Source organism: Crinia signifera, chromosome 12 (assembly GCF_055691185.1).
Source record: "Crinia signifera chromosome 12, ASM5569118v1, whole genome shotgun sequence".
In the NCBI taxonomy this organism is placed as follows: domain Eukaryota; kingdom Metazoa; phylum Chordata; class Amphibia; order Anura; family Myobatrachidae; genus Crinia; species Crinia signifera.
Window position 1 is genome coordinate 35,539,435 of NC_139228.1, and position 144,179 is coordinate 35,683,613.

Below are 144,179 nucleotides of genomic sequence, written 5' to 3' on the forward strand. Positions count from 1 at the left end.
TTCGAGGGTCTCTTGATGTAGAGCTCCTATGAGCAGTGTCACCGGGGTGGTCTGATGGGTGATTTGTCCACTACGAATTCGACTCCCATCCACTGCAGTGAGGACCAGCGAGTGATCCAGGGGTTGCACAGGCAGGGCATGTTGGGTGACAAAAGAAGAAGAAAGGAAGTTTCCCGCTGCTCCAGAGTCCAATAGGGCCTGAACTCTTTTTCTCCCTTGGGGACACACAAGGGTAACCGGAATGGTGGAATCAGAAGAAGAGGGAGATGGAAGCAAGACTCCTAATCGGACCTCCCTCGGGGAGATTAGGAGCGGTCGTTTCCCGGCCGCAGCGGGCAGGAAGCCAATAAGTGAGCTGAGGAGCCACAGTACATGCATAGATTCTCTCGCCGTCTTCGGGACTTCTCTTCGAGAGAGAGACGGGAGCGGTTGATTTGCATGGGCTCATCTGTTGACACCGCAGGAGGCGGGGTTGGTTTGGAGGCTGGTGCGACATTGGAAGGAAATCGAGGGCGAAGGCGATCAGAGCGATTCCTCTCAAGTTGGCGTTCTTGGAGTCGCAGATCGACTTTGTTACATAATGAAATGAGTTCAGCCAGGGTGGAAGGAGAATCGCGAGTTGCTAACTCGTCCTTGATGCGCCCGGCTAGGCCGTTCCAGAAGGCAGAAACGAGAGCCTCTTCGTTCCATCTGAGTTCAGAAGCCAGGGTTTGAAATTGTACGACATATTGTCCCACTGGGCGACTGCCCTGACGAATCCTTAGGATCTCTGTGGCTGCGGAGGACACTCTGCCAGGCTCGTCGAAGATGCGACGGAAGGAGGCCACAAACTCTTCATAGTTATTGAGGATGGGATCCGCACGCTCCCAAAGGGGGGACACCCACTCCAGGGCTGGACCCGCCAGTAGGGACACGATGTAAGCCACCCGAGTCTTGGGAGAGGGGAAATTGGAAGGCTGGAGGGTAAAATGGACGTCACATTGATTCAGGAATCCTCGACACCCCCTCGGGGGCCCGTCATATTTACTGGGGGTTGACAGGTGTAGATGGTGAGGAGCAGCTGGCCCAGGGGGAGCAGCAGAGGCCGAAGCTCCGGAGGTTGGTGCTGCTGAAACTGAGGGAGCCACCTGAGGTGATGACAAGGTCTGGAGAAATTGAGCCACTTGACGCTGGGTAGTCTCTACTTGTTCCAATCGAGCCATGATGCCTTGAAGAACATCCGTCATGGAGGCCTGTGCTTCACCCGATTCCATCGGGTCAGTGCAAACTGTCACGGCTAAAGGGCTGGATGGAGTCGTGCGGTGCACAGGAACCGGAGACGGACCAGGAGGAGTAGGATTGAAACGTGCAGGTTTAATAACTGATTTCATAAATGATAAACTTCACTCAAATACTTCTTTAAGTGACAGTTGGAATAAATTAAATAGAGTCCAGCACAATACTAATAACGGGCAGGGAAATCTGGAAACGTATACTTGGTGAGCCAGAGTACATAGATGAGGATCCGGAAGGAGGTTGATTTGATGACAGAAGAAATGGATCCGGATGACTGAAAGATGATGGAATGAATGAGTTGTATGAAGGAGGACAGCGGAAGCTGTGCAGGGTAATTCTGGGACACAAGCAGGAACAAGCACTAGGTAGGACTTGCAGCATTGGTGTCAGGAGAAAACTTCCTTGTAGCAAGATGCAGGGAGCAAGGCACCAGAGTCAGGAGAGAAAGAGCCAGGATCTGGGAATCAGCTAGGAGTTGTGAATGACTCCAAAGACTCATTGCACTGACACTGAACAGCCTAGGCAGATCCCCTATATCCCCAGGGGATGGCTGCCATTGGCTGTCAGCACAGGATGAGGAGGGAACCTCCACTCTGGGCCAATCTGTCTCCTGCCCTCAACCAAGATGGCGACGCCGGCCTCCCGGCACCACTACTGCTGCCATCCCTACCCAGAGCTGCCGCTACCCGCACACCGCAGAACGGAGCCTGCACACGCTAGCCGGCGGCGGGCGCGGACGGGTGAGTACTGTACCCGCCGCGCTCCGTCGCGGCTACGTGTGACATATACCTCCAAAATATGGCCATGAATATACAATTTGCGGGTGTACTACTCTATCTACTACTGTAGGACACCCTAATTGATCATAGGTTAACATTCTTGGCGGTCTTCGCTCCCTGGCGGTTAATTGAGGTTCACTTTGGTAACTACTGCGTGCAGTTTCGCTCCCCCAACTCTCTTCAGTGACTACATGGTGATCGATAAGTTCCGGCTCTTGGATTGCTTCCCTAAGATTTGAACTTCCGGCATCGGCCATTAGATTGAAGTCCATTTCCCATTTGGCAGTTGGTTCGGTACTTCCTTCTCTGTAAAAATACCCCATTTCGGTGTCGGGCTCCTCTTCTTTGGCCTCTTTCATGTCTGGACCCACAGACGAGTTGACTTTCTTTTTCCTACAGGTAATGGGGGCCTGATTTATGGCCAATTCACCATTCACTGGATTATCCCTGGGAGGAAATATAATGTCTTGCGTAATGGGTAATAAGTGTTGACGATGGTATGTCAGTAGAGGTCCTTTCTCACCCTCAGGGACAATCTGGTACACTGGGATACCGGGCAACTGTTTTAACACTACATAAGGGACGTCTTTCCATCTATTCTCAAGTTTCTGCTTGCGAGGGCAACCCAGTCTCTTAAGCAGGACACGATCTCCGGGTAGCAATACTTGTTCCCTTACTTTTTGATTATACAGTGCTTTATTTTTTTCACTTTGTTTCCGGGCGGAGTCTTGGGCCAACGTATAAGCATAATTGAGTTCCTTTCTCAAATTGGCAACATACTTTGAATGCGACGGGGCTTTTACAGTCGTAGGAGAGGTGCCCAAACTAATATCAATGGGGAGCCTGGCTTCTCTACCAAACATGAGTAAATATGGGGAAAAACCAGTTGCGTCGTTTCGGGTACAGTTGTATGCATGTACTAGGTGACAGATGTATTTGTTCCAGTGGATTTTCTGTTGCTGATCCAATGTTCCCAACATGTTTAAGAGAGTGCGGTTGAACCGCTCCGGCTGCGGGTCTCCTTGTGGATGATAGGGAGTGGTGCGGGATTTTCTTATTCCACAAATTTCGCATAGCTCTTTGATGAGATGACTCTCGAAATCCGGTCCCCTATCGGAGTGAATGCGAGCGGGTAAGCCATAATGCACAAAGAATTTCTCCCAAAGAGTTTTTGCCACCGTAATGGACCTCTGATCTGTTGTCACAAAGGCTTGGGCATATCTAGTAAAATGATCGGTCACAACCAGAATGTTAGTATCTCTCCCATTTGGACTTTCGAACGAAAGGAAATCTATGCAGACTAAGTCCATAGGTCCTGAACTTTGGAGGCTCACCAGATTTGCAGCATGCTGGGGTAAGGTCTTCCTGAGAATGCAATTTCGGCACTTACGACAATACTCTTCAATGTCCCTATTCATCAATGGCCAATACACTCTTTCAGCTATTAAATGTTGGGTTTTATCATATCCCAGGTGTCCATGTTGATCATGAAGAGCCCTCAACACTACAGGTATGAGATCAGCAGGGAGGACCAACTGCTCTTTCAATACACCATTGGGAGGTTTTGTCCTCCGGTACAACAGTCCCTGTCTCACCACCAAATTCTTTCTTTGTCGACATAATATCTTATACTTTAGAGTCACTGACTCGGGTAGTACAGCCTTAGCCGGATGGTGAAATTGCTGCAGCATACTTCCTATCTCAAGGTCGTTATCCTGTGCTTGACGTAACTGTTCCTTGGACCATTTAGGTAAATTTCTCATTTCTTCATTTGTAATCCAACAGTACATCAACGGTAATGACGTTCCAGAAGCCCCCAGTGAACTAACCCTTTCAGGCATTTGATGATGCATTACAGTCACTTGACGACACAACCCTTGGAGATCCGGGGCGGGTACCTCTATCCAATCATCATTTTCGCTACTAAGGCTGGCATGAGGTATGCGAGATAAGGCATCTGCATCAGTATTATTGATCCCGGGCTTATATTTCAAGGTAAAGTTGTAGTTGGATAGGGCCGCCAGCCATCGGTGCCCAGTAGCATCCAGTTTAGCAGTAGAATTGATATACGTTAGGGGATTGTTGTCTGTATGGACGGTGAAACTCACTCCGTACAGATAATCATGGAACTTATCCACTACCGCCCACTTGAGAGCCAGAAATTCCAATTTATGGACTGCATAGTTCTTTTCACTCTTAGACAGGCTCCTACTAATATAGGCAATGGGGCGGAGCGTCTTCTCTTGCCATTGATAAAGAACCCCTCCTATACCCTCCATGGATGCATCAATATGTACTTCATATGGTAAGCTGGGGTTGGCATAGGCCAACACAGGAGAGTGGGTCAGATGATGCTTTAGTTGTTGAAAGGCCTCGTCACACTCAACCGTCCAACGTGGCCCAAATTCCTCTTGAGGTTTATAATACATTCCAAGAGTAGATCGGGGAGCTCCCGCAGGGGGATACCCTTTGGTAAGTTCAGTCAGGGGGCGAGCGACTTGAGAATATTGCGGTACAAATCGTCTGTAGTAACCACTGAAACCCAAAAATGACCGTAAGTCTTTCAATTTCAGGGGTTTCGGCCAATCTTTCACAGCAGATATTTTATCGGGGTCGGTAGATACTCCATCCCGACTGACAACATGGCCCAAGTATTTTACGGTGTTCTGACACAGCCGACATTTATCAATGGACAGCTTCAATCCTTTATTATGTAATCTGTCCAGTACTTTCATTAACCTGAGGTTATGTTCTTCTAAGGTCTTTCCGAACACTATGACATCGTCAAGGTATACTAAGACTTCTCGGTAACACATGTCCCCTACTACCTTCTCCATAGTTCGTTGAAAAGTCGCCGGTGCCCCTTTGATACCCTGTGGCATTTTGAGAAATTCAAAGAACCCGATCGGACAAATAAATGCAGTCTTAGCACAATCCTCTGGATGCATCGGGATTTGGTAATATCCTGATCGTAAGTCCAGTACGGAGAACCATTGACTCCCTTGAAGACAGTCCAAAGCTTCTTCCACTTTAGGTACGGTGTACTGATCTTCAATCGTTCTACTATTGAGAGTTCGATAATCTATGCATAGTCTTATATCACCGTTCTTTTTCCGTGCGACTACTATGGGTGATGCATAGGGACTTTGGGATTCAGCTATGACTTGATTCTCAAGCAAGAATTTTAAATGAAGGCGCACATCGTCAAAATCAGCTGGGGCCAATCGTCGTGACCTCTCTCGGAACGGCATTTCGTCCGTCATTCTAATTCGGTGTTCCACCCCCGTAGCTGTTCCTAGATCCCAATCACTTAATGAATATACTTCTTTAATTTGTTTCATGTCCCGGATTAGTTTTTCTCGATCGTCATTGGAGATATCGCTGCCTTTAAAACATTCAAGAATCCGGGTGTCAAAGGAGGGAGGTTTATCCGTATCCTTTCTGGGGGGTGCCATATTCGTCGGGGACACCAAGGAATTTAGCGACTTAGTCTCGCGTTCGGAATCATGTGAAATCATTTGATCTTGCTTCTGGCACCAGTCAGACAAGGTTTTGAATAAATTTGAATTAGTCCCCATAATGACAGAAACGACTTCTTGCCCCGAAGGTGAATCCGGACATACCAGGGCTAGAAAGGGCAAAGGAGGTGAAGGAGAATCGGTCGTATGGTCCAGGAACTGCAGGTGAGTAGTAACATATCCCAAATAGGGGTACTTTTGATGACTTAACCCCCATATCACCAGTCCATCAATGGGGTTCAAAGGTAAGTTCGCCAGATGTTGCCGATACCAGCTCTCAAAGATTATCGAAACCTGTGATCCGCTGTCCAAAAGCACCTTGCAATACTGGCCATTTATTAACGCAGGGACCATTGGGGCGTCTCCAACTATTCCATGGTGCATCAACCTAGACCACTGGGTGCTCCCCATTGAATTTACATCGATGAGTTGGGAGTCGATGCGGGGTTCATCTGCGTCCCTTGGGAGTTTCCCGGCTGTGCCGACTCCCTAGAGTCAGGATGATTTACTCTTCTGGGGTATCCCCCTCGGTGAGGGCATTCAAAACTGCGATGGCCCAGTTGACCACAACTGTAACAAGTATAGTTCCCTCTATCGTCAGATCGTCGATTATACCCTCTCCCCCGACTCGCAGAGGGTCCTCTGGGCATATCACGGGGGCTAGGAGATTGTATAGCAATAAGCTGATCCAATTTCTTAGTCTGCTCTTCCATTAGCTTGTATAACTTATCAGCTGGAAGTGGTACTTCAGGGGCCGGTAAAATAACTTTTACTCTTTTTAAACTTTTGTCTTGATTCTCAATTTGGACTTCTTCCAGTTTCACCTCTTTGATCAGTTCACTAAGCGTCGGAGCTGGCACCTTGGACATACTGCACCGCAGCCGCTGTGCCACAGGATTAGTGGTCAATGCTCCTCTCAGCACGTACTTCATTCGTTTTTCATCTATCTCTGCTCCTAACACTCCCCCTTTTTCCATTAACTTATAAAGAATTTTGTCAATGCGATAAATATATGTAGTCAACGTTTCGCTGGGTTCCTGGTAAGTATGATTTAATCGGGACAATATGTCTCCCACATCTTCCAATGTTCCAAACGAGTAGTCTAATGCATCAAAGTAGTCTCTTAGAGTGGCCATACTATTGCTTCTCCTTGTGGCTTGAATGATGCCCATTGCCGGTCCTCGGAGACTTTCAACAATCCGCTGTTTCTTTACATGTTCAGGACATCTCCATTCCTCCGAATGCTGAGAGGCAGCTTCTTTCCAGGCCTCGTAACTCTCTTCCCCAGTGGGTACTGGGAGTATACCAGGAAAAATGCGCAACCGTCTGTAACCACCTTCGTAATGCCGTCTCTCAATTTGGCTAACTACCCGATCCATTACAGTATCTACAGCCGGTTCTGTCACTTGCTCACTATTTGTATCTGGTCTGGTATTATTTCTAGGGAGTGGATCCCTGTCATTGATCCCATCCCCAGCGTTGATCCCGTGACGTTCTCTGTGGCCTTCTCTCAGCGGCTCCAGAGGCATTTCAGGCCATATGAATTTCCACCTTTGGGTTGGCGAATGGGAAAGTGCGATCTGGGCTGGAATCAAGTTGGGGTCTAGTTTACTCAAGTTGGTGATTAGCACGGCCCACACTTCTTCTCCCCCATCACGGATCCTTTTATCAATTAACTTGGGTCGCTGTATGCCATATAATTTATCCACTTCCTCCATAATATCCTCATCGGAACTGCTGCTGAAATTTCCTTCAATCCCAAAACTACAGTCCATATCGAGCCCATGTTTATGGATCCACTCCTGTACATCCTGTCTACTTAAACTTTCCATTTCGGTGGCTTTGGATCTCAGCAGTGCCTCCATAATGTTCCGGACTTTAAGATGTTACACGTAAGTGCCTCCACCCCAAGCTTTGAGGTTGTGTATGGAATACCTATATATTTATATGGGTATCGGTAGATGGGCGAGCTTGGGGAATCGCCCGTTGAGATGTATGATCCTTTAACCAAAGATCGCTATCACACAACAATAATCATACTACCCTTTAACATAGTAAATACACACCAAATAACTTAGCGGAAACAAGAGCGTAGACATCCAACACAGTTATTTTTATTATACTGGAACGTAGCTTGTATCCACTCCGTCCGAATTCTGGAATGTCTCAGATAAATATAACAATTATACAATCCTACCTTATTGGTTATCATCAAGAACAACGGAGAGTATAAACTTCCGCTAACTTATACTCTAAATAGGTATATGCATGTGTTATAACAAAAATCAATCCTATTACCACTTCACAACTAAATATTATTATTATTGCGCAATAATGGTGTAATAAGGTGCTATTAGGACTACCTTACTAATATTCCCTTCCTTCTATAGGGCCTTCGGTATCGAAAACCTACTCCTTCTGTCGGTAAGTATACATCTAGAACAATTCTATAATAAACCCTTACTGCTATAATATCCTTTACACTACTAATACTATACGGAGTTAATCGGCAACACTGTTCATTCAACTAACCCCCAACGCTGTCCATATAAGTCCCCTTTTTATTTAGTTCTGCAAGCTTTCACTGTGCACAGACTCTTGTAGATTGGTACCATGAATCCTTGTACTAGTGGGAGGATGATTTATATCCCTAGTATGATCAATCTTCTGCCTGTACTGAACGGCGCGGCATTGACGGTAAAGTATTCTGGGGGCGTCCCCTGACCTTTAGTCGGGTTTAGCCCGCCTCCAAGTATTAGTGAATTGATGGCTATAACAGTGAGCCTTTGAACTACTTCGTTCCTTGGCTGTCCCTAGGGTCAATATTAGGGGCGTCCCCTGACATTAGTCGGGTTTAGCCCACGTGCAGAAGCTACCTACTGAAGCCTTATACTGGGGCGTCCCCTGACATTAGTCGGGTTTAGCCCGCGTGCAGAAGCTACCTACTGAAGCCTTATACTCCCCAGGTGGGTTGCAATTGTCCTTGAATAGTAGTATGCACTGTCTGCAGCTGTGGGGGTAAGGTACCCTCTGACCCTAAACAATCTGACTGATACAACTCGTTCTTCCAGACTACTGAAGATATAGATGACAGGTCATTGTAGTGATGTTTTAGCAGACTGTTCCCTGCAATACACTGTCTATTAGGGGTGCTGGGCTGTATAGTGGTAGATCCCTGGCTGTATGATCCGCAGCTGCTGACATTTCTAACAGTCATTTATCAGGCTAGGTGCCTAGAGCCAGTAAGCATATCTGTAATATGGGCGGTACAGTGGGCTGACAAGGGGTGGGTGTGTTACTCACCACTCCCCTCTTCCAATTAGACTGTGGCCGGGCTGTCCTCCGTCCCTCCTTCAGCTCCCAGCGGCCTGTGACTTGCTCCTGCGTCACCAGGTCCGTCCCCTCATGGCGCCGCCTTCCTAGCACACGCCCCCAGTCTATCACTCTGACGCGCTTTTTCCGGTATCCCCGCTGCGCTGACTAGGGGATCTCCGGCTGCTGTCACGGATCTCGCTGTCCGTCACTGTCCCCTCCGTGCTGCAGAGAGGGCACCCTCTTGTCGGTAAGCGCTGCTTCTCTCTCAGTCACACCGCGCTCCGTCCTCTCCTGCTGCACGTCGCTCTCCCTCTCCTTCCAGAAACCTCCCTCAGTTAACGGTCTCCGCAGTGCTATCCCCGCGCACCATAACTTTATTAACCCCCTGCAGACAACGCTCAGATACAGTCTTTTTCCCAGCTGCAGGGATAATTTTACCGTTCTCCACCATCAGTATTTGGGCACAGAACAGTCCTTGTTGCCCCCATCAAGTGACATCCCCCAGCACATAACACTTGACAACTTAAGTTCACAACACATAGAGTGCGATATATATACATAGGTACATGAAGGGTATTACAATCGCATATGTTGTAACATATGCGATAATTAAGGCAAAGGACAGCTCTTGCGTTAAGAGCTGTCCTTTGCGGTGAGAGTCGCCGGGTCCCAGCAGGTCCCGGCGGCTCCCCCCTCCCTCACACATCCGGCGCTGCTGCTGCTGCACCGGGCTCTCCTCCTCCCTGCACCCGGAAGAGGATCAGTGCAGGGAGGAGGTCACAGGTCCGGGCAGCACTGCGCTGTGCTGCCCGGACACAGGTGAGGAGGGAGGGGGCGATGCGGGTCGGCGGGGGGTCGGCGCGGGGCGGCGGAGGGTTGCGGTAGAAGCCCACTGGCTTCTATGGGGCATCGCCAGATTTTTCTGGCGATGCCCCCCGCTTACAGCATCCCAAAATGCGGTAAAAACCCCGATAACGGGGTTTTTACCGCATTTTTCGCTTAGAGAATCTCCCCCTCTTTCTGTGATACCGTTACAGTAATAGAGGCTGCCAGCTTTCATTAGACCCACTTTGGTGACTTTGATCTCGGAGTTAATGTTGAAAGCAGTAAAAAAGAGTGGAGAAGTGGGCCTATAGCAACCAATCAGCTTTGAGGTAGCATTTATGAAGTACATTTTATATAAAAATAAGTAGAGGCTGTTTGGTTGCTATGAGCAACCTCTGTACCCTTTTCACAGCTTGCTACATCAACCCTACATATGTGAGTTCCTCTTCAGAGAACACTAATATTATTTAAAATAAAGTAATTGAGACGGTTTCATAGCAGAATAGCTTATAAATAGTATGTTTGTTAATACATGTACATTGCAATTAGGCTTTTAATATAGTATTAAGGTTAGGTTTTTATAAAACTGTATTACAGGGTTGCCTACCCTCCCGGAATGGCCGGGAGGGTCCCAGAAATCGGGTCCCCGAAATCGGGTCCCCCTCCCGGCCCCCCGGAAAGGACGGCAACCCTTCCGCATTGTCCTGCATCTCCAGCGGACCGCCCCTCAGGGATTTGGCCCCGCCCCCTTCCATACTGAGCTGGCTGCCAGAAAGTCGGCAACCATGCTGTATTACACTTGTATGTATTAAGTTGATGAAATCAGTGCCAAATACTAGCTAAAGGACAAGACAATTGATGCATATTGCAAAAACCTCCTTTTTTTTTTAATGCTGCCAACATTTTACCTTGGAATTAATCTTTTACACATCCGCATAAAACATTTCAGTCAGATTATCTGAGGTATAAACTGACACCTACGTGGGTCACCATGCGCAGGAGGCTCTGGCTCAGCATCAGCCTTGCAAGTCAGACAATGGGACTGATTTATGATTGTACACAGCTACATTTTTAAGGCTTTGGAACTGCTAATCTTAGCAAGTGATAGACACCCTCCAGCGACATCACCTGTATACATACTGTATGCACAGACTGTACCAGGCATATAAGTAAAACTGTGGGCCTCATAGCAAATCTTGTAAGCCCCCTCGCCATTGTCACTACAATGCCGAGGGGGCCCCTTAGGAGGCATGAAAGAGAGGTGTCGGGGAGGGGGGGGGGGGGGGGGAGAGAAAGAGAGAGGGGAACAAGAAGGAGGGTTGGGGGCAGGGCGAGAGCTAGAGAGAGATAGGGGGGGTGCATGGATAAGGAGGGAATAATAGAAAGAGAGAGAGGGATCCGAGAGGGGGAGGAGTAAGAAAGTTCGGGAGAGAGTGCCATGGGGAAGGGGAGCCGGAAAAATGGGAGCAAGAGATTGGGGAGGGATTCTCTAAAGCAGAAATGCGGTTAAAAACCCTGTTATCGTTTTTTTACCGCATTTCTGTATTCTCTGTTGCCTTCCTGCAGTGTCAGCGCTGCAGAGGGAATCGCCAGTAAAAGCTGGCGATTCCCTGCAAAAGCCTATGGGCTTCTTACTGCAGCGCTGTGTGAGGGATCCGTCACGGATCCCTCCCAGCATGCGCAGATGGACTCTCAGACCTGGAAGTCCAACGCCGGAGCCGCATCGCAAGGGACAGCTCTTATGTGAGAGTGTGTCAGGGAGAGAGAAAGTGTCAGGGAGAGACAGTGTCAGAGTAAGGGAAAGAGAGGAGGGAGACAAAGAGAGGGCGCAGAGCAGCAGGAGAAACATTACCAGACTACAGCACAGTGTGGGAATAGACAGACAGATGATGGCCTTGAGTGGGACATCGGCAGACATACAGACAGGATGAATGGATGGATGGAAAGAGCACCATATGATGGCATAGATGGACAAATGGGGGGCATAGATGGACAGAGCACCATATGCGGACATAGATGGACAGATAGACTGGGGGCTAGCATAGACAGACAGCTAGACCAACAGAGGGGGGGGGGGGGATAGACAGACAGATGATGGCGGCCTTGGTGGGACATGGGCATGGACAGATGGACAGAGCATCATGTGAGGCATAGATGGACAGAAGGATGGACAGAGCACTATGTGGGCATAAAAGGACATCCAGGGGGAATAAATGGACAGACAGAAGGGGGATGAGGAGGCCAAAGTGCAGACTCTGGGTGGACCCCCTCCTCTCCACTGAGCTGGAGACGCTGGCATTGTGCTAAAGTCTACTGCACATATGCAAGTTTCCTGAAACATGGTGCCTGCCATGTTCCAGAGTCTGTATTCAACATTACGCATGCGTGAGGGACATTTTGGTGCAATTTTTGCTATGATTGCAGAGCCTGGCGTGGCCCGGCATGATAGATATTTCATATAGCTACTATTAGCAGGATTCCTATGCAGGAGCAAAAAGCTTAATCAGTAAGGTATCTGATTCTAGTGGTCATGGGTAATACAGGATGTGACACTTGCAATAATGATATTTAGAATAAAGAGAGTGTGGTGTAATTGGTCCTGGAGGGAGGAGGAGTCAGTCACAGAAGCAATATAGATGGCTTTTAATTAACTGATTCAAACTCGCAGGGGAGGAGAGGTTTCCCCTTGGGAGCAGGAGCCCAGGAGCAGATGACTCCATTGCCTCCCAGAATTCCACCTCTGATCAGTGGCGTAACTAAAAATGTTGCTGCCCCAAGCCAAAATAATTTAAGGTGCCCCTCCCCAATAATGCCCCTTAAACATTATACCACACACCGTAATGCCACTTGCACTATATTTCAGACACTGTAATGCCACTTGCACTATAGGTCAGACACTGTAATGCCACTTTCACAATACGCCACACACCGTAATGCCACGTTCACTATATGTCACACACCGTAATACCACTTACACTATACACCACACACCGTAATACCACTTACACTATACACCACAAAGTAATGCCACTTGCACTATATGCCACACCGTAAAGCCACTTGCACTATACGTCACACATCATAATGCCACTTGCACTATACCCCACACACCGTAATGCCACTTGCACTATATGTCACACCCCATAATACCACTTACACTATACGTCACACACCGTAATACCACTTGCACTCTACGCCACAAAGTAATGCCACTTGCACTATACACCACACTGTAATGCCACTTGCACTATACGCCACACTGTAATGCCACTTGCACTATACGCCACACGCCATATTGCCACTTACACTATACGCCACATGCCATTTTGCCACTTACACTATACGCCACACGCCGTAATGTCACTTACACTATACGCAACACACGCCGTAATGTCACTTACACTATACCACACACTACGTATTGCCACTTACACTCCCACGACATTTTAGTGCTGTTTATACATAAGATCCCCAGTAGTGCCATTTACACACAGAATGTCCCCCAGTAGGGCCATTTACTAAATGAATGCCCCCAGTAGTGTTATTTACATAGAGAATGCCCCCCAGTAGTTCCATTTACATAGAGAATACCCCCAGTAGAGAAGGGGATGAGAGATGGTGTCAGGAATAGAGAGGGGAAGAGAGAGAGAGAAGGAAGAAGGGGGTGAGAGAGAGAGAGAGAGTGTCAGGTAAGAGAGAGAGGGTAAGAGAGCAGGGCCATCTTAACATTAGCCCGGGCCCCTGGGCAAAATAATTCACTGGGCCCCTCTCTCCCTCCTCACCTCGCCTACGTACAGGCAGCGGCATCCGGGCAGCGGGGGCTGGGAGCTTGTAGCAGTGCGCTATTTGCCGGACGAGGAGCGCTGCTGCATTTGAAAAGACTGGCCGGATGCTGAGAAAATTCAGCAAATCAGCATCCGGCCAGTCTTTTAAAATTCAGAAGCGCTTCCCTCCCGCTCCGCTGACCAGCAAATAACGGCGCTACAAGCTTCCAGACACCGCTGCCCGGACACTGCTGCTCACCACTGCAGCTTCAGCAGTCTGGCGGTCTTTGAGCCTGGAATAGCAAGCACCAGTCACTGGGTGCAAGGGGAGGAGCCAAGGATGCGGGCACTTCCTCCGTATCCGTTATCCCTGCAGCAGCTTTTGTTGTCAGCGCTTCCCTCAGACCCTGACGGCGCTGGTTCCCCCAAGACACCGCGGGGTCTGCCTCACTATAGTGACGCCACTGATCCTGAAGGTTTTCTTGCAAGGATAACTTTGCAGGGAGATTTCTCCCAGGTAGGGATGGCCATTGACTATTGATGTTCCCAAAACATTGATGGTTGGGACCTAGTGCTCGATGTTTTGGGCATCGATAGGTGAGGGTCAAATAGTTTTATGCCATCGATGGACAGCATCCGATGGTGATTTTTTTTTTCCTTCCAGTCAGACTTGTCTGGGTCTCAGTTGGAACTTTGCAGCCAGCTATGATATATGGCCAGGCGTGTGCGCAGTGTCGGCCAGAGTCGCTGGGCTCGGCTGTTCATAGACTACACGCCCAGTACACTGGACCCCGCCCCAGACCACGCCTCCTCTGTCCGTCAGTGTCCAGTCCCACTCCCTCCTCTGTTCACATACGTCCGCCCCCCCCACCACGCCCCGCTGAAGCACTTGCCCTTCCCCAATTGTACATACTGCTCCGTGTGTATTGCAGAATAACGTGACACAACTTGCTGGGAAGCTTCAGCTTCCAGTGCAGCGGCAGCCACTGCTGATCACGGCTGATCCTGGCTGGGCTACACGGTACTGTACAACTACAGTTCGCCCGGCGGCCCAGGTGGGTGCTTGCATGCGCAGAAGAAATTTAAACTAGATTGCGATCTAGGTAAAGTCTCTACTGCGCATGCGTGCACCTCCCGTCGGGGCAGCTTTCCCCATTCTTCTGTGCATGCGCGGCTGAGCGATGGCGGTAACCATCGATGGCTGGTGATAGAATGTTTTATAGCCATCAATGTTTCCTGCCTTAAATGTCATCGAAGGCAACCATCGATGGGGTAGGTGTCGATGGCCATTCCTACTCCCAGGCTGCAGTTATTTTGCTAATATAGTCATCAGTAAACAAGCAACTACCTATGAATCACCTGTCAGATATGTTTCATGAACAGCGATGAATATCTGTCTTCTGGGCAATTTTATTTGTTTCAGAGAGCAGATTCAGTCTCTTTATGCTGCGTAAATGTACTCCCAAGCAATTTCACACTTTTACCTTCCCCAATTGCAACCCACTCTGTTACTTGTGGGGGCCCATTATGATCAACTTTGGTTTTGTCATTGTGAAACAGAGCTGTCCATCACTTGGTTACCATAGTGATGGCCAATGGCAAGCCTGTGTGTAGGAGTCTTCATCTGGCTGTGAATGCTGCATAACCTGTCTGATAGAAGCAGAGGGAGGAAGCAAGGATGAGAGAGATCCAGACTGGGAACTAAGAGATGGAAGTTGGAAATACAAAAGAAGGTAACAACATTCTGTGCATTCCTTCAGCTCTTACATATCTCATTTCTGCATTGAATATAGTTGTTGTAGTGCCAGCACAGTCTGCTGTGCTACAAGGTTATACACAAGCATGATAGGATACGCTAGCAGACGGGTGCGTGATACAGTTATAATAGACCATGTCAGAATGTGACCAGTAAATAGAAACTTATGCAGGGAACAGGGCTGCCATCAACGTAACGAATAATGTGCATTAGTCAGGGAGGGGGTAGAACACTACAGGTAGTGTGATCTTATAAATCAGATACTTTATATCATGCAATACAACCATTACCTTGTGTCTGGGGAATAATTAAAATACTGTAGTAATTATATATATATATATATATTATAATGTTATTTATTTTAGTTTTTATTCATTTTTAATTTTTATTAAGTTACATTTTTTTCCCTAACCATTGTGCCATTGAAGAGTTAAATGCATGCATGCTAGTTCCTTTGCATCACATATGTATTGACTGTTGAAACTGTAAGCAGCACAAGAGAGAATTGGCTGCTCCTATCTTACCCTACATTGCTGCGACATATGCACATCAATTTGGCAAATCTTGTTGTTTTTTTTAAACATTATTAATAAATCTTTATTAACCATGAGCACTGTAGTTTGCTGAGAAAGCAGACAGTTACCATTTAGGATTTGCCATTCATCCATCCCATTACCTGGTGAGGGTTACTCCATGATAGGAGTGTAAAGAATGTGTTTGGTTCCCTTTGTACAGCATTCTACAGTACTGTCAACTCTGGATCTTACATGGATTGAAAAACACTGATTGCATATGTTGTATGTGGTTGGCGGTGCTTGTCCGAGCTTCCAGTATGTCACCAGGGGCTGGGGGGTGGAAGTCGCTAACTCACGTACAGCTGCTTTTGTGCCAATGGAATTATTAGAATGTTTAATTCACCACAATTATACACACTTAGTAGCATGTTTGTGGCAACAGATCCCTCTATGCCTTTTGTACCATAAAGAAATACTGCAATATCCTTGGGACTGAGAATGTATAATGTATTCTCTTTTCTTATGGGTGTGTTATTGATTAATGGATTTTACCCGTAGCAAATAACCTCCAGTCTACTAAATAAATAAAATGCAAAAATAAACTCAGTGACACACACACACACACACACACACACACACACATACATACATACATACGCACACATACACACACAAACATATTAAGAAAAAGATATCAGAAACACTCTGTGTCAACTGCACATAGCATGTAACCCATTGGGTATGGATCATTAGGTCTACAGCAGTTAGGTCAACATGCATTGGGTCGACACCATTAGGCCGACATGCAGAAAGGTCGACATGGGTCTAGATCAACATGGGTGTTGGTTGATACAAGCGTTAGGTTGACATGGGCAAGGTCCACAGTCAAAAGGTCGACGTGGGGTTTTTCACTTTTTTACCTGAATGTCGACACTGTCGACATGGACACTGAAACGTAGCACTGTGTCCCCTCACATGGCTCGCTGTGCTCTCCATGCTTCGGGCATGGTGCCTCGCTATGCTCAGCACACTATTTTATTCTCCCACCATGCCCTAGTGGATGGTAGGGCATGAAATACCACCTGTCGGCACATGTCGACTCAAAAAAACAGTGAAAAACCCCATGTCGACATGTAGACTGTCGACCATGCCCATGTCAACCGAATGCTTATGTCGACCTATACCCATGTCGACCTTTCAGCATGTCGACCTAATGGTGTCGACCCAATGCATTTCGACCCAATGCTTGACGACATAATGACCGTATTCCAACCCATTGAGAACCTATATTTCCAATCCTGACCCTTCTTCCTCTAGTTAAAATGCCTTATTGACGTGTCAGAATTATGAAGGTGTGGCATCTGTGGCTAGTGCCACCATGACCTGTCCGATTAGAGTTGCACATAGAGGTCCTGGCTGCAAATTGATCGTAATTATCCTAAAAAGTTGCATGTAAAAAAAGCGTATGTGCACCCATGTGCTGGGGGTCTTGCACCCAGGCCGGCATCAGTAGCACATGCATGTTTGTTTCCCATACAAAGTATGAATACGCCGTCCCTTGTGTGAGAACACAGCAAGCACCTATATACGTGTGCATGGAATCACGCCCCAGATTGCCCCCATAACACACTGATTCCACCCTCCGGAACTCTTCACAGTTTGATGTACAATAACTTTAAATAAGGTTGCAGCAGAAATCCATTTGCCTGATTACAAAGGAATACCGGCACCTATAGTGGTGGCCACACATTACAGCAGTATTACTAACAATAAGTCATTTACACACAGGGGACACAGTAATGTAGCTGTGACATCAGCACCCAATGCATTAGCAGTCACACACTGAGGCGACGATGATAGATTTATGGACGATAGGAGTAGAGGTGAGAGGTTTTTACTGTGCACAGAAAATAAATGAAATAAAACTGTCACTAAATAAATGCAATTAGCTTAATTGAGGTTAACTGTTCCATGAAGATGTTATCTGGCAGCAAATGAGTTTCAGCAATATCACGTGCTTTATTCTCTACCATATATATTATATTATATATAATTTGCCATCCACAAATCATATCATACAACTTGTGCCAAGGTCACCTTGAGATGTGGGGAAAGCATTTAGGCATTATCATTTCATATGTCTGGGTTGGAGCAGCTGTATAACCGCTCTGGTTTATTGATGTAGTTCCACGTAATCATATATTACTCTTGGTCTGTGACATGCACAGTGCTGTCTCTGCTATTACCAGTATTAGCTGACGTCAAATAGTGCAGTGCCAGCAGCAGCAGCATCATCCTGCACAGGAGATATCATACTGCAAGCCCTGGCCTGTAATGTATATTTGTAGGATCACACTGCTTAATGCAACATACAGAGACCGTTTTTGCTCCACTGGTCATTTCTGTTCCCAAACTGCAAAATAAAAAAAATCAGTTTACATAAAAATCTGTATTTTAGATTATCCAATTAAACAAAGTTATTTTATATTAATGAATAGTGAAAACATATATAATAGAAGGTTTCATATAGGTAAAGGGTTACTATCTATAGAATTGTAATGGCATGGAACAGTGGCATTAGATCACAGGACTGTGCATTATTTCCCAGCCACCGCACACTTCCCATAATCACACACTTGAAACACTTCCAGCTAGCACAGCACTATCTGTAAACAAATTAAATTGTAAACAATAGCATCCCTCGCACAGACACTACTGAAAGGAGAGCGGCGAATCCCTTCCTCGCTGACAACAGCACATCCCTGCTTCACTGACAGCAACACATCACCACTTCACTGAGAGCAGCACATCCCTGCCTCACTGACAGCAACACATCCCTGCCTCACTGACAGCAGCACATCGCCACCTCACTGACAGCAGCACATCATATATACAGTATATATATATATATATATATATATATATATATATAATAAAGAGTTTTTGACACTAAGTTGCGCTGGGTTGTGTGTGCAGCACCACCAAAATTCCTCCTGTTAGTGAGGAACGGTGTAGTAATCAGGAAAGTGGGGGGTGATTGGGGTGCGCTACCTAGTATAGAAACTGTACCTCCCAATATAACATTACAATTTCAAAACAGAATACACATTTCTGAAATAGTGTTCTTGTATTTGAGGATGTTCCCAATGAATAGGCTCAGTCCATCTCTGGGTAAATAGTTATTTTATTGGTGAAGAAACCAATAAAAGAACTATTTACCCAGAGATGGACTGAGCCTATTTATTGGGAACATCCTCAAATACAAGAACACTATTTCAGAAATGTGTATTCTGTTTTGAAATTGTAATGTTATATTGGGAGGTACAGTTTCTATACTAGGTAGCGCACCCCAATCACCCCCACTTTCCTGATATATATATATATATATATATATATATAAATATACAGGTCGGGTCTCCCTTATCCGTGTATTCCAAAAACTGAAATATTTAGAAAACCATGGTTTTTCAGATTATTTAGTTTGACCGCCCCACCCACCCACCCCCCACACCCCTTGTTTTCGTGCTTACGTCGTCCCCCGATGTCCACGGCGGCCTCCGGGATCCTCTTCAGCTGCATCTCCGTCCCAGGGGTATATATATACTAGTAAGCCAGCTGAAGCTAATTCTTCGTCATGTGTGTGAGAGAAAGAGAAGTAGTTTCACTCGCTGCCAACAGATGGCAGTGTTTCGGAGTCACACGGACACTAGACATATAGATAGATGATATATATATATTACATTGACAAAAAACCTTACGGTTTCACATGTCCTATTAAGGCTTCTTACACATGATCTGGCATTTCTGAAACCTGTTGTAACTCTTCCACTCAAACGCCAAAAAGCAATGAAATTACGATCATTAAGGCTGACGCCTTAATGGACGTGTTCCTTGCGCAATACAGATATGGTACGCCATCACAGCCTGTGGGTAAGTGCAGATTCAGCACTCTCACAGAGTGAGATTGCTGTCACTCACACAATGGTGGAGCTGCTAATTCACAGATTTGTGTGCTCATTGGAATACACACATGCAGTCTATGCAACTGAAGGTCTGAGCAGTTGTGTGGCACACTCATCCTAATAAGTACCTGCAATCATCTAAAACTGTCTAGCCCTCTGAATTACTATAGTGTTCACTCTAGCACCCGCCATCTTTGAAAACCCATGCAGTTCCTCTTCCCTGCCTGGGTTGTAGCTGTCTACTGTAGTGCTTCTAGCACAGTGTGACCTGTATATCAGCACTGCAAACCAGACCTTTGCTAGAAACACTACAGCAGACAGCAACACCCCAGACAGGGTAGAGGAACTGCATAGCTTTTAAAAGATAGCAGGTGCTAGAATAAACACTATTACTAGAACTATCCCACTGAGGGTTCAACATCTTTCACACTCACTACATATATCCATTTCATTTAGTATTCACATACAGTTACCAGAAACATCTTTCATAATTGCAAAAACTATAATACTCCCAACTACTATGCATCTACACTTTCTTCTCCTATACGCCTTCATCCTGCTCTGTCTTCCCCGATACCAACTGCTGTGTGTCTTCCCTCATCCAAACCAATGTGTCGTTCCCCATCTGCGCTGCCCTGTCTTTCCACACAGATGCCACTGTTTCCTTCTATCTGTGCCACTGGCTTCCCCTCTATTAGTGATACTCTGTCTCCCCCTCCATCCATGCTGCTCTGCCCGCCTCATCCATGACACAGTTTCCCTCCATCTGTGCTGCTCTGTTTTCCCTTTATCCCCTTTGCTCCGAACCCCCTCCCCCATCAGTGCTGTCTTTCCTCCAACTGCTCCTCTGTTTCCCACCCAATCGCATCACTCTGTCTTACCTTCCCCAATCTGTGCCACTCTTTTCCACCCATCTGCTTTGTTAGTCTCCCATCAATGCTGCTTAGCCTTCCTACCATCTACGCATTTCTATTCCTCCCCATCTGCACCACACTGCCTCCTACCCCAATCAACACCACTTTTACCTCATCCTCTTGGCTTTGTTTACTGCTCAGACCTTCAGTTGCATAGACTGCATGTGTGTATTCCAATGAGCACACAAATCTGTGAATTAGCAGCTCCACCATTGTGTGAGTGACAGCAATCTCACTCTGTGAGAGTGCTGAATCTGCACTTACCCACAGGCTGTGATGGCGTACCATATCTGTATTGCGCAAGGAACACGTCCATTAAGGCGTCAGCCTTAATGATCGTAATTTCATTGCTTTTTGGCGTTTGAGTGGAAGAGTTACAACAGGTTTCAGAAATGCCAGATCATGTGTAAGAAGCCTTAATAGGACATGTGAAACCGTAAGGTTTTTTGTCAATGTAATTTCATAGCTTTTTTCAATTTATTTTTTTTTTATTTTAAATTTTAAATTTCAGTGTAAGAATAAAATTTGATTTTTTAAAATGTTTAATGATAACACACCCCTAGCAATGAGACAGCGTACACGCAGGGGGCACTGGGAAGGGGACAGCGTACACGCAGGGGGCTCTGGGAAGGGGACAGCGTACACGCAGGGGGCACTGGGAAGGGGGCAGCGTACACGCAGGGGGCACTGGGAAGGGGACAGCGTACACGCAGGGGGCACTGGGAAGGGGACAGCGTACACGCAGGGGGCACTGGGAAGGGGACAGCGTACACGCAGGGGGCACTGGGAAGGGGACAGCGTACACGCAGGGGGCACTGGGAAGGGGACAGCATACACGCAGGGGGCACTGGGAAGGGGACAGCATACACGCAGGGGGCACTGGGAAGGGGACAGCATACACGCAGGGGGCACTGGGAAGGGGACAGCGTACACGCAGGGGGCACTGGGAAGGGAACAGCGTACACGCAGGGGCACTGGGAAGGGGACAGCGTACACGCAGGGGGCACTGGGGGGGGGGCAGCGTACACGCAGGGGGCACTAGGGGGGGGGCAGCGTACAAGTGGGGGCACTGGGAAGGGGACAGCTTACATGTGGGGGGCGGCACTGTAGGGGGACAGCGTACATGCGGGGGGGGGGGGCACTGGGGGGGGGCAGCGTACACGCAGGGGGCACTGGGGGGGACAGGGTACACACAGGGATAGTGGGGTGGGGGACAGGGTACACACAGGGATAGTTGGGTGGGGGACAGGGTACACACAGGGACAGAGGGGGACGGATTTACCTGGGTGCAGCTGCAGCACAGGGGGACAGTACACACGGGGGGCAGCATACAAACGGCGGGCACTGGGGGGGACAGCGTACACATGGCGGGCACTGGGGGGGGGGCAGGGTACATACAGGGACAGTGACGGGGGAAAGGGTATGCACAGGGATAGTGGTGTGGGGGACAGTTGGGGGGACATGGTGCACGCAGGGATAGTGGGGATGGGGGACAGGGTACACACAGGGACAGTGGGGGGGATGGATTTACCTGGGTGCAGCTGCTCCTCTGATGGCCCGGGTGGCTGCTTTCTGTCTTCCGGGTGGGCAGAGGCAACTCAACGCCGGGGCTTCACCAGACTGTTAGGGCTGCAGGCTGTGGAAGCGGCTGAACCGAGTCCCGGCGGCAGCATGGGGAGGACAGAGTCTGAGCAGGAAATATAATAATAATAATTACTACAACAACAATGCGTACACACGGGGGGGCACAGCTCACACACAGGGGGCACAGCGTACACACGGGGGGGCACAGCGTACACACGGGGGGGCACAGCGTACACACGGGGGGGCACAGCGTACACACGGGGGGGCACAGCGTACACACGGGGGGCACAGCGTACACACGGGGGGGCACAGCGTACACACGGGGGGGCACAGCGTACACACGGGGGGCACAGCGTAAACACGGGGGGGCACAGCGTACACACGGGGGGGCACAGCGTACACACGGGGGGCACAGCGTACACACGGGGGGGCACTGAGGGGCGATAGCGTACACACGGGGAGGCACTGAGGGGGGACAGCGTACACATGGGGGGATGCACTAAGGGGGCACTGCATACACACGGGAGGCAATGAGGCACTGCGTACAAATGGGGGGGGGCACAGCGTACACACGGGGGGCAAAGAGGGGTGGACAGCGTAAACACGGGGGGCAATGAGGGTGGACAGCGTACACACGGGGGGCAATGAGGGTGGACAGCGTACACACGGGGGGCAATGAGGGTGGACAGCGTACACACGGGGGGCAATGAGGGTGGACAGCGTACACACGGGGGGCAATGAGGGGAGACAGCGTACACACGGGGGGCAATGAGGGGGGAGAGCGTACACACGGGGGCAATGAGGGGAGACAGCGTACACACGGGGGGCAATGAGGGGAGACAGCGTACACACGGGGGGCACTGAGGGGAGACAGCGTACACACGGGGGCACTGAGGGTAGACAGCGTACACACGGGGGGCACAACGTACACACTGGAGGGGCACAGCGTACACACGGGGGCACTGAGGGGAGACAGCGTACACACGGTGGGCACTGAGGGGAGACAGCGTACACACGGGGGGCACTGAGGGGAGACAGCGTACACACGGGGGGCACTGAGGGGAGACAGCGTACACACGGGGGCACTGAGGGGAGACAGCGTACACACCGGGGCACTGAGGGGAGACAGCGTACACACGGGGGGTGCACTAAGGAGGCACAACGTACACATGGGAGGCAACAAGGCACTGCATACACACGGGGGCACAGCGTACACACGGGGGGGCACTGAGGGTGGACAGCTTACACACAGGGGGGCACTGAGGGTGGACAGCGTACACACGGTGTGCACTGAGGGGGGTCAGCGTGCACACGGGGGGCACTGAGGGGGGTCAGCGTGCACACAGGGGGCAGAGCGTACACACGGGGGGACTGGGGGGGGGGCAGTGTACAACCGGGGGGCACTGGGGGGGGCAGCGTACACACGGGGGCACTGCAGGGGTACAGCACACACATGGGGGCACTGGGGGGGTACAGCGCACACACGGGGGGGGGCACTAAGGAGGCACAACGTACACATGGGAGGCAACGAGGCACAGCGTACACACAGGGGCACTGAGGGGGGACAGCGTACACACAGGGTACTGGGGGGGTTCAACAGCGTACACACGGTGGGCACTGAGGGGGGACAGCGTACACATGGGGGGATGCACTAAGGGGGCACTGCATACACACGGGAGGCAATGAGGCACTGCGTACAAATGGGGGGGGGGCACAGCGTACACACGGGGGGCAATGAGGGTGGACAGAGTACACACGGTGGGCACCGAGGGTGGACAGCGTACACACGGGGGCAATGAGGGTGGACAGCGTACACACGGGGGGCAATGAGGGTGGACAGCGTACACACGGGGGGCAATGAGGGTGGACAGCGTACACACGGGGGGCAATGAGGGTGGACAGCGTACACACGGGGGGCAATGAGGGTGGACAGCGTACACACGGGGGGCAATGAGGGTGGACAGCGTACACACGGGGGGCAATGAGGGTGGACAGCGTACACACGGGGGGCAATGAGGGTGGACAGCGTACACACGGGGGGCAATGAGGGTGGACAGCGTATACACGGGGGGCAATGAGGGTGGACAGCGTACACACGGGGGGCAATGAGGGGAGACAGCGTACACACGGGGGGCAATGAGGGGAGACAGCGTACACACGGGGGGCAATGAGGGGAGACAGCGTACACACGGGGGGCAATGAGGGGAGACAGCGTACACACGGGGGCAATGAGGGTGGACAGCGTACACACGGGGGGCAATGAGGGTGGACAGCGTACACACGGGGGGCAATGAGGGTGGACAGCGTACACACGGGGGGCAATGAGGGTGGACAGCGTACACACGGGGGGCAATGAGGGTGGACAGCGTACACACGGGGGGCAATGAGGGTGGACAGCGTACACACGGGGGGCAATGAGGGTGGACAGCGTACACACGGGGGGCAATGAGGGTGGACAGCGTACACACGGGGGGCAATGAGGGTGGACAGCGTACACACGGGGGGCAATGAGGGTGGACAGCGTACACACGGGGGGCAATGAGGGTGGACAGCGTACACACGGGGGGCAATGAGGGTGGACAGCGTACACACGGGGGGCAATGAGGGTGGACCGCGTATACACGGGGGGCAATGAGGGTGGACAGCGTACACACGGGGGGCAATGAGGGGAGACAGCGTACACACGGGGGGCAATGAGGGGAGACAGCGTACACACGGGGGCAATGAGGGGAGACAGCGTACACACGGGGGGCACTGAGGGGAGACAGCGTACACACGGGGGGCACTGAGGGGAGACAGCGTACACAAAGGGGGGCACAACGTACACACGGGAGGCAATGAGGCACACACAGGAGGGGCACAGCGTACACACGGGGGCACTGAGGGGGGACAGCGTACACACAGTGGGCACTGAGGGGGGACAGCGTACACACGGTGGGCACTGAGGGGAGACAGCGTACAAACGGGGGGCACTGAGGGGAGACAGCGTACACACGGGGGGCACTGAGGGGAGACAGCGTACACACGGGGGCACTAAGGGGAGACAGCGTACACACGGGGGGCACTGAGGGGAGACAGCGTACACACGGGGGGCACTGAGGGGAGACAGCGTACACACGGGGGCACTGAGGGGGGACAGCGTACACACGGGGGCACTGAGGGGGGACAGCGTACACACGGGGGGTGCACTAAGGAGGCACAACGTACACATGGGAGGCAACGAGGCACTGCATACACACGGGGGCACAGCGTACACACGGGGGGCACTGAGGGTGGACAGCTTACACACAGGGGGGCACTAAGGGTGGACAGCGTACACACGGTGTGCACTGAGGGGGGTCAGCGTGCACACGGGGGGCACTGAGGGGGGTCAGCGTGCACACAGGGGGCAGAGCGTACACACGGGGGGGACTGGGGGGGGGACAGTGTACCACCGGGGGGCACACTGGGGGGGGGGGGCAGCATACACACGGGGGCACTGCAGGGGTACAGCACACACATGGGGGCACTGGGGGGGTACAGCGCACACACGGGGGGGCACTAAGGAGGCACAACTTACACATGGGAGGCAACGAGGCACAGCGTACACACAGGGGCACTGAGGGGGGACAGCGTACACACGGTGGGCACTGAGGGGGGGACAGCGTACACACGGTGGGCACTGAGGGGGGACAGCGTACACACGGGGGGCACTGAGGGGAGAAAGCGTACACACGGGGGGCACTGAGGGGAGACAGCGTACACATGGGGGGGCACTGAGGGGAGACAACGTACACACGGGGGGGCACTGAGGGGAGACAGCGTACACACGGGGGGCACTGAGGGGAGACAGCGTACACACGGGGGGGGGGGCACTGAGGGGAGACCGCGTACACCCGGGGGGGGGCACTGAGGGGAGACAGCGTACACACGGGGGGGGCACTGAGGGGAGACAGCGTACACACGGGGGGCATTGAGGGGGGACAGCGTACACACGGGGGGCAATGAGGGTGGACAGCGTACACACGGGGGGCAATGAGGGTGGACAGCGTATACACGGGGGGCAATGAGGGTGGACAGCGTACACACGGGGGGCAATGAGGGGAGACAGCGTACACACGGGGGGCAATGAGGGGAGACAGCGTACACACGGGGGGCAATGAGGGGAGACAGCGTACACACGGGGGCAATGAGGGGAGACAGCGTACACACGGGGGGCAATGAGGGTGGACAGCGTACACACGGGGGCAATGAGGGTGGACAGCGTACACACGGGGGGCAATGAGGGTGGACAGCGTACACACGGGGGGCAATGAGGGTGGACAGCGTACACACGGGGGGCAATGAGGGTGGACAGCGTACACACGGGGGGCAATGAGGGTGGACAGCGTACACACGGGGGGCAATGAGGGTGGACAGCGTACACACGGGGGGCAATGAGGGTGGACAGCGTACACACGGGGGGCAATGAGGGTGGACAGCGTACACACGGGGGGCAATGAGGGTGGACAGCGTACACACGGGGGGCAATGAGGGTGGACAGCGTACACACGGGGGGCAATGAGGGTGGACCGCGTATACACGGGGGGCAATGAGGGTGGACAGCGTACACACGGGGGGCAATGAGGGGAGACAGCGTACACACGGGGGGCAATGAGGGGAGACAGCGTACACACGGGGGCAATAAGGGGAGACAGCGTACACACGGGGGGCACTGAGGGGAGACAGCGTACACACGGGGGGCACTGAGGGGAGACAGCGTACACACAGGGGGGCACAACGTACACACGGGAGGCAATGAGGCACTGCGTACACACAGGAGGGGCACAGCGTACACACGGGGGCACTGAGGGGGGACAGCGTACACACAGTGGGCACTGAGGGGGGACAGCGTACACACGGTGGGCACTGAGGGGAGACAGCGTACAAACTGGGGGCACTGAGGGGAGACAGCGTACACACGGGGGGCACTGAGGGGAGACAGCGTACACACGGGGGCACTAAGGGGAGACAGCATACACACGGGGGGCACTGAGGGGAGACAGCGTACACACGGGGGGCACTGAGGGGAGACAGCGTACACACGGGGGCACTGAGGGGGGACAGCGTACACACGGGGGCACTGAGGGGGGACAGCGTACACACGGGGGGTGCACTAAGGAGGCACAACGTACACATGGGAGGCAACGAGGCACTGCATACACACGGGGGCACAGCGTACACACGGGGGGGCACTGAGGGTGGACAGCTTACACACAGGGGGGCACTGAGGGTGGACAGCGTACACACGGTGTGCACTGAGGGGGGTCAGCGTGCACACGGGGGGCACTGAGGGGGGTCAGCGTGCACACAGGGGGCAGAGCGTACACACGGGGGGGACTGGGGGGGGGGACAGTGTACCACCGGGGGGCACACTGGGGGGGGGGGGCAGCATACACACGGGGGCACTGCAGGGGTACAGCACACACATGGGGGCACTGGGGGGGTATAGCGCACACACGGGGGGCACTAAGGAGGCACAACGTACACATGGGAGGCAACGAGGCACAGCGTACACACAGGGGCACTGAGGGGGGACAGCGTACACACGGTGGGCACTGAGGGGGGGACAGCGTACACACGGTGGGCACTGAGGGGGGACAGCGTACACACGGGGGGCACTGAGGGGAGACAGCGTACACACGGGGGGCACTGAGGGGAGACAGCGTACACATGGGGGGGCACTGAGGGGAGACAACGTACACACGGGGGGGCACTGAGGGGAGACAGCGTACACACGGGGGGCACTGAGGGGAGACAGCGTACACACGGGGGGGGGGCACTGAGGGGAGACCGCGTACACCCGGGGGGGGGGGGCACTGAGGGGAGACAGCGTACACACGGGGGGGGGGCACTGAGGGGAGACAGCGTACACACGGGGGGCATTGAGGGGGGACAGCGTACACACGGGGGTCACTGAGGGGGGACAGCGTACACATGGGGGGGTGCACTAAGGAGGCACAACGTACACATGGGAGGCAACGAGGCACAGCGTACACACGGGGGGCACTGAGGGTGGACAGCATACACACAGGGGGGCACTGAGGGTGGACAGCGTACACACGGTGTGCACTGAAGGGGGTCAGCGTACACACGGGGGGCACTGAGGGTGGTCAGCGTACACACAGGGGGCACTGAGGGGGGTCAGCGTACACACGGGGGGCACTGAGGGGGGTCAGCGTACACACGGGGGGTCAGCGTACACACAGGAGGGCAGAGCGTATACATGGGGGGTCAGCGTACACACGGGGGCACTGCAGGGGTACAGCACACACATGGGGGCACTGGGGGGGGGTACAGCGCACACACGGGGGAGCACCGGGAGGGGGACAGCGTACACACGGGGGGCACTGGGATGGGGACAGCGTACACATGGGGGGCACTGGGGGGGTTGCGCAGCGTACACACGGGGGGCACTGCGTACACAAGGGGGGAACTGGGGGAGGGACAACGTGCACATGGGGGCAATGGAGGAGGGACAGCGTATACACACAGGGGCACTGGGGGGACAGCATACACACACAGGGGCAACAGCATACACACAGGGGGCACGGGGGCAGTGTACACATGGGGGGCACTGGGAGGGGGATAGCATACACATGGGGGCACTGGGGGAGCAGCGTACAAACAGGGGGCACTGGGGGGTGACTGCGTACACACGGGGGGCACTGGGGGAGGGACAGCGTACACACGGGGGGCACTGGGGGAGGGACAGCGTACACATGGGGGCACTGGGGGAGGGACAGCGTATACACACGGGGGCACTGGGGGAGGGACAGCGTATACACACACAGGGGCAACAGCATACACATAGGGGGCACGGGGGGGCAGTGTACACATGGGGGGCACTGGGGGGACAGCGTACACATGGGGGCACTGGGGGCCGAACAGCGTACACACGGGGGGCACTGGGAGAGGGACAGCATACACACGGGGGGCACTGGGATGGGGACAGCGTACACACGGGGGGCACTGGGATGGGGACAGCGTACACATGGGGGGCACTGGGATGGGGACAGCGTACACATGGGGGGCACTGGGATGGGGGGCGCAGCGTACACACAGGGGGCACTGGGGGGACTGCGTACACACGGGGGCACTGCGTACACACATGGGGGAACTGGGGGAGGGACAGCGTACACATGGGGGCAATGGAGGAGGGACAGCGTATACACACGGGGCACTGGGGGGGACAGCATACACACACAGGGGCAACAGCATACACACAGGGGGCACAGGGGGGCAGTGTAACATGGGGGGCACTGGGAGGGGGATAGCATACACATGGTGGGCACGGGGGGGGAGCGTACGCACAGGGGGCACTGGGGGGGACTGCGTACACACCGGGGGCACTGGGGGGAGGGACAGCGTACATACGGGGGGCACTGGAGGAGGGACAGTGTACACATGGGGGCACTGGGGGAGGGACAACATATACACACGGGGGCACTGGGGGAGGGACAGCGTATACACACACAGGGGCAACAGCATACACACAGGGGGCACGGGGGGGCAGTGTACACATGGGGGCACAGCGTACACACGGGGGCACTGGGGGGGCAGCATACACAAGGGGGGCACTGGGGGGACATCATACACACGGGGGGCACTGGGGGGACATCATACACACGGGGGGCACTGGGGGGACAGCATACACACGGGGGGCACTGGGGGGAACAGCGTACACACGGGGGGCACTGGGGGGAACAGCGTACACACAGGGGGCACAGCGTACACACAGGGGGGGGCACTGGGGGGTACAGCGTACACACGGGGGGCACTGGGGGTACAGCGTGCACACGGGGGGCACTGGGGGTACTGGGGGGTACAGCGTGCACACGGGGGGCACTGGGGGTACAGCGTACACACGGGGGGGGTACTGGGGGGTACAGCATACACACGGGGGGCACTGGGATGGGGACAGCGTACACACGGGGGGCACTGGGATGGGGACAGCGTACACACGGGGGGCACTGGGATGGGGACAGCGTACACACGGGGGGCACTGGGATGGGGACAGCGTACACACGGGGGGCACTGGGATGGGGACAGCGTACACACGGGGGGCACTGGGATGGGGACAGCGTACACACGGGGGGCACTGGGATGGGGACAGCGTACACACGGGGGGCACTGGGATGGGGACAGCGTACACACGGGGGGCACTGGGATGGGGACAGCGTACACACGGGGGGCACTGGGATGGGGACAGCGTACACACGGGGGGCACTGGGATGGGGACAGCGTACACACGGGGGGCACTGGGATGGGGACAGCGTACACACGGGGGGCACTGGGATGGGGACAGCGTACACACGGGGGGGCACTGGGATGGGGACAGCGTACACACGGGGGGCACTGGGGGGGGTTCAACAGCGTACACACGGGGGGCACTGGGGGGAGACAGCGTACACACGAGGGGCTCTGGGGGGACAGCGTACACACGGTGGCACTGTGGGGACAGCGTACACACGGGGGATCTGGGGGGACAGCGTACACACGGGGCCACTGGGGGGGGAGACAGCGTACACACGGGGGCACTGGGGGGGGAGACAGCGTACACACGGGGGCACTGGGGGGGAGACAGCGTACACACGGGGGCACTGGGGGACGAGCAGCGTACACGCGGGGGCACTGGGGGACGAGCAGCGTACACGCGGGGGCACTGGGGGGCGAGCAGCGTACACGCGGGGGCGAGCAGCGTACACGCGGGGGCACTGGGGGGCGAACAGCGTACACGCGGGGGCACTGGGGGGGCGAACAGCGTACACGCGGGGGCACTGGGGGGCGAACAGCGTACACGCGGGGGCACTGGGGGGCGAACAGCGTACACGCGGGGGCACTGGGGGGCGAACAGCGTACACGCGGGGGCACTGGGGGCGAACAGCGTACACGCGGGGGCACTGGGGGGTGAACAGCGTACACGCGGGGGCACTGGGGGGCGAACAGCGTACACGCGGGGGCACTGGGGGGCGAACAGCGTCCACGCGGGGGCACTGGGGGGCGAACAGCGTACACGCGGGGGCACTGGGGGGCGAACAGCGTACACGCGGGGGCACTGGGGGGCGAACAGCGTCCACGCGGGGGCACTGGGGGGTGAACAGCGTACACGCGGGGGCACTGGGGGGCGAACAGCGTACACGCGGGGGCACTGGGGGGCGAACAGCGTCCACGCGGGGGCACTGGGGGGCGAACAGCGTCCACGCGGGGGCACTGGGGGGCGAACAGCGTCCACGCGGGGGCACTGGGGGGCGAACAGCGTACACGCGGGGGCACTGGGGGGCGAACAGCGTACACGCGGGGGCACTGGGGGGCGAACAGCGTACACGCGGGGGCACTGGGGGGCGAACAGCGTCCACGCGGGGGCAATGGGGGGCGAACAGCGTCCACGCGGGGGCACTGGGGGGCGAACAGCGTCCACGCGGGGGCACTGGGGGGGAGCACAGCGTACACACACGGGGGGGAGCACAGCGTACACACACGGGGGGGGGAGCACAGCGTACACACACGGGGGGAGCACAGCGTACACACACGGGGGGGAGCACAGCGTACACACACGGGGGGGAGCACAGCGTACACACACGGGGGAGCACAGCGTACACACACGGGGGGGAGCACAGCGTACACACACGGGGGGGAGCACAGCGTACACACACGGGGGGGAGCACAGCGTACACACACGGGGGGGAGCACAGCGTACACACACGGGGGGAGCACAGCGTACACACACGGGGGGAGCACAGCGTACACACACGGGGGGAGCACAGCGTACACACACGGGGGGAGCACAGCGTACACACACGGGGGGAGCACAGCGTACACACACGGGGGGAGCACAGCGTACACACACGGGGGGGAGCACAGCGTACACACACGGGGGGGAGCGTCTGGGCAGGAAACATAATAATAATATTAAAGGGCACAGCGTTCACACGGAGGAGGGCACAGCGTACACACGGGGGGGGAGCACAGCGTACACACACGGGGGGGAGCACAGCGTACACACACGGGGGGGAGCACAGCGTACACACACGGGGGGGAGCACAGCGTACACACACGGGGGGGGAGCACAGCGTACACACACGGGGGGGAGCACAGCGTACACACACGGGGGGGAGCACAGCGTACACACACGGGGGGAGCACAGCGTACACACACGGGGGGAGCACAGCGTACACACACGGGGGGAGCACAGCGTACACACACGGGGGGAGCACAGCGTACACACACGGGGGGAGCACAGCGTACACACACGGGGGGGAGCACAGCGTACACACACGGGGGGGAGCACAGCGTACACACACGGGGGGAGCACAGCGTACACACACGGGGGGAGCACAGCGTACACACACGGGGGGGAGCACAGCGTACACACACGGGGGGGAGCACAGCGTACACACACGGGGGGGAGCACAGCGTACACACACGGGGGGGAGCACAGCGTACACACACGGGGGGGAGCACAGCGTACACACACGGGGGGGAGCACAGCGTACACACACGGGGGGGAGCACAGCGTACACACACGGGGGGGAGCACAGCGTACACACACGGGGGGGAGCACAGCGTACACACACGGGGGGGAGCACAGCGTACACACACGGGGGGGAGCACAGCGTACACACACGGGGGGAGCACAGCGTACACACACGGGGGGAGCACAGCGTACACACACGGGGGGGAGCACAGCGTACACACACGGGGGGGAGCACAGCGTACACACACGGGGGGGAGCACAGCGTACACACACGGGGGGGGGGGCACAGCGTACACACACGGGGGGGAGCACAGCGTACACACACGGGGGGAGCACAGCGTACACACACGGGGGGAGCACAGCGTACACACTGGGGGGGAGCACAGCGTACACACTGGGGGGGAGCACAGCGTACACACTGGGGGGGAGCACAGCGTACACACTGGGGGGGAGCACAGCGTACACACTGGGGGGGAGCACAGCGTACACACTGGGGGGGAGCACAGCGTACACACTGGGGGGGAGCACAGCGTACACACTGGGGGGGAGCACAGCGTACACACTGGGGGGGAGCACAGCGTACACACTGGGGGGGAGCACAGCGTACACACTGGGGGGGAGCACAGCGCACACACTGGGGGGGAGCACAGCGTACATACAGGGGCACGGGGGGCACAACGTACATACAGGGGCACTGGGGGAGACAACGTACACACGGGGGCACAACGTACACACGGGAACAGTGAGGGGGACAAACACACACGGGGACAGTGAGGGGACGGACACACACGGAGACAGTGAGAGGACACACACACACGGGGACAGTGAGGGGCGCGCACACACACGGGGACAGTGAGGGGCGCGCACACACACGGGGACAGTGAGGGGCGCGCACACACACGGGGACAGTGAGGGGCGCGCACACACACGGGGACAGTGAGGGGCGCGCACACACACGGGGACAGTGAGGGGCGCGCACACACACGGGGACAGTGAGGGGCGCGCACACACACGGGGACAGTGAGGGGCGCGCACACACACGGGGACAGTGAGGGGCGCGCACACACACGGGGACAGTGAGGGGCGCGCACACACACGGGGACAGTAAGGGGCGCGCACACACACGGGGACAGTGAGGGGCGCGCACACACACGGGGACAGTGAGGGGCGCGCACACACACGGGGACAGTGAGGGGCGCGCACACACACGGGCACAGTGAGGGGCGCGCACACACACGGGCACAGTGAGGGGCGCGCACACACACGGGCACAGTGAGGGGCGCGCACACACACGGGCACAGTGAGGGACGCGCACACACACGGGCACAGTGAGGGACGCACACACACACGGGGACAGTGAGGGGCGCACACACACACGGGGACAGTGAGGGGCGCACACACACACGGGGATAGTGAGGGGCACACGGGGACAGTGAGGGGCACACACACACGGGGACAGTGAGAGGCACACACACACAGGGACAGTGAGGGGCACACACACACACACGGGGACAGTGAGGGGCACACACACACGGGGACAGTGAGGGGCAAACACACACGGGGACAGTGAGGGGCACACATGCACACGGGGATAGTGAGGGGCACACACACACACGGGGACAGTGAGGGGCACACACACACACGGGGACAGTGAGGGGCACACACACACGGGGACAGTGAGGGGCACACACACACACACTGGGACAGTGAGGGGCACACACACACACGGGGACAGTGAGGGGCACACACACACACATGGAGACAGTGAGAGGGGACACACACACACGGGGACAGTGAGGACACACACACATACACATGGGGACAGTGAGGACACACACACATGGGGACATGAGGGGCGCACACACACACACACACACACGGGGACAGTGAGGGGCGCACACACACACACACACGGGGGGCAGCGTACACACGTTCATAACCACTGGCAGAAAGTGAAACTCTACATGCAAGGAGGCGCTTACAGGTCGGGGGGAGGTGTTTGATGTGTGCAATGTGCATACATACACACACTGCCCACATAGCCTGCTAGCTCCATACTGACTTTCCACAGGCAGCCGCTGCCGCTCCGTTCCCTGTGCTCTCATCTCCCTGGCGCCTGTAGCTCCGTCTTCCCTGGCTCAGCACAGGTGCCGCTCTCTGCACACTCACTCCTCCCTGGTGCCGGCTAGATCACACTGCCCCGGCCGCTCACATAAAAAAAAAAAGACATGCGGCCGCGGCACCCCTGGGACATCGCTGCGGCACCCCAGGGAGCCGCGCGGTGCACAGTTTGGGAACCACTGCAAGTTTTCTGCCCCCCACCTGCAAGTGCCAACACGATGCTTCAGCAGCTACAGGGACTTGAAAGAACTTCAACTCCCAGAATCCCCCATCCAGGCGCAAGGATTCTGGGAGTTGTAGTGCGAGCCTCCTGTGACGGCAACTGGGTTGCCTCAGCGTCCCGGGCTGGTTGGTAGGGGATGGTGGATGCCAGGGAGAGGAGAGCTGCCTAACGGGGACACAGGTACCGTTCTGCTTTTCTTCATCAGCACTCAAGACACTCATCCCTGTTAATTCAGCAGAGCCCTCGCTTCTCCGTCGGCCATCTTGGTACAGCCAAGTGAAGCCTCTCAGAGTACTCCCCCTGGTGGTGGCTTTTGCGCATGCGCAACAAGTTGGAGCTCCTATCTCTATAATGGGGCATGTTTCACTTAATTATAAAAAAACTGTACCTATCTGAAAATCCTCAACCCCAAAAGGCACTCCACTGGGACAATATCTACCTAATAAAACAAACCCCAAGTCTCAATTGTTCCCCTACCCCGAGTTATGCCTTCCCAAAAAAAACCTCATAGACTAACATGTGTGACAAAGTGTCATTTCTGAAGTGTCAGAAAAAAACTGGCAGTTGGAAGTTTAGATCGCTCCCAATTAGTCATTTTTTAATATTTCGCCCTGAAATTTGGCAGGCAGCACCGGTTGACGATTCTACGCGTACATGCCAAATTTCAGCTCGGTACGCCCAGTCACTTTTGAGGTGCAGTCCCTCAAACACCATGCCCCCATCCGAAAAGTTCCCTATGGGAAAAATCCGTTCGTTGGATTCAGCCTTAATATAAGGGCACTACCGTGCCCTTATAATATATATATCTAAATGTCTAGTAGTGTCCGTGTGACTCCGAAACACTATATATATATATATATATATATATATATATATATATATATATATATATTCGTGGGGCCCTTACAAAGTTTTGCCTTGGTGCCTGCAATATATCTAGCTACGCCTCTGAAGCTGCTCATGTAATGTTTTATAAAATGAACTGGAGGGTATTATAATGTTGTATAATATAAACTGGGACACTGTAATGTGACATTATAAGAACTGGGGACACTTTCATTATGTGATTTGGGGGTACTTTGCTTGATAATGTGTATGGCATCCTACAATGTTATATAAAATGAACTAAGGCACTAATATGTGGCAAACAATTTACAATTGCTGTAAAGCGTGGGGGCTCCTGTCCCAGTGCTGTAAAAGCACAGGGACAGGATCCCCTTAAAAATGTTGCTATCAGTCCCACAAAATTCGGCCTACGCCCATGCTGGTAAGTATAGGGAAGTGAGAGAACAGGGAAGGGGTTGTGGTCGGATGGGAACAGGACACAAACAGGTACAGCACTGAAACTAGGGCATGATACACAGGGCAGCCGAGAGGTATACTGGGCCCCGGTAAAAATTTTGGGGTGTGGCCTAATTGCAGGAGGTGTGGCCACCTCCCACAATTAGTCCACGCCCCAAAAATGTTTATGGGGTGAAAACACACTTTAAAGTCGAGGGGGGAGTGTTATTGTTGCCCCTCTCCTCCCCAGCAGCAGCAGCACATACCATTACCTACAGTATGTGCTGTGCTAACAACAGGCTCAGCATGAGCTCTCACGCTGTTAGTGAGATACTCATGCTGAGTCTGCTGTCAGCACACATGCTGTATGTGTGTGCTGCTGCTGCTGCATGGGAGAGACGGAGGGGGGGTCGGACCAGGGCCCCCGCTGGGCCCCTCCAGCAAGTCTGGGCCCAGGTAATTAGTACCTTTCCCCCCCCCCCCATCTCGGCAGCCCTGATGATACATAAGAACTCTCAGGTGACCAATATAATTGGAGCATTTAACAAATAAAAACCAGGAAGACATTGTCGGTGTAACCATGTATGTAAGTACATTCATGTACAGTGTAATCCAAACTGACTGGTACATAAAAGTTTATGCATAATCTACTATGTACTATGTACTCCAATTTTATTACTTGCCTTTCCCAAGATTTATATACTTTAAATGCTCCTGTCACCTGCACACAGTAGAATAAACAATTTTATGAGCTAAGTCTAACACATATGAGTCTGCAGCCTATTAATATACTGCCTCGGTGATGTCACCGGCTCTTAGTAATTCTATATGCTGACCTCATATATTGATTTAACCCACAAAATGGACACCTCTAATGAGTGTAACACAGATACCCCTTTAGCATTGCACCTAATTACCGGGTTCATGCCGGTTACTTGCCGGTTCCACGCGGTACTTGGTGCAATGTGAAAGGGGTTACCGGGTCCTGCAAACCGGTAGCAACACGGCAACATGAACCAGTAAAAAAAAGAAAGGTCCGTACCGGGTCACTGCCGTGTTGCTTTGAGGTGTGAACGGGTTAATCGGGTCGAGCAACCCGTTTCCCTTTCACACAAATGGAGGAGGCAGTGCTTGGAGCAGCGCCAGCTCTAAGCGCTGCCTCCTCCCCCGCCCCCGATGACGTTCCACCACTCTACCACACCCCCGGATGACATCAGCGAACCAGCAATATTAGCGATTCACTGAAGTAATCTTAACAGAGCAAAATGAACAGTTTCAAAGTCCCGGTGCGACCCAGGTCTTTGTGCGATGTGAAAGTGCTTTTTTGAGTTTTCTGGGTCCAGCACCGGTTTTCCAATCAGGATTAAAAGAAAAATTAATCCCAGTTCTGACCAGGGTTGCTGTGCAGTGTGAACCCGGGTCCTGTTCACACTATCGAGGAGACAGTGTCAGCTCCAGGCGCTGCCTCCTCCCCCGCTCCCAAAGAAGCACCACTGCTCTGCCCCAAGCCCGTCTGACTTCAGTGACCGGGTTGTTGTGTCTAAATCCCGGATGCGACCCGGTATTTGCGATGTGAAAGGAGTATTACTGTGAAGATTACTATTAAGTAGAATTATAGGAAATTATATCTGTAGAGAACTGCTTGTTTATAAATTAATTTCTGTATCGTTTCTCTGCTAACAGGTTGTGCTTCGATCTTGTAATATCCAGTTTTGGAATGGAAGCAGATCAAATGCAAGACAGAGAGTGTACAATATATAAACAAGGTTCATGCCAATAATTTATATAGATCTGCTAGAAGATTTCGATTCTTTTAGGGTATCTTAAAATGTCAGACTGCAAAGCAACGTCTTCTGACTCTTTTCAAGAAGAAGGAGAAAATCAGTCCCAACCAGCCTATGAAAAAAGGCCAAACAATCATGCCAGCAAATACATTACTGGCTATTCATCCATGGTTTTCCACAGAAAAGGTAAAGACAAAAGAAAACAAAACCGAAGTAATCCTTGCAACCTATCTAAGGACTTTAAAGACAATGAAAAGAAAAATGTTATTGTGGCCACTAAGAAGTGTGAGGTTCTTGGATTTGAAGAAGTTTCCAATGAGTTTACTTGCACCTCATCAATTATAGAGTCTTACAGTCTTAATACTAATAAGGAGGCAAAGTTTAGCTTCCGCAAACTGGATGACGGCACCTTTGCCTTAGAGACGAAAAATTCATGTGACCTTAACTCTGAGAACTGTGACTCCAAGAGGTCCACAAAAAGCAGACACACAAAAGGCCGTTATTCACATAAGCCATTGAAAATCTGTTTTAAGAAAAGAAGCAAAGCCCTTAAGAAATCCTCAGATTCAAATGATGATAACAAATCGGAGCATAAAAGTTTGCCATCCTTCGTACAGGAAGACGTGACCTGTGCTGTTAACAAACAAGATGAATGTTTGCAACATGATCAAACAACAGGAAGACCCTGGGCAACTTTTAAGAGTCTAGTAACTCGTAGAAGGAAATTGCGTTCCTCATTAAAAGGACCATCCCAATTGAGCGGTGGACACCTTGATGCCAACACAAGCAGCACTTGCATTCAGAGGGTTTCAAAGACAGGACGGTTCTCCAACTTAAAGATTCCATGTATGAACTTTTCTAGAGGAAAGAAGTCCACAAATATAACATTGCCTTCTGAAGAATCGCTGTGTGCTTCAAAACCATCCGAAACCTGCACTGAAGAGTCCACGTCTGATTGTGAAAGGAGTGACAAAGCTTTGGCAGTTAAATATAAACTTCAAAGATCTTTAGATGTAGAAAATGGTAAACTCAGTAACAGCCTTGACATTTGTTTAGAGAAAACGCCAATTGTTGAAACAAACTTGGAACAAAATCCAGAAAAAAATGACAAAATACATGAACCTAAACCAATAAATGTGCATGATGTTGGTGCAGTAAGTTCTGCAGAAGAAAGACGAGATTATCAGTTGGAAGAGTGCAAAAGTTTATCTCAGTCCCCAAATGAAAAACAAGAGCTATCCTACAAAGAATCAAAACATATAAAGAGTGTTCCGGAAACAGAGGGCCCAACCCTCAGTGAAGACTTATCTCCTAAAGATGATAACAGACATATAATACAAGCCCAAATTAGAAACTACAAAAATTCCCTTGTTGAGTGTGAAGATGGATTGGACGAATTCTCTTTGACCAATGATGTCTCCTCCACAGTTGAACCAACCTCAGATCTTTATGAAATGCTTTTAATGTCAACAGCTGTTTCTCTCGTCAATAGAGTTATCAAGTCATCCATTCAACAGTTAGTGGAAGAGGAAGCTTTGCTTGATCATATACAAAGCAAAGACTCTGAGAGATTCTATATTTAAAAACAAACAAGCAAAAAATCCAGGTTCCATCACCTGATCATATATCGTGCCTTCGGAGATAACTACAGGTTCTAAAGTTCAATAAAATGAGACATCCTATTGCCTAAAAAGTATTCATTCATACACAAAGAGTATTATTTAATGCCGGGGGCAAGTGGTGACAGCGAGCAGGGCTGCCTGCTTGCTGTCACAGCTCGCCCGGTCAGTATCCAACTGACCCCCCCTCATATGCCAATTCTCCCTCGCTTCATTTTTGGAGCAAGGGGGAATTGGCGTATGCAGCTGCAGAAGCAGCGAGACCTGCGGCTAAATGCAGCGGGCTCCCTGCATTAGCCGCAAGCCTCGCTGTTTGGGGGAATCCTTGCTGTCCTGTGACAGCGAGGATTTCCCTGGAATGTAGAATAGGGTGAGCGGCCAGATAGGGGGATCGCTGGATTTCTGCCAGCTGTGCGCCACTGCATTGAATACTACCCATACAATTTGCTATTTCTAAATGAGCCTGTCCTTCAATTCATGCAAAATAGGTCACAAACATATGCTGTTCATATTTCATTCATATTGATATTTAATTTCATTCATAGCTTTATTTTATTACGTATTTATGTTAGATGACTTGCTTTCATACTAATTTAATGATGAATTAATTGAATATAAGTTATAATAGTATCATCTATTAAAGCAACAATTTATTTCAACTTTTTTTAATTGATTTCTCACCAGCATACATGTTCAGAAGTTATAAAGTCATATAAATGGTATAAAGATTTACAGAAACATTACAAGTAAAGTTAGTATGCATTTGTTTGATGTTATTCAGCCATAAAGAGAACATATTTGATTAAAAAAAAGGGAAAATAAATAAACTAGCTTTTTATTTGACAACAAAATGTATGTTTTTAGATGTATAGACCCAGTATGGCAACATGGACGCGGAGCTCATCAATAACTCTTGTAAGTTGTAAGTATCATTATTTTGCCTTTAAACATTAAGAAATCAGTTAAGATAGTGATTCCCAAAGAGGGTGGCACCCTTGTAGTGGCAACACTAAGGGGGCGTGGGCCGGATGTCACCAAAGTGCCGACCCCTCCTAAGAGACAGAAGCCAGATGCTGCACTTTAACATTACATGCAGCACTCAGCTTCTGTCCCAGTGTAAGAGCCAGCACTGCAGACTGATTTGTTGTTAGATGCAGCCCAGACCCCTGTAGTGACAAAAGCGGGGGTATGGGCTGTGAGGTTGTGCTGCTTTCTGTGAGGCCACATCCTTACACCACAAAGCCACTTTACCTTTTTTGCCGAGAGCGACAAAGCTGTACACAATATATACTACTGCGCCAGATGTCATTAAAGGCAGGGACGCCTCTGGGTGGCAAAACCCTCAAATTGAGGTACTGAGGTGCACTTTTCAGCTCTTGTCTAACTCAAAGTTTCAGCGAGTATCCAGGGAGAAGTTAGCCATAGCAATGTTTATGCAGATCCAAGATTAGAAATTTGTATCTAACCAGCTGATAGCAAGTTGTTGGCATATATATACCCACGAGCCATTCCTGTTCGTGTCAAAAATGGACACAATTTTAAATACCATTTACTATTGCACAGAGAGAGCAACAGAGAAGAGTTGTACCTGTGAGCAAACGGGATTGCAGCAGGGGTTCTGCCATCTGAATTGCGTCCAGGCTGCCGACAGAGAAGCTGAATAGGGCATTGCTTTGCATCATGTTTATTATAAGTAGCATGTTTACTATAAGTAACATAGTGTTATACAAGGCTACAGGGAGGAGAGGGTGAGGCAGGTGAACAAGGGGGGGGGGGGGCACAAACTTTTTGGGCAGGGTGGAGCAAAATGTATAGTTATGTCACTGCCTTGAGGGTTGCGGTTGAGAACCACTGCTATATTAGAAACCCAAGCTGTAAATGCTTAGGCAGGTGAAGTAAAACTGTGAAGTAAACCTCTTAAGTTTTTCTAGATGTAGTTTGGTTAGAACTTACATATTACATAACCATACCTCTGTATAGCACTATGCTGTTGTGTTACTAATAATCTACCTGGCTGTTATACAAAACCACCTGTTACATATAATACATCGAACATAAGTCCTTTTGCAGAGCGAACCTTGTGTGGTATGCTCTGGAACACATGTAACCAACAACAAGCGATGCAGAGTTACATACAAACCGAATGCATCTCCGTTTCTAAGTGGAGCGGCATTAATGGGGAAGTAATACGGCTGCAATGTGGCGTTCCCATGCAGGCTAAGTTTATTCAGGGCGTGTCCAAGAAGTTGATTTCAGGTGTATCTTTTACATGAATAGGGCTCTGCAAACACACACTGAGGAATGGTATCAAACCGACTGGTATCAAACTGGCATCTGCTCCCCGTGCCAGCTACATCTACCCAGTGCATGATGTTATGTGGGAGTCTCCTCTCTGGGAGAACACAATAGAGGAGACTGTCAGCAGAACTTCTGGAGGCGGGGCCTGATGTTGACATCCGGCAATTTGTGGATCTTTGGGGAGGGGCTAAAAGTATGCGATTTGCATAATTAGCCCTCCCACTCCCCCGAAAAGACATGAATCGTGGTAATTTAACACCGCGGGGGAGATGCGGGGGGGGGGGGGGTTCGGCGGTATTCGGGAGGGTTGCCACCCTTTCCGGGGGCCGGGAGGGGGACCCAATTTTATGGAGGGTAGGCAACCCTGTTTTAGGCTGCAAGTGATCTGTCTTAAATAGAAATTATGACCTATTATTTCAAAATGGCCTTAATATGGTAAATATGGAAATAAACAGTCTACCCAGTGATCTCGCACATATTTGTGAACTTGCTGATTTATAATACATTGCAGAAATGTATAAACTGGAATATTTATCATATTGGAAAACATCATCATAGGGCTAATATGCAAATACCTAATAATGATATATTTCTATATATATCCTTGTTATTGTGGTTGTAATTAAAGCATTAATACTGGTGACTCAGTAAAGCGTTGTTGCTTTAGGAATAGAACCTTTGTCTGGCATTTATTTCAGTGCATTTTAGGAATGAATGTTTAAGCTGTAAATTCACTGTGGCGTGAAATTGTATTTGGAGAACAAAAGAAATAAATGATAAAGTCAAGAAATAAGCAATGCTTCAGAAAGGCATAACACTATATTATGGTATGTAAATGCATGCCGATAGCAATGCTTTCTCTTGCTCATTTCCATGCTTCGTAAAATGTTCTATGAAATGTAAAAGGCCTTGTTTTTGCTAGCAATGGGTATGTTTTCTTTTGAAACTAAGGGGGCGATTCAAGTTGGCTGTGTCCCCATGTGCCAGCCCCTGCCCGCCCCCCTCTGTACAAACTCCATTGTCAACTGTGATAGTCGATGAAGGCGTTCGTACTGCGGCCCTGCACATTCGTATATAAACATACGCATGTGCGGAGACGCACCATCGGTCCCAGTCGCGAATACGCTGGGGACTGAGTCTTACTAAATCGTGCCCTAAAGGTGGCCATACACTGCTGCGACTTCTCGCAGCAGTGTATGGTCATATGATCCCCCCTGAGCTGCCCAGGACCTGCGCTCCCTTGACATGTGATGTATCCCCTGCCGCCAGGAAGGGGTCCAAGTCGGAGGACAGACGTGCAAGCAGGTCCAACCTCTGACTCCGGTCTGATGCGCACGGAAACGGGCATTGGATTTGTGCCGATTTCACCTGATTTCTCAGCCCATCTGAATTGGGAGAAATCAGCCCAAATCGAGAGAAATCAAGAGCATACAAGAGAAATATACCCCTTTCACATCACACCTCAAACCTGGGTTATTGCCGGGAAGACCCTGGTTGAGGTGTGGGGTGAAAGCACCAAACCTTATATCCCGTGTCGACCAACCCGGCAATTCAACCTGGGATATAAGAAGAGTTAAACTGCGGGTCGCCAGACAACCTGGGTTTAATGTGATAGTGGTGGACCCAGGATCTCAATGCCAACTCTGACCCGACAATGCGATCTGAAAGCGGTATTAGATTTTCGTTGTTTCAAACTGAAGTCTAAATTGCAATGTAAAAAATAAAGCTGTAAAACATGTGTGGGCTACATAGAAATGCAGACATTATTTATACTGCGAGAGGATTTTTTTAAAACCACCTTGCGCTGCTAGTAAATCAATTTTGTACTTATAATAATACCACTGGACAGAATAACACTGGACACACTGCTGAAAATGTAGAAATTTTATATATAAGACAAAAAATAAAACAATTCATACATAAAAATTAGTAACAATAATTGATACAATATAATAAAAATACCTAAATGGCCATATATGAGGTTACGTTTGCAAACTGTATGGGAGCTCCGTGATGGGTTAAAGATTAGATGGTAAGGTTAGTTGTAGTCACTGGGGATAGCCAGGATGAATGGGGAAGGGGGAGGGGAAATGATGCAGATGAATAAGCAGCACAGTAAGTAGATGATTGGAAAGCACATGCAGGGTTAATATGACGGATGGTACAATGCCCAAAGTGCGGCACTAGAGGCAATTTGCAATATCTCACCCTCCGTTGGTATAGTGGTGGGAGGCGTCGGGGAGCTTATGTTGGTGTCAGCTCGTACCCGATCAGATAGCGTTGCAGGCGGGGAGCTTGATGTTAGATGGCTCTACCCGTTTGAGTGATGGGTCTGATGTGATTGACCGTCTGTAGGTGCTGGTATAGGTGTCCGGAGGTATCAACGGCTGGAATGATCGCCAGGAAGCGGGAGTGGAACTCGACCGCTGGATTTACATGCAGGAGCTGCTGCCCAGATGACGGTGGCTCGTTAGCTGGAGACCGCGGCAGACCAGCTGGATGCTGTGGACTGGTGAGTGAGGGAGTCACGGAGGTTTGCAGACGTAACAGGAAGTGACGTCGACGCGTTTCGTCTCTATGGCAACGGAGACTTTTTCAAGTCCACAGCATCCAGCTGGTCTGCCGCGGTCTCTTCCTCTGTGTCTTCTGTGCCTCTGTGTCTTCCACCTCTGTGAACACTCCCCCAATCAACAAATCTGTCTAACAACATACATCTCTTTGTCTCCATTTTTTTGTGTCGGCTTATATTTCCTCTCTTTTGCTTTTACCATACTTATGCTGCCCATACATACGTCAGATATTGCATGCAATCATTTGATTTCGGCCACATCTGGCCGATAAATCAAATGACTGCATGCATTTTGAAGCTGACATTCCGCGCAATGCGCAGGCACGCCGCCGAATGTCGCATCGATAAATATTATGAGCTGAACATAATATTTTTCGAATAGCATGAGCAATCGCATGTGGTTTTTAACCACATGCGATTGCTCGAATGCAATCAGCTGCGGGAGCGGGGCATGGATGGGGAGCGGGCAGGGATGAGGACCGGACCCGGCGGTTGAGGAGCGGGAGCCGGTACCTTAGCGGGAGCAGGGCAGGGATGGGGACCGGAGCCTACGGTGGCGGACGAGGAGCGGAAGCCGGTACCATAGTGGGAGCTGGGGACCGGAGCGGTGGAGCTTTCAGGCGGCGGGACTTGGCGGTGGCAGCAGATGACTTGAAAAACTGGACGGCCCCTGAGAGAGAGAGAGAGCTCTCTCAGCCAATCAGCGGCCACTGATTGGCTGAGAGAGCTCTCAGTCTCAGCGGCTTTGGCCAATCAGAGGGCCATCCAGTATTTCAAAGTCATATGCTGCCGCTGCCGAGTCCTGCTGCCTGACAGCTCCGGTCACCAGCCAGGTAGTACCCCGCAGCACCCGATGTCCATCACAGATGGCATGCAACATCAGGTGCTGCACTAGGCAACACTTGATGCGATGGGACATCGCATCGCGATGTCCCATCGCATCTGATGGCATAAGTGTATGGGCAGCATTACAGTACTACTTCTTTCGTAAACCACAATGGCTGCTTTCTCTTTGTGTTTTTCCTAACCCTTTTGATATAAAGTTTAGTATTGAACTTTAACATTTTTGCCATCTCTCCTGAGATTCAGAATTGCCCAGCCATACACGAATGTATATGCACTTTAAAATTGATAGGCCACCTCCCGTCATTAGTCCACACTCCCAAAATGTTTAGGGGGAATGTTATTGCCCCCCCTCCCCTCATCAGCAGCACACGTACGGCATGTTCTGTGCTGACAGCAGGCTCAGCATGAGCTCTCCCGCCGGGCCTCTCAAACAAGCTGGGCCCCTACAGCAAGCCCCGGTAATTAGTACCCGCTCCACCCCCCTCTTGGTGGCCCTGTGCATGTGTTTGAGATTTAGGATCACCCAGCCATAACTGTGCACGTGTATGTGATTGAGAACCACCCAGCTTCATGTCTGTTTGCAATTTAGAATCACCGGGCTAAATGCGTGCCTGTGTATGTGATTCAGAATCAGCAGACTATACGCATTTCATGTGTATGCATTTCAGAATCGCCCAGGTAGATGTGTGCATGTATATGTGATTCAGAACCACCAGGCTATATGTGTGCATAAGATTCAGAATCATCCGGCCATAAGCGCGCATATGTATGTATGCATGTGATTCAGAATCAGCAAGCTATACATTTAGGGGGGAATTTACTAAAGGAAATTTGTAAAAAATAGGTGTAAAAATAGGTGTGTTTGTATCCAGAAATACACTTATTTTTGACATTTACTATCCCAAAAATACGGCAATTCGTAGTCGTATTGATTTGCTATCAATACGAATATGAATTGCCGTATTTTCGGGATAGTAAGGGGGACATTTACTAAAGGAAATTTGTAAAAAATAGGTGTATTTGTATCCAGAAATACACTTATTTTTGACATTTACTATCCCGAAAATACGGCAATTCGTATTCGTATTGATAGCACATCATTACGAATACGAATTGCCGTATTTTCGGGTTAGTAAATGTCAAAAATAAGTGTATTTCTGGATACAAATACACCTATTTTTTTACAAATTTCCTTTAGTAAATTTCCCCTTTAATGTCTATTTGATCCATAATCCCCCAGACCATACAAAAGCATGTGTATGCGATTCAGAATCAGCAGACTATATGCATTTCATGTGTATGCGATTCAGAATTGCCCAGGCCATACACATGCATGTGTATACGATTCTATGGTTCATGATCAGCTGATTCCTGAAATGCAGCCAGATTCAGACCTGCATGCAATGTAGAATAAGGCCCAAAGAATGACCTTTATATTGAGTTTATACAAAGACTGCTACAAAAAAACATTGAACTTCAATTAAGAATTTCACTAAACTAGCAGAGCAAGATACTGTGTCCCAGCCAGTACACACCAAGCTCAAGGGAACACCTTGTAAAAATGGAAGCATAATATGATTGGGGAGATTCATGTCTCCATGGTGTGCTACCACAATGTTTGACTATGCAAATCTTGATAGTAAACAGAGGGAGCCCCTCTCATTGTAGCGATAGAATCGGTAGCCCCCGCCATCCGTCAGAAGGGGGCGCGTGCGCATGAGATGCTTGCACGCCCCATTCTGAAGGAGCTTCCCGCTGCTGCCTCCCCGTTGCTATTCGCCGGTCCCCACTGCCTCCCCGCACCCCCCCCCCCCTACCCTGCCCATCTCCCTGAAGCGGAGACGGGCAGGGTTTGCATACCCCGCCGTCCCTCACGCGTCCCAGTCAGATGGAGCGAGCGGGGACAGTCTGGCGATCCCTGGCGCTGGCTGAGAGGCGATCTATCTGTATGGTAGCCTATAACTTTGCTGTGCACCTCTGTAGAACACAAGTAAACATGAGTGATGTTATTGGGCGCAAACTTGCTTTCACCTGACTTTTCTGCCAAGCACACAGCGTTGGGACACAATTAGGGAATTTAATGCTGACAAAAAGTGTGAATTGCCCTTGCCGCAGTGTTTAAAAGCCAACGATGACTCCCCATCTCGTCCGACCGGGCAAATGACAGATTTATAAAAAGTGCTTGATACCCTGGGGGTTATTCTGATTCACTCACATAGGCAAATTCCTTCTCAAATGGACAAACCTATGTGCACTGCAGGTGGGGCAGTTGTAACATGTGCAGAGAGAATTAGATTTGGGTGAGTTATTTTGTTTGTGTGCAGGGAAAAATCTGATTGCTTTATTTTTACACTGCAATATAGATCTCACTTTGAAGTCAAACACCACCCAAATCTAATTCTCTCTGCACATGTTACATCTGCCCCCCCCCCCCCTTTGCAGTGCGCATGGTTTTATCCATTTGAAAAGGAATTTGCCTTTGCGAGTGAACCAGAATAAGGGCCCCTATGAGACAGCAAAACACGTTTGTGTTAGATCGGGTAGCCGTACAGCACAGCTTTTGTCATGCTGATTCGCCGGCCGGCTGAAAGAATTCACCAGCAATTGAATTCCTCTCAATGCCATTTTCTACAATTTTGGAAAAGCACTTTTAAGCATACACTCAGGGATGATGGACAGCATTATCAACACAGCAACGTTTTCTCCATTAAAAGAATGCTAATTGGTTTTCTGAGATAATTAGTTGTATAATGACCTTGTTCTTTTACTTTGAAATCTTTCTCGGAATACTCCGCAGGCTTTACTTGAATCTGGGATTTAATCAGAATAATCAGGACAATCGTTTAGAAAATCTATTCCCAAAATGAGACAAAGGACTGATTATCATTTCACACCTTTCAGAAATGTTACAGTATTGTCTTTCATCAAGGAAAATCGGTTATTGTTACAACTCATTTTTCCATTTCCCTGTCACAATATATTTGAGAAGATTAAAAGAAATGAATACTTAAATGCATTGTAAAACAAGAACACACATTACTACTTCAGCAAGAAATCATTTACCTGAAACTGAAGAAAGTTATAATATACAATTAAGCACAGTATTGTGCAAAAGTTTTAGGCAGGTGTGGAAAAAAACAATGCACAATAAGAATGCTTTAAAAAATAGAAGTATTATACCCCTTTCACATCGCACTTTTAAAACGGTATATTGCCGTTTTTTTTCCATTTTAAAACGTTTAAGGCTGCAATGTGAAAGTGCCCGAGTTGATTTACCGGTTAAAGTTAACCGGTATTTCAACACGGTTAAAAAGCAGAGTCCTACACGTTTTAAAGCCGTTTTTTGGCAGTTTGAACAGCTCTATTTCAATGGCTTGAAACGTGTCCCTTGGGGGTTAAACGGGTTGAATGTTTGAATGGTATTAAATGATTTTTAAAACGGTTTTCACCTGCAATGTGAAAGGTCTCAAGGCTCAGACCCGTTTTAAAGTCACCTGCAATGTGAAAGCAGTATTAATAGTTTATTTTTTTTTATCAATTAACAAAAAGCAAAGTGAATAAACAGAAGAGAAATCTAAAATCAATCAATATTTTATGTGACCCCTATTTGATGTGAGCATTAATTCTTCTAGGTACACAGTTTTTGAAGGAACTTGGCCGGGAGATTGTTTCAAATATCCTGAATAACTAACCACATATCTTTTGATGATGCTTGCTCACATCCTTCTATCTCTTCATGTAATCCCAGACTCTATGATGTTGAGATCAGGGCTCTGTGGGGGTCAAATCATGACTTTCATGACTCCTTCTTTAAAATGAAGGTAGTTCTTATTGACATTGGCTGTTTGTTTGGGGTCATTGTACTGGTGCAGTATAAATTTTGAGACATCAGACATCTCCCTGATGGTAGGGATGGCCATCGACTATCGACGTTCCCAAAACATTGATGGTCAGGACCTAGTGCTCGATGTTTTGGCCATCGATAGGGGAGGGTCGAATAGTTTAATGCCATAGATCGAAGGCATCTGATGGTGATGTTTTTGTCCCCCCCCCCCCCGTCCAGTCAGACAGTCAGTCAGCCACACAGTCCATATCCTGTCTACCGCACTGGTCCGGGTCTCAACAGTTTGCAACTTCTTCGGCCAGCGATGTGGCACTGGGCAGCTTCAGGGGGCTCAAATTCATAAACAATTACACGCCGAGGATGGTGGACCGCGCCCCGTCCAGGACCCCTCCCCCTTTGTCCATCAATCATGCTGGTCCGTCCCAGTCCCTCCTCGGCTCGTACCCCACGTGACCCGCCGGAGTGCTGACATATTTCATTAGTGAGTACGGTCCCCCCAGCGGTGCCCGGCCGGGAGGTGCACACATGCGCAGAAGAAACTTTAACTAGATTGACATGCATGCACCTCCCGGTGGGGTGGCACCCCCTTTCTTCTGCGCATGCGCAGCTAAGCGATGATGGGAACCATCGATGGCTGGTGATAGAATGTTTTATAGCCATCATTGGTTCCGGTTTTAAAAGCCATCGATGGCGGATGTGTTGATAGTCATCCCTACCTGTTGATTTTGTATGATGTATAAGCATCTGCTTGTATTTTGACAGCATTGCTCCTGACCAAATCTCCAAATCTATATGCTGAAATACAGTTGCAAATTTAAAAGGGACCTCCACCATGCTTCACTGTGGCATGTAGACACTCAATTCTGTGCCGCTCTCCAGCCCTTCTGCGAACAAATTGCCTTTTGTTATAGGCAAATATTTAAAATTTTGACTGATCAGTCCAGAGCACCTGCACCATTTTTATGCACCCCAGTTTCTATGATTTCATAGTTGAGTCGCATGGCCTTGTATTCACAACAAAGGTATGTCTTTTTGGCAGCAATTCTTCCATGAAGACCACTTCTGGCCAAACTTGTCAGAACAGTAGATGGTTGTACATGGGTACCACTGGTTTCTACCAGGTCTGAGTTGATGGTACTTGCTGGATATCTTCTTATTTCTAATGGAAATAAGCAAAATGTGTCTTTCATCTGATGCCCTAAGCTTTCTTGGCTGACCACTGCATCTACGGTCCTCAATGATGCCCGTTTCTTTGTGCTTGTTCAAAAAAGATTGAACAGCGCATCTTTAAACCCCAGTTTGCATTTAAATCTTTGTCAGGGAGAGACCTAGTTAATGCAGTATAGCAACCTTGTGTCTTGTTGCTGTGCTCAGTCTTGCCGTAGTGTATGAACTGTGACCTTAAACGATTCCAAAACCTCACCGTTGTAGCAGAGTTTGGCTGTTCAAAATCCGGTTTCTGTTTATGAATGGGTTTCAACCTATGAAAATAATTATCAATATTCATATGATTGGTTAGTCATGCACCTGAATATAATTCTACAAATTTCCTGACTTTGTGCAAGTATACCTAAAAGAATTGATGCTGTTTTGAAGGCAAAGGGTGGTCACACCAAATATTGAGTTACTTTAAATTTCTCTTCTGTTAATTGATAAAAAATACACTATTAGCACTTCTACTTTTTTCTTCTTAAAGCATTCTTACTATCCAGCAATTTTCACACATCTGACAAAACTGTTTACACAGTCTTGTATGTCTAATAGTGGTTTCTGTATAATAGTAGTTGGATAACTCGCCAAGAAGTGCTAAATATTGCCAACATTTATTTTATTTACGGAAACTGTATGCAAAATCACATTACCTTTGTGACAAATACATCACATTACATCAGTGGTTCCCAAACTGTGTGCCTATGCACCCTGGTGTGCCTCAGGACACTTGCAGGGATGCCTTGGGTTGGTGGACCAAGAACAATTCATATTATTTATGGTCAATGTACCAGGCAAAACCAGTGCTTGTGGCTGCCAATCATAATATATGTGGACAAACAGAAGCAAATCCTGTCCCTTACCAGATAACTGTGACATATAAACACAATGCACTTACTTTAATATTTTTTTTCTGAATTGCTCAATAAGAAGCATTTGGCCTAGGGGGTGCCTTGAAAATATTTTGATGCTCTAGAGTGCCGTGATTCAAAAAGTTTGGGAACCACTGCATTACATCTTGAACAATGTACATTACTAATGAATAACACTCTTAAAAGATAGTTATGACAATTTATATATATAAAAATGCTACAATCCACCATAATAGTATTACTTAGAACAAGAAAATAAAGAATATTGTCTAACAAAAAACGGCACTTGTGTAGTTTAACGGCGCCAGCATGGCGCCGTGCGTCTGAGTCCCCTTGCGGGGCTCGCTTCGCTCGCCCACGCTGCGGGCTTGGTTGCTCGCTGCGCTCGCCACACTATCTAAACGCAACTCCATGCCAACGTGGATAGTGGGGGTATGAACTATCTACGTTGGCATGGAGTTAAGTTACTTTATTTTAGATAGTTTGGCGAGCGTCCCCAACCCGGAAGTAGCACGGCGCCATGAAACTACACAAGAACCCAAAAAACTAACACAATATAAAAGTCCCATATACATATATAATATTCAAGTAGAACAGATTCCACATTTTCCTGTGTAGTTGTGGATTAGAGTTCTCTAAAAAAAACTCTGGTGTTTCCACCATTGTGTCGGGTTCTTTCTGGAAATTATCAGTTATATTGTTACTGTAGTTTTGAGAAGTCTTTCCATTGAACTACCAAACCATTGGTATCTGTTTAGTTTGTGTGGCTTTGTTTTGTGTGTGTTTAAGTGTTCCAGCAACAGGCTCCTTCTTACAAATCTATGACCGCACACCGTACAGCTGAACTTCCTCTTCAGCAAAAACTAAAAATGTATCTCAATGGGATCAGTGTCTATCACCAAAAAAGATAGTTGGTTGAGTTGGAACTGTTCTGCCTGGTTTGCATTGAATGGTTCTCTGATGGTCTCGCCCCATGCAGCAACAGAGCAGTGCTTCTGTGCCTAACCCCCCCCCCCCAGCCAGCCATGCTTTTTTTTTTTTTTTGCACGTGCACAAATCATATGAATTTTTTGTATCAAATTGTTTTAATGCAATGGTCAGTGACCATCACATCGAAAGATTCAATGTCGGATGCCCAGCTATCATTTGATGATGGGCTTCCGATGTCCATCCCTAATGTGGGGACCCCAAATGGAAGAGCCTGAGATACATGGATATGCAAGTGGTCTTTCAATGTAACGCAGGATTCAAAACGTTCACCACAATAGTGGCATGAGTATGCTCTGCTGACCGCATTACTGAAGGAGGACTCTAGCTCTTCTGAAGATGGCAGGGATTGGTGTGGAGATCTTTCAGGATCACAGGTCTCCTGCTTTATGGATCTTGCAGCCTTCTGAATATCTTCTAATGATTTCACTGTGGAGTCAACCTGACCGGGAAGATGCGAGCTTCGCTGATCTGAACCTACTCCTTCAAGTCCGATGGCGAGAGACAACTGTAATTGAGGATGCTCTCCTTGTGGGGGAGGTCTGGTCGCACTTGGTGGGTTGTTTCTCAGAGTAATGGTCTCCTTTGGTGCTTTCTGAGTGCTTGAGATCTGAATCCCATATAAATTGGAGGATTGTACAGTTTCTGACGGTAATGCTGGAGTTGGTTTACAGGGATGTGTTGGCACAAGATTGGCATGGAGAAATTTAATTCCTTCCTCCAATCGGAAATGATCCACATTTTGTTTGGGGTTTTTCCCTGTGTACATGACATGTAAAAGGTAGCTGAAAATGTCTGGCTGGATGTCGGTTGGCTGGATCTTAATGCATTCGCTATGGGAGAAAACAAAACAGATATATTGTGAAGAATGTTATATTATAAAATTTATATCACACCACAAATATCAATGTAAGAACAGGCAATACATACACACAATCTAGTACAGTAGAAGAGAATACACCTAATACAGATATTACTTCTTTTCTCTGTATGCCTAGGGGTTGATTTTGAGTCTGTTAAAACTGCTTTAGGGGATTTTGGTAGTAGTCGTGTATGTGACTTTATGGTATTGCCCTTCCTTTGGTGTACAGCTATATGTCTGACTGCACAAGGGACACACATTTTTAGCAGCAGCAGCCATCGGGAGCATTATTGGAACTTACATCAGTCACTTCCAAGGTGCAGAATCTGCATCAGGGTATGACGGTCAATGTACAGGATATGTAAGCGCAATATCTTCATGCATCTGTTTAAACACCACACAACAACCCCAATAGTCATTGTGGCTCTATTGGTCCTGCAACTCAGGACAGTATTCCATGCGATTTGGCTGTCCGCAAGGAAAATTGTAGAAAATGTCCCACCCAAAATGGATGCAGCCTCAGAGGAGACACTTTTGAAAGGTGATAGAAGAGGAGGCGGCAGCCACCATTTTGGGAGGAACATCTACTAGATGGTAAAGGAGGCACTGGCAGGTGCGAACAGCACCAGGATTGTGGTGGGAGCCGCATGAAACCCCTGACAACGAGCAGGTAGTGTGGCATAATCATAAAGGGATTTACTATGTGAGGCCTAAATTGTTAGGTACCGTCGTCCGGGTGCCGGGAATCCCGGACACACGGCGGTGCGGGGTCAGCACAGCAGCGCCGGGGACGCTGCCAGGCGGCCTTCCAGCTTCTGTAGCCGCCGTCCGGATGCTGGGGATTCCGGGCAGTCGGTGGTGGGCGGTCAGTGCAGCAGAGCTGGGGACGTTGCCAGGCAACGTCCCAGACCGCAATCTGACGCCGGGACGTTGCTAGGCAACGTGCCCGGACTTCCACCCGGCAGCTGACGATGTCAGACGCCGGCGTCATTCAGGGAACGCCAGATTCAAATAAAAGGCCGGCGTCTGCTGCACACAGACGCCGGTTATAGCTCTGCCAAGCTGTTTCTGGTCCCCGGTGGTTTGCAGTTCTTTGGTGTCTTCTTGCTGAGGTTATCCAGCAGTCCCGCTGCCCGCCCTTGGTATCTGCTCCCAGACTCTGTTTCAAGTCTGTGCCTCTTGATCTCTTCGTGACCCTGCTGACAGCTTCAGGTTCCATCATCTGTCCCAGCTCACGTAAGTGCTCCAGTGGAGCCTGGTGTTATTGCCTTTATTTACCGGCAGCAAGCCGGCCAGTGTTACTATCTTTTTGGCTACTTAGCCTGTTTGTTAGTTTAAGGGCACAGGCGTCCACCCCTCCGTGGGCCCAGCCTGTCTCCCTCTCTGGTGATTACCAGTACCTTATTTCTGTTCTCTTTGCCCTTCTTTAGTCCTTTGGGGTAGGCAGGGCGTTCCTGTTTATTCTGGTTTTTGTTTTGGGGATTCGCTTCCAGTCCTTGTTACCTCTTCTTAGAGATTCCCCGCAGCTCTCTCTTTGTGCCTGCGACTGGGTCGCATTCCCGTCCTTGGCCTGGTGCCGGCAGATAGGGGTCATTACCAGCATAGGCCCATTAGCTAGTCATTACTCTTGAGCCAACCTCTGACGATTGCAAGCTCTTTGTCCCCTCATAAGACCTGGCTGCATCGGGGTTGGAGCGGGCATAACGCGCTCCTTCGGACGTGGCGGCCACAGGTGAAGACTAGCCTTCGCAGGGGTTTGTCATCTGCTCGAGGTGCTCAACAGAGAGAGTGTAGGGTTCGCCGTGGCCGTCCTAAACAGCGGTCACGGGCTCATGCCTGACCTCCCACTCCCTGTTCCCTGGTGCAACAGTTCACAACCCTCAGACAGACATAACATAAATATGGTGCAAGGGGCATTATGGTCTGTGTGGGGCATAATATGATTACATGGTACAAGTCTTTTTTTCTGAAAGGCCACACCCATTGCAGTGAGACCACACCCCTTTTATCAGTGGGGTGTATTTTTTTAGTGTGCTCACTGGGAGCCAAATTGTCTAGAAACATCCCTGCACAGACACTGTGGGACACATGAACTGTGTGACTTTGCATGCATGCATGGTTGCAAAAACTTTGCCAAATTAGGGGAACATCCGCATTGTGTCCAACCTGAGAACATCCAAGCATCCCCAAAATTATAAGGGGCTAATCTGGTAAAAAAAAAAAAAAAAAAACACACCCAAAAATAAACCTAATAGTGCAGTAATTAGTGTACTAATGTCAACATTGCAGTGCATCTATAAAATAAATATGATAAAATAAAGAATTTTACTTTACATCATATGCACAGAGTACATAAAGCTTATCTACAATGCCAATCATTAAGAATCGGTGTACTGTACTGGAATAGTGCATCTGTGCTACATGTTCCACCCAAACATGGGAAACAGAGGTCAATGGAATATTAGGTCACCTTACACGTTTTACCATCACCTTACACATTTTCCCTACAATTTATACCCTTTTCACACCACACCTCAGACCTGGGTAAATACCGGTGTACTGATGTGTCCCAGGATTGGGAACTAGGAGATGATTTGTTCTCTAACAGGCCTATACTTAGGACACGTCGGCATGTACTGAGGCTCGAGGAAAATAAATTCCGTACTGAATTACGAAGAGGATATTTCACCATTAGAGCAGTAAAATTCTGGAACTCATTGCCGGTGGGGGTGGTTACAGCAACTACTGTTAATGAATTTAAATCAAAACTGAATGCATTTTTGGCCACTAATGGAATCCTATAGATATGAATTACTCAAGTCAGTAGTTACAAGTTAGATAGGTTGAACTCGATGGACTAACATCTTTTTTCAACCTTAATTACTATGTTATGTCAACCCGGGTTGAGGTGTGGTATGAAAGCACCAAAGCTTATAACCTGGGTTGACCAACCCTGCAATTTGACCCGGGTTATAAAGAGGGTTATACCCGGGTGACCCAGTGTATAATGGTGACCCGGGTTTAATGTGAAAGCGCCAGACCCCAGGTCCGACTCGGCATTGCGATGTGAAAGGGAATTAGATTCCTTGCTTCGTTCTCTGCTTTCAATTTTACGTGAATATCAATCAGAGTTGATAGTTTTTATTGCCACGGGGAAACCACGCAGATCCTCAGTTATATATATATATATATATATAAAGCAGCTTTGTGTTGTATCCCAGGGAAACAGAAATAAACGGTGTTGCCTGATAGTATAAAGGCATAGATGACCAGGAGGGGAGGTCAGTACGTAAACAAGGAAAATCCATCTTCATACCTGGACTGATGAATGAAGATCATCTTGAAATAGTTTGAAAAGGCGGCAAGGACGGCTCTGTGAGCTTTAAAATACACGTCACCGATGGCTACGGTACAGTCACAGAGAAAGCCGAACTCCCGCTGCATATTCAGCTGCTGAAGCAGCACCAGGCTGTGACTAGACTGCTCCATGTTGTCAAATATTATATCCAAACAATCCAGACCCTTATCCGATTACATTAAGGTATTGGCTCGTTTATCTAGAAATCCGGGCTCTAGAAAGGAAACCAGAAAACAAATTGTAACAAAATGGGTGCTTATCGCTATACAAAGCAATGATCCAGACAATGGGCTAATTCAGCATGGATCGCTAATCGCATGTGCAGGGTCAATAAGTGGAAAAAATTGTACTTCTGTATTAGCACGGCGCCAGATTTTACTACTTATGCAAATGTAGTAAAATCGCATCGCATCACATGCCGTTATGGTATGGCATGCGATGCGATTTTGACGCTTATAATGGCATTTCATGTACTATAGCATTAAATTACATATAATGTCATATATTAAGGCCCCCCAGTGTCGACGTGATCCCGAAGCGTGGCAAACGCAGCGGTACGCGTCCGACCTTTTCATACCCCCACTATCCACGTCGGCGTGGAGTTGATGTTATATAGTGTGGCGATCGCAGCGTGCCACCGAGGTTCTAGGTTCCATCAGAACCGATATCTCATCGCATCGCATGCAATACAATAATGGCATGCGATGCGATGCGATTTTTTATCGCATCCTATCTTTTTAATGGATTCACTGACACAGAGCAGTGAATACATTACATAGGAAAATCGCATTGCATGCCATACAATATGGCATGCAATGCGATGCGATTTCACTACCGTGAATATCCCTCTACGCAAATGGAGTAGTGGGTGCCGTGATAATACACAAATACCAAAAAAATCCCTAGGCATAGATGTTGCAGCGTATCCGTAGATTGACAGGAAGCTGGCCTTTAGGGGCACAAACGTGGAATTTTCTGGGTGTTTGTGTGAAAATGCCGGCGTGCCCAGGTGTTTTTCAGGTGGGTCTCTGCTTGTCAGCCTGATTCTTGGGCAGATTAGTGAAAGCCCTAAACTGGTGCAGATGGAAAAACCTGTTCATTGGTTTGAGTTTTGTGAATGGACCTGATCGTTCTTTGCGGTTATTCTTTCTGTCTGGGTGGCGGCTTTCTGCTCGCAATTCACTGCGTTTTCTCTAATAAGCAATCCATGCTGAATTAGGTCCAATGTTAGGGACAGTGGGCCTTATTCTGGTTCACTCTCAGAGGCAAATTCCTTCTCAAATGGACAAAACCATGTGCACTGCAGGTGGGGCAGATGTAATTTGTGCAGAGAGAGATAGATTTGGGTGAGGTTTTACTTCAAAGTGAGATCTATATTGCAGTGTAAGAATACAACAGCCAGTATTTTCCCTGCACAGAAACAAAACAACTCACGCAAATCTAACTATGCACAAGTTACATCTTCCCCACCTGCAGTGCACATGGTTCTGGCCAACTGAGAAGGAATGTGCCTCTGCGAGTGAACTAGAATAAGGGCCAGTGTCACACTACGAATGAAGAATAGAATACCCTGTATGTATCTTCGCAGACATGTGATATATTTAGACACACGCCGCGACCACACGGGCGCACAAATTACCTAAATATACAATTAAAAAAGAAAAGATTTAATCATTTATGACAATTTGCTGCTCCCAAGGTTGATTCTGTTTAACACAAATAATTACATAAAGAAAGAGAGCGCAGTTGTTATAATTACAGTTAAATAAATAGATTTATTAATACCACAATAAAATTAATAATTCTTTCTGATTAAATAAATGTAATTAACACTGACATAGGTGGGACACAATTCCAATGTAACGAATGGCAGAATATGACATATTTTTGCAATACCACTTAACACACAAACAGTTCTCACCAATGGTGACCGCTCCAATAGTGCATAGAACCTCTGTTGCCAGATAACTTATGTCCAGTCTCCCTTGATTATGAAGGCACAACTCCTTTAGATGGGAGTGAGAAGGCTTAGGGATTTTGGTTTTAGGATAGCAGGACCGTTTTAGGTTTTGTGGGTTACAGGTGTCACGAACAGTCCGCACCACCGGTTTAAGGAAGACGCCTGCGGTGCTTTCTTCACAGACACCCGATGTTTAGCCGCCTGTTCAACAGCTGCCTCCACGTCACCTTCTCAAGCCGGGAGAGTGGTCTGGAGATAGTCGCACGATAGTAGTCACAGGCAATGGGGCAGATGTATTAAGCTTTAACAAGAGATAAGATACCACATGGCATGCATATTTGCTCAGGCCATGGATTGGTTCCAGAAAGACAACCCTAAACCGTGGGTAATTATGGAACAAGCTGTTACACTTCCCCTAACTCTGCCAGATGTGCTGTGGCTACCACCTATAGCGGTCCCCTCAGTGTAAAGCTATCCAGACGACCATCTCATTTTGGCACAAAATGGTCTTATCTAATGAAGCAACTACCCTACCCTGCCCCCACCAATCATTACAAGCTATAGCACAGCTGATCCCCAATTTAAATATCAATACATGGCCTGACTTAGGCATCTCATCCCTTCAAGATATTCTTTCTAACGGTGATCTGGTCCCCTTTTCCCACCTCCAGACACAATTTTGTATACCAAAGCAAGACTTCTTTAAATACCTTCAAATACGGCACTGGTTTCATAGCTTCACCCCCAAACCTCCTCGGCAACATAAATTCCCTAAAATTCTCACGTTTCTTTTCATGTCTCGTTCGGATCGGGGAGGAATTTCTAAATGGTACCGATATTTAATAGAGGAGAAAGGGAAAGTTTCATTCCCCTCACAAATTAAATGGGAGAGGGATATGCCCAACACATTTACTGAAGAAATCTGGTCACAAATCACCCACTCCTGCTTCAGAATATCCAAAAACGTCAACCACTCCGAAATGTTCTACAAATTGCTACATAGAGCATATCTTACCCCTGCAATATTGCAGAAGTTCTGGCCTAATATCTCTCCTTATTGTTGGAGGAATTGCGGCATGGTGGAAGATATTTTTCATGTTTTCTGGACATGCCCTGCAGCCCCTGTGGCGGGAGGTGTTCGGTCTTATATCAAAGGTGTTACACAGACAAGTCTGCATGAGTCCCCTGCTGGCCCTATTTCATCATCTCCCTGGGGATCAGAAATCGGATGACCACTACCTCCTGGGCCATATATTGATAGCAGCCAAAGCTTCTATATCTCAAATGTGGAAGTCAAATTCTATACCCACTCTCAAGTCCATTGAAAAGAGAATTCACAATCATTTTCTCTTTGAATCGGCTAGCTGTCCATATTCATCGTCCGCCTTGTCGATACACACGAAGTGGCGCAGGTGGGGCGAGTATAGGGAATCCACAAGTCAACCCTGCACCTCGAGTACGCCATGCGATTTGTCTGTCCTGCATTCCCCTAGCTAAATCTCACGTCCAATCGGTTTATGCTGCTATAATTGACTGTAAAGTCACTCCTCATGAGCCTATCCTGAGGTACCTAACAAGTCATAGTGTACATACCCCTATTGATTAATTTACCATGATATGTGTAAAATCTGTGAATATTGTCCAATACCTGACATGTGATCCATACCCCCGTTTATACTCTGTCCTTTATATCCCCTCCTCTTAATTTATTGTTTGTTTGTTTTTCAGAATTGATTTTGTGTAATGCAGAAAAATTCAATAGAAATAAATATTAAAAAAATATTTATCTCTCTTTATCACCCTTGCATTTACCTCTTGTTAAGGCTTAATACATCTGCCCCAATGTATCTCAGGCGGGCTGGAGCCAATTAGAGTGTCATCGGTGGTTGCAGCACTGTGTCCAACGGGTGTCAGTGCAAAGAGAAAAAAGGGGTCTTGATGCGTTTCTCCGGTATTTAGTGTACCGGTTTCCTCAGAGGAAACATTGTTTTCATATTCTGCCATTCGTTACATTGGAATTGTGTCCCACCTATGTCAGTGTTAATGAAATTTATTTAATTAGAAAGCATTATTAATTTTAATGTGGTAATAATTAATCTATTTATTTAAATGTAATTATGACAACTGCGCTCTCTTTTATGTGATTATCTACAAAATAAGAGTTGAACAAGAACCTCTTCCTCTCTCCACACATCTCACACAAGCAATCCTGCAGCACAACATGCTTGTGTCAAGGGGCAAAATGAATCCTTTCAATGTAATTGTGCCACACTCTAAACAATAATGTTAATATATGCATTTTCATAATGTACATGAGTCTATTCTGATTACTAATTTGTCCCTTGCATTGTTATTGCAGTTTGAGAAAATTGCTTTGGATTTACAATATGAGTAAATTGGCCTCCCTAATTTAAACCCCCCTCCCTCAAAAAGAGTCCGCGCCACACATACATTCACATGTGCAGTGGCAGACGGTACGGCCAGTAGTACTGTAGGTTATTTTTCCCCGTTGTGCAAGAAAAGGTTTTTAGCATTTAATTAGGCACAAGAATTTCTATAGTAATTAACATAGCTTTTTTTTTCCAGTCTCAGAACAGCTGCATATTTAGGAAATGTATTATTTTAAGGTAAAAAAATGACAGTTCTTGGTTCAAAGCTAGATAGCGCTAGAATTGGGAATGCGGTCGATTATATTCCACAGTAACTGAATATGTGTGATAGCCACGTTAATTTTAGCTGTAAAAATATGAAATTGCCTACGCCTCTGTGGTGGAAAACTGTTTTTTTTTTGGTACTCGCCCGTCGTAGGCCATCGCATACCTTAAGTTAAGGTATGCGATGGACGTGACCGAAGCGATATTAGGGCTATTTTTAGCCTTTTCCCCGACAATTAAAAAATTGCGTCCATCGCATGCCTTAACTTAAGGTATGCGATGCGACCAACGTGATTTAACATTGAATGCATTGCATTCAATGTTAAATTCCTATGTAAAATAGGGTCCATTGTATGCCATTATAATGGCATACAATGCGACCGATGCGATGGACCCGATTTTACATAAGGAACAATGTTAAATGGCCCAATGGACCCGATATTTGGTTGTATCCCCACCCTGATGGGTAATTTGTATGTGAAATGCCCCCCCATTGCTAACACCACCCCACGATGAACGCCAACTCGAAGCGTGGCGAGCGCAGCTGTACGCATCCTCCGACCTTTTTATACCCCCACTATACGCCCGAAGCGTGGCGAGCCCCGCGAGGGGACGCGTAATACCTGTGAAGTAATGCGCGTCTGCTCGCCACGCTTCGGGCTCGGTGGCTCGCCACACTATATAAAATCAACTCCATGCCGACGTGGATAGTGGAGGTATGAAAAGGTCGGAGGACGCGTACCGCCGCCCCTCGCGGGCTCACCACGCTTCGGGTTGGCGTTCATCGTGGGGTGTCGTTAACAATGGGGGGGGGGGCGGGGGCATTTGACCCATCAGGGTGGGGATACAATGAAAATTGGGGTCTGGGGACCATTTTACATTGGTTCCAATGTAAAAATCGCGTCGATCGCATCGCATGCGATTTGGTCAAACTGTGGGTCCTGACCATCTCAGCATGGGGTCGTAAATCAGTGTTGCTGACCATCAGGCTAGTGACTTCTCTGATCTCTCAGTCAGTGATCCAGGAAGGCTAAAAAATCATTTGCATTGTCCTTTAAGCCCCATACACAACAGAAGATACAGATGTTACCTGGCCGGCTCGCCATAGCAATACGTCTCGACACGCCAATCGCCAAGACAGAATGGGGAGCGCGTGTGTCCCACACACGCACCCTGTTCTCGACGTGCCAAGAGGTAAAAATGAAGGCGGCTCCATCAGTATTGTGAAAGATATTGCTCAGAGTGAAATAGTTTACAATATCATCTACGATGTGCGGTCCCATGCGTCGTTAATGATGATTGAGGTCTACTGAACACGCAGGTCAATTTGGCTATATAGCAATGATGAATTTTGTGCAACAGTAGTGATTTTACCAATCAATGTCAGCATTCCGATGTTTGTTGCTGATTTTTGCTCTGGCTCTCACCCCAGTGGCAAACGCAGGATTTTCAGAAGGGGGTTTCCAGAGGGGCGGAGCAAAGCACGGAGATGGACACTTAGGTGACCCAGTATATGCCGGGTCAGTTAAAGTATTATAGATAGACCAAATGTATATAAATAATAATAATAATAATAAAAAAATATATATATACACACACACACACAAATATTATATATATATACATACATACATACATATACATACATACAGGGGTGTCAACAGCAGTGTAGACCCCTGGGCATAGCAATGTATTGGGGCCCCTACCGATCCTCCAGCGGTAGGGGTGGGGAAAGCTTTGATGTCCCGCAGGTGGTAGGGGGTATTATATCAACCGCTCAGCATGTAGGGCTCAGTAATTTCCACTAATTACCCCTTTACTGCACAGATGGTGGGAGATGGGGAGGGAGAAGGGGGCATTGGGCTGAATGAAGGGGCCCTGATACGTAACTTCCAGGGTGGTAGAGGATGTTTAATACGCAGAGGAGGGGTGTGTAGTGGAGTGGGCTTATTATTCATAATTTTATGGTGGGAGGACAGCTTGCTTGACTGCAGATATCTCCAGTTCCCGGAAATAGATTTCTTAGATTTTAATGGAATTAAAAACTAGAGCATCCCACCTACCAAATGGTATTGGGGACTAGGGGATCAGAGTTCAGGAGGCAGAGCAATCTGCCCACGAAAATATAATACTACATACCAGGTGTGTGGAGCTGGAGCAGCAACCAGCTGCTGGAAGGCTGATATCTCTGGTTCTGGGAACAGTAGAGACAAGCTACTAGTATCCGTCAAAGGGGGAGAGTTGAAGCTTTTGGAATATACCCTCGGAAAAACTCTAAGTCAGACAAAACCTGAAATATCTGACTGGGAAGAGCAATTAACAGGTTTGGATGGGGACCACTGCTTTGAAGTCAGATATCTCCAGTTCCCAAGGGCCGATTTTTACAATTCTGGTACCCATGGAAAGAGGGGACCCTCAGCTTTCAGCTGAAGGCCCTCAGACTCCTGGGGGGGTTTCTGGGTACTCAGAAACCCCCCCTGCGTGCGCTACTGCACCCCCCTCCCAGTGTTATCTGTGGCCGGCCACGCAGCATACGCAAATAAAATACTTTTTTTTTAATTGATTTATTTTGATGTGACATTGCATTGAAATATTCGATTGCAGAAGCCCAGCCATCACTTGATGATGTGCTTCTGATGTCCATCGCAATTCTAGACACTAACAACTCAGTACCGCACCCTAGTGACCCAGGACAGGCATGTCATATCTATTCTAATACAAGTTATTCCACATTCACACATGTGGACTCCGGCCCGTGTCTCCCTCACAGTGTTCCAGGCTGGCGGCCACTAGCGCCGTCTTCAGCCGCCACCACCAGGTGCCCTCCCCTCCCTGTGCCCGCGGCCCCGCGCACCGTCACCGAGGCGCATCAGCAGTGCACTGCACTGCAGCAAGCCCCGCCTCCACCTTCAGTACAGCGCGAGGCTCCCTCCGCCCACATGTAAAATTCCACAGGAAGCAACGGCTCTAGTACCCACAATGCCCCGCTCACCGTGCACAGCACCCACAATGCCCCGCTCACCGTGCACAGCAGCCGCAGCAGCACAGGCGCTCCTGTCACCGGCTGGGGGGGTCCCCTCGCTCTGACGTGCATACGCACCAAGTCTGGGCGGGGCGTGGGTAGTGACTCTGTCACATGACGTTTTTGTATGTATGGTATTGGCACCGGCAAGAAGCAGTGTGTGGTCGTAGTTTAAGTGCCGCTGCCAACGTCGTTGAAGAAGTGTGTGGGCGGGCATCATAGACGGGCTAATTCTAGCACATTGGATGGTACAGCACTAGAAGCTTAGCATGCTGGGATTTGTGGTGCAACTATGGGAAGTTATGACTGGAGAAACTATCCCCCCAACTATTTTATATCCTGGTTTGAATGGACGTCGGTCACATAAAGGGGTGATTCAGATTGGTGCAGGCTGAATTCTCTAGCCCGACCAATGTTTGTGGTTTGGGCAAGGGTGAATATGAGTGAGGTGTTCACTCAATAGGGGGCAGAAGCAGAGGAACGCCAGCTTTTCTGGGCACACCCACTGTGAACATAGGCATGCCCATGTCTGCTTGGGGCGGGCGGCTGATGTCAGTGCTCGCCCCAAATTCGTCAAATTCCAGGCTGACCTTTCTTTACGGACAGTGGAAAAATCATACTATGGTGAGCGACCATCCAATGATTTCTCCTCCTTGCTTCCCCATGCGAGTGAATCCACACTTGCACGCTACTGCAGACATTTGGCAGGGTGGCGTTTACCTGCTTGCTAGACAGCGAATATATTCTGCCTTGCAAGCAGGTCTGAATCAAGCCCAAAGTTATTGCTGCACATATGTTATACTGTATTATTTTATTACCGTTATTGTATAACCGATCGCAGTGTTCTCCCCAGAAATGTTTTCCAGCTGGGTGGCATCGAGAAGTAGCTGGGGGGGGGGGGGGGGGGTGGCGGCTTCTGGCTTGGTAATAAAAAAATGAGGCGCTGCACTGTCAGAGGGGTGTGTTTATCACCGCCTATTGGCACTCATTGCAGTTAAAAAAATTCTCTCAGCCCACACCGCCAGACACACAGTAAAACTAAGGACAGTGTGCGGCGTGCGCCAAAAATGTACACTGTCATACCTACTACACTTGACACACCCATTACATGCCATAATGCCTATTACACATTATGCCACGCCGTAATACCTATTACATATTATACCACACGCCATAATGCCCATTACATATACCACACGCCGTAATGCTGCATAAGTGCCACTTACCTACATGCTCGTTGCTATGGGTTGCACGCTTGATGCCAGGGGTTGCATGCTCATCAGGTGCACATGTTTTTTGCCAGGGGTACAAGCTCTGGGGTGCGTGCTGCCCGATCCAATGAAAGAGATCTGCATATCAATTAATCTGTAGATATATCTGCCAGTGTGTACCACGTTTTAAGTATTTAAGCTCCTTACACACTAGCCAAATTGAGTGTACATACTGAATGATATAAGTAAATTATATTATTCAGTGTTGTCACGAGGACCCGCTGAACATGTGGGTCATTAGCTCTATTGCTAAGATCGACCCGCAAATTCCGCAGATGAGCCTCGTTGTTAACGATGGGCAAGAGCACGCATCGTTTATTTATTAACAGTTTCTTATCTAGCGCAGCATATTTCGCTGCGCTTTACAAAAGGAAACAGTGATACAACAAACATGGTATTTACAGTCAAAAGGTAGGAGGGCCCTGCTCTCAAGCATACCATCTATAGTATGATATTGAGTGTATACACTGGATATTTTAATATATAATCTAGTGAGTATGGTACTTTAGTATCTATACAATTCTGGGGCAAGATCAGGCTGGTGGGCTGGCCATCGTTACTAAAAATCTGTTTTTCAATAGCCAAATAATTTTATTTTGTATGTCCAGCTTAAGCATCTGTAATATACCCCTCAGATATAATGTGCCATTGAGTGATAGTTCTGTGAGGCTCAGATTACAAGGCTTTATAATCGCCAGCAGGTAAGCAGAAGGCTGCACTAGCCTTAATAGAGAATAGCAACTACACTACTACCATTTACAAGGCAATGCCAGGCTATGTGCCTCTCTTTCTTTACACTACATGTCCAGTAGATTGTGTGTATCTATGCCCAGCAGGTGGCGTCCACAATCAGTGCAGACACTGCAGAGTGAGACGGAAGGAGCTCAATGTAGCCTCCCCTTCCCCTCAATGCTCCCGGGGCAGGGAGGGACTAGGGAGCCGGTGGTGGCTGACTTAGATTTCTGGGGTTGCTGTCAGGCAGTGGGGGGGTCTTGCTGCAGAGATACCCCGGGGTGCCACCCTTCGCCAGTATTCGGGTACTAACGCTCTGGCATTGCAGGTGGTTCTTCCAGTCCGTGTCGGTGTCGCTGGCCCCAAACAACCAGGTCTGCATGCAACCCGGGTACCCAGGCAAGGTGAGTGCATAGTGCCACTTCTGCTCACTGGTTGTTACATGTATGTGATCTGTATCTCTGGCATGGGCAGCGTACCATGCAGAATGTGCAGTCTTGTGCAAGTCCCTGTATATTGTGTTATGTCAGGCACATTGCATGTATGAATTATACGCACTACTGTACGGTATTCTATAGAACAGACAGCGAATTCTCGGGCCGTGCCTTTGATTGACAGGCCGTGGAGACTCACAACTTGCAACTCACAAGAGCTCTCCGATTGGCTGTGTGGGGGATGTGACTTCACAGGATGACAGCAGGAGCAGGCCTGGAGGAGGATGATCACAACATCTTTACCCCTTCCTTCCTGCTGTATACCACCACAGTATGCCGCGTACAGTGCACCTCTGGGGGCTGCAAGTGGCTGCTTAGCAGCATAAGCCTTGCTTGAGTAGCTGCCAACAGCTCCCCCGTAATTTCCAGGGACATTCCACAGATCTAATGCCATTTCCTGTGTTACCAACTGCACAATGCATTTTCCATTACGTTTTATCTAAAATGCAAAACAACAACAAAAAGAAACCCAGATAAAAACATTGTGCCTATTGCTTACCTTCTTTCAATAATAGTAAAACTATTTCTGAAGTTTACACCTGTACAGTATTTACTCACTGTGTAGCCACTTTAGAACACTCATATTATAGTTGGGGGGGTACATATAGAAACTATCAGGAATTTTGGGGCCCGGAGCTCATCTCCAGTCCGGGCCTCCCCCATTACCCTCCTCACTTGGCTTACCGCAACCCGGCTCCTGCTTCCCCATCTCCTCTTCCCCTGAGCTGCAGCCCGGAGGTCCCCGAGCACAGACTTCTTCAACTCAGGATGCCAGCGACCAATTAAAATGCAGCACCGCCAATAGCTCGCATACCAGCAGCTGCTCTGATTGGCTGCCGGTACGCAAGCTATGATTGGCTCAGAAGCCGGTGTAACATTTTAGTTGACCGTCATAGTGTACCTTCTAGAAATGCTGGCGGGCAGGGCGCCGCTGCACGTGGGCAGCGCAAGGGGGGGCGGACCGGGCCAGCCAACGTCACAGTTGTTCGCAGTCCCGTCACAAAAGGAGCACTGCCGGGATGCGATGTCATGAAAAGGGGCGGGCCCGGCCACCGCCGTCACTAAAGGGGGGCAGGCCCGGCCTCGCCGAAGTTGCTGTGCTGCCGGGAACACTACACCAGCGTCCTGGGGTGAAAAAGCTTGCGCTCCAGGACCTGCTTTGTTCAGCGCACTGAGAAAGTCTGGGGAGGGGGGTGCTGGGCTGGGCTGCAGTGGGCAAAATAAGCTGCCCGGGCCCTTCCGGAGGCCAGGGCCTGGGACAGCTGTACCCACAGCACCCCCCTATTGGTGGCTCTGGTGTTTTCCGTACTCCTGTCTTCAGAGCATGCTAAAAGTCCGGGTTTAAGGGTGCTTGAGCAAAAGTGGCTTATTATCTGTCAGGTCGATTTAACTGTCTGTGCTCATGCATGAATAACCTTAAAACCTTGACTGCTAGAGTGCCTTAAGGACTGAGTTTGGGAGCCATTGCATTATGTTATGTGAGGGTAGTGTTTAGATAACTGATAATAAATAACCTTTTTTCTGTCTTTCCATAAAGGCACTACTGAAAAACCAATATGATGGGAAAGTCAAGCCATTGTAGTTATGTACTGCAGCAGCTCTACAACCAGAGGGAATGGGGTTTCCTCTGCGACTGTTGTGTCTCCATCAATGACATCTATTTCCAAGCTCACAAGGCCGTCCTTGCAGCCTGCAGCTCTTATTTTAAGATGATGTTTATAAACCATCAGCACACAGTAGCACAGATCAACCTCACCAACACAAAGATCAACCCAGAATGTTTTGATCTCATATTGCAGTTCATGTACCTGGGTAAAATCTTGAATGCTCCAGAGAATTTTGAGCAGCTGAAGCATGCCATGAGTTACTTACAGCTGTATGTTGTCCCTGATAGCTTGGAAGATATACAGGATATAGATTCCTCTATCAAATGTTCCTCTTCTGCATCTAGTAGTCTGAGCAATAAAATGGTTTTCGGTGTCCGTATGTATGAAGGACCCACGGCGAAGAGTGAAGAGGAACCCAGTAGGTGGACCTCTGAGCCAGTCTTATCTGTAAATACCGTGCATGAAAAACCAGCTAACAGCATTGTGCCTCAAACTTTCCGTAAACAGATGCAGAGCACCTACAAGAAAACTCCTTCCCCAAAAGTATCCAACACAAGAGAGCGTGGAACCAGACGCTTTGGGCGGAGCTACACTTGTGAAAGCTGTGGATTTGTGTTCAGTTGTGAAAAGCTTCTGGATGAACACTCCCAAACCTGCACCAATAGGCATTTTTTCCAGAGCCAAGAACAGCCCGGCAACGAACAAAGCCAGAGTGGGAGCGAATCACCAGTCTCAAAGTTTTCTCCAACCCATGACAGTACCAATAAAGTAGACTCAAGTCAATCGGTGGAGGAAAGCTCGTCTTCCACAAGTACGAAAGACATGTCTACTGCGTTGAACCAAATGAAAAATTCAATCATAGACACTAGTGAGAAAAACCCAGTAATTATAAAAATTGAGTCTGACGAGAATTCCATTGTAGAAATGGATGATATTAATATTGTGAAAATCTCAGATAAAGACTATTTTGAATCCTCTGACATAGATGACTTAGAGGAAGACCCCGATGAACCCATTGGTGCTTACTATTTACGAGAACAATACAACCGAAGTAGGAGTGAGAAGTTATCTATGAATGTGCAACCTGGATGCAGAAAAGATGGCTACATGAGTCGGAATGGAGGTGTGACCGGTGAATCTACATCCGATATGGTGTGTGAACTCTGTGGCTTGACCGTCACGGAGCATGACCTCTCATCTCACTACCTGTCCAAGCATATAGAAAATATATGTGCATGTGGAAAATGTGGCCAAATCCTTGTGAAAGGTAGACAGTTGCAGGAGCATGCACAGAGATGCGGTGGTCCCCAGGACCAACTGGAGGACGATGCAAGGAATGATGACGAGAGAATACACTTTGAAGATGGTATGGAAGAGTCATCTGCAGGGGGAGAGGTACTGGTAGACATGTGGGATGATGTCAATGAAAGCAGCGTTCCAAAACAACTTTATAAGCATTCCTCTTGTCCTTACCGCTGTCCTAATTGCGGGCAGCGCTTTGAGTCTGAGAACCACGTGGTAGAACATATGTCTCAATGTTTCGATCATGAAGTCTTCAGGAGTTCCATTTCCGATGAGACCGATCGAGATCACCGAAGGAAACACTTTTGCGATATTTGTGGTAAAGGCTTTTACCAGCGTTGTCATCTAAGGGAACATTACACCGTACACACCAAGGAAAAACAGTTTTCATGCCAGACTTGTGGGAAGCAGTTTTTACGGGAACGCCAACTCAGGCTGCATAATGATATGCACACAGGCATGGCTAGATATGTCTGCTCCATGTGCGACCAGGGTAATTTTCGAAAGCATGACCATGTGCGTCACATGATCTCCCATTTATCGGCAGGAGAAACTATATGTCAAATTTGCTTTCAGATCTTCCCAAGTAACAACCTTCTTGAACAGCATATGGATATCCACCTGTATACCTGCGGAGTCTGTGGGGCTAAGTTTAATTTGAGAAAAGATATGCGTGCACACTATAATTCTAAGCATTTTAAAAAAGCTTAGGAATCTTACTGACTAAAACTTCTTTATGGTAAAACCAAAGATTTAATCAACACAGGATTTATATTTAAAAAGACTAATCCAGAAATTCTGCACATCTGTTTTATTTCAGCAAAACCCTGGAATAGAAATATTTCACGTCAAAAGCAAATATGTGCAACAAAAAATTTAAATGACAAAAAACTTTATATGTATATATTACACTTTTATTTTTCACTATATTTGTATTCTGACTGTTAAAATATAGAGTTCATTGGAAAACTTTTGTTTGTATTGTAATAACGATTGAATGTATAATACGTACAACATTTCTACCACTTATATAGCATGATTTATTGCTAAAAGTTAGTTTGATATTTTTGTTGAACAATATATTTAGTATGCGGTTACTATATAAAGACTGGTATATTGCACATCGTATTTATGATGTAGACATTATCCTAATGTTTTCCCTTTTGAAGTAAATAAAAACTAGATCTCACATTAGTTATTTGTTTAAACAGTGCTTATGCTTAGATAGCACCTCTGATATTTTATGCAGTTTATTGAGTACATATGTATACATTACTTTATTTATATGAAGACACACTGTGTATGCAGAGAAAATGCAATAAAAAAAAAAGACAAATGATATAAAATGAACTTTATTTATAATTAGCAGTGTAGCTAAGATGGCAATTTTTGTGACTTGGCAAAATCATGTGCACTGTGGGTGGTGAAGGGTTATAAAATGTGCAGATGGGTTTGTAATTGAGATGGAGTAAAGTTCCATGCACACCTGACAATTTTTGAGAAGAGATCACTCATTTTGGCCCCTCTGAGCTCTATCTTTAAAGAAATCATTTAGAGTGTTTGTTCAATATCGTAAACCATCTCCTGTTCATCGGTAATGACCAAATGTCCCCCACCCCTAATGTGAGGAAAATTGTTAGCAATATTGAGAATATACACTAAATTAGGGGTCCTCAAATGATTATGATCAGACAATAACAATAATTACAGGACCCCAGCAAGTTACTGCAGAAGGTCATCACGTCACATGTGTAGTCAGCAGACAGCACATACATGGCAGCATTGTGGAGGTACAGAGTGATGGGAGGAGTCTAATATACCATAACCCATCACATCACATGTGTAGTCAGCAGACAGCACATACAGGGCAGCATTGTGGAGGCACAAAATGATGGGAGGAGTCTAATATACCATAACCTATCACATCACATGTGTAGTCAGCAGACAGCACATACATGGCAGCATTGTGGAGGAACCTAAAAGAAATTCAACAGATTTTTCAGACTCCTTGAATCACTGACTGAGATTAGAAAAGTCATCAGCCTGATGGTCAGCAACATGGAGTCACGACCCCATGCTGAGAAGGTTGGGACCCGCTTCGGGGTCAGGACCCACAGTTTGAGAACCTTTGCACTAAATGATTTTTATTTTTTTAAAGATATCGTTCAGAAGGGCCAGAATTTAGAATGTACGTTCAATATTGTTAACGATCTCCCATGACCAAACACCCTCCAACACCTGTTCTGCATGCTCAATGTTGACTATATTGTTAACAAGGCATGCAGCAGTTGGGGGTTGGGTGAGATCACTGAACAAAATTGTTTACCGTTATTGTTCAGTGTGTACACACAATATTGTATGCCCGGGAGTTCAAGTACAACAGAGTGTACAAGGCTCAAGGTGTAGATAATGCCAACCCCGGGGCATTTTTAAAATTCTGGGAATCGGGATTGAAAAATGCTCGCTCGCGGGATTGGCATCTCTAGAAGAAAAACGCCCCGCCCCCCACATTTACTTACTTAGGAGAGCGGGGCAGGGTGCAGCATTGCGGTGTAGCCATGAGGAGGAGTCGGCTGCTTGGAGTGCTGAGGAGAGCTGGGAGCACAATCGGCCACTTGGACTGCTGGAAGTGCTGATCGGGAGGTGGAGGGTTCCGGACATTTAGGGGCCAAATCCTGGGATCCCACCAATCCCTGGATTGGCCACCCTAGTAGATACGTCCTAGCCTAACTCTAAATCACTTAGCCAAAATAAAGCTGCCCAGTATTTGTCTGTAATATGGAAGTACTTGCCCTGCATTGGAAGAGCTACATCTGTACCCTATGCATTGCATCATGATTTTCAAGGTGCAAACTTACATTATATTAGCTGGGTTGTTTCCTAAAGCTTGGCAAACACTGAGGGATATGTCCGTAGAATTTGCGGGCTCCAGCGATACACATACGCCGGTGCCTGCAGTCACTAGCAACATCATCAGGTTTCATGTGCTGTACATCATGTCTGTCGATCTCACTAGTATCTTGTGGTCTGCTAATAAAGGGGATTGATCCCGGCGTTCAAAATCCCGATGCCGGAATTCCGACAAGGATTCCGAATATAGATTTTAGTAAATAAACCCCTATATGTCAAAATTTAACTTTTATTAATCCTTTCAAAAAGGAAACTATGGACGGACGCTTGTATAAGCATACTGCACCATTATTAAGAAATCGGTGAATCCTGGTATATCCTGAGGGAAGAATAAGCTCTCAAATTCCCAGGATTTAAGCGGTGAAATATAAGTACAATTCTGATATTAACACATTTATAAGTAAAAATAAAAATACATACAACAAAAATTAGGTTTTGTAACCCTATCTAAAAATACAAATGCATATATGCTTCACAGAAAAAAAGTGCAAATATTAGTATATGTCGCGGTCTCCAATAATCAATTACAATTCTCCATTGGATCAATATTCACAGGATATGATATAGTAGAACCTGTTAGAATAAATTCACTTATTATGGGTGAATGTATATTATAAGGATACAAAAAAAGGGGAAAGCACAGAATGTCCAATATGGTGCACCTTGGAAAGAATGTACAATAAAATGTAACTTTTAATGAAGGATATTTAAAAGGTTGCGAACATATAAAAACACACTAACATACACATACACACAAATGGTGATTTAAAAGAGGAAGAATTCCTCATGCAGTGTGCCCCGGGATTGTAATACAAATAACAATTGGAAATTTTATTATATACGTCTCCTGGTGTGTATGCACCGAGGAGAACCCCACTTGAAAGTTGCTGTTAAACTCAAGAACAGTTGTGATTCATATGTAACCCTTAAATAAGATCTACCATGAGATCGGGTTCGTATGTGCCAGCTCAGTCTGTATTGTAGGGAGGCTGACTGCCAAATCCTATTAACCGTGTGATACGGAGACCCTTACAGCACAACTGTTAAACCAATCACTGGTATGGATCGGTAAACTTGAGATTTAAACAGAAATAATTATAAATGATTGCGACTTTGTTAATGACCCTAAGAAATAAGATCCACTGTGGGATCGGATTCAGGGTTTACGCTCAATTAGTATTAGAGAGAGGCTTAAAACTGGTATCTGGAATTTGACCTGGTGCAGGGTGTGGAGAGCGTCTCCGTTACCTGCCCTTGTGGCGGTCACCGTTACCGTGTCTAAGAGAGTCGCCTAAACTCTGTTTGTGAGGAGCGTCTGAGGTATGTGCCCTTGCATGGCCTCAGAAGGATCGGAGTGCTGCTAGAGTCAGGTGACGGCCGTCAGATCCTGATCAGTGAGCAGCAGGGTTCCGTATGCGGTGGAGACCCGTCAGGCGCAACCATACATAAATCAAAATACAGTGGTAAGTGGGGAGAGGGTATGGGGGGACACACTGCGAGCTGTCGGCGCACGCTTCGCAAGAGCTTCGTCAGGACCACCCACTGGGCGTCCGGAAGCCATTTTTATACCTTAGCTCCTCCTCATTATTATGCTAATTAAGGGAGCGGTTAGTCACATACTGAAAGTATGTCATAGATTGAATCAATCAGTTAATTGTTTATCTGACAGTCTGGGTCAGTGTTAAATGTCTTGTATATTTATTATTTGAGGACCATTGTCTCCTGATTTTGTTTGTGTACATTGTGTATGTATCTAAATCAATAATAAATGGACAAAAAGTGGAGCAGTGCATTATATGAGGACTTAATGAGGTTAATTGCACGATTTAAAGGGTAATTGGTAATTGTCATAGTTATTGAAAAAAGGTTTCCAAAAGGATGATTGAATGTTTCTTACACTTGAATGTTTCTTACATTTGAATGTTGCATGTTTCTTAGATTTAAAATCATATACTACTATGCTGAGGGACAACATTTATGATGATGTTATTTCTATGATTATGGACAATGATGGGTCTGCTATGCCCTTAAATAACCAGTGGCTATTAGATGTTAAGTATGGTGTGTTGCGACCAGATCATCTGTCCAACACGGGTACTGATTTAGCCTACAGACCGGGCGATCTAGGAGACTATACAGTTCTCTTATTAAGAGAACTGTATAGTCTCCTAGATCGCCCGGTCTGTAGGCTAAATCAGTACCCGTGTTGGACAGATGATCTGGTCGCAACACACCATACTTAACATCTAATAGCCACTGGTTATTTAAGGGCATAGCAGACCCATCATTGTCCATAATCATAGAAATAGCATCATCATAAATGTTGTCCCTCAGCATAGTAGTATATGATTTTAAATCTAAGAAACATGCAACATTCAAATGTAAGAAACATTCAATCATCCTTTTGGAAACCTTTTTTCAATAACTATGACAATTACCAATTACCCTTTAAATCGTGCAATTAACCTCATTAAGTCCTCATATATTGCACTGCTCCACTTTTTGTCCATTTATTATTGATTTAGATACATACACAATGTACACAAACAAAATCAGGAGACAATGGTCCTCAAATAATAAATATACAAGACCTTTAACACTGACCCAGACTGTCAGATAAACAATTAACTGATTGATTCAATCTATGACATACTTTCAGTATGTGACTAACCGCTCCCTTAATTAGCATAATAATGAGGAGGAGCTAAGGTATAAAAATGGCTTCCGGACGCCCAGTGGGTGGTCCTGACGAAGCTCTTACGAAGCGTGCGCCGACCGCTCGCAGTGTGTCCCCCCATACCCTCTCCCCACTTACCACTGTATTTTGATTTATGTATGGTTGCGCCTGACGGGTCTCCACCGCATACGGAACCCCGCTGCTCACTGATCAGGATCTGACGGCCGTCACCTGACTCTAGCAGCACTCCGATCCTTCTGAGGCCGTGCAATGGCACATACCTCAGACGCTCCTCACAAACAGAGTTTAGGCGACTCTCTTAGACACGTAACGGTGACCGCCACAAGGGCAGGTAACGGAGACACTCTCCACACCCTGCACCAGGTCAAATTCCAGATACCAGTTTTAAGCCTCTCTGTAATACTAATTGAGCGTACACCCTAAATCCGATCCCACAGTGGATCTTATTTCTTAGGGTCATTAACAAAGTCGCAATCATTTATAATTATTTCTGTTTAAATCTCAAGTTTAACGATCCATACCAGTGATTGGTTTAACAGGTGCGCTGTAAGGGTCTCCGTATCACACGGTTAATAGGATTTGGCAGTCAGCCTCCCTACAATACAGACTGAGCTGACACATACGAACCCGATCTCATGGTAGATCTTATTTAAGGGTTACATATGAATCACAACTGTTCTTGAGTTTAACAGCAACTTTCAAGTGGGGTTCTCCTCGGTGCATACACACCAGGAGACGTATATAATAAAATTTCCAATTGTTATTTGTATTACAATCCCGGGGCACACTGCATGAGGAATTCTTCCTCTTTTAAATCACCATTTGTGTGTATGTGTATGTTAGTGTGTTTTTATATGTTCGCAACCTTTTAAATATCCTTCATTAAAAGTTACATTTTATTGTACATTCTTTCCAAGGTGCACCATATTGGACATTCTGTGCTTTCCCCTTTTTTTGTATGCTCAAATCTCATGTCTCATGGTAGCACACCCTTACAGGTTTACCTAAGTGAATTCCACACGAAATAACCTATACAAGGGTCCACCTGAACTAAACCAATACCATACTTTCCTGTGCGACTGGTACAAACCCCTGCTTTGTATATTATAAGGAGTTTTCCATGGGTGATATAAAATCACAGAAGGTGCTAATAGCCCAATAGAACAATTCCAGTGGATACAATTGTTACTGGTATGCCGGAAAGAGTTACTTTAGCCAATTAGCATGTAGCAAACATGCAGTAGGAGTGAAGGCTGGTTTCCAAAAAAGCTGGCTTGTTTAGCACGTGGGTGGAAATAAATACAGTCTCTCACATTCGTAAGTTCCACTTATATTTTAAAGCACAGTGATTTTGTGGGCTTACTCTGTGTGTATTATAGCTGAAGTCCTCAGCATTTAGCGGCTCCGGAGTAAGGAAGATGTAAGGTACCCGATATCCTTCTGTTGTGCGGCAAATGCCGGGGCCAGTACCGTGTCTCTGGTCGTCTCGCAGGAGACACTTAGGGCTTTATTCTAGTTCACTCTTTCTGACAAAATCCTTCTTAGATGGACAAAACCATGTGCACTGCAGGGGGACAGCTGTAAAATGAGCAGAGCAAATTAGATTTGGTGAGTTATTTTGTTTCTGTGCAGGGTAAATACTGGCTGCTTTATTTTTACACTGCAATATAGATCTCACTTTGAAGTAAAACCCCACCCAAATCTAACTCTCTCTGCACATGTTACATCTGCCCCACCTGCAGTGCAAATGGATTTGTCCATCTAAGAAGGATTTTGTCAGAAAGAGTGAACTAGAATAAGGCCCTTAGTTTTAGCAGGCAGAAGTCCTGTACAGAAGCCGGTAACAGACAAGTAAGATCGCCGCACAGTCTGTGTCTCAGTGCGGTCAGCCGGTTAGCACGCTGTATCAGCTGGAGAGCTTGGAGACCCGACAGGTAATGGGTAGTGACGTCAACGCGTTTAGTTTCCGCTCAGACTGGAAACTTGAAAAAGTATAGGCTAGCTCACATAACACAAGCAGCAGCTAGTGGATATAGATACTACTCCTCTTATCCACATTTATCGATTATATATAAGCGCCAGGTACTGTGTTCAGCCTGACACCTACAGTGCCAGGCTGTTTCACAAACAAAAAAGGAATGTACAAAGGCCCTGATTCTGGTTGACTTGGTAAGCTGCGAAGCTGAAGACAGGGTGGACGGGTGACATCAGCTGCCCACCCCTGGCACACCTCCTGCCCAAATCCCCAAGGGAATGCACAGCATTTTCATGGGGACGCCCATTAAATGCTGGCCATTCCCATGCCTCGACACTCGGGCCCGCCGCCCCCTGCCCTGTGCGAACGGGGCGGCGACTATGTAAGTCACCGAGTCCGTTTGCCCAGAGACTCTGCACATAGAACATTATGCGTATGCGCAGAAAGAAAACATTGCTTCCCTGTGCGAACTATAATGACCCCCCAAAATAACATGTGGCATATGTACTAATATCATGTGGCATATGTACTAATATCATGTGGCATATGTACTAATATCATGTGGCATATGTACTAATAATACACTTAAGCATCAGATATCAGCCACAATCAAATCCTCATTATTTCATCTGAGGAACATAGCCAGAATCAAACACCTCTGAAGATCTGCCAAAAGTCATACATCTATTTGTATCATCTCGATTAGATTACTGCAATGCCCTCTGCCTTGGTCTCACAGCAAAAGAACTGTACCGATTACAGCTGGTACAAAACGCAGCTGCCAGGCTGTTAACCATCCAGCCCCTTTTTAGCCACATAACTCCCATTCTCTACTCCCTTCACTGGCTGCCCATAAAATGGCGAATTATTTTCAAGATTAACTTACTGAGTTTCAAAGCCCTACGTGACCAAGGCCCAAGGTACCTGAAGCAGCTTCTGATTCCACACTGTCCCAGCCGGTTACTGCGATCTGTAGATGAAGGACTTTTAGCAGTACCTAGGATCTCCCAGAATTCATCTGGGGGTCGAGCTTTTATCCATGCGGCTCCGACTCTATGGAACTCATTTCCCCTCACATTTTGAGAAGCCCCCATTCTAGAGAGAATCCTTCAAAAACAGACTCAAGACTTTCCTGTTTACTCAAACATTTCCTTAATTCCCTTAAGTATTGTTTTTGAAAAGCTTTAATATACTTTATTGTTCCTGTACTGTAGTACATTCATTCTATCTGTTAAGCTCCTTGAGTCCTATTGGACAAAGCGCTATATACAGTAAATATAATTATTATTATAATTTAGTATTTTGTGTCAAGGAAGCAGAATAGTAGTAGTAAAGCAAATTTTCATTGGTTCAGTATGGAGGTCTGATTAGGTTCACAAAATAATCTCACAGTGATAATATATGCAAAAAATGTGGTAATGGTAAACTGAAAATCCTAAGCAAGGAAGTCTGACTGTGAACATAATGTACCAGAAACAGTACATTGTCCGATAGCATTTGAGAAACCACAAGTTATAAACAAGGCAATTTCACTAGACAAGCCATGTATTAAAGTTGATTAACTGGCTTGTTCACACACAGCCTACAAGGCTGCATGTGTTCAGGTCTCGGAGGCAAAACAATAGTCACTTAAAAAGCCACATTCATACACAGAAGAGGTGTCGCACAAGGAAGCTTTACTATTACAGCACACCCGGTCACATAATATGCTCTTCTTCCATTTACTGTCTCACAGTGCAGGGTTTACCAAAGCTGCAGTGCAATGTCAGTGGACTACTCTAGACCTGCAGCCCTTACTCACTGCCTGTTTTCTCATCATGTCGTTCACTGCAGCTGCACATTACCGGACAGCAGAAACGGGACCCTGGAATTGTGCAAGAACTGCTGACATATGACTACAGAACTATTAGTCTAATTAGACTTCATTAGACTTTTAGGCCTAATTCAGACCCGTTCATTAAGCTGCGCATGTTTGCAAATTAGCGAACAGGTAAACGCTGCCTGGCCGAACATGCCCCCCCTCTGCTGCGCGAATCCCTGCATTTGCATGCAAGGGGATGTGTACGCTTACACATCCCCTCGCATGCGGCCACATAGGTGAAAAATCAGATGGTTTGCAGATAAAAGACAGTCTAGACTGACGTTCATCTTGGCCGGAGATGGCCGAATTCGGGGCGGGTGCTGACGTCATGTGACATCCGCCCCCCTCCCCCATGCAAGCATCTGTGTGAATTCAAAAAAACTAAAAAAAAAATGGAGATCGGGCGCAGATGGTTCCTCTGAGAAAACCGTCTGATCCCACGACGGAGAAACGCGTTGAGACCGGGAGGACCACCCGGCACCCACTTATACCCACCACTTGTTTCTTCCGTCTGCTTCCCACCTTCATCCCTCGGGGCTGTCACCTACAAGCGGAAGGGCGACCTGCGGCGAACCCTGACTGATCTGCACCATCAACGGGACCCCCGAGAGGTACCACTTGCAATATACCTCACTACAGAGTGCGGCAGGTATCCTGTCACTCCCGCCGTTGGCTCTCCCCAAGGGGCGTCACGGCGGTGGATGAGACGGTAGTCGATCACAGCACCTAGCCGCGCCGCTGTCTGTATTGGACGTGCTCCCGGCTAATCACCATCATCTGCCGGTTGCAGCACAGGGTCATCTATCCTAACAAGTGAGTTGTCCTGCAAGTTACTGTTCATCACTACACCGTTACCCTTTCCTCCCCCCTTCATCAGCCCACTCATCATAATTTCCCATAACCATATTGGATGGACTTTTTTCAAGGACATTACCTTTGTCATTTTCCATACAAGCTCCCAGGAACTGGACATTCCATCTTTCTTTAGTGGGTAAGAGTCCCGGACTTTCATGTACACTACCTGAACTGTGTTGGGTTTCAGTGGCTGCCCAAATGTTGTTTTATTTTAATTAATCGTTTATATTAAATAATATTTGTGATATAAGCCTTTTTATTAACTGTTTTTTAATAAATATCGTGCTTAATTCAGTGCGCTCTCTACAATTATTATTTCTAAATAATAATAACCTATCTGTGTGAATTCATCTCTGCTTGAATTATGACATTCTTTGTGCATGATATTGCTTTATGCATCCTAATACAAAATGAATAATGATTACTATCTGGTAGTAATTAATTCTGCATACACATCCATATTACTAGGCGACTGGCATACCACTCGGTAAGCAGGAGCCCCAAGCTGGTGAGCTTTGATCTTTCCATAACTACTTTGATACGAGTGACATTGCCCTGGCCGTGCCCCCTTTCCCGACAGTAACATACACTGAGTAACCTGCCATTTCCCCATAATTATAATGTGGTCTTTGTGCATGCCCAATACTCCTTATCAACATATGTTAAAATAAAAAAAGATCATAGATGTAAAACAAAGTATTATTTCCACAGACCCATTCACGTGTGGACATTAAGACGCTAGTGAAATGCCTGTCATTAACCTCTTTCTTGCAAAAATAAAAAAATGATGCATCTGTGTGTGTGGCTACCGTAGATGAATGGTTCACGGTTCATTTAGTGCTGCGGCTAAGAGCTGGGGTAGCCAACTCCAGTCCTCGAGAGCTACCAACAGTTCACGTTTTCCACATCTCCTCACAGAATCACAAGTGAAGTAATTAGCTCCACCTGTGGATCTTTAAAAATGTTTCAGCTAGTAATGAGTGCACCTGTGCAGCAGCTAGGTTGTCTGGAAAATGTGAACTGTTGGTAGCTCTCGACGACCGTAGTTGGCTACCACTGAGTCAGAGGCTATGTCCTACCTGAGGCACCATGGGTTACTCCTATACCATCACTTGTATCAGTCTGATTATATATACAGACACAGATGGTATAGGTGCGCTGACACCTGCCCAATTTATCCACAATCAGAAGTGATTTTCTGAGTCCACAGTCTCTTAATTTCGGAAGTGCACTTGTCTTTTTCAGACCACTGCTTCCTTATTTAGTGCCGGGAATCAGCAACACTCTACAGGCATGTCCAACCAACATTGATTTAACCCCTTCCCGACATATGACGTACATGTACGTCATATGACGGTTGCGGGGGAATCAAGCCAGCTCACGGAGTGAGCTGGCTTGAAAGAGAGCAGGTAATGGCTGTATATTACAGCCAGGTACCTGCTCTCACGGCCACGAGCGGCGAGTTCGCCGATCGTGGCCGTTTAACCCTTTAAGCACCGCGGGCAAAGCGCCCGCAGTGCTTAAATAGCTGATCGGAGGGGGGGCGCCCCCCTCCGGCGCCGATCGGGGCCCCCCGCGGCGAGATCGGAGGGTGCCGATCGGTTGCCATGGCAGCCAGGGGTCTAATGTAGACCCCTGTGCTGGCCATGTCAGCATTCCTATTACATCCTGCCTGAGGCAGGATGTAATAGGAAGTGCTGAAAATCACTATGTTCAGCCATAGAGCTCTATGGCTGAACCTAGTACAGGCGATCGCGCCCCCTAGTGGTCAAGTACACTAGGGGGCCTTGTAGTAAAAAAAAAAAAAAAAAAAAAAAAAAAATATTAAAAGTTCAAATAACCCCCCTTTCCCCATTTCACAAATAAAAATAAATAAAAAATAAAAAAATAAACATATTTGGTATCGCCGCGTTCCTAAAAGTCCGATCTATTAAAATATAACATTAGTTATCCCGCACGGTTAAAGGCGTAAACGGAAAAAAATTCCCAACGCCAAAACTACGTTTTTTGGTCGCATCGCCTACCCAAAAAAATGTAACTAAAAGAGATCAGAAAGTCGCACATATCCCATAATGGTATTAATTAAAAAGTACACTTCAGCCCGCAAAAAATGAGCCCTCACCCAGGTCCGTAGGTGGAAAAATAAAAAAAGTTATAAGCCGCAGAACATGGCGACGCGACGCAAATTAGAAAAACCGTAAAATTTTCTATTTTTTTTTTTAGTGGTAAAACGTAACGAAAACTATATAAGTTTGGTATCACCGGAATCGTAACGACCCATAGAATAAAGATAACCCATCATTTTAAACGAACTATGAACTCCAAAAAAACCGTAACCAGCGCAAAATTGTGGAATTGCGTTTTTTTTCCTTTTTACCCCACATTGAATTATTTCCTGATTCCCCAGAATATTATACGGTATAGTAAATGGTACCATTAAAAAGTACAACTTGTCCCGCAAAAAAAAAGCCCTCATGTGTCTATATAGCCGGAAAATTAAAAAAGTTACGCTTATTTGAACGCGAGGAGGAAAAAAAAAAAGAGAAGTTAACAAAAAACGCCCGGTCGGGAAGGGGTTAAAGAAATTAAAAACTGACAATACTGCACTATTAGGTGCCCCTTTTTCCTTTTGTTGTAGACCAGGCATGTCCAACCTTGGCCCTCCAGCTGTTGTGAAACTACAAAACTCATCATGCCTTGTTACAGTTTTGCTATTAGGGAATGCTAAAACTATTGCAAGGCATGCTGGGATGTGTAGTTTCACAACAGCTGGAGGGCCAAGGTTGGACATGCCTGGTCTACAACAAAAGGAAAAAGGGGCACCTAATAGTGCAGTATTGTCAGTTTTTAATTTCTTTAAATCAATATAAAGTCAACTGCAATGTACAGCATGCGTACCAGCTCAGTCCTCAGAGGTGGACTGGTTACCACAAGATGTTACACAAAACTTCCACATTGGCAAGTAACAGGAACATGCGCCCCTAAGTGCACTCACGGATTCCTCCGTCTGGGTAGCTCCGGCAGTCAGCGCACTCCGGTACGCGGCACAGCTCTCGGCACCCTGTTCATCAGCTCCTTCCAAATCACGTCAGTCAAGCCACGCCTCTACGCATTTCGTCACAGACTTCGTCAGTGGAGTGGCCTGATCGACGCTGTGCCCTCTCTTTATCCAGCCCTCCACCAGCAGAGCAGGCTGGATTTGCATATACTTTATTTGCATAGTGGGAACTACTAACGCCTCCTTCCTTCACTGGACAGCGGAGAGTTTCTCCAGTATACGGACATCTAATAAAGAAAATATTCCTCACTCTAGCGAATGATATCGGAACTATAGATATCCGTATAATGGGGGTCAATGTGTTTTCTTTTTGCTTTATATGGGGGCAATACGATTGATTTATTTTTTTATGTGGGGCCAATGCGATATCCGTTTACATGTGATTGCCAAAGTATTTTATTTTTTTACCTGTGGGGCCTATGTGTTTTTCCCTGTGGGGATCTGATGGTGTGCCTTGGCAATTTTAAAATCTTTTTTTTGGTGTGACAAAGGTTGAAAATGTTCTAGAGAATAATAGCTGGAATCGGATTGGTTGCTATGGGCAACATCTCTCACTTTTAAAAACTTAAGGCCCCCATACACTATGCGATTTTCGGCCGATTTCGGCCCTTTGGGCCGATAAATCGGGTGAAATCGGCCCAAAATCGCATGTGTTTGACATCTGATCTGATGCGTGGTCCCGCGCGTATCAGATCGGATCACGGGGTCGGACCTACAGAACATAAGATATATCGGAATCTGAGCCATCATGGGTGCTTTTTAGCACCCATGATGTTCAGATCCGATATATCTTTATATACAGCCCCCCTGTCTTACTAGCAACGCCCCCCCCCCCGCATTGATGGCTCCCGGCGGAGGTAGTGCAGACGGGGACCGCAGGCGTCGCAGAGCAGAGACCGTCGGTGCGGCGGGAGAATAGGAAGAAATCCTATTCAAAATACCGGGCGGCCGCTGATTGGCTGAGCTCTCAGCCAATCAGCGGCCGCTCAGTCGTTTGAATAAGATTTCTTTCTATTCTCCCGCCACGCCGACAGTCTCTGCGACGCCTGCGGTCCCTGCTTGCACTACCTCCGCAGGGAGCCGTCAGTAAGACAGGGGGCGCTGCGGGGGACACAGAGTTGGCAGTAACAGAGCCAGCCAGGAAAAGCTGTCAGCGCTGGAAAAAAAAAGCCCATACAATGAATGGGCAGCCTGTGATTGGCTGAGCGCTCTCTCAGCCTGTCAGCAATTGGCTGAGAGAGCGCTCATCCAATCACAGGCTGCCCATTCATTGTATGGGCTTTTTTTTACAGCACTGACAGCTCCCGCCTCCCCCTGCCCGGCTCTGTCACTGTCCCCCGCAGCGTCCCCTGCACGCTGCCTTAGCAGCGCCCCCCACCAGCAGCCCTGTTCTGCAGCCCCCCCCCTGCTCCCCGGGTTTACATGTGATAAATCGAGACGATTTATCACATGTAAAAAATGGCACATCAAATGCCAATCTCATCAAGCTCCCCCGGGGAGCTGCCGAGGAAGCTCAGGGGGAAGTCGGGGGCGACTTGTCCTCAGGACAAGTCGCCCTAGTGTATGGGGGCCTTTACACTTTAGGAAATGTACCCCTAAATCTAATTCCACATGAAGTCCAGTTGAATGTGCATTTATATAATAGTATTGTAAAATTCAGCATAGTTCCCAGAACTATAGGTGTGGCTCACGGTGCCAAAATGCTAGGCATTCAGTATACCCGATATATATTAATGTCAATCTATGATAAATTGAATAAGTAATAATAATTGAATAAGATATATATATAATCTCCAGTCCACCTCTATGTAATTTCAGTAGCCTATCAGCAACCATGCTTACTTTGCCAGGAATGCCCTCACTCTGCCCAACTCCTCCTATTGGCCATAGCACTCTCTTGCGCCACAAACCCAAGTGACTTGGTAGAAAACTATGCACACCTATGCAAAAGGAGTAGCACAGCAACATCAAAGAGGAGTTTGAGCTGGACCATTGTACAGTACAGAAATGAGGCCCTCTAAATCGATGATTTGACACAACAGGCAACTTCAATGGCTGCAAAGAGTGTGAATTGCTGTTTCCGCAGTGTTTAAAAGCCGCCCATCTTGCACCCTTCACTCGACGCAGATTCGGCTGGGTGAAGTAATTCGCCCGCAACTGAATTCCTCTCAATGCCATTTTCTACAATTTTGGAAAAGTGCTTTTAAGCATACACTCAGGGATGATAGACAACATTAACAACACAGCAACTTCTTCTCTATTAAAAGAATTCTAATTAGTTTTCTGAGATAATTAGTTGTATAATGACCTTGTTCTTTTACTTTGAAATCTTTCTCGGAATACTCCGCAGGCTTTACTTGAATCTGGGATTTAATCAGAATAAATCAGGACAATCGTTTAGAAAATCTATTCCCAAAAGGAGACAAAGGACTGATTATCATTTCACACCTTTCAGAAATGTTACAGTATTGTTTCTCATCAATAGTTTCTCATCAAAGAAAATAGGTTATTGCTGCAACAACTTATTTTCCAATTTCTCTGTCACAATATATTTTAGATGATTAAAGAAATTAATACTTTAGTGCAGTGGGGGCCAAACCGGTCCTCAAGATCTACCAACAGTCCACGTTTTCCAAATCCCCTAGTCGGTGCACAGCTTTAGTCATTCCAAATCACCTAGTTGGGGCACAGCTGCAGTCATTACTAACTGTCACATTTTCAAACACGCGGCATTCATTCCTACTACAGATCCACAGGTTGCCTGAGAAACACATAAGTCGGACCCGATTGTCCCGGGAGCTCCCTGGGATGGATCAAATTCAATTAGGCACTTCATGTGCCAAGTTTTCCATGTGATAAATCGCATGCGGCGCAAAAAACCCATACAAATGAATGGGCAGTCACTGATTGGCTGAGACCTCTCTCAAATGTCTCAGACAATCAATGGCTTCCTATTCATTTGTATGGGCTTTCTTTTTTTTTTTTTAAGTGAAGTGCTCTGCTTCCAACGCTGGCGCTGCCTGGCACGGTCTTCTCCAGCATTAATCCTGACCAAATCACCAACTGTTTGCTGGAATACAGCCCCAAATTTGCAAGGAACCTCCACCATGCTTCACTGTTGCCTACAGAAACTCATTATTGTACCGCTCTTCCTGTCCTTCGATTAACATACTGCCTTCTGTTAATATTTATCTACAGTTTGTTATGGTATAACCAAGTATTTCAAATTTTGTCTCATCAGTTCAGAGCACCTGCAGACATTTTTATACACCCCAGTTTCTACGATTTTGTACATAGTTGAGTCGCTTGGCCTTGTTTCCACGTTGAAGTTATGGCTTTTAGGTCGCAATTCTTCCATGAAGACCACTTCTGACCAGACTTCTCTGAACAGTAGATGGATGAACAAGAGTCCCAAGGAGAAAGTTATTAAGATGGGAGTTATATTTCATATTAGATGTTGCTATGGGCAACCAATCAGATACTATTATCTTCTCGAAGGTGCTAAATAAATAAGTAAATTCTGATTGGTTGCCCATTGCAACATCCCATGTGAAATATAACTCTCATCTTCGTAAATCCCCCCCCCCCCCCCCCCCCCCCCCCCCCCCCCCCCAATGGTTTATGTCAGCTCTGAGCTGATGACACATTTGAACATCTTCTGATTTCTAATGGAAGTAAGCCTGATGTGTCTCATCTGATCCATTAAGTTTCCTTGGCTGACCACTGCATCTACAGTCATCAGTTTCTTTGGGCTACTTCAGAAGAGCTTGAACAGCACATCTTCCAACACCAGTTTGCGTTAAAATCTTGCCTGGGAGAGACCTTGCTGATGCAGTATAACTCCCTAGTGTCTTGATGCTCTGCTCAGTCTGGCCATGGGCCCTTATTCAGATCTGATCACAGTACAAATTTGTTCTCAAAATGGGCAAAACCATGTGCACTGCAGGTGGGCCAGATGTAACATGTACAGAGAGATAAATTTGGGTGGGGTGTGTTGAAACTGAAATCAAAATTGCATTGTAAAAAGAATGCAGCCAGTATTTACCTTGCACAGAAACACAATAACACACAAATCTAACTCTCTCTATACATATTGAAGCTGTTTTGAAGCAAAGGGCGGTCATGTCAAATATTGATTTTATTTTCTCTTCTGTTCGTTCACTTTGTATTTTGTTCATTGATAGAAATAAACTATTAACACTTCGATTATTATTACATTTTTTTTAAACATTCTTAGTTTGTAAACCTTTTTTCCACACCTGCCTCAACTGTTTGCACAGTATTGTATGTACGATAGTGGTTTCTGGAACTACAATACCCATACGGATTACTCGTTACCTAAGAAGTTGCCATTCAGGAGTGTTAAATATTGCCAACATTTAGTTTATTTCTGGAAACTGTATGCAAAAATCACATTGGTAAACAAGCTTGTGACAAATACATCACATTACTTCTTGAACAATATACAGTACCAGTGAATAACACAGATGATATACAATAGAGATCTGAAGGTTCGGTTTTACCTGGATTGACTCCGTTTTCAAACTTGGATCTTATTGGCTATCAGCTGTCACATGTTTTGTATATCCAATAAGATCCCTCTTTGAGAACAGAGTAATCCAGATAAAAATGGAACCAGCACATCTCTAATATATAAACAGCGCTGAGATCCATCTAAACAGTATTATTTAGAACAAGAAAAAAAAAGGAATATTTTCTAATAAAAAACTAACACAATATAAAAGTCCCATATAAATATATATATATATTATTCGAGTAGAACAGATTCCACATTTTCCTGTGAAGTTGTTGATTCAATTTCTCCCAAAAACTCTGGTGTTTCCACCATTGTGTCGGGTTCTTTCTGGGAATTATCAGTCATGCTGTTACTGTAGTTTTGTGAAGTCTTTTCCATTGAACTACCAAACCTTTGGTATCTGTTTAACTTGTGTGGCTTTGTTTTGTGTGTGTATAAGTGTTCCAGCAACAGGCTCCTTCGTACAAATCTATGACCGCACACCGTACAGCTGAACTTTCTCTTCCGCAAAAATGAAAAATTTAACTCTGTTGCCTGTTCTGCCTGGTTTGCGTTTTGAAGGGGCTCATCAATTCTGTTTAGGAGATAACCCCCAACATGGCAGCTCTCATCACTCTCTAGGTTTTCAAGAATAGGGCGGACTTCACCGAGATCGTCACTTTCTAGGATGGATGTGGGGACCCCAAATGGAAGAGCCTGAGATACATGGATATGCAAGTGGTCTCGAAGCGTAACACGAGACTCAAAACGTTCACCACAATAGTGGCATGAGAATGCTCTGCTGACCGCATTATTGAAGGAGGACTCTAGCTCTTCTGGAGATGGCAGGGATTGGTGTGGAGATCTTTCAGGATCACAGGTCTCCTGCTTTATAGATCTTGCAGCCTTCTGAATATCTTCTAATGATTTCACTGTGGAGTCAACCTGACCGGGAAGATGCGAGCTTCGCTGATCTGAACCTACTCCTTCAAGTCCGATGGCGAGAGACAGCTGTAATTGAGGATGCTCTCCTTGTGGGGGAGGTCTGGTCGCACTTGGTGGGTTGTTTCTCAGAGTAATGGTCTCCTTTGGTGCTTTCTGAGTGCTTGAGATCTGGATCCCATATAAATTTGAGGATTGTACAGGTTCTGATGGTAATGCTGGAGTTGGTTCACTGGGATGCGTCGGCAGAAGATTGGCATGGAGAAATTTAACTCCTTCCTCCAATCGGAAATGATCCACATTTTGTTTGGGGTTTTTCCCTGTGTACATGACATGTAAAAGGTAGCTGAAAATGTCTGGCTGGATGTCGGTCGGCTGGATCTTAATGCATTCGCTATGGGAGAAAACAAAACAGATATATTGTGAAAAGAATGCAACACAAAATATTAAAACATTTCTATCATTCAATGCAAAAACAGGCAATACAAACACACAGTCTAGTACACTAAAAGAGTATACACATAATAAAGATGTTTTATCTTTTCTCCATATACCAAGGGGCTGATTCTTAGTCAGGCGCTGCTACAACTGCTTTAGCAGCTTTTGATGCGAATGCCAATTTCAGCCCTTCGTCTGGTGTACAGCCATGTGTCTGACTGCACAGGGGCAACATTTTTTAGCAGCAGTAGTCATGAGAGGAGACGCTTATAAAAGTTTGAGGATGCAGTGGCAGCCATTTTGTTAGGGAGGCATTGGCAGGATTATGGCAGTAGCAGTATGAAACCCCTGACAAAAAGCAGTTAGTGTGGCATAATTGGGGTATTACTGTGTGGGGCATAAATTTGATACAAGGGGCATTACAGTCTGTGTAAGGCATGATCCGATAGGGTGCAAGTCTTTCTGCAAGGCCACGCCCATTGCAGTGAGACCACACACTTTTTAGGAGTGTGGCCCATTTTTCAGTGTACGCACTGGGAGCCAAATTTTCTAGTAACATCCTTGCGCAGACACTGTGGCACATGCTTTTCGCGACTTTTTCGGGATTTAGATAAATGTATGGTTGAAAAAAACTTTGCCAAATTAGGGGAACATCGACACTGCAATTTGTGTACCAATTTCATCATTACTGTGTATCTATGGTAAATAATGAAATATTCTAAAATAAAGAATTTTAAATGTTGCACAAATGAAAAAAATAAATAAAATAAAAACTCTTACACTGTACTGTACATAAATCTTGTCTAGATCACCCATCATTAAGAAATGGTATACTATACTGGAATAGTGCATCTGTGCTACATGTTCCACCCAAATATGGGAATCAGAGGTCAATGGAATAATAGCGTGGTAGGTCACCTTACATCGTTTGCCTACAATTTAGATCCCTTGCTTCATTCGGGATGTGAATTGAAAGGTCTACTGCAGGCAAACTGTGGCCCTCCAGCTGTTGTGAAACTACACATCCCAGCATGCCTTGCCATATTAAAAAATATGTGGCAATGCATGATGGGACTTGTAGTTCCACAACAGCTGGAGGGTCATAGTTTAGACATGCCTGGTCTACTGTGTCTAGGTAGACAAAAGGACGACCTGCAATAGGTCGACACATAAAAAATGTTGACATAGACAAAGGGCCTCGTTCAGACTTAATCGCAGGGCAAATTTGTTCTCAAAATGGACATAACCGTGCCGCACCGCAGGTGGGGCTGATGTAACATGTGCAGAGAGAGTTAGATTTGGGTGGAGTGGTTTGCAAAATGAAACCTAAAAGCAGTGTAAAAATAAAGCCGGCAGTATTGACCCTGCACAGAAACAAATTAACTCCCCCAAATCTAGTCACACACTAGTCAGTATTGCTGTTTGAGCTGCTTTCAGCTCAAAATCGGCTAGTGTGTATGGCCATTGTGTATGGGCGGAATGATTTTTGTGACCATCGCTAGCCATACACGCTGTGAAAAAAAAACCCTAATGTGTATGGACCTCAACTCCCTCTGCACAGGTTACAGCTGCCCCACCTGCAGTGCAGCATGGTTTTGGCCCAAAAGGTGGACATGCAACAGGTAAACATGGTCAAAAGGTCAACACAAGTAAAAGGTCGACATGACTTTTGCACAATTTTTTGTGTCAATGTCGACATGGACCCCCAATTAGTGTACCGTGTCGCTCGCCATGCTTCGAGCCTGGGGCATCCCTTGCCAGTCTTTACGTTCACAATTGTAGTCCACATGGATGACAGGGTACAGAAAAAAAGGCCAATATTGAAAATAAGTGTGAAAAATGCATGTTGACCTTTCCATGTGTCAACCTTTTGACCATGTTGACCTTTTACCTCTGTCAACCTCTTGCATGTAGACGACCAGGAGGGAAGGCAAGTACGTAAACACGCAGCAAAATGTAAAAGGAAAATCCATCTTCATACCTGGTCTGATGAATGAAGATCATCTTGAAATAGTTTGAAAAGGCGGCAAGGACGGCTCTGTGAGCTTTAAAATACACGTCACCGATGGCTACGGTACAGTCACAGAGGAAGCCAAACTCCCGCTGCATATTCAGCTGCTGGAGCAGCACCAGGCTGTGACTAGACTGCTCCATGTTGTCAAATATTATATCCAAACAATCCAGACCCTTATCCTATTACATTAAGGTATAGGCTCGTTTATCTAGAAATCCGGGCTCTAGAAAGGAAACCAGAAAACAAAATGTAACAAATGGGTGCTTATCACGGGGAGGAGCTCTGCTAAACAAAGGGCGGGCACTAGTGTAGAGTCAGGAGTGGGCGTGCAGGTAACCAGTAGGTGGGCAGTGGTTAGTGGGCAGCAACAGGAAGTGGCTGTGTAATGGCCAGCCTCCGCTAACCAGGTTAGAAATCCCAGGTAAGAGCGGTTTCCACTACTCTTTACCCAGGAAAGACCTGCAAAACCCCTGCTCCTTACACAGGTACAAGTGTCAGGTCACTTTCCCCTGGATTTTTACCTTGTCACCATTTCCACTGAGCAGAGTCCCCGGTCGACCCAAGATTTTTGGCCACTGATAAAGGGATCTCAAGTAGACCAGTGGTTCTCAAGTACCCCCAACATGTTCATGTTTTCTAGGTCACTCAGCAGGGACACAGGTGCACTCATTACTCACTGACACATTTTATAAGATCCACAGGTGGAGCTAATTATTTCACTTGTGATTCTGTGTGGAGACATGGAAAACGTGCACTGTTGGGGGTAATTGAGGACCAGGGTTGGGAACCACTGATGTAGACAACCCATAAGTATGTAAGTCACCTCAATCAACTGTCTTTTTAATTGATGGCACCAGCTGGCACAAGTAACTGGTCGCACAATACTTTTCATGCTGTTCCTGCCCAAACAGATCAGGGTAATACATGCAAAGCAGCTAAACTATTAGACACATAAGGAAAATGTGCGAGAAGCACTCAGGGAGGGGTGAGCAGAAATAAACTGGCTCCTGTTGTAATCAAGCTCGAACAGAGTAACAATGGAATTGCTCCTTTGAGCACAGGGCTCCCTACAAACAATTGAATTCCCCCCAATATGACTCTGTATTTAGATTATGATTCTATATTACCAATTCTCTTAGAGATCCTTAGAAGACTCGTCGTCACTTTTACCGATGACAAATGAATCACTGTAGACTGCATGACCATTTGTCAGTCCGGCTCTGTCGTGGAGGAACTTTAACTTCAAAAACTGTGCACACCAACCTGCCACAAAGAAGACTGAATCAGCAATAACACCACAAGAGTTTGGACAGGTTTGTGCTGCTGGAGAGATACATTCAACATTGTGCATGCACTTCAGTTACAGCCTTCGGGCCAGATTCTCTAAGCTTCAAAAGTGATAAAATAGAGAGTGATAAACAGCCAGCCAATCAGCTCCTGCCTGACATTTTTCAAACACAGTCTGTGACATGGCAGGTAGGAGCTGATTGGCTCGCTGTTTATCACTCTCCATTTTATCACTTTTAAAGCTTTTTTTTTTAATGGAGTTTTTATTTGTGAAAAAGAGCTCTCAGCCAATCAAAGAACGGCCGGTCATTTGACAGGTATTTTAAAAATCTAATAGCCGCCACTGCGCGTCCCGTCCCCGCTGCTGCTATTTGTTATCACATGCCCGGCCAGGTAAGCCAGCAGCACTCGCCGCACCCGGCACCACGTCCCCTCCCGACTCCCGCAGCGCTGCTGATATATATGAACATCACCGCCCGGCCAGGTCAGCACTCCCTGGCGCTCAGGGACCCGCTGCCCGCCCCACTGCTCCCCCTGATGAGAGCACCGCCGCCCCCTGCCCCCCGACATGTGATAAATCGCAAGCGATTTATCACATGTCAAATTTGGCTCATCAAGTGCCAAATTGTGTGTGAGCCTCCCGGGCGGCTCACAGGAGAATTGGGTCCGACTTGTCTTAAGGACATGTCGGCCTAATGTATGGGGGCCTTAAGAGTTTTAAACAAAGACAATGGAGTAAGAAATGATTAATACATTGGATAATTTTTATGCTTTGAGTGAGGAAATGAAGCTTTCTCGGTGCCAGCACCAACTAGATGGCACCCGACGAAGCAATAGTAGTGTTGCTTAGTTCTGGTGCCCACAGCAACTGGGTCTGACATTAGTGTTATGTTGTTTGCTTTTTTTGATGGTCGGGTAACTAGTTTGCATATAATAAAATAAGAAGAAGCTGCAAGCCAGAGTAATCATTATTTCAAAGAATTTTACTCGTCACCATTCAGGATTTTCTTACACATTTCAGACGTTCACCTTTGTAGGCCATAATATATAGACTGCAGCACTGAAATCTATTATTGGTTATTTCTCTATTCACTTTGCTCATAACCTAATGAATAACTTACCATACTGGTCAAGAGTAAGGCCAGTGATTTAAAGTTCCTTTACACCTGTGGGATCTCTCAGTGTTTTAGTTACATCACGTGCATTTAATTTGTTAAATGTAGGCTATTGTGCTCTTACCAACACAAACAGCTGAGTCAGAAGCACAATAAACACATGAGAAATAGCACATGCTGCAGTCCAGGGATGGCCATTGACGCTATTGCCATTGATGGTAACATACTATCTGATGTATGACCATCGATGGTTTTAACTATTGATGGCCATACCTTTTATTGACTGACTGGCCTGTGGGCCAATCAGAACATGTGGGCAGGCCGCTTTACAGGTGTCAGGGGTGGAGCTATGATCCCTGTCCCAGTCACGTGAGTGAGGGAAAAAAAAAAAAATTATTCGGCTATGCTTTGACATCGATGGAGACAAACCATCTGGTTCTCCCTCATCAATGGCAAAACTATTCTATATCGGTCATAAACCATCGATGATTTTGAATCCCTCAGCACCCTAACACTTTCAATTTGTAAAGCGCAACGGAATCTGCTGCGCTATATAAGAAACTGTAAATAAATAAATAAATGTAACGTTACAGTGGCACACTATACTTGGAATGGCATGACTGACTGCTCAGATCTATTTTTAAGGCACATATAATTCATTAAGTGTGCGACTAGTTACAAGCCCGTCAAAATGACTTAATAATATTAACGCCGGCAGCTGTGAATGTCTGCACAAAGCAGTACTTGTACTGCTAAGTTGGGCACCAACTAGTGACCGCCATCAGGCAAAACACTTGAATTCCGCCACAGAATTTAGCTGCCCATCTAGTGAGATATGGCCCTTTTTCATAGGATTTAGGGGGTTATTCACATTTTTTCGGTCCTCCGTGCATTCGCACGGAGGATCAATGTTGCGCGTCTGCGCAGACATATGGTGCGTGCACCCATTGGCGAACTTTCGGTTCACCGGGTGCACGCACCCATGGCGGTGTGCGGGGGGGCTGCCCCATTACCATATAGGAACGCCCAGCGTTCTATGGGCGTTCTCATGGTAATGAGGCGGTGACGCTGGTGTGGGGGGCAGGCAGCTGACATCCCCGGATGTCAGCTGCCCGCCCATATCTGAGCCAGCGTGCACGCATAAGTGACTTAAGAGTCACATTTATATGCGTGCACGCACATCTTTCAATGGTCGCCGACCAGCGAAAGATGTGGGCGGTTCCCAAGGCATACAAAAGGATGTTTATGCAAAACAATTTGCAGCCTGTGCAGGCGTACCTGCACTTCGAAGGGTAGGCGATTATTCTCCGGGCGTGGTTTGGTGGACTCGCAAGGCTGCGAATTCACAGCCTTGCGAATCAACCAGAATAACCCCCCTAGACCCATCAGGCTGATAAATCATGTTAAGTGTCACATCATATATGTTTTACCTCCAATTCTGATGTGCAGTCCAGCTCGCATCAGACTGGATACAGAGATAGTCATGGCTGCCACAATGATTTGTCAGATCCTGCAGCCATGTCTGGAATTGCATATGATACAGCGTATGCAAAAAAAAAAAACATGCATAAGGCGTATCGTATGCAACCCAGCTGTCCTCGAATGGTCACGTGATTTGGCAGGGTATCGCGTGCAATACTGTACCTGCACTAGTGGATGGGAGCCTCTAGCATTTTATTATCTAGAACAGACCATGGAAGCACAGAAGTGAAATGCCCATAGGACAGGGCATTACAGCCTCCTGAAAATAGGAACACTTTTATACCAGCAAGCCGGGTCGCACCCAGTATTTTAGCTCGAAGCCAGGTGCAACTTGGTTGGTGACGCCTTTTAAGGTGGCCATACACTACTGCGGACCCCTCTTGTCCGATGTACACTGGACCTGAGGGGGATATCAAACACACCCAATTTGGGCTGATTTCTTTGCCCAATACCAGATCGTGTGAAATCCCCCCAAATCAGAGAAGTGTATGGGCACCTTTAGACTGGCTTTTCTATTGCAGTGAATGGGTCCCATCAACCCGGGCTACCCATTTATACTGCACAGCGATCCGTGTTGAATCCGTGTTCAACCCTGAGTGCTTGCCAGTTTAAATTCCCGGGTCAGTCCGTTTACACCACCTGCAAACCCAGATTTTGAGCACTTTCATGCAAAACCCCTGGTTTTCAGGGCTGGTGTAAATGGGGTATTAGTAAATAGCTGCATTAATTCCGAGAACAGTCCAATGGCAAAGACCGTGCAGCCAGGAAGGTCTGACACACACACAACATGGCATAACATACAGGGTACATGCAGCCCCCCAGGTAAGGGGAACATGCCACACATAGGACAGTCACGTTGCCCCAGCAGCAACATAGTAGTGCAGCAGGGACAGGAGCAGCCTGGGGGGAGCGGGGCTCTATTCATATTCCCGGAACAACTCGTTGGTCACCCGGCAATAGCACTGGCGCTCGGCCGGGTTCGAGTAGCGGGAGAACGGCTTCCGGTGTACAGCGGCATCTCCTCCTATCAACACTGCGGAGAAAGCAGCAGATGAGCGAGTAACGCAGGGCGGGGACCGGCGGCGGTGAGCCAGGGAGACCGCACGGCGCGCGCAGCTCTCTCTCTCCAGGCCCGGCCCGCCGCCGGGCACTTCCGGTTGTTGCGGAGCCGGGAGTGAGTGGTGGAGGAGGAGGAGGTCCGGTAGGCGGGACTCGGAGCAGGGAGCGCTGAGGCGCTGCGCCGGGTACCTGATGTCGCCGCTGTCGGTGCTAGGCGGTAGAGGGATCTCTCGACTCTTTTTCCCTATTGTGTTCATTCCCCGGCATGCGCCTGAGCACTGTGCTCCTATTGGTGCAGCCCGGGCTGTGTGGTGGGAGGGGTCATGCTGCTGGACATGCGACCCGACCATTCCAGATCTGATCTGACATCTTACATGCACCAGTACATACATAAATGCGTCAATGGGAAATCTCACAATGTACTCTTAAAACACACAGGGGGAAATGTACTAAGATGTGTATTCTACTTCACATGTGATGTTGCTATGGGCAACCAATCAGATCCTGTCTACTATCTTCTAGGGTGCTAAATAAATAAGTAGATTCTGATTAGTTGCCCATAGGAACATCACATGTGAAGTAGAATACACATCTTAGCAAATTTCCCCCACAATGCATTACACAACATTGTGTGTTTCTACCTGAAAAAGTTCGGTACTTGTTTCCTAGCACGGCGCCCGTCGGGTCCCATCGCATACCATAACTTAAGGTATGCGATGGGACCCGATCAGACCCGACCAACCCGATTTTCGGGCTTAAAATAAGTTTCTGTACAATTAAAAAATCGGTCGCATCGCATGCCATTATATGGCATGCGATACGATGTGACGCGACCGACCTGATTTTTACATTGGACCCAATGTTAAATGGTCCCTGAGACCTGATTTTACATTGGGCCCAATGTTAAATGCCCCCCAGACCCGATTTTTAATTGTATACCCACCCTGATGGTTAATTACTATGTCAAATGCCCCCCCCCCCCCATTATTAACGCAACACCACAATCAATGTGAACCCGAAGCGTGGTGAGTGCAGCGAGCCCGCGAGGGGCGGCGGTACGCGTCCTCCGACCTTTTCATACCCCCACTATCCACGTCGGCGTGGAGTTGATTTTATATAGTGTGGCGAGCGCAGGGAGCCACCGAGCCCGAACCGTGGCGAGTGCAGCGCGCCCCGCGAGGGGACGCGTAATACGTGTGAAGAAATGCGCTCGCCATGCTTCGGGCTCGGTGGCTCGCTACGCTCACCACACTATATAAAATCAACTCCACGCCGACGTGGATTGTGGGGGTATGAAAAGGTCGGAGGACTCGTACCGCTGCGCTGGCCACGCTTCGGGTTGACGTTGATCGTGCCATGGCGTTAACAATGGGGGGGCATTTGACATAGTAATTACCCATCAGGGTGGGTATACAATTAAAAATCGGGTCTGGGGGGCATTTAACATTGGGTCCAATGTAAAAATCGGGTCGGTCGCATCGCATATGCCGCACACCGTGATGCCCATTATACATATGACGCACACCGTGATGCTCCATTATACATATGACACATACCGTGATGCCCCATTATACATATGCCACATATCGTGATGCCCCATTATACATATGACGGTACTTGTTTAGTTTCACGGCGGCAGCATGGCCGAAGCTAGCCCCGCAAGGGGACTCAGACGCACGGCCGCTGCCGCCGTGAAACTAAACAAGTACTCATATGACACACACCGTGATGCCCATTACACATATGCCCCACACCTTGATGCCCATTACTTCCAGGTGCGGCGCTCACCAAACTATCTAAAATAAAGGAAATTAACTCTATGCCAACATAGATAGTTCATACCCCTACTATCCACGTTGGCATAGAGTTGATTGTAGATAGCGTGGCGAGCGCAGCGAGACACTGAGCCTGCAGCGTGGGCGAGCGAAGCGAGCCCCGCATGGGGATTCAGATGTACGGCCGCTGCCGCCGCTAAACTAAACTAGTACCCATATGACACACACCGTGATGCCCATTACACATATGCCCCACACCTTGATGCCCATTACACATATGCCCCACACTTTGATGCCCATTATACTTATGCCCCACACATGATGCCCATTATACATATGTCCATTATACATATGCCCATTATACATATGCCCCACAACGTGAAGCTCCATTATACAAATGTCCCACAGCGTGGCGCTCCATTAAACATATGCCACACACATGATGCTTATTATACATATGCCACACACCATGATGCTCCATTAAACATATGCCACACACATGATGCCCATTATACATATGACCCACAGCTTGATGCTCCTTATTAATGAGCATCAAGGTGTGGGGCATATGTATAATGGGCATCATGTGTGTGGCATATGTTTAATGACTCATGTCCATTATACATCAGGAGGTATGCAGGCTGGAGTCAGACACAGTTTTAAAATGAAACATCGATTACCAGATGCAGGGAGATGATTAAGAGGAGCAGCAGCGTTGACGGCATGTCATGAGGCATAAGGGAAGGAGGAGGAATAAAGCGCGATTTCTAGCGCTGGGGATGGGAAGGCAAGTGCTGCTGTGTGCTGTTCCTCACTTGGCGGCAGGAGGTCAGATAGTGACCTCCTGCCGCTCCACCGTCGGGAAGAGCTTCATCGCTTGGCGGCAGGAAGTCACTATCTGACCTCCTGCCGCCAAGCGAGTAACCGCTACACAGCGGCAGCCCGGCAGGAGGTAAAGTAACTGGCAAGCTACCACTGAGCACCTGGCGAGCGCCAGCGACGGGTTGGTGAACCCGGCCCTATTACATTTGGCCATGATACTGTTTATCCTTTAGAATGGAGATTGTAAGGTTGAGTTCTATTGTGTGAACACTAGGTGGAGCGCTTCTTAACAAAGCTGAGAAAAGCAGTTACAAAGCAGAAACCTAGAACATTGGGGCCAATTCTGACTGGCTCGTAGCAGGCTGAATTGGGCCCCTTCCTTGATGTATGGGGTTTGCACATGCGCCTTTATGCGTCTATGTTCAGACGGCCACTGATGGGCCATCCATTTTTTTGAAAATGTTTTTTTAAAGTCTGCCTCCCGCCGCTGACTACCGCTGCCTGCCAGTCCTCCTGCCGCCTGCTCTGCTACACCGCCGCCCGCCAGCCCTCCTGCCACCCACCAATCACTGTATTGCGAGCGATCATATGTGGTTAAAAACTGCATGCAATTGCACATGCAATGTGATAAGTATTATGTGCAACACATAATATTTATCAACGCCAAATTTGACCAGCAAGCCCGCGCATTGCGCCGGGTGACACATTCGATGTGCATACAATCCTATGATTCATCGCACCAATGTGGTCGAAATTGAAGGATTGTATGAAATATCACACTAGTGTATGGGCACCGTTAGGGAGAGAGAGCGACCTTTGTTTGCTTGTCTTATAACAAGGGAAAAATCAGTTTTGAACTGTTTAATAGCTACACGTTCAGCTTTGTTAGGATAATCATAACTATTTTTTGATTGAGATTGGGAACAGATTGTTTTAAAGTCATCTAATGTCATTTTTATTTTTATTTATTTATTTTTATTTATTTATTTATTCTTATTTGTTTTTATATATTATTATTTCTTATCGTTATACTGTATATATTTTAGTTTATGGAAAGTCTAAAAACTGCTTATTAACATTAATCTCATCTCTCGCTATTGTTTTTTTGCTTTTCTCTGTACTAATATGAATTAAACATTTATTATAGCTTATGTTGAGAGAAAAGCAAATCAGTTTAAGTGTGATGCACTCCTAATTCACAGAAATGTCAAAATTTGACTAAAATTCAAATTTGTCTTTATTAAATATTACAAAGAAATTATAATGGTAAGTATCACTTACAGGTCATCATTATGTATTGTTAGTAATCTCAAATTTTATTATTTATCAAATAATGCTTGACCCGATAATATGTTTCCCTGTATCAGGGATAATAGTGGCGAAATTTTTTAAAATAAGATAATAGATATAGAGAAAAAGAAATTAGTAGAAAAGTTTAAAATTAGTCTCTGTTGTCCGTTAGTATAAAGTATTGATAAGACGGTTCCTGTTACTGTTTCAGGTAAGTATGGTGCAATCTATTGGCTGAAATGTAATCAGTACATGGGTTTTATTCCCAAATCTGTAACTAATATCATTTTATATGGGGTAATCTCCCCGTTAGTGCGGAGTCTATATTCGCTAAAGATAACACATTATCTATATTGCTGTCACAATAAAATATATGCTAAATTGCTATTGATAGCGTTGTTACTGTATAGTACGTACATGTGCTGTTGTGATCACACGTATGCGATACCTTAGCACTCAAGTGGGCTCAAATAACATGTGTATAACGCGATTAATATTTATCCCTCCTTCTCAGGGAGTTATTAGGACTGTTAACATGTATATGTTGTAATCTCGAGTACTCAAAAATTTTTGTGGATATCTTATAGGAAAATGGGTGGTGACCTGCCGTATGGCCTAGTAAACCACTTCTATCTTCAAATCCTATCAGTCACATATAGAGTCATATACATATAAATAGGAGCATTAATTCACTTTTAATGTGGATGTAGTGAATATCTGTGCTATTTGTTCCGTATCTCCCTGTGCCTGTATCTGACAGGTATTGGGTGAGATACACCTTGCACATTTATTCTTATATTGCTCATATATTATCGCGTTATCAGATATATGTTAGAGCCACATTTACGATTTTTGATTATTGAGCGCTCACAGTTATTTCAAATACTAGGTGATCAGCAGTAGGTTTATAACAAATTGCCCAATCTCTGCTGTATATTTAGCAGCTAATTGTTTATGCAATTTTGGTTCAGATCTGTTCATACAGGCTGGTAAAAGCAAATTGTCTGATCAATACTCAGAGATATTTCTGTAGATTGGTCAGATCAGATTGCCCAGTCTGTACAGTCTGTATTGCAATTCACCACACATGCAATTATCATTTAAGGTATATTCCTGTAGGTTGGTCGATTAATGCCCGTTCTGTGGGAGATAATTTCTCTAGCTGCCAGCTAAAAATTAGCAATACATGCAGGTTATTAAACATGAATCAGTGCCATTTTATTTGACAATTAGTGTTATCAATTATTAAGCGAATAATTTAAGGCTTGTATATGCGCCCGCATTGATAGACTTCTCTAGTGTGATAGTTGTATTCCAGAACACTTCTGAGATATATACGCGCCGGAGCGCTCTCAGTAAAGTGAACGGCTCACAGTCCACGCTGACCGGGATCGGGTCACTGAGCTCTGCTTGTGCTGCAGCGTCTCAGATGCACCCCGCTGTCCCGACTGACACAGCCGCTGCGGTAAGCGCTTGTTACACGTCGCGTATTTAGAGACAAAGTTACAGATACATCATTATATTTCAGTACATTTCAATACATTTCAACCAATTAGTAACGGTTACAACAGAGCGAGATGCCGATGCGCATTTCGCCTGTGTCGGCTTTTTCAAGGCTGACCTAAGTAGCTGGCCCGCCTCTATTAGGCTGTATTTATAGGGGGAGAGATCCCAATGTGGGTGTGTTAATTCACAACCAATCTCAGTCTTGATTAGTGTCTTTTCAAATTTCAAAGATGTTGATAGGTCCAATGTCATTTCACGTATATAAATCCCTAAGATTGGCAGTTCCTCATACTGCCATACAGACCTTGCAATTTGGTCAGAACAGAATTGGATATATTTATCCGCGCTGTTAATTCTATTCCTTGGTACAATACATTGTTATACCACAGCCCTACTATCTATATATATGAGAATGCATTCATTCCTTAGTTGCTTATCAAAGAACATTTTTCCTTACGTGTATAATTGTGTACACCGTACCTCTGTTATAATGGAAACATTTATTATTGCATACTTAGTTATTCTTGAGTGATACATAAGTAGTGTATATAAAGATGAAGTTTTTATAAAAATTTTTAATATTTTAATAAGCGTGTAGTGCTCCTTATAATTATGGATGCGTGCAAAATACCTTTATTTAGAGTGAAAAACGCAGAATAATAAATAATAAAAAATATATCAAATAATACGTGTGTAACCAACAAAAAATATATATAAAGGTGTGTATACAGTTTTAAATGTATCTGTCCGTGTCATAAATGAGCTGTGCTGATAGAGGACATGAAAGAAAAGATAAAACGAAAATAAGTGTCAATCATGAGAATAATTATACTCATAATTCTTACAGTGAATAATTATCAAGTTGTATGGTGCTCAAATCTAGTGTGTATCACTGGTGACTCATGCACATGTCCCTGTAAACCAGGGTTATTTAATGAAAGGGATGATAGACTATTCATATGTTCATACTGTTCATACATATATCTAGGACTTCCTATGATATTCTATTATGTAAGGCTTATCAATAAGGATTATTGGTGATGCATTCATTGTCCTTCCAGTGTATGGGGACAGGTAGAGATATTTTTTTACTTAGAACTTCCATATTCAATTGCTTTTCTGGGTATCATATATACCATCATATGTTAGTTATTTTTAAATTATTTTTAAATATTTTTAAATATGGTTGTAGTCATCTGTGGATGTTCCATGGATAACAGGCATATCTATTATTGTATAGTTATTATTTATATAGCATGCCAACATTGGATCAAAGTACCTGCAAATATTTGTGCACTCATTTTGGCGTCTTCAGGTGTATTACATGCCTGGTTATTTTATTTAGTATACAAAATAAAATGAAGTTTGGAAATGGATAATAATATATTAATTTTTAATATTTATTTTTGGTTAGGATAAATTCTTCCTATCTGGCCTTCTTTTGGCAAAGGTCATTTCCTTTTCAGGGTTAATATACAGATAGATATCACAGAAAGGCAGAGTAGTGGATCTCTTCATTTAATCCGTTTGGTTTTAAACTGTTCATTAGAAAGATATGTTTTGATTCTTTTTTGAGGAGTTCTTGTGTGATGTTGCCTCCTCTAATCCCCAGCGATACTTTCTCCAAACTCATTGCCTTTAGACCTTTAGGGTTACTCATGTGGTATTTCAAGAAGTGTCTGGCCACACTTGTTATTTTTTTCATTTTATCAAGATCTTTTTGTGCATTCTTGATGTTTCCTGTGTGTTCCATAATTCTCTTTTTCCAGGGCCTCTTGGTCATCCCTACATATTTGAGGTTGCAGGGACAGATAAGACAGTAAATTATCCCTGCCGAGTCACAGTTGATAAATTCCCGGATTTTAGTGGTTTGGCCGTATCTGTTGGTGAATTCATTGGTCTCCATCACATATTCACAGGCTTTGCACCTACCACACTTATGGCATCCTGTTGCGGTGGGAGCCTTTTTTGCTTTACGAACAAAGTGGCTTTGTGTTAGTTGGTTTCTTAAATTAGGAGATTTCCTCCAACTACTATATATGCGATCTCCCATGACTGTCTTCAGGTCTTCATCTGTCGTTAGGACATGTCGATGTTTGGTTAAGATCTTGTTAATCTCCCTCCACTCTGTACAATATGTACTGATAAATCTGGGTACAGACTCACTGCTCTTCTTGTGTTTTGGTGTTAATAGAGTAGCCCTTGGTATTTTTTTGGCTGCTGAATATGCTTGTTTGAGCAGTTTGTTGCTATACCCCCTCTGAAGGAGCCTTTCCCGTAGTTCTTGCGCTCTCAGTTCAAAAATCTCTTCTTCTGAACAATTCCGTCTCAGACGGATATACTCCCCTTTGGGTATCCCTTTGAGGGTTGCTGGTAGGTGCGAGCTGGTCTTGTGGAGTATGCTATTCGTAGCTGTCTCTTTTCGATAGATATCGGTGATCAAATTATTACTGTCTGTTTTCTTAATTTTCAAATCCAGGAAAGAGATTTCTTGACTGCTGATGCATGTAGTCAGTTTCAAGTTGAGAGGATTGTCATTCAGATTTGCAATCATTTCTTCAAGGAGATCCTTAGGGCCTTCCCATATAATGAGAATATCATCGATAAATCGATACCATCCTACAATGCATTCTGTGTATTTATCATGATTAGCATTAAAAACCCATTCCTTCTCCCACCAACCTAGATATAGATTTGCGTAGGTCGGGGCACAGGTACTACCCATCGCGGTCCCGCGAACCTGCAGGTAGTACCTGTCGTCGAAGGTGAAGAAGTTGTGGGTTAGGACGTATTCGAGAAGTTCCAGGATGAATTCGTCTATGGCCTCAAATTTTCTCATTTTGAGGAAATACTTCGTCGCCGCAATTCCCCTTTCATGACTGATGCTTGTGTATAGCGATTCAACGTCGCATGTACACAATAGGGTATTTTCCAGCACGTGTACTCCTTCTAATTTTCTCAAAACGTCCATGGAATCACGAATATACGATGGAAGTTCAGTCACAAACCTTCTTAAATAATGATCCACAAATGTACTCGCTTTCTCGGTTAAGTTGGATATACCGGATATGATAGGTCTCCCACTCGGATTCATTCTATTTTTGTGAATCTTGGGTAACATGTAAAATGTAGACATTTTAGGGTTATTGGCCTCCAAGAATTCAAATTCAGCCTTCGAGATGATACCCTTCTTAGACGCATTATTAATCATTCTCTCATATTGAATTGAGAAGTTGGCAGTGGGGTTAAAAATTAGTTTTTTATAGGTCGAGATATCAGAAAGTTGCCTGTTGGCTTCTCTAATGTACATCTCTTTATCCCAAAGAACAATGTTCCCCCCTTTATCAGAGGGTTTGAACACTGTATCATCCCACTTCTGCATGTCTCTTAAGGCTGTCTGTTCTTCTCTGCTGATGTTAGAGCAATGTCTAATAGGTTTATGGATGTAAAGATTATCCAGGTCTTGGGAGACCAATTCTGTGAATATTTGTACTTGTGGGCATATTTGTGACTGTGGAGTAAAGGTCGATTTTTTCCTCAAAGGTTTTAATAGAAGTGTGTTATCATCCCATTTTGTGTCCTCTCTTTCTGCTTCGAGATCTTCCAGTATTCTAAGGGCCTGTGCATCACCTTCATCCAATTCTGTGATGGATTGTAATGATTCTCCCTCCTCTTCTCTTTTGGTAAAGAATTTTTTTAATAATAGTTTGCGGGCATACAGTTGTACATCTTTTTGTATGGTAAATCGATCCATCTGGTTGTCAGGGGAGAAGCTAAGTCCCTTAGAGAGAACACTGGTTTGTGCTGGTGTCAATATCCTTTGAGTTAAATTGATGATTTGTAATTCGTCTTTTTTCAGAATCTCCGAGCTTGTCTCCTGTTTCGTTGCGGGTATCTCTCCCAATCTCTTCTCTCTCTTTTTCTTATGTTTCTGTCCTCCTCTCCTGTTTTTCTTGTGCTGTCCGGTCCCCGGTCTCCCTCCCGTGTTGTTGTACCCTGTCCTAAAAAATGAGCCCTATGCCACTTATTAGAAGGGACGGGATTCGGTTCTTCTCCTTCTGAAGACTCCATTTCAGAAGTACTTATATTAAATGAATTCTCCGGTTCTCTACGTTTATATTTGTCATTCCATTTATACACTGTATTCTGAATGTAATCTTTTTTATCTCTTTGGAATTTGGATCTTTTTCTCTCTGTGAGTGTTTTTTCAAACTTATCAAGATCTTCTTTGTATTTGGTATAAGTCTTCTGAAATTCCTCTTCTTTCTCTGAGTTTTTGAGTTTATCACTCAATTTATCAATCTCAAGAGTGTATTTTTCCAAATTCCTAGTGTCATGTTTGACAAGTATCCCCATGCATTCTCTGGAGCATTTTAAAAGGGCACTTTCCCACTCTTTCTTCAGATCTTCATCTAATTCGAAAGATGGAAAGAGTTTCGGTCTCAGGCCCCTGGGGGTCATATCGAATTTGATGTAGTTTTCGAAGGTTATCTTGTTCCAATATGCCTTTGTTTGTTTATACAGAATATTTTTCAGATCCATCAGGTCTGTGCTCCAGTGATTTTCTCTGCTATTTGTGGGATTGTCTCCAAAGAGATTACTCGACTCATCATTCCATCTGTCTCTCCTAGTCCCTAAGTCTTTGCTGAGACTGAAATTACTCATCTTGCGGGCTAGTCCTAGGGTATGTCTAAAGATGAGCCTGGGTGATACAATATAAATAATGATCTTAATAGACCGGTATTAGTCTACTGCATGTGCTGGGTCAGATTCGAGTGGTGTGACCACTCTTTACTAAAATTGCGTGTAGAGAGAGTGTGAGAGACCCGCACCATATAAGATATGTCCAATATTTATATAACTCTGTTAATATGTGTGAATGGCAGTAGGCCCACCTATGGGGAGTGTGTTATATATATACACTATCCTCTAGGTAGAGGGTGCTATCACCTGATTAGTAAATATGAACTTATGTTGAGAGAAAAGCAAATCAGTTTAAGTGTGATGCACTCCTAATTCACAGAAATGTCAAAATTTGACTAAAATTCAAATTTGTCTTTATTAAATATTACAAAGAAATTATAATGGTAAGTATCACTTACAGGTCATCATTATGTATTGTTAGTAATCTCAAATTTTATTATTTATCAAATAATGCTTGACCCGATAATATGTTTCCCTGTATCAGGGATAATAGTGGCGAAATTTTTTAAAATAAGATAATAGATATAGAGAAAAAGAAATTAGTAGAAAAGTTTAAAATTAGTCTCTGTTGTCCGTTAGTATAAAGTATTGATAAGACGGTTCCTGTTACTGTTTCAGGTAAGTATGGTGCAATCTATTGGCTGAAATGTAATCAGTACATGGGTTTTATTCCCAAATCTGTAACTAATATCATTTTATATGGGGTAATCTCCCCGTTAGTGCGGAGTCTATATTCGCTAAAGATAACACATTATCTATATTGCTGTCACAATAAAATATATGCTAAATTGCTATTGATAGCGTTGTTACTGTATAGTACGTACATGTGCTGTTGTGATCACACGTATGCGATACCTTAGCACTCAAGTGGGCTCAAATAACATGTGTATAACGCGATTAATATTTATCCCTCCTTCTCAGGGAGTTATTAGGACTGTTAACATGTATATGTTGTAATCTCGAGTACTCAAAAATTTTTGTGGATATCTTATAGGAAAATGGGTGGTGACCTGCCGTATGGCCTAGTAAACCACTTCTATCTTCAAATCCTATCAGTCACATATAGAGTCATATACATATAAATAGGAGCATTAATTCACTTTTAATGTGGATGTAGTGAATATCTGTGCTATTTGTTCCGTATCTCCCTGTGCCTGTATCTGACAGGTATTGGGTGAGATACACCTTGCACATTTATTCTTATATTGCTCATATATTATCGCGTTATCAGATATATGTTAGAGCCACATTTACGATTTTTGATTATTGAGCGCTCACAGTTATTTCAAATACTAGGTGATCAGCAGTAGGTTTATAACAAATTGCCCAATCTCTGCTGTATATTTAGCAGCTAATTGTTTATGCAATTTTGGTTCAGATCTGTTCATACAGGCTGGTAAAAGCAAATTGTCTGATCAATACTCAGAGATATTTCTGTAGATTGGTCAGATCAGATTGCCCAGTCTGTACAGTCTGTATTGCAATTCACCACACATGCAATTATCATTTAAGGTATATTCCTGTAGGTTGGTCGATTAATGCCCGTTCTGTGGGAGATAATTTCTCTAGCTGCCAGCTAAAAATTAGCAATACATGCAGGTTATTAAACATGAATCAGTGCCATTTTATTTGACAATTAGTGTTATCAATTATTAAGCGAATAATTTAAGGCTTGTATATGCGCCCGCATTGATAGACTTCTCTAGTGTGATAGTTGTATTCCAGAACACTTCTGAGATATATACGCGCCGGAGCGCTCTCAGTAAAGTGAACGGCTCACAGTCCACGCTGACCGGGATCGGGTCACTGAGCTCTGCTTGTGCTGCAGCGTCTCAGATGCACCCCGCTGTCCCGACTGACACAGCCGCTGCGGTAAGCGCTTGTTACACGTCGCGTATTTAGAGACAAAGTTACAGATACATCATTATATTTCAGTACATTTCAATACATTTCAACCAATTAGTAACGGTTACAACAGAGCGAGATGCCGATGCGCATTTCGCCTGTGTCGGCTTTTTCAAGGCTGACCTAAGTAGCTGGCCCGCCTCTATTAGGCTGTATTTATAGGGGGAGAGATCCCAATGTGGGTGTGTTAATTCACAACCAATCTCAGTCTTGATTAGTGTCTTTTCAAATTTCAAAGATGTTGATAGGTCCAATGTCATTTCACGTATATAAATCCCTAAGATTGGCAGTTCCTCATACTGCCATACAGACCTTGCAATTTGGTCAGAACAGAATTGGATATATTTATCCGCGCTGTTAATTCTATTCCTTGGTACAATACATTGTTATACCACAGCCCTACTATCTATATATATGAGAATGCATTCATTCCTTAGTTGCTTATCAAAGAACATTTTTCCTTACGTGTATAATTGTGTACACCGTACCTCTGTTATAATGGAAACATTTATTATTGCATACTTAGTTATTCTTGAGTGATACATAAGTAGTGTATATAAAGATGAAGTTTTTATAAAAATTTTTAATATTTTAATAAGCGTGTAGTGCTCCTTATAATTATGGATGCGTGCAAAATACCTTTATTTAGAGTGAAAAACGCAGAATAATAAATAATAAAAAATATATCAAATAATACGTGTGTAACCAACAAAAAATATATATAAAGGTGTGTATACAGTTTTAAATGTATCTGTCCGTGTCATAAATGAGCTGTGCTGATAGAGGACATGAAAGAAAAGATAAAACGAAAATAAGTGTCAATCATGAGAATAATTATACTCATAATTCTTACAGTGAATAATTATCAAGTTGTATGGTGCTCAAATCTAGTGTGTATCACTGGTGACTCATGCACATGTCCCTGTAAACCAGGGTTATTTAATGAAAGGGATGATAGACTATTCATATGTTCATACTGTTCATACATATATCTAGGACTTCCTATGATATTCTATTATGTAAGGCTTATCAATAAGGATTATTGGTGATGCATTCATTGTCCTTCCAGTGTATGGGGACAGGTAGAGATATTTTTTTACTTAGAACTTCCATATTCAATTGCTTTTCTGGGTATCATATATACCATCATATGTTAGTTATTTTTAAATTATTTTTAAATATTTTTAAATATGGTTGTAGTCATCTGTGGATGTTCCATGGATAACAGGCATATCTATTATTGTATAGTTATTATTTATATAGCATGCCAACATTGGATCAAAGTACCTGCAAATATTTGTGCACTCATTTTGGCGTCTTCAGGTGTATTACATGCCTGGTTATTTTATTTAGTATACAAAATAAAATGAAGTTTGGAAATGGATAATAATATATTAATTTTTAATATTTATTTTTGGTTAGGATAAATTCTTCCTATCTGGCCTTCTTTTGGCAAAGGTCATTTCCTTTTCAGGGTTAATATACAGATAGATATCACAGAAAGGCAGAGTAGTGGATCTCTTCATTTAATCCGTTTGGTTTTAAACTGTTCATTAGAAAGATATGTTTTGATTCTTTTTTGAGGAGTTCTTGTGTGATGTTGCCTCCTCTAATCCCCAGCGATACTTTCTCCAAACTCATTGCCTTTAGACCTTTAGGGTTACTCATGTGGTATTTCAAGAAGTGTCTGGCCACACTTGTTATTTTTTTCATTTTATCAAGATCTTTTTGTGCATTCTTGATGTTTCCTGTGTGTTCCATAATTCTCTTTTTCCAGGGCCTCTTGGTCATCCCTACATATTTGAGGTTGCAGGGACAGATAAGACAGTAAATTATCCCTGCCGAGTCACAGTTGATAAATTCCCGGATTTTAGTGGTTTGGCCGTATCTGTTGGTGAATTCATTGGTCTCCATCACATATTCACAGGCTTTGCACCTACCACACTTATGGCATCCTGTTGCGGTGGGAGCCTTTTTTGCTTTACGAACAAAGTGGCTTTGTGTTAGTTGGTTTCTTAAATTAGGAGATTTCCTCCAACTACTATATATGCGATCTCCCATGACTGTCTTCAGGTCTTCATCTGTCGTTAGGACATGTCGATGTTTGGTTAAGATCTTGTTAATCTCCCTCCACTCTGTACAATATGTACTGATAAATCTGGGTACAGACTCACTGCTCTTCTTGTGTTTTGGTGTTAATAGAGTAGCCCTTGGTATTTTTTTGGCTGCTGAATATGCTTGTTTGAGCAGTTTGTTGCTATACCCCCTCTGAAGGAGCCTTTCCCGTAGTTCTTGCGCTCTCAGTTCAAAAATCTCTTCTTCTGAACAATTCCGTCTCAGACGGATATACTCCCCTTTGGGTATCCCTTTGAGGGTTGCTGGTAGGTGCGAGCTGGTCTTGTGGAGTATGCTATTCGTAGCTGTCTCTTTTCGATAGATATCGGTGATCAAATTATTACTGTCTGTTTTCTTAATTTTCAAATCCAGGAAAGAGATTTCTTGACTGCTGATGCATGTAGTCAGTTTCAAGTTGAGAGGATTGTCATTCAGATTTGCAATCATTTCTTCAAGGAGATCCTTAGGGCCTTCCCATATAATGAGAATATCATCGATAAATCGATACCATCCTACAATGCATTCTGTGTATTTATCATGATTAGCATTAAAAACCCATTCCTTCTCCCACCAACCTAGATATAGATTTGCGTAGGTCGGGGCACAGGTACTACCCATCGCGGTCCCGCGAACCTGCAGGTAGTACCTGTCGTCGAAGGTGAAGAAGTTGTGGGTTAGGACGTATTCGAGAAGTTCCAGGATGAATTCGTCTATGGCCTCAAATTTTCTCATTTTGAGGAAATACTTCGTCGCCGCAATTCCCCTTTCATGACTGATGCTTGTGTATAGCGATTCAACGTCGCATGTACACAATAGGGTATTTTCCAGCACGTGTACTCCTTCTAATTTTCTCAAAACGTCCATGGAATCACGAATATACGATGGAAGTTCAGTCACAAACCTTCTTAAATAATGATCCACAAATGTACTCGCTTTCTCGGTTAAGTTGGATATACCGGATATGATAGGTCTCCCACTCGGATTCATTCTATTTTTGTGAATCTTGGGTAACATGTAAAATGTAGACATTTTAGGGTTATTGGCCTCCAAGAATTCAAATTCAGCCTTCGAGATGATACCCTTCTTAGACGCATTATTAATCATTCTCTCATATTGAATTGAGAAGTTGGCAGTGGGGTTAAAAATTAGTTTTTTATAGGTCGAGATATCAGAAAGTTGCCTGTTGGCTTCTCTAATGTACATCTCTTTATCCCAAAGAACAATGTTCCCCCCTTTATCAGAGGGTTTGAACACTGTATCATCCCACTTCTGCATGTCTCTTAAGGCTGTCTGTTCTTCTCTGCTGATGTTAGAGCAATGTCTAATAGGTTTATGGATGTAAAGATTATCCAGGTCTTGGGAGACCAATTCTGTGAATATTTGTACTTGTGGGCATATTTGTGACTGTGGAGTAAAGGTCGATTTTTTCCTCAAAGGTTTTAATAGAAGTGTGTTATCATCCCATTTTGTGTCCTCTCTTTCTGCTTCGAGATCTTCCAGTATTCTAAGGGCCTGTGCATCACCTTCATCCAATTCTGTGATGGATTGTAATGATTCTCCCTCCTCTTCTCTTTTGGTAAAGAATTTTTTTAATAATAGTTTGCGGGCATACAGTTGTACATCTTTTTGTATGGTAAATCGATCCATCTGGTTGTCAGGGGAGAAGCTAAGTCCCTTAGAGAGAACACTGGTTTGTGCTGGTGTCAATATCCTTTGAGTTAAATTGATGATTTGTAATTCGTCTTTTTTCAGAATCTCCGAGCTTGTCTCCTGTTTCGTTGCGGGTATCTCTCCCAATCTCTTCTCTCTCTTTTTCTTATGTTTCTGTCCTCCTCTCCTGTTTTTCTTGTGCTGTCCGGTCCCCGGTCTCCCTCCCGTGTTGTTGTACCCTGTCCTAAAAAATGAGCCCTATGCCACTTATTAGAAGGGACGGGATTCGGTTCTTCTCCTTCTGAAGACTCCATTTCAGAAGTACTTATATTAAATGAATTCTCCGGTTCTCTACGTTTATATTTGTCATTCCATTTATACACTGTATTCTGAATGTAATCTTTTTTATCTCTTTGGAATTTGGATCTTTTTCTCTCTGTGAGTGTTTTTTCAAACTTATCAAGATCTTCTTTGTATTTGGTATAAGTCTTCTGAAATTCCTCTTCTTTCTCTGAGTTTTTGAGTTTATCACTCAATTTATCAATCTCAAGAGTGTATTTTTCCAAATTCCTAGTGTCATGTTTGACAAGTATCCCCATGCATTCTCTGGAGCATTTTAAAAGGGCACTTTCCCACTCTTTCTTCAGATCTTCATCTAATTCGAAAGATGGAAAGAGTTTCGGTCTCAGGCCCCTGGGGGTCATATCGAATTTGATGTAGTTTTCGAAGGTTATCTTGTTCCAATATGCCTTTGTTTGTTTATACAGAATATTTTTCAGATCCATCAGGTCTGTGCTCCAGTGATTTTCTCTGCTATTTGTGGGATTGTCTCCAAAGAGATTACTCGACTCATCATTCCATCTGTCTCTCCTAGTCCCTAAGTCTTTGCTGAGACTGAAATTACTCATCTTGCGGGCTAGTCCTAGGGTATGTCTAAAGATGAGCCTGGGTGATACAATATAAATAATGATCTTAATAGACCGGTATTAGTCTACTGCATGTGCTGGGTCAGATTCGAGTGGTGTGACCACTCTTTACTAAAATTGCGTGTAGAGAGAGTGTGAGAGACCCGCACCATATAAGATATGTCCAATATTTATATAACTCTGTTAATATGTGTGAATGGCAGTAGGCCCACCTATGGGGAGTGTGTTATATATATACACTATCCTCTAGGTAGAGGGTGCTATCACCTGATTAGTAAATATGAACTTATGTTGAGAGAAAAGCAAATCAGTTTAAGTGTGATGCACTCCTAATTCACAGAAATGTCAAAATTTGACTAAAATTCAAATTTGTCTTTATTAAATATTACAAAGAAATTATAATGGTAAGTATCACTTACAGGTCATCATTATGTATTGTTAGTAATCTCAAATTTTATTATTTATCAAATAATGCTTGACCCGATAATATGTTTCCCTGTATCAGGGATAATAGTGGCGAAATTTTTTAAAATAAGATAATAGATATAGAGAAAAAGAAATTAGTAGAAAAGTTTAAAATTAGTCTCTGTTGTCCGTTAGTATAAAGTATTGATAAGACGGTTCCTGTTACTGTTTCAGGTAAGTATGGTGCAATCTATTGGCTGAAATGTAATCAGTACATGGGTTTTATTCCCAAATCTGTAACTAATATCATTTTATATGGGGTAATCTCCCCGTTAGTGCGGAGTCTATATTCGCTAAAGATAACACATTATCTATATTGCTGTCACAATAAAATATATGCTAAATTGCTATTGATAGCGTTGTTACTGTATAGTACGTACATGTGCTGTTGTGATCACACGTATGCGATACCTTAGCACTCAAGTGGGCTCAAATAACATGTGTATAACGCGATTAATATTTATCCCTCCTTCTCAGGGAGTTATTAGGACTGTTAACATGTATATGTTGTAATCTCGAGTACTCAAAAATTTTTGTGGATATCTTATAGGAAAATGGGTGGTGACCTGCCGTATGGCCTAGTAAACCACTTCTATCTTCAAATCCTATCAGTCACATATAGAGTCATATACATATAAATAGGAGCATTAATTCACTTTTAATGTGGATGTAGTGAATATCTGTGCTATTTGTTCCGTATCTCCCTGTGCCTGTATCTGACAGGTATTGGGTGAGATACACCTTGCACATTTATTCTTATATTGCTCATATATTATCGCGTTATCAGATATATGTTAGAGCCACATTTACGATTTTTGATTATTGAGCGCTCACAGTTATTTCAAATACTAGGTGATCAGCAGTAGGTTTATAACAAATTGCCCAATCTCTGCTGTATATTTAGCAGCTAATTGTTTATGCAATTTTGGTTCAGATCTGTTCATACAGGCTGGTAAAAGCAAATTGTCTGATCAATACTCAGAGATATTTCTGTAGATTGGTCAGATCAGATTGCCCAGTCTGTACAGTCTGTATTGCAATTCACCACACATGCAATTATCATTTAAGGTATATTCCTGTAGGTTGGTCGATTAATGCCCGTTCTGTGGGAGATAATTTCTCTAGCTGCCAGCTAAAAATTAGCAATACATGCAGGTTATTAAACATGAATCAGTGCCATTTTATTTGACAATTAGTGTTATCAATTATTAAGCGAATAATTTAAGGCTTGTATATGCGCCCGCATTGATAGACTTCTCTAGTGTGATAGTTGTATTCCAGAACACTTCTGAGATATATACGCGCCGGAGCGCTCTCAGTAAAGTGAACGGCTCACAGTCCACGCTGACCGGGATCGGGTCACTGAGCTCTGCTTGTGCTGCAGCGTCTCAGATGCACCCCGCTGTCCCGACTGACACAGCCGCTGCGGTAAGCGCTTGTTACACGTCGCGTATTTAGAGACAAAGTTACAGATACATCATTATATTTCAGTACATTTCAATACATTTCAACCAATTAGTAACGGTTACAACAGAGCGAGATGCCGATGCGCATTTCGCCTGTGTCGGCTTTTTCAAGGCTGACCTAAGTAGCTGGCCCGCCTCTATTAGGCTGTATTTATAGGGGGAGAGATCCCAATGTGGGTGTGTTAATTCACAACCAATCTCAGTCTTGATTAGTGTCTTTTCAAATTTCAAAGATGTTGATAGGTCCAATGTCATTTCACGTATATAAATCCCTAAGATTGGCAGTTCCTCATACTGCCATACAGACCTTGCAATTTGGTCAGAACAGAATTGGATATATTTATCCGCGCTGTTAATTCTATTCCTTGGTACAATACATTGTTATACCACAGCCCTACTATCTATATATATGAGAATGCATTCATTCCTTAGTTGCTTATCAAAGAACATTTACAAAGACGAATTACAAATCATCAATTTAACTCAAAGGATATTGACACCAGCACAAACCAGTGTTCTCTCTAAGGGACTTAGCTTCTCCCCTGACAACCAGATGGATCGATTTACCATACAAAAAGATGTACAACTGTATGCCCGCAAACTATTATTAAAAAAATTCTTTACCAAAAGAGAAGAGGAGGGAGAATCATTACAATCCATCACAGAATTGGATGAAGGTGATGCACAGGCCCTTAGAATACTGGAAGATCTCGAAGCAGAAAGAGAGGACACAAAATGGGATGATAACACACTTCTATTAAAACCTTTGAGGAAAAAATCGACCTTTACTCCACAGTCACAAATATGCCCACAAGTACAAATATTCACAGAATTGGTCTCCCAAGACCTGGATAATCTTTACATCCATAAACCTATTAGACATTGCTCTAACATCAGCAGAGAAGAACAGACAGCCTTAAGAGACATGCAGAAGTGGGATGATACAGTGTTCAAACCCTCTGATAAAGGGGGGAACATTGTTCTTTGGGATAAAGAGATGTACATTAGAGAAGCCAACAGGCAACTTTCTGATATCTCGACCTATAAAAAACTAATTTTTAACCCCACTGCCAACTTCTCAATTCAATATGAGAGAATGATTAATAATGCGTCTAAGAAGGGTATCATCTCGAAGGCTGAATTTGAATTCTTGGAGGCCAATAACCCTAAAATGTCTACATTTTACATGTTACCCAAGATTCACAAAAATAGAATGAATCCGAGTGGGAGACCTATCATATCCGGTATATCCAACTTAACCGAGAAAGCGAGTACATTTGTGGATCATTATTTAAGAAGGTTTGTGACTGAACTTCCATCGTATATTCGTGATTCCATGGACGTTTTGAGAAAATTAGAAGGAGTACACGTGCTGGAAAATACCCTATTGTGTACATGCGACGTTGAATCGCTATACACAAGCATCAGTCATGAAAGGGGAATTGCGGCGACGAAGTATTTCCTCAAAATGAGAAAATTTGAGGCCATAGACGAATTCATCCTGGAACTTCTCGAATACGTCCTAACCCACAACTTCTTCACCTTCGACGACAGGTACTACCTGCAGGTTCGCGGGACCGCGATGGGTAGTACCTGTGCCCCGACCTACGCAAATCTATATCTAGGTTGGTGGGAGAAGGAATGGGTTTTTAATGCTAATCATGATAAATACACAGAATGCATTGTAGGATGGTATCGATTTATCGATGATATTCTCATTATATGGGAAGGCCCTAAGGATCTCCTTGAAGAAATGATTGCAAATCTGAATGACAATCCTCTCAACTTGAAACTGACTACATGCATCAGCAGTCAAGAAATCTCTTTCCTGGATTTGAAAATTAAGAAAACAGACAGTAATAATTTGATCACCGATATCTATCGAAAAGAGACAGCTACGAATAGCATACTCCACAAGACCAGCTCGCACCTACCAGCAACCCTCAAAGGGATACCCAAAGGGGAGTATATCCGTCTGAGACGGAATTGTTCAGAAGAAGAGATTTTTGAACTGAGAGCGCAAGAACTACGGGAAAGGCTCCTTCAGAGGGGGTATAGCAACAAACTGCTCAAACAAGCATATTCAGCAGCCAAAAAAATACCAAGGGCTACTCTATTAACACCAAAACACAAGAAGAGCAGTGAGTCTGTACCCAGATTTATCAGTACATATTGTACAGAGTGGAGGGAGATTAACAAGATCTTAACCAAACATCGACATGTCCTAACGACAGATGAAGACCTGAAGACAGTCATGGGAGATCGCATATATAGTAGTTGGAGGAAATCTCCTAATTTAAGAAACCAACTAACACAAAGCCACTTTGTTCGTAAAGCAAAAAAGGCTCCCACCGCAACAGGATGCCATAAGTGTGGTAGGTGCAAAGCCTGTGAATATGTGATGGAGACCAATGAATTCACCAACAGATACGGCCAAACCACTAAAATCCGGGAATTTATCAACTGTGACTCGGCAGGGATAATTTACTGTCTTATCTGTCCCTGCAACCTCAAATATGTAGGGATGACCAAGAGGCCCTGGAAAAAGAGAATTATGGAACACACAGGAAACATCAAGAATGCACAAAAAGATCTTGATAAAATGAAAAAAATAACAAGTGTGGCCAGACACTTCTTGAAATACCACATGAGTAACCCTAAAGGTCTAAAGGCAATGAGTTTGGAGAAAGTATCGCTGGGGATTAGAGGAGGCAACATCACACAAGAACTCCTCAAAAAAGAATCAAAACATATCTTTCTAATGAACAGTTTAAAACCAAACGGATTAAATGAAGAGATCCACTACTCTGCCTTTCTGTGATATCTATCTGTATATTAACCCTGAAAAGGAAATGACCTTTGCCAAAAGAAGGCCAGATAGGAAGAATTTATCCTAACCAAAAATAAATATTAAAAATTAATATATTATTATCCATTTCCAAACTTCATTTTATTTTGTATACTAAATAAAATAACCAGGCATGTAATACACCTGAAGACGCCAAAATGAGTGCACAAATATTTGCAGGTACTTTGATCCAATGTTGGCATGCTATATAAATAATAACTATACAATAATAGATATGCCTGTTATCCATGGAACATCCACAGATGACTACAACCATATTTAAAAATATTTAAAAATAATTTAAAAATAACTAACATATGATGGTATATATGATACCCAGAAAAGCAATTGAATATGGAAGTTCTAAGTAAAAAAATATCTCTACCTGTCCCCATACACTGGAAGGACAATGAATGCATCACCAATAATCCTTATTGATAAGCCTTACATAATAGAATATCATAGGAAGTCCTAGATATATGTATGAACAGTATGAACATATGAATAGTCTATCATCCCTTTCATTAAATAACCCTGGTTTACAGGGACATGTGCATGAGTCACCAGTGATACACACTAGATTTGAGCACCATACAACTTGATAATTATTCACTGTAAGAATTATGAGTATAATTATTCTCATGATTGACACTTATTTTCGTTTTATCTTTTCTTTCATGTCCTCTATCAGCACAGCTCATTTATGACACGGACAGATACATTTAAAACTGTATACACACCTTTATATATATTTTTTGTTGGTTACACACGTATTATTTGATATATTTTTTATTATTTATTATTCTGCGTTTTTCACTCTAAATAAAGGTATTTTGCACGCATCCATAATTATAAGGAGCACTACACGCTTATTAAAATATTAAAATTTTTTATAAAAACTTCATCTTTATATACACTACTTATGTATCACTCAAGAATAACTAAGTATGCAATAATAAATGTTTCCATTATAACAGAGGTACGGTGTACACAATTATACACGTAAGGAAAAATGTTCTTTGATAAGCAACTAAGGAATGAATGCATTCTCATATATATAGATAGTAGGGCTGTGGTATAACAATGTATTGTACCAAGGAATAGAATTAACAGCGCGGATAAATATATCCAATTCTGTTCTGACCAAATTGCAAGGTCTGTATGGCAGTATGAGGAACTGCCAATCTTAGGGATTTATATACGTGAAATGACATTGGACCTATCAACATCTTTGAAATTTGAAAAGACACTAATCAAGACTGAGATTGGTTGTGAATTAACACACCCACATTGGGATCTCTCCCCCTATAAATACAGCCTAATAGAGGCGGGCCAGCTACTTAGGTCAGCCTTGAAAAAGCCGACACAGGCGAAATGCGCATCGGCATCTCGCTCTGTTGTAACCGTTACTAATTGGTTGAAATGTATTGAAATGTACTGAAATATAATGATGTATCTGTAACTTTGTCTCTAAATACGCGACGTGTAACAAGCGCTTACCGCAGCGGCTGTGTCAGTCGGGACAGCGGGGTGCATCTGAGACGCTGCAGCACAAGCAGAGCTCAGTGACCCGATCCCGGTCAGCGTGGACTGTGAGCCGTTCACTTTACTGAGAGCGCTCCGGCGCGTATATATCTCAGAAGTGTTCTGGAATACAACTATCACACTAGAGAAGTCTATCAATGCGGGCGCATATACAAGCCTTAAATTATTCGCTTAATAATTGATAACACTAATTGTCAAATAAAATGGCACTGATTCATGTTTAATAACCTGCATGTATTGCTAATTTTTAGCTGGCAGCTAGAGAAATTATCTCCCACAGAACGGGCATTAATCGACCAACCTACAGGAATATACCTTAAATGATAATTGCATGTGTGGTGAATTGCAATACAGACTGTACAGACTGGGCAATCTGATCTGACCAATCTACAGAAATATCTCTGAGTATTGATCAGACAATTTGCTTTTACCAGCCTGTATGAACAGATCTGAACCAAAATTGCATAAACAATTAGCTGCTAAATATACAGCAGAGATTGGGCAATTTGTTATAAACCTACTGCTGATCACCTAGTATTTGAAATAACTGTGAGCGCTCAATAATCAAAAATCGTAAATGTGGCTCTAACATATATCTGATAACGCGATAATATATGAGCAATATAAGAATAAATGTGCAAGGTGTATCTCACCCAATACCTGTCAGATACAGGCACAGGGAGATACGGAACAAATAGCACAGATATTCACTACATCCACATTAAAAGTGAATTAATGCTCCTATTTATATGTATATGACTCTATATGTGACTGATAGGATTTGAAGATAGAAGTGGTTTACTAGGCCATACGGCAGGTCACCACCCATTTTCCTATAAGATATCCACAAAAATTTTTGAGTACTCGAGATTACAACATATACATGTTAACAGTCCTAATAACTCCCTGAGAAGGAGGGATAAATATTAATCGCGTTATACACATGTTATTTGAGCCCACTTGAGTGCTAAGGTATCGCATACGTGTGATCACAACAGCACATGTACGTACTATACAGTAACAACGCTATCAATAGCAATTTAGCATATATTTTATTGTGACAGCAATATAGATAATGTGTTATCTTTAGCGAATATAGACTCCGCACTAACGGGGAGATTACCCCATATAAAATGATATTAGTTACAGATTTGGGAATAAAACCCATGTACTGATTACATTTCAGCCAATAGATTGCACCATACTTACCTGAAACAGTAACAGGAACCGTCTTATCAATACTTTATACTAACGGACAACAGAGACTAATTTTAAACTTTTCTACTAATTTCTTTTTCTCTATATCTATTATCTTATTTTAAAAAATTTCGCCACTATTATCCCTGATACAGGGAAACATATTATCGGGTCAAGCATTATTTGATAAATAATAAAATTTGAGATTACTAACAATACATAATGATGACCTGTAAGTGATACTTACCATTATAATTTCTTTGTAATATTTAATAAAGACAAATTTGAATTTTAGTCAAATTTTGACATTTCTGTGAATTAGGAGTGCATCACACTTAAACTGATTTGCTTTTCTCTCAACATAAGTTCATATTTACTAATCAGGTGATAGCACCCTCTACCTAGAGGATAGTGTATATATATAACACACTCCCCATAGGTGGGCCTACTGCCATTCACACATATTAACAGAGTTATATAAATATTGGACATATCTTATATGGTGCGGGTCTCTCACACTCTCTCTACATTTATTATAGCTTGTAAGCTTGCAGCAGGGCCCTCTAACCCCCAAGTCTGTCTGTTACCCAGTTTGTTTTATCACTGTCTACTATTGTAAAGCGCAACGGCATCTGCTGCGCTTTATAAGAAACTGTAAATAAATAAATAAATGTATTATCTAATTAATTAACTACATAGATACTAGATATATAACTTGTCTTCTATTGCCCTCTTGACAATCATGCTTTTAATACAGGACATGCTGCTTAGTAAATTATATACATTTATGTATGTTTTATTTGGTATTTGGTGTTGAGACTTACAGTATATTTAATCAATAATTCAATTATTAATTGCTTAATGACTTCTGGTACCATATATATTGAGCCCAGATGCTGGTAACATTCAGCTTGAAAAAGTCTCCAGCCTTCAGAGACGAAACGCATTGCTCTACATCCGCCAGACCACAGAAGCCGACTTCCGTCCTTACCTGTGCCGTGCTTGCTGGACCCGTTGGTTTGCTTCTCCATTATCAATTGTCAGACCTTTCCGGTCTGTGTCCCTACTTCCAGCAGCACACAGCAAACACTGAGTTCCTGGCTCATGGCCGCCCGCCAGCATAGCGGCAGACACTTACTTGCTGCATTCAATCCATTGTGTGGTGCTGGTAGTAAGGCAGTGTAGCACATACAGATACATCCTGTGCGACTATGCTAGGGAGGCTGTGAGCATGCACACCCCTGGTTCTCCCATTCATAAATTCACACCCGCGGCTCTCCCATTCCTACACTCACACCCACGGCCCTCCCATTCCTACACTCACAAACGCAGCCCTCTCATATGCTCACACCCGCGGCCCTCCCATTCTATACTTGCAACCGCAGACCTCCATTCCTACACTCACACCCCTGGTCCTTCTATTCATACAGTCGCACCCATAGCCTTTCCATTCATACACTCACATCCACGGCCCTCCGATCCTACACTTGCACCCTTGGCCCACCCATTCCTACATTCGCAGCCACGGCCCTCCCATTCATATGCTCTCACCCACAGCCCCCCCATTCCTACGCTCACATCCATGGCCCTCCCATCCTACACTTGCACCCATGGCAGTTCCATTCATACAGTTGCATCCATGGCCCACCCATTCCTACACTCGCAACTGTGGCCCTCCCATTCATATGCTCACACCCATGGCCCTCCCATTCATATGCTCACACCCATGGCCCTCCCATTCCTACACTCGCACCCACTGCCCTTTAATTCGTACAGTTGCAACCATGGCCCACCTATTCCTACAGTCACAACCACAGCCCTCCCATTCCTACACTCGCACCCTTGGCCCTTCCATTCATACAGTTGCACCCATGGCCCTACCATTTCTACACTCAGAGCCATGGCCCTCCCATTCATATGCTCACACCCGCGGCCCTTTCTTTCATATGCTCGCAGCTGCGGCCCTCGATTCATACACTTGCACCCACTAATTTTGGAGATGAGCAGTGGCGTTGCTAGCATAAGGCAGCCCCCACTGCTACTTGGGGGAGTGGGCAGCAGCGGGGGCTGCTTGGGTGCCGGCACACTGACTGACAAACAATTTGTGGTGGGCGCTGGTGTACGGCGTACTGACTTGCTGGCTGAGCAGCTGACTGTCACGGTCACGGACAGTCAGCGGAACTACCGCTGCTGCCGTCTGTTGGCGTGCTGAAGTTCATGTTTATTTTTATAATGGGCGCGGCTGGCGGTGTGGAGGGCAGCCTGGATATTCCGAATGTGGTTCATGACACAAGCTTATTGGAGGAGCTTGCAGTCCGGCAGTAGTGGTTCCTGATTGGCTGCCGGACTGCATAATTCAATTAGCTTGTAATATGGCTCCGGCACCACACACAGACAGGCTGACAGCGATCCCTCTTCGTCGTGGAGTCGAGAAATAGAGGTGAGTGGAAGTTTTGTAGTTCTCACCTGCTGACCTTCCTGCCCTGGTCCTCCCTTCTGTTGTTAGCTGCAGCGCTCCCTTCCCTCTTCGCAGCAGCCGCCCTGTCCTCCCAGGGACCACTGTCCTCCTGCTGCAGCCGTCCCACGCTCTGCCGGATGCCGCTGAATAGGACTGACAGTCTCCGGCTGCTGTTGATTAAGAGGAATCTCGCGAGAAATACCAACCTCAAGCGAGAATTCCCTTGTACTTGACTCCCGGCAAAGCCGCAGGGCAGGTGGGAGGGCCACTCAGATCGGCTACGGGTGCCGCATATGGCCCCGGGCCTAAGGTTCCCCACCCCTGATCTAAAGTGATAGGACAACCTGTAACCAATAAGATCATTTAAAAGTTACTGACATCACAGATTGGCCCTTATTCAGATCTGATCGCAGTACAAATTTGTTCTCAAAATGGGCAAAACCATGTGCACTGCAGGTGAGGCAGATGTAACATGTGCAGAGAGAACTAAATTTGGATGGGGTGTGTTGAATCTGAAATCTAAATTGCAGTGTAAAATGAATGCAGCCAGTAATTACCCTGCACAGAAACAAAATAATACGCCTTTTACACCGCCTCCAAACCCCGGGTCTTCGGCAGGTCAGACCCGGGTAGGAGTCGGTGTAAATGTGTTACGCCATGTCCCTTTACACAGGACTTCTACCCTAGGACCTGGGTAGAGGGCGGTGTAAATGGGTACTCCGGGTCGGATGACCCGGCTCCCATTTACATCAGTGGGGGACGTCCAACCTGCAGACCGCAGGTTGGACGGGGGGGGGGGCACACACAGCCTGCGCTGCTGTCTGCTATACTCTGCAGACAGCAGCGGCAGCAGTGGAGGAGGTGAATGCATGCCTGTGTGCGGCATCCATTCACCTCCCGGACGGCGGCTGGGGGGGGTGCACGGGTGCTGGGGGTAGCCCAGCAGCTTACCTTGGTGCTGGGCTGCCCCCAGCACGGCAATCGATGTATCCGGCGGGGACTCACTCAAATCTAACTCTTTACATGTTACATCTGCCCCACCTGCAGTGCACATGGTTTTGCCCATTTTGAGAACAAATTTGTACAGCGATCAGATCTGAATAAGGGCCTTTATTTCAGGAAATGGATGTGCTGCCCTTTTCAGATCCACTGACACATTATAGTGTTTGCAAGGACAGGGCTGCATAAGAGGAAGGTAATGGAAGCAAACAAGAAGTCACACATTGTTAAATATTTGAAGGGGGGGTCTCTTCACAATACAAAATGGTGTTAGGAGCTTCAACTCTGATTGATGTCCTCTCCCAGTCAGGAAGCAATCGCCATCTTCTTCCTTCCTTGCATGCTGCCAAGCAACCGGGACATTGATGCCAGATCATTAGTGATCACATGACTGCAAGTGTTTACACTATTTTTGGGTTTTGCTGTGTACCAGTGTTCTGACTTCAATGGCAGGAGGTGCAGAACTTCCCTGCTAGTGATGTCATCCTTGTGCATTTCTGCCAGTATGATTCCGATGTTGTTTGCTCCTCTTCTAACACTTTGCTAAATCATTGGAATTGATGTCTTCTTCCTATACTGATCTTGAATATGAGACTGGAAGTATTCTGTCTGCTACCTGTCCTGACTATGCTACTGGAAGTATTTGTCTGCTACCTGTCCTGACCTTGACTATTATACTAGAAGTATCCTGTCTGCTACCTGTCCTGACCTTGACTATGAGACGGAGTATTTTGTTTGCTACCTGTCCTGACCTTGACTATGAAACTAGAAGTACAGTATTCTGTCTGCTACCTGTCCTGACCTTGACTATGCTACTAGAAGTATTCTGTCTGCTACCTGTCCTGACCTTGACTATGCTACTGGAAGTATTCTGTCTGCCAGTGGCGTAGCTACGTTTTAGGCGCCCCCCCGCCCCGCCAAGCACCCCTACCGCCCCCCCGCCCCGCCGCCCCAAAGTGCAGTACCTGCTGGTGAGCCAATGAGAGCTTGTGTACCGGCAGCTGCTCTGATTGGCTAAAGGTACACAAGCTCTGATTGGCTCAAAAGCCGATGCAGCATTTTACTTGGCCACCGGTGTCCTGCATTGAAGAAGCAGGCAGCACAGCAGAGGCAGTCGAGTGGGGGGTTTGAGGTGGGCAAAATGAGCTACCTGGGCCCTTCACAAGGCCGGGGCCCGGGACAGCTGTAGCCACAGCACCCCCCCTGTCGGCGGCCCTATGTTCCTGCGGTAACTGGGACAGTTGGGGGGAATGCTGTCTCTCAGAATGTGGTCCTATATATTTGGTACTTCAGTGCCTACCACAGAAAGCATTTCTACTACTGATGGGTCTCCTAGCATTGCTTATCTGCCATGAGACAAACATTTTTGTGGTCAGTCATAGGACTCTGTGGGAGTGGCAGCATGTTTACATAACAGCAACTGCAGAATCTGGAGAACACCCAAATCCCGTCTCCCAGCGCAACCCTGCAGGCAGGAGACTGACAGTCTCTGGTGTTCTAATCTGTAACATAGATTGTGTGGCATAAACTAATGCAGAGAGTACATTGTAGTTACTGATAACTTTTAAAGGCCAATAAATGTTTGCAATAGGGTGTCTCATTTGTAATGTTCCTGTTTAATATCACCTACATGAATTGACTGAGATAATACATGGAAGTGCAGTAATGCAGACTCACTGGTTACATAATTTAAGTTGCACAGTATAGTGAGCGAGCCTGTATAGAATACTCTAATGGGGTAAAATGACTTAAAGCTTCTAAATATTGAAGGTGATGTTGCCTATAGCAACCAAATTCTGTTTATCATTTCTCTATTGCATCTTAGAAAATGATTACTATTGTGTAACTATTTATATTGTTAGATGAATTCTACCACAAATCTGTAAAAATAAAGTATTATTCTCCTGCAGCCAGATGCATTGAGGAAGCAAAGAGCGATAGATAGATAGATAGATAGATAGATAGATAGATAGATAGATAGATAGATAGATAGATAGATAGCTCTATCTAGAGATATAGATTATACTGTTTCCTACAGTTGTATTACTAAAACCAGAAATGATCCAGTATAACCAAATAAGGGTAATAAATGCTTCCCAGATGCCTGTTCCACACACACAGACATTTGGCATTAACTGGATCTCAGGAATTATACACATAACACCGGCCACGCCTACTATGCAAATCTTATGTTAGCCGCGACCACGCCCTCGCAAGGATTACTCCGTTGCCAGAGTAACACCTCTTAAGTTACTGGAAAGGTGACAGATGCTCCCGCCTCTATCCGGTCCGCCTTTCTGATTGATCAGCCTTTGCAGCGACGCCTTCCAATCACAGGGCTAAAAAAATTGACAGGCTCACGCCGCAGTTTCCCCGAGGACACTAGAAATTTCCCGAGTTGATTCGCTGGAAGTTTCCAGACGAAAGCGGCGGCGGCCAATGAGGTGAAGGGGCGGGGTAGAGTATAAGTTTCGCAGCGCAGGTGAGCCGCCGCGCATTTGCCTCCTGTAGAGAGTGCGGATAATTCTGACAGGTTGCCCGACGGATACGCGGAATCATGGCAAGCCATCCAGCTGTGGGTATTGACCTGGGGACCACGTACTCCTGCGTTGCGGTTTTTCAGCACGGGAAGGTAGAGATCATCGCCAATGACCAGGGGAACCGCACAACCCCCAGCTATGTCGGCTTCACGGACACCGAGCGGCTGATTGGAGACGCTGCGAAGAACCAGGTGGCGATGAACCCGTCCAACACCATCTTTGACGCTAAGCGACTGATCGGCCGCCGATTCGACGATGCTACCGTGCAGAGCGACATGAAGCACTGGCCTTTCACAGTCGTCAGTGACGGGGGCAAGCCGAAAGTGCAGGTGGAGTACAAGGGGGAACTGAAGACGTTCTCACCTGAGGAGATATCATCCATGGTGCTGACAAAGATGAAGGAGATTGCTGAGGCATACCTGGGCAAGAAGGTACCCAGTGCTGTCATCACTGTCCCTGCATACTTCAATGACTCACAGCGGCAGGCCACCAAAGATGCAGGTACCATTGCTGGCATCAATGTGCTGCGTATCATCAATGAGCCTACGGCAGCCGCCATCGCCTATGGGCTGGACAAAAAGGGTGGTGGCGAGCGAAACGTCCTCATCTTTGACCTGGGTGGTGGCACCTTCGATGTTTCTGTGCTGACCATCGATGATGGCATCTTCGAGGTGAAGTCCACTGCAGGTGATACCCACCTGGGCGGAGAGGACTTTGACAACCGCATGGTCAGCCATTTTGTGGAGGAGTTTAAGCGTAAGCACAAAAAGGACATCAGTGGCAACAAACGGGCAGTTCGGAGGCTGAGGACGGCATGTGAGCGGGCCAAGCGCACCTTGTCGTCCAGCACCCAGGCCAGCATAGAGATCGACTCGCTGTATGAGGGTATCGACTATTACACCTCAATCACCCGTGCCCGCTTTGAGGAGCTGAACGCCGACCTATTCCGTGGCACACTGGAGCCGGTGGAGAAGTCCCTGAGGGACGCTAAGTTGGACAAGTCACAGATCCGGGAGATTGTGCTGGTTGGTGGGTCCACCCGCATCCCCAAAATCCAGAAGATGCTTCAGGATTTATTCAGTGGCAAGGAGCTCAACAAGAGCATCAACCCAGATGAAGCGGTGGCATATGGAGCTGCGGTGCAGGCGGCCATCCTGACTGGAGACAAGTCGGACAACGTGCAAGACTTGCTGCTGCTGGATGTTACCCCGCTCTCCTTGGGTATCGAGACGGCCGGAGGTGTGATGACCGCGCTTATCAAGAGAAACACCACTATTCCCACCAAGCAGACTCAGACCTTCACCACCTACTCCGACAACCAGTCCAGTGTACTGGTGCAAGTGTATGAGGGTGAGAGGTCCATGACCAAGGACAACAACCTGCTGGGAAAGTTCGACTTGACTTCCATCCCCCCTGCACCCAGAGGAGTGCCCCAGATTGAGGTGATCATGCTTTCCTGTTCTGAAATATTGGGGGGTTGTGTGGAGTGCTCACACTTCATTATTAAAAGCGATATTGGTGAGTGATGAGTTTAGCATCCCAGTGGTCAGGATGTCGGCATTCACAATACCAGTGTTGGGATCCTGACTACCGCCAGGAGACCGGCTCCACAATCCCAACATCAATGAGGATGCCGGTGCCAGAATGGCAACTGCCAGTATGCCAAATGTAAGAAAGGTTAAGCTGTGAAGGAGGGGGGGGTCTTAGGCTGGGGGTGGGATTAGGGGTTTTGGGGTTAGGCGTCAGGGTACGGGGGTTAGGGGTAAGGGTAGTGCAGCGAGGCACCAGACCCGAAGCATGGTGAACTAATTATGCGTCCACGTGCGCAGGTGTTGATATTGACACCCAAAAAGTTTGTGGTGACCTTTTGTCAATGTCGACTGTGCATACCGACCTTTTCATGTCAACCTATTGACTATCTAGACACTGTAGATCTTTTAATCCATGAAGGCTGCCCACTGACTTGCAATATAATCTGTAATTCCAGTAGATGTTGTCAGTGTAGGACACCTACTGGTGGCATCAGTATCCGGCATATGACATAAGCTGTTATGGTCGCTGTGTATCATTATGTGCAAGGGCTTTATTAACTGAAACAGAATTTCGTGTGTAGCCCCATATATGCTATTCATTACAGTGACAATTAATGCACACTGGTCCCAAGCACAATCTGATGCAGTGATTTAACCCAGTGTTTCCCAATCTCCTTCCACAGACACCAATTACATTGCATGTTTTCCAGATATCCTAGTTAGTGCACAGAATTCATTGGTGGAGTTGGAGCCATTATGTGTAGGTCATTTACCTCACCGACACTGTAGGAATGTGTTCTAGCCAGAAGCACAGAAAGGGTTACAGCAGAACTTGGGTGAGGTCTGTGCTATGGTTGGAAAGGGACGCTGGCACTGCCAATGTAACATGATCTCACATTGGAGATTGGCAGAACTTCACAATTTCAACATGTATAAATGATCTTTCAGCTTAAGGGGCCTATTTATCATTCAGTATTTGTGGAATATGCCTGAACACAGCCGGGGGGGGGAGGGTAATGTGGGTACCCACAAATATATATTCCCCAGATGTGCTGTGGAGGGTTCCCAGTAGAGATGAGGTTTCTGCTGCAAGGTAATGCCCCATCTGCGGATGTGAACCATCTCCCGATGGTAATACTCGGTAGTAGCATATTGGCTACTAATCACAAGTCTGTAAGAGGGAGCCTCTGTCGGTCCCCAGTGAGTAAGTGATTCGCAGTGTGCGCCAGAGGTTCTGTACTTGGAATCAGTGTGGCATAGTTATACCCCTTTCACACAAGAAAATGCAGGGACCCACCCGGGATTTCGACCCAAAGATCATGCCGGGGCATTCCCGGGCTGGCCCATTTCACACCATAAAAGTCCCTGCATTTTTTGGTGTGGGAAGGAGGCGGGCAGGAGGTGGGATGTCTTTGGATAGTACTCACCCTGGGTTGCGGTCAGGCCAGGGAGCCACACAGGCGGTGGGTGCATATGACAGGTCAGACCTCTTTCACACTGGCGAGGACCCCGGGTTGAACCCGGCAACAACCCAGCTCCATAGCTGGGTTGAAATCCTGGCAAATTTTCCCAGGATTTTGGCCTGTGAACCTTACAAACCAGCGCTAGTCGCAGGTTGTTCCTGGGTCCAACCCAGGAATTTAGGCTGGTGTGAAAGGGGTATTACACTTATGCACTCCAAGCTCTTCGCCATGATGGGCTCTTATCAAAGAGCGACGTATATTTTTGTGAAAATATTTTTTCATTTTGCAAGTCGCTCTAAACATAGCACACCCGCATTAAACCTGAGATCCTATCTGTTCAGTTAGTAAGGGGACAGTGTAATGGTGCCCATACACTACGGCGATCGGATGCCATGTGACATCGCAATGCGATGTTTCAATGCATGTTATGGTGCCAAAATGCTTGGTACTTGTGTATTATCACGGCGCCCATCGCATACCACTAATTAAGGTATGCAAAAGCATGCGATGGGACCCGCTTTGAGCCTTTCCCCGGGCTGAGTATACAATTTTAATATTGCATCGCATGCCATTATAATGGCATGCGATGCAACGCGACCATGCCCGATTTGGGCTTATTCCCATGTTAAATGCCCCCCCAGACCCGATTTTTTTAAATGTATACCCACCGTGATGGGTAATGAGTATGTTAAGTGCCCCCCCCCCCCCCATTGTTAACGCCACCCCACTATCAACGCCAACCTGAAGCGTGGCGAGCGCAGCGAGCCCGCGAGGGGCGGCGGTACGCGTCCTCCGACCTTTTCATACCCCCACTATCCACGTCGGCGTGGAGCTGATTTTATATAGTGTGGCGAGCCACCGAGCCCGAAGCGTGGCGAGCGGGGCTCGCCACGCTTCGGGCTCGGTGGCTCGCTGCGCTCGCCACACTATATAACATCAACTCCACGCCGACGTGGATAGTGGGGGTATGAAAAGGTCGGAGGACGCATACCGCCGCCCCTCACGGGCTCGCTGCGCTCGCCACGCTTCAGGTTGGCGTTGATAGTGGGGTGGCGTTAACAATGGGGGGCATTTAACATAGTTATTACCCATCAGGGTGGGTGTACAATCAAAAATCGGGTCTGGGGGGGCATTTAACATAGGAATCAGGCATCTGGGTGCCTGTACAATTAAAAATCGGGTCCAATCGCGTCGCATCGCATGAGATCATATCGCATGCGATGCGATTTTTGATTGTACAATGCCCTACGATGGAAAACTTGGGCGCCGTGATAATACACAAGTACCAAATGCTTTTTTCCAGCACCCTATGTCGCATTGCATCTGCGATGCCACATCGGGTGCTGGAAGAGGGCAATTTAAAACCCTGGGCGTCCCTCTGATTGGCTGAGAGTGCTCTCTGCCAATCAGAGGCCTCACATTCATGCAAAAACTGATTGACTCTCTGCCAATCAGAGGGCCGCTCAGTGTTTTAAATAGTTTTTTTGAATTTTGTCACAGCCGCTGACCCCTGCCAGCCCTCCTGCACAGCATTGCACTACACTGCTGCCAGCACGCCGCTGACCCCTGCCAGCCCTCCTACACAGCATTGCACTACACTGCTGCCAGCACGCTGCCCACTCACCAAACCCCCCCGCCAGTGCTCCTGCCACCCGACAATTGCAGTGCGAGTGATCACGTGGTTAAAAACCACATGCGATCGCTCATGCAATTCGATAAATATTATGTGCAGCATATAATATCTATCGATGTGACCCGCATCGCGTTGGGTGACCCATTCGACATGCATACAATCCTTCGGTTTATCGCACAGATGCGGTCGAAATGGAAGGATTGTATGCAATATTGGCACCATAAGATATGAAAGTAGGTTGTGGTTTGGGAATACCTAGTATGGAATCTGTTGTACACGTTCCTGTTAAAAGAAGTAGCCAAGCAGAAATTAACAATACACCTAAAATATAATAGACCAATATCACAGTATAATGACCTGACGCACAGCTCATTGCACAGGGTCCCCATATCAGTAGGGTCCCCTCTGTGTTACCGTGTACCACTGGGGTCCCCTCTGTGTTACCGTGTACCACTGGGGTCCCTTCTGTGTTACCGTGTCCCAGCGGGGTCCCCTCTGTGTTACCGTGTCCCAGCGGGGTCCCCTCTGTGTTACCGTGTCCCAGCGGGGTCCCCTCTGTGTTACCATGTTCCAGCGGGGTCCCCATCTGTGTTACCGTGTCCCAGCGGGGTCCCCATCTGTGTTACCGTGTCCCAGCGGGGTCCCCATCTGTGTTACCGTGTCCCAGCGGGGTCCCCTCTGTGTTACCGTGTCCCAGCGGGGTCCCCTCTGTGTTACCGTGTCCCAGCGGGGTCCCCATCTGTGTTACCGTGTCCCAGCGGGGTCCCCTCTGTGTTACCGTGTCCCAGCGGGGTCCCCTCTGTGTTACCGTGTCCCAGCGGGGTCCCCTCTGTGTTACCGTGTCCCAGCGGGGTCCCCTCTGTGTTACCGTGTCCCAGCGGGGTCCCCTCTGTGTTACCGTGTCCCAGCGGGGTCCCCATCTGTGTTACCGTGTCCCAGCGGGGTCCCCATCTGTGTTACCGTGTCCCAGCGGGGTCCCCTCTGTGTTACCGTGTCCCAGCGGGGTCCCCATCTGTGTTACCGTGTCCCAGCGGGGTCCCCATCTGTGTTACCGTGTCCCAGCGGGGTCCCCATCTGTGTTACCGTGTCCCAGCGGGGTCCCCATCTGTGTTACCGTGTCCCAGCGGGGTCCCCATCTGTGTTACCGTGTCCCAGCGGGGTCCCCTCTGTGTTACCGTGTCCCAGCGGGGTCCCCTCTGTGTTACCGTGTCCCAGCGGGGTCCCCTCTGTGTTACCGTGTCCCAGCGGGGTCCCCTCTGTGTTACCGTGTATCAGTGATCCTACTCCACATTCCATGCACGGTCTGATTGCACAGGAGTACGGTGGGCAGAGATCAGATAAACACACTTGCCGCTTCTCTCCGCACTCATAAATCCGATAACAGCAGCTATAGATAATAAACTGCACGTATGAAATTATAGGATTGAAAATATGATTACAATTTATTATTTTTAGACATGTCGGTGCCTACTTATTTATAGATGAAATAATCGTTTCAACTCCATTTTGAGTGTACTTAGCAGACCGAGGGCAGACGTCTGCTGGTCTAATTACTATAAAAGATGTGAATCCAGCAGCCCATTATAGTACAATGCTAGAACTTTGTGTTTGCCTTTGGTTTATGGCACAATGTGGAAAGATTCTCTAGTCTTCTTCCTTAAATTAACCCCTTGCATACCATCGTATCCAATGGGAGATAAAACCCCTGCAGATCCTTATGTGTGGGAATAATAGAGTGATAATAGATTGCAATTGCCAACTAATTAATATTGTTCCCACAGTGACTTTATTTATAAGTATAGCAGCTGTTTTATTTATAACACATTTGCAATATTGTTTATAGTAATTAGACCAGCAGACGTCTGCCCTCGATCTGCTCAGTACAATCAAAATGTAGTTGAAACTATATATTTAATATATAAATAAATAGGCACCGTTGTTTATGAAGAACTACAATATTATAGGACTAATTTGCAAAACAATTGTTCTAGTGTGTGGGCACCTAAGGCCCCCTTACACTTGTCCAACTTCTTGTTTAACAAATTGGACCTGATTGACTCAAGATTTATCCTATGTGCAGGAGGATCAATCTCTTACAATCTCTTGGTTATACCCAGTGGCACAGGATTGTGCATTGTGTCCTACACATCAGGCACATTAGATCTTGTCAGATAAATTGACCCAATCCACCTGAATTGGGTCAAATCTCACAAAATCTCAAAGTGTAATAAGGGTCCCTTAAGGGGTACACACTAAAACGATATATATTGTTTGAGCGACGAATGAAATAACTGTCGGGTGTGTACATACAACGTCATTCACAGGGGGATACTGTCACTAGCTTGACCTTATTTAGGAAGACATGCATTGGATCAACCACTAAAAGTTGGCAGGGTTGAAAGGTCGACACAGGCATTAGGTCGACAACGGCAAGGTTGACAGTCAAATGATCATCATGTGTTTTTCAAATTTTATTGAAAGCCAACATGTGCCGACAGGAGGTATTTCATATCGTACCATCCAGTACACTGTACACTTTGACACTGTCCGTGTCAACTATGTTGACATTTGGGACCAAAAAAATTAAAAGCTTATGTCGACATTTTGATTGTCGACATTGCCATTGTTGACCTAATCGTTAAGTCGACCATCCAGCCCTATTGACCTTAGCCATGTCGACCTATTTGACCCAATGACCCATACCTGTTCACAAACATATAGCATCAGACCTGTAGCACAGCTGCCGACAGGCCCGTACAATGGCTGTAGGGACCGATGGCGCTGACATCACAACTGCAGTGGGCCAATTCAAATGCACACCTAGTTGAGACGTCTCAGCAGACCGATCAGGTGTTAATACACTCCCCAAATCAGCCGCTATGTCAGCAGATCCTTTGGTCGACAGATCCGTTAGTATAGTGTGTACCGAGCCTAATACGAACGCATATACTTGTTTGTCACATTGTTAATTAAGGGATCGATTCAATTAGCTATGAGGGGGTGAGTTGCCATAACAACGTTATGGAATTGCCAGCAATGGCACGTCACCTCGGCCCCTCGCTGCCTGACCTCTCCCTGACTCCAGTGTTTCTGTACGCAGCCCTGTAGGGCTGGGACCAAGTCAGCATATTGAGATCTACATTACTGACTCAGTACTGTACTGTAGGTATTGATTGATTATTTGTATCAGGAGGTTTTCTTTCTATAGAACATTAACATATAATAAATTATGATTGAAGCACCATTCATATGCTCATACATTTTTTAAATGCAGATAGTTATCATTAACTGTTATAAATATTCCATATGGCTAACTGTTCATCTTTTATTTATTTCATGTTCAGTGTGTACCAATTTATTTTTTTGCGTCTTTTGGGACATTTCTGGGTTTTTTGTTACTTTTATTAATGTCACCTAGTCCGTTGTTTATAAAGCAGAATGGGGTAGACGTATGAAGCAGTGATAAGGGAGGAGAAGTGGCACATGGCAACCAATCAGCACAGAAGTAACATATCTCATTTGCATATATAAAATGATACAGAGCAGCTGATTGGTTACCATGGGACACTTCTCTTCTGGTTCACTTCTCTCTTATCACTGCTTCATACATCTACCCTAATGTTTGTACATAGTTTTTTTTTAATGTATACCCAATAATGCAAACATTCTGCAGAAATATTATTGCAGTTGTTTTGTAGAGAAGTAAGGTGAAGTAAAAGAAACCTTGTTCTGTAGTGCTGGGTCAAAAGGAGTTGTCAGGGACTGGGGTCATTTGATGTGGTATTGGGCCGCTTGATATTTGTCACATTCATGGATGTTCTGCAGTTCAGTTGTGTAATGGGAAGAGGGTTTTAAGGTCAAAAGGTCGACACATCAAAAAGATTGACATAGTCAAAAGATTGACATGGAAAAAGGTCAACATAAGTTTTCAATTTTTTGGTGTCTATATTGACAAGGACAAGTGTGCCGTGCCCCCTTGCATATTTCCCTGCGCTTGCCAAGCTTCAGGAACGGTTCCTTGCCGTTGCGTTTGGCACACTATTTTATTCTCCCTCTATGCCCTGGGATGGAAAATTATGAACAAGTTAAAAAAAAAAAAAAAAAAAAAAATCAAAACCTAATGACCGAATCCCATTGGCAGGTGCTAGAAAGTGGTATAAAAAATTTTTTGGTTATGTTTTTTTTATTTTTTGTAAAAAAAGAATGCTTTGAAAAGCACCTATGCTGACAGGTTTTCCACCTACACATTGGTGGGCCCAACATGCAACAAATCTGTGGGAGCCATTCAAGCCACAAGTTGCCATCTTGGCAACCATTTCTCTGGCACCTCCGAGCCACCAGTGTCACTCATTTTCGTTCAGGACACATAGAAATATGCAGGCAAATGTGCAGGGGAATGCCATATTGAACATGAGACGGCAGAGGTTGGGTGCCGCACAGGGGCAATCCTGAAGGTGGGGGTGAGAAGAGGTGATCATTGGCAGATATGAGTGGGCGGGGGGAGGACAGTGAGTGGACACAGCGCTATACTATATATACTATCTCCAATAATGAAGTCTAAAATAGTTTTTTTTTAGGGCTAAATTGCATGATTGCTAATGATTTTTCTGCACTAGTGGTCTCTTATGGAACCATTGCTGGATTGGTTATATAACCTATAATCCATAGTATATCATTAATAACAGGCACTAAGGTATCGCCTTATGGACCCTAGCTATGAGGCACCCAAGAAGCTGCACATGGGAAAATGATATCCATTCTATTCACCAGAATACAGCAGGGAGAGAATACCCACCCAAACTAAACACACAGACACATGCACAGTGCATGCCCCTGTGCCTCGCACACTGTAACAGCACAGTACGCATCCCAGTGACACGTGCACGGTAACAGCACAGCATTCCTGAGAGCATAACATACTGTATGGTAACTGTGCATTCGCTATGGTAACAGCACATTGGCCCTTGGAAACCGCTGGGCGTACCCGTCCAGGTGCGGGCAGCAGACATCTGTCACCTGCCCAGTTCTCTGACCAGGATAGCGTCTAAAGTCTAATGCTGTGTACACACGGTACAATTTGATTTTGACTATATAGTCAAAAATCGCATCAGGATCGCATGCAGATTGCACAGGTTTTTTTACCTTGCGATCCCGTTGCGCGCTCCCGTGGCAGCACAAATCGAAACCTAGATAGACAGAGCAGCTATGACTATATAGTGCAGATCTGCACTATATCGTCCAAATCGCATGCATGTCGGGTGGCTTGCCGTGCGACTCGATTGCATCGGGATTGGCTAGCAAGCCTAATCGACCGTGTGTACACAGCATTAGTCAGCAGAGACAGAAAGTGAATGCTATTTTGTTCTACCTAAAATAGAATAGTGAAATAACATTTGTTCTGTTTAATTCTCAAGGTGACCTTCGATATAGATGCCAACGGAATACTCAATGTGACCGCAGCGGATAAGAGCACAGGAAAAGAGAGCAAAATCACAATCACCAATGACAAAGGTCGGTTGAGTAAAGAAGACATCGATCGAATGGTGAATGATGCTGAAAAGTACAAGACGGAGGATGAGAGCAACCGAGAGCGGGTAGCAGCCAAGAATGGTCTAGAGTCTTACACCTACCAAATGAAGCAGACAGTGGAAGACGAGAAACTGAAAGGGAAGTTGAGTGATGACGATAAGGGGAAGATACTGGCCAAGTGCAAAGAGGTCGTTGAGTGGCTGGACAGGAACCAGATGGCTGAGAAAGATGAGTTTGAGCACAAGCAGAAAGATCTGGAGAAGTTGTGCAACCCAATAATAACCAAGCTGTACCAAGGCGGAGCAGCCAGTGCAGGGTCTGCTGGGGGAGAGAAAGGGGGTCCTACCATTGAAGAAGTAGATTAGGTTTTCTAGTGGTAGATATACTGCTCCCTGTAGTACCATGGCAATGGTGTAGAATGCTAATCCATGTATACATATACATTTTGCAGCATATTATGTTTACCTTTGGATGAGTGTTGGTAGCCACGTTAATCTGCAGTTTTAATGCTTTGCCTTAGGAGAGGGAAGTTTATGGTTCAGTTGATTTAATTAAACGTTCCTACAATGGGTTGTAGTAGTCAAACTTTACTGGTTAATCCCTTCATTAAGTGCCTAACAGTTCATTACTATACATGGTAAGACTCATAGGCCATTATATTACGTTGATGTCCTCAGATAGCGATTATTAGGGAAAACTGTGTGAGTCGGGGGTCTGGAACATGTCAGCTGTCTTCTACTGTACGATGTGTATGGTTATACACAAGTTATTTGGTGTATGATGGGAAATCCTACCGGTGGCTGCAGAGTGAGTCCGAAACGGCAGAGTACATAATTGTGGCTCTTCATTGGTCCTCCTGCTCATACCCACCTACACATGCTGTCACCTCGGTATGTGACCCATACAACTGAGTTTCTGAGGAGGTTGGATTGGCTACAGATAGCAATGTGGCTTTAATTGAATATAGTTTGTGGCTTGGAACAGACAACACAGGTTAAGAACTGACCTAGTATGTTATTGATCAGCGGGTTAGAGCTTGTTCATGCCATACACTTCGTTGCATAATAGCAATAATTCAACAGCACAGCATACTAAGATGTCGGGTTCCAGTGTGAGCCTCAGCTGGAAGTTACATTTGTAATGTGTTCCTGAGTGAGGTTAGGAGAGTGTTGGGAATATGTGCATGGTTTCCTGCAATCCAACGCAACAGTGAACTTGTGTTAGCCATTTGCAGGTCCATACAGTGTAGTGCGTCTGTTTGCTGCATGTGGTAAAGACAATCTTGTGCGTTGAACCAGTGGACTTTGTCTATTGCTTCCCTAAACATCACATTGTACATTTTTGCCTACGTGATGTCACTGTTCCTAATGGAGTTGATTGGTTAATCTTAAAATATTGCCTCAACTGGGGGGGGGGGTGGACTGATTACCCGTGCCCGGGCTTGCTGGAGGGCCTGGTGGGGGCCATGGTCTACCTCCGTCCCTCCCGGGCAGCAGCACACACCTCTACAGCATGCTGACATCAGTGTCTCACTGACCGTGTGAGAGCTCATGCTTAGCCTACTGTCAGCACAGCACATGCTGTAGGTGTGTGTTGCTGCTGAGTTTAGAGGTTTTTTCACCCCCTTCTAAACATTTCGGGGGCGTGGCCTAAGCATGGGAGGTGACCACACACCCCACCTTAGGCTACACCCCCATTTTACCAGGGCCCGGCATACCTCTCGGCTGTCCTGCTTCTGTAGGCTGAATTTCTGCTATTCTGTAAATCCTAGAGTTACAAGTTACCTGGTGATTGGTATAGTGTTTATATATACCAGGAATGTGATAGAGGTTACACCTGTATGCCGCATAAAACGTCATTTTCTTTTTGTTAACATCAGTCATAGCTGGGTAGAGCAGGACTGGTGTTTCCAGCCTTTGGATCAGAAAAGCCCAACACTCCGTGTTGGGTCAGCAACCAGAAAGTACTGTTAGGATAAAGACTCCTTGTACGTAGATTGTCCATGACTGCACCATATTGCATAGGATTCCCAGTGTAGTCATTTCATTGTTCAGTTTGGAAAGGTTTACAAATCCCTATTTTATTTTTTTGTACTGTTTTTTAAAGCCTTAAACTTGTAAATGTCCAGTGCCCCTCTCCTAACAGAGATGACTGCTTTTGCTGTTTCGGTGAGGACATGTATTTAGGCTTTGCTAGTTTATTGCTAAACCGGTCTGTTAATGTCTTTTTTTAATACATTTATTCTTTCCATGTTCAACTTTCAAACTTTCGATTCAATAAAGTATTTTCTTCAAGTTGTTTTTGTGTTCCTATAAATAATGTATATATTAAACGTGACAAAGAGGGCATATACAGCACTTGGGTTAAACTGAGTGATACACTCTACCACTAGTAGAAATATAACATTACCGTAAATAAAAAGATATATTGTACAATTAATGAGAATTCTCATAATAAAACAAAACAATAATATATAATAAGTTAAATTTATAAATATGAAATAAAGGTGATTCTGTTCCTTTATGCTGCTTTCAGACCACAAAACTGGCTTTGAGCAGGTATTTTAAAACATTTCTAAAAATGGGTCTGCCAGCTAAAAGCCCTTTCACACCGCATGTCTTTAAACGGTATTTCAATGCAGTTTTTGTTCCTTCACAACACTGAACCCGTTTTAACCCATAGAAAACAGTGGATGAAAAAAACGGGTCTAAGACGGGGGTAGTACCCTGCTTTATTACTGTTTAGAAATATCAGTTTAATAGAACCGGTAAAATCACTCTGCACCTTTCAGACTGCACAAATTACCGTTTTAAAAAACGGCAAAATAACGGGTAAAAAGTGAGGTCTGAAAGGGGTATTATTGATATACTGTCTCCACAGGGTAATAAAAGGGTAATCTTACTGCACCAATGCAAATATTTACCAGAATGGAGACAAGATGGTAACGAAGGTCTCCATTTACATGTAGCTGCTTGCGTTTTTGTTATAGTCCCGGATAAGTGCCCAGTAGATCCAGGTATTCAGAGCGATGTAGCTGTAGGCAGTCCTTATGCTATAGATATACCTAGCGTGATGCTGCCGAAAATACAGGGTCCTGGCAATTGAAAGGAAAACTGGTCTGGAATAAGGTGCAGTCTATTTAAAAATGCAATCTGGTCTGTGCAAATGGTGCAGGTTGAGGTAAACCTAGAAACATAGAATTTGACAGCAGATAAGAACCACTTGGCCCATCTAGTCTGCCCCTTTTTTTTTTTTTAAACATGTTACCTCAAACCATATTTGATCCTTATTTTTTGTAAGGATATCAATATGCTTATCCCAAGCATGTTTCAATTGTACTACTGTATTTGCGTCTACCACCTCTGATGGTAGGCTATTCCACTTATCTACTACCCTTTCTGTGAAGTTATTCTTCCTCAGATTTCCTTCCTCCCTCCCAGTGCATGTTCTCGTGTTCTGTTGCTCCTCTTCCTGTGAAGAATGTCTCCCACCTGTACCTTGTTAAAACCCTTGATATATTTGGTTTCTATCATGTCCCCCCTTTGCCTTCTCTGCTCTAAAGTATACATATTAAGATCTTTTAGTCTTTCCTGGTACGTTTTGTGATGTAGGCCATGCACCATTAGTACTGGTGGAGAAAGTGCTCAACGCGTTTCATTTCAAAGGTATGGTGGAGAAAGTGCTCAACGCGTTTCATAATGTATTAAACGTGTCTGTTTTTTCCAGTATGGCATGCGTAATGCATTAACATAGGCTGTACTATGACCACTTTAATAAAACACAAATTACACAGTCACTTATATGAGGAGTATTTTAGAAAGAAAAGTAAATATTGATGGAGAAAATGGTCCTGAGGTCATACAGTAAGTAATACTCTCTATCATGGGCAGGGTCTGATAAACCAATAGGCTGATTAGGCTGCAGCCTGGGGCTCTGGGTCCTTGGGTGGTGGGGTGCAGCGCCAGCACGATAGATTGCGCTGGGATGAGAGTGGTTCATTGTGCCACTGGAGTTGGTGTCAGGCAAGGTCTTATGCGATCTCGTCTGTAAACTGGGAGCAGCAGCAGCGCCTGCTGGGATTTCTGGCATAACCAAGGCAGGGATGTCGGGTAGAGGAGATCCTGTGAGAGCCACCAAGGCTGTGGTTGAGGCCACTGTTGCCAGCACTGCTAGGGCGGTAAGTGGCAATATGAATGAAGTGAGGCCCAGTCAGAGCCTGTTCTAGATTTTTAGCTGACTGTGACCACAAAAATTGGTGGTTGGGGGGGGGGGGGATGCACTTCTGTATTAGCCTAGGGGGGCTGGAACCTTCAACCTGGCCCTGACCTTGGGAACTATTACAGTTCTAGGTACTCTTTACCTATCACGGCGCCCATCGCGGGCATCGCGGGTACATTTATGTCTGGCCGCGACGCGACCGACGCGATGCCCGCGATTCCCATTGAAACCCATGTTAAACATGGAAATCGCGTCGGTCGCGTCGCGGCCGGCCATAAATGTACCCGCGATGCCCGCGACGCGATGCTCCCGATTTCCCATAGCAATCAATGTTAAATGGCCCGACCGACGCGATTTTACTGTTAAATGCCTCAATGGACCCGATGTGGCCATAGGAAACAATGTTAAATGGGCCTTAGAGCCCAAATAGTTACCCTGAACTCTGAAATGGCCCCCCCAATTGTTTACGCCACCCCACGATCAACGTCAACCCGAAGCGTGGCGAGCGGCGGCGGTACGCGTCCTCCGACCTTTTCATACCCCCACTATCCACGTCGGCGTGGAGTTGAGAATAGAATAGTGTGGCGAGCCCGAAGCGTGGCGAGCGCACGCGGATACCTTCACAGCTATACGCGTCCCCTCGCGGGCTTCACAGGTGTCCATGGCGACGCGGACACCTGTGAAGCCCGCGAAGGGACGCGTTTACCTGTGAAGGTATCCGCGTCCCCTCGCGGGGCTCGCCACGCTTCGGGCTCGGTGGCTCGCTGCGCTCGCCACACTATTCTATTCTCAACTCCACGCCGACGTGGATAGTGGGGGTATGAAAAGGTCGGAGGACGCGTACCGCCGCCCCTCGCGGGCTCGCTGCGCTCGCCACGCTTCGGGTTGACGTTGATCGTGGGGTGGCGTAAACAATTGGGGGGGCCATTTCAGAGTTCAGGGTAACTATTTGGGCTCTAAGGCCCATTTAACATTGTTTCCTATGGTAAAATCGGGTCCATTCAGCCATTTAACATGAAAATCGTGTCCATCGGGCCTTTTAACATTGATTCCTATGGCAAATCGTGGGCATCGCGTCGCGGCCATCGTGTGCACATTTATGGCCGGCCGCGACGCGACCAACGCGATGTCCATGTTTAACATGGTTTTCAATGGGGAAATCGTGGACATCGCGTCGGTCGCGTCGCGTCCGGGCATCTTTAGCCCGCATACGACGTGACCGACGCGATTTTTTACCTCACGATGCCCACGATCAAGATCGTGGGCGCCGTGCTAGGTAAAGAGTACCCAGTTCTAAAACAGAGTAAATTGTGTTTTTGGTGGGCAGTTGGAGGGGGGTGGGGGTGTCACCTTTGCATAGAACTTGGTCATGGGCTTTGCACAAATGGTAAAGCTCTGTGTAAATGAAAGGAAGTCAAAATTACTGGGTCTCTTAGTGGTTCCATACACATTGCACAATCCTGGCCGCAGCTCATATAGTTAATGACTATCAGCCGCGGGTGGCCGAATGGAGTGTAAACACTGAATGATATCAGTAAAAAATATCCTTCAGTGATGTCAACAGGACCCGCTGAACATATGATTCATTGGCTCAATTTCGGCCCACATGTTCAGTAGACGGGAGGGGTTGTAATGATGCACAGGAGCGCGCATTGGTAACTATATTGAGGGTATATACCAGAGGGTAATACTCAGAATGATCTGAGGCTTAAAAGACTGCCCTGACCATTAACCAACTGTGACGGAGATCCTGTAGCCCTTATTGTGTACTACTAACCTGGTACAGAACATCATCAGTATCTCTACAGTAAAGCAGTGTTTTATACAAGGGCTCCATGTGTCTGTAGTATATTATATGAATGTCATTCAGTCACAGTGCAAATCCTAACACTACATGAACAGTAAAAACACTAAGCAGTGATCAGTCCAATATCACCAACAGCAGATCAGGCCGTGTAAAGGCCCCCATACACTAGTAAGATTTGGACGCATTGGACCAATAAATAGTGTGAGAAGTGTTTGTATGTCATATCCTTACATATGGGACTGTGCATCTGATTGGAACCGAATCAGATTTAGAGATGGTCACTGCAGCCGCAAGCATGTATTTTACCCAGGGTGGTGAATAGGAACGCATGTGATACATTGTAGGCAAAATGACCGCATACGATGTATTGCATGCGGTCCAGTTGCCAGGGTGTCGGGAAACCACTGATGAAAACTGTTTGATACCTGTTGAAACAGCTGTCGGGTACAGCTGCTGTTACCTGTACTTTCTGGACAAATCAAAGAAAAACTCTCTTCAAGCTCTGAGTGCGGGTTCTGAAATCTGTGCGTTTGTATTTTTGCCTTATGGACCTGGCACCGGATTTCTCAATAATGCATGGAGTGCCGCCCTGCTACCAATGACTATATACTGGGCCTTATTCTGGTTCAGTTAGTGAAACGGACCATACGGTCCGTTTCACCGTACGTTTCCCGTACGCTCGCGGTGAGCAAAAGTTTGCCCACAGAACAGCCGCACACGGACGGTCACAACCACCGACAATGGGGAGTGGTGTACACTTGAGCGTACGCCACCGTGCACGGACGGATCTCCCTCTTAGCCACCGATACCTGGCGTACATCAGAGCGTACGCCACAGTGTACGGACGGATGTTGTCTGTTTTCACACCGACACCTTCCGTATATCTGAGCGTACGCCACAGTGCAAGTAGAAATTGAGTCCAAAAACATTGTTGCTCTTAGATGTGGTTTATGTGTCTTTTTCCTAATTAAAAAATGGGTACTTGTGGACAATCACGGCTCCCACGATGTGCATCGTATGGTAAAAAATCGCATCGCATGCGATTTTTAACAGAAATGCATCCAAATGCATTGAAATTTGTATCAAACATGTTCAATGGCCCCCAAATATCATTTTTCAGGCTGTACCACCCCCACTATCAACGCGAACCCGAAGCGTGGCGATCGCAGCGGTACGCGTCCTACGACCTTTTCATACCCCCACTATCCACGTCGGCGTGGAGTTGAGAATAGAAAGTGTGGCGAGCGCAGCGAGGGGACACGGATACCTTAACAGGTATATGCGTCCCCTCGCGGGCTTCACAGGTGTCCGCGTGCGCTCGCCACGCTTCGGGCTCGGTGGCTCGCTGCACTCGCCACACTTTCTATTCTCAACTCCACGCCGACGTGGATAGTGGGGTTATGAAAAGGTCATAGGACTCGTACCGCCGCCGCTCACCATGCTTCGGGTTCCCGTTGATAGTGGGGGTGGTACAGCATGAAAAATTACATTTGGGGGCCATTGAACATGTTTGATACAAATTTCAATGCATTTGGATGCGATTTTTGAAAAAAATGCCTAAAAACGGCAAAAATCGCATGCCATCGCATGCCACTACATATGGCATGCGATGGGAGCCGTGATAATCCACAAGTACCAAAAAATGATATGTTTGTGTTACAGTGAAAAAGTTGACACCTGTCGACTCCTGTGAATTGAGTGTCCTGCTGTTTAAAGTATACAGAAACACTTTCTGAATGGGTGTAGATGGTTATAAAATAAATACCTTGACATACATAACCAGGTATTAGAATGAATATTACCTAAAATTAAACAAACCTTTACATGTTGAGAAGTGTAGAAAGATATGCTTACAATGTGTTTGAGTGCTGTGTGTGGCTTGCAGGTAGTGAAATCATGGTTTTCACTTAATAGCCTGCAGCATTTCTTATTACATTCAGGTGTATGTGTTTGAGTAAT

The 144,179-nt window shown here is 46.3% G+C and overlaps 5 protein-coding genes across 9 annotated transcripts; 3 read left to right on the forward strand and 2 right to left on the reverse strand.

Annotated features, from left to right (window-relative positions):
* Positions 1 to 15,080: 15,080 nt before the first annotated feature.
* Positions 15,081 to 42,821, forward strand: AKAP5 (A-kinase anchoring protein 5). Its single transcript, XM_083167539.1, has 2 exons — positions 15,081 to 15,209; positions 38,011 to 42,821. Exon 2 carries the CDS (start codon positions 38,156 to 38,158, stop codon positions 39,692 to 39,694), a length of 1,539 nt encoding a protein of 512 aa, XP_083023665.1. The 5' UTR covers positions 15,081 to 15,209; positions 38,011 to 38,155; the 3' UTR covers positions 39,695 to 42,821.
* Positions 42,822 to 51,094: 8,273 nt separating this feature from the next.
* Positions 51,095 to 92,134, reverse strand: LOC146049924 (zinc finger and BTB domain-containing protein 25-like). 4 transcript variants are annotated; one of them, XM_083166607.1, is made up of 3 exons: positions 92,012 to 92,134; positions 56,534 to 56,789; positions 51,095 to 53,188 (listed from the first exon to the last, which is right to left on the reverse strand). In XM_083166607.1, the coding sequence occupies exons 2-3, from the start codon at positions 56,704 to 56,706 to the stop codon at positions 52,444 to 52,446; spliced, it is 918 nt and encodes a 305-aa protein (XP_083022733.1). In that variant the 5' UTR covers positions 56,707 to 56,789; positions 92,012 to 92,134; the 3' UTR covers positions 51,095 to 52,443. The 4 variants fall into 4 exon arrangements, with proteins under 4 accessions (XP_083022733.1, XP_083022734.1, XP_083022736.1 ...); XM_083166608.1 differs by lacking the exon at positions 92,012 to 92,134 and adding an exon at positions 64,212 to 64,303; XM_083166610.1 differs by lacking the exon at positions 92,012 to 92,134 and adding an exon at positions 64,182 to 64,281.
* ZBTB1 (zinc finger and BTB domain containing 1) lies at positions 64,197 to 70,958 on the forward strand. Of its 2 annotated transcripts, none has more exons than XM_083166604.1 (3): positions 64,197 to 64,459; positions 66,543 to 66,618; positions 68,246 to 70,958. In XM_083166604.1, the coding sequence occupies exon 3, from the start codon at positions 68,265 to 68,267 to the stop codon at positions 70,326 to 70,328; it is 2,064 nt and encodes a 687-aa protein (XP_083022730.1). In that variant the 5' UTR covers positions 64,197 to 64,459; positions 66,543 to 66,618; positions 68,246 to 68,264; the 3' UTR covers positions 70,329 to 70,958. The 2 variants fall into 2 exon arrangements, with proteins under 2 accessions (XP_083022730.1, XP_083022731.1); XM_083166605.1 differs by lacking the exon at positions 64,197 to 64,459 and adding an exon at positions 64,469 to 64,835.
* Positions 87,337 to 92,147, reverse strand: LOC146049923 (zinc finger and BTB domain-containing protein 25-like). The gene is made up of 3 exons (XM_083166606.1): positions 92,012 to 92,147; positions 90,852 to 91,107; positions 87,337 to 88,826 (listed from the first exon to the last, which is right to left on the reverse strand). Exons 2-3 carry the CDS (start codon positions 91,022 to 91,024, stop codon positions 87,743 to 87,745), a joined length of 1,257 nt encoding a protein of 418 aa, XP_083022732.1. The 5' UTR covers positions 91,025 to 91,107; positions 92,012 to 92,147; the 3' UTR covers positions 87,337 to 87,742.
* Positions 92,148 to 125,903: 33,756 nt separating this feature from the next.
* HSPA2 (heat shock protein family A (Hsp70) member 2) lies at positions 125,904 to 138,489 on the forward strand. Its single transcript, XM_083167506.1, has 2 exons — positions 125,904 to 127,480; positions 136,081 to 138,489. The coding sequence occupies exons 1-2, from the start codon at positions 126,056 to 126,058 to the stop codon at positions 136,558 to 136,560; spliced, it is 1,905 nt and encodes a 634-aa protein (XP_083023632.1). The 5' UTR covers positions 125,904 to 126,055; the 3' UTR covers positions 136,561 to 138,489.
* The last annotated feature ends 5,690 nt before the right edge of the window (positions 138,490 to 144,179 follow it).

Coding starts and splice junctions, on each gene's coding strand:
- AKAP5 (XM_083167539.1), top strand. CDS start 38,156: ATGTCAGACTGCAAAGCAACGTCTTCTGACTCTTTTCAAGAAGAAGGA.
- LOC146049924 (XM_083166607.1), bottom strand. CDS start 56,706: ATGGAGCAGTCTAGTCACAGCCTGGTGCTGCTTCAGCAGCTGAATATG. Junction 53,189..56,533: donor ATCTTCATTCATCAGTCCAG/GTATGAAGATGG, acceptor TTTCTCCCATAG/CGAATGCATTAAGATCCAGC.
- ZBTB1 (XM_083166604.1), top strand. CDS start 68,265: ATGATGGGAAAGTCAAGCCATTGTAGTTATGTACTGCAGCAGCTCTAC.
- LOC146049923 (XM_083166606.1), bottom strand. CDS start 91,024: ATGGAGCAGTCTAGTCACAGCCTGGTGCTGCTCCAGCAGCTGAATATG. Junction 88,827..90,851: donor ATCTTCATTCATCAGACCAG/GTATGAAGATGG, acceptor TTTCTCCCATAG/CGAATGCATTAAGATCCAGC.
- HSPA2 (XM_083167506.1), top strand. CDS start 126,056: ATGGCAAGCCATCCAGCTGTGGGTATTGACCTGGGGACCACGTACTCC. Junction 127,481..136,080: donor GAGGAGTGCCCCAGATTGAG/GTGATCATGCTT, acceptor TTAATTCTCAAG/GTGACCTTCGATATAGATGC.